This window comes from Corylus avellana, chromosome ca3, assembly GCF_901000735.1.
Source record: "Corylus avellana chromosome ca3, CavTom2PMs-1.0".
NCBI classification, from domain to species: Eukaryota; Viridiplantae; Streptophyta; class Magnoliopsida; order Fagales; family Betulaceae; genus Corylus; species Corylus avellana.
In genome coordinates, this window is record NC_081543.1 from 5,638,795 (window position 1) to 5,774,303 (window position 135,509).

A 135,509-nucleotide genomic window follows, 5' to 3' on the forward strand; every position below is an offset into this window, starting at 1 on the left:
AAAAAAAAAAAAAAAAAAAAAAAAAAAAAAAGAAAAGAAAAGAAAGGATAGTCCGCAAAAAAAAAAAAAATTTAATTGATAAGGGAGTATTATGTATATTTATTTTCTTTTATATACCATAATGATCGAGCTTAACAGTAATAGGAATAGATAATTGAGTTTGGCAGGTATAATAAGAGGATGAATTCGACAAGTTACATGTTGCTTGGGATTAGCAAGCATGCTAGCTTCCGGGGAAGTTGAAAACGTTAACGTTACTTACCTAACCAAAAAAAAAGCATGTTTGTGATGACGAATGTGCTGATTGCATTATATACACCAACACAGACACAGTGGCCCAGACGCCAGACAGGGGGTCATGGCCCCTTATTCCCAAGCTTCCCAACCATTCCCCACACCGCCCCCACACAAAAAAAAAAAAAATTTCCTTTCTCATATCAAACAACAGAATATACTCAAAGCATCAAATTATTCAACAACACAATTTTATTGACGAAGATTAGACACTTAACAATCTTGTAGTTCTAAGACTTTGTGCGCAGATGAGTTTCTCATTGACCTCTCTACTTTCTCAGGTAAACTTTCGTAGTTGATTAAAGATTTAGCAGAACCTTAGTTTGATTTAGTCCAAGACACTTCACTTCAAGCAAGCAATTGCCTTGGCGCACAACCCTAAGTACCTTGCGTATCAATACAATCAAGGTAGACCAGTGGCGGAGCCAGCTATTTAATATTGGGGGTGCCGCTAAAATTTTTTTTGCGTCCTAAAAATTTTTTTCACCCTAAAAATTTGGTAATTCACACAATATATGCATCACAAAAAATATCTATAAAAGTTCATAAATATGTGCTGAAAAGTGGTAGGTAAAATTGTAAATTTTTATTTTTTTTTTAGGGTGCCGTGGGTTAAAAAAAAAAAAAAAAATTAGAAATCCTTGGGGGTGCGGCGTGCGGGAGACTGCCGAAGGGTTGCTAAAATTGTAAATTTTTTTTTTTTTTTAGGGTGCCGTGGGTTAAAAAAAAAAAAAAAAAAAAAATTAAATCAACGGCACCCCCAAGGTACCACATGGATCCGCCACTGAGGTAGACTTGGTACCCGAAAATGCTCTTTGAACTCCAATGGTGGTTCTTGAAATTCATGCATAAGAGCTCTTGATGAATGAAGAAACATGCCTTTTAATGAAGAAATCATGTTTGTTCTACATGGAGGCGCCCGGGCATGTAAAATGTATGTCCGGACATGATTAGAGTTTCATGCCTAAACACGCCTTCATGTTCGGACAACAACGCACATGTTAGAGAACATGTAATCTCAGACCTGTATGATGTCCGAACATGTGACCTCCATGTCAAGACATCACTTCTAGTGATACCTTTATGGCCTAGGCATGTTCGAACAAGTTATGGAATATGTACTCCCTGACCTAGCCTATGCCCGAACATCACTAATCATGTTCGGACACCGGTCTTTAGAAATTAGGCATGTCTGGACATCAAAGCACATTGCAGATGACATACTCCTTGACATCTTCATGTCTGAACATGTGTTCTCTGTGTCCAGACATCAACTGCACTGCAATACTTGTCTTCTTGGAGAATTGATGATCGACTTTCCATAATGTAGACCCAAGTACAAGAACTAACCCATGCCACAATGAACATAAAATCATGTTTTGGACACGGAATAAACCAACTTAAAAACTAACATAATTTATGCACGGACTTCAATCAATTTATAAGAATATATTACATTAGTTGTATAAAGAAAAGCAATTTACTAATTAAAAAATATTTTATTAGTGAGACCCAACCATAAAAAAACAAAAAACAAAACCTCCATTTTCAATCTTGTATTACCCAAAAAGGAGCGTACTAAATATTAGGCAATACACAGCATAAGATGCAAAAAGTATGAGGCACTTCACTTCCATTGGCATTAATGAAGAGATTTTAAATTACAAGAAACCACTCCACCTACCACCTCTTATTGGTATACATACCGACACAAAACTATGCTTCATATATATTCAGGACAGGCACCATAAAACGGGTGCACCTCCTTCATTTTACGAGTATGACACAAAATCTACCACAATAAATGAAATAAGAGACAAGGATACTTATAATAGCCCTAATCTTGTACAAATTATAATCTGAAGCTTCTAATCCCATGATTGTGGGTCTCTTGAAATTGTAGTTCCTCCCTTTTCCTCTTGGGCAACGACAGGGAAGATATGGCTTTGGCTGACACCACCTTCCTCACCAGTAATTTCCACCTTGCGTCATTTTTATTTTTGTCCAGCTGCATTCTCAACTTGAATTGCCTGTCACCAAAACAATAACGTCAATCACAACAACCAGCCATCGAAAACGACAGGGCATTCCATGCGATACCAATCGTTGAGTGGAAAAAAAACGTGACAAAGACAAACGGGACCATAAGTCCATATTAATGCACTAGAAAATGACGTGTACGACGCGATATTTAACGACGCACGGGTACAAACGCCATACGTGTTCCAAGGAACCGTCGAGAATTCTCTTCTTTAAATATCAAAAGACATATGAGTTTGACGTTTGTTGGACTTTTAATTTTTTAACCCCTTCTGCGATAGCTAGCATAGCCTGGCACTGTAACTAAGTTCATCCTCTTTGAACAGTCCAGCTGCATTTAGGTTGTACTCCTGCCATATCACGCCCCTAGATGAATATGGATTACATTTTTGAAATGCTACTTACTATTTTTCTAGCATTTTTGTTTATATTACATGTAAAATAAATTAACCATCAGATTTGTAGATGAAAATATATCAGAAATAGAAATTCCTTTTCTACAATTATTTCTATAGTCATTTTCTTCAAATCTTATGGAGTTGAACCAAGTGAAAATGTTCACTTGCCCTGTGGTTGAGTAGGACCTCATTTCTTGGCCTTATAAGGCAGGTTGATGTCCTATTCCTCCCGATTAAAGTTTGATATTGCCAAGCTGTGACATTGATGGATCGAATCTTCAGGAATGACGTAGGTTTTGAGCAACAGCTACCCACGGGTTAAAAGATTTTTTTGAAAAAACATACAGCTTAAACTATTGGGAAATAGCAAAGCGATAAGCATTGAAGAATCAAAGCAATCTACAGGCCGACCCTACATTCCCACTAGAGTCACTTCAATCTCATAAACAGGAATCGTCCTACCTCCATGATGAAATTTAAATATCACATAGAGAACACTTTTTAAGGTACCAAACCAGAAACTACCAAAGAAGTGTACCCCATGAACTATTTCAGGTGATATAGTCCAAATATATATTTTTATTTTTTTCCTCTACAAAGCCTATACTTTCTCAATCTTAATAATTGACCATTGAAATCCATTGACAAATAAATAATTAACAATCTAAATATTGACCCACGAGTTATATGAATCATACTATTGGCATTAGATTGAAGAAGGGATTAATTACCTGCAAAGAGGAACTCTGCAAGAATCAGATTGGTCACAGATTGAGGAGTGCAATCTCAGAAGCTGCCACATCCGCTTACACCTCAAGCAGCCTCCGTTTACTCTCTTCTTACACGTACCAAAGTGCCGAATCAAGAGCTGGAGACCTTGACACGTGGAGAATTTGCTACAGGGGCCCTTCTTCTTGTTGGGTTCAGTGTCATGCGGCCCAACACTTGTACACCCTTCAGTACATATGTGCTCCAAACACTCCATTGCCTCGCTTAGCTGTAGATACAGCCTCTGCTCTTCCTTGTGCCTTCTTGATCTCTTTTTCCTCTGTTATTAATATTATTAAATTTGATCATCAAAATTAATGGGGATTCCAAATATTTCAAGTTAATAGCTCCAATTGATTAACTCCTGATCTCATTTAGTTTATTCAAATACTCATTATCTTTTTCATATGGAATCATGGGTAAATCAGTGGTATATAAATATCATAATTTTAATGAACGTTTTTGAACTATGTAATTGAAAAGTTGAAAAGTTTAATATAGAATTCGGATGATTTACCGATTCAGCTTCATCCATGAATTGAAAGATCTGTAGCTCAAGCCAAGGGTCGTAGTCTTGCAAGAACTTCCACCCTTCAGTCTTCTCCACAGCCTTGAAATGGCCGGCGACCAATTTCAAGCACTTGAGGTAGAGATCCGGTGCGTCACACATCCTCGCCAGCTGAAGCACATCCACCACATTCCCGATCGTCAGCCGTTCACCCAAAGCCTTCGTGCACCTCTGCTTCAGTTGTGGGACCGCGTATACGTGAGACAGCGCCAGTAGATGAATCCCGAACCTCTCCATCTCCTCCTCGGTGGACCTGCATCAGGGGTAGTTTCGTCATCTAACAGTTCAGAATAAAGCCACGTCTCATTTTTTTTTTTTAAAAATATTAATTATTAAATATGTATTTAAGGATTATCAAAAATAAATATTGAGGAATAGGATCCTTGTCCAAATATTGATTGATATCATAAATTTTGAATTATTTATTGATTAAAATTTTATAGAAATTTTTTATTTCTCTAAAATGATGTTGATTGACCGGCTTATTAAAATTTAATAATAAATACTGATAAAATAATATCAAAATAGAATATCTTAGGATTTTTGAATATCTTGATATATAGCAAAATCTCAATAATATTTTTCCTAAATAGCCTAAAATTCTAGAAAGATATATATATAACATTAGAAATCTCATCATCCGTATCACTGGATCGTATTGACAGTTGGTATGGCGTGAAAAAGCCGGAAAGCAACGAGCCGACCAACCTGGAGGAGTAGAGGAACCGAACGAACGCGACGACAGCGTCGCAAGGAACGCCAAGTATCGAAATGACTTTCTCGGAGCTCCGGTGCTTACGTGGCCGGTCTATTATATTCTCCAATACCGGCGACACCAAAGCCTTCAATTAACAAAACAAAATGAAAGAAATGTCAGATTTAAATTACAAGAGCTTTTTAGAAGATATCAAGCTAATTAGCAATTAAAGAAATTTTTGAAAAATGAGAGGAGGTCGTGGTGGAATCTATACCAGGACGCTAGCGTGCGCCGGGATGCGCAGTGCGCCGGAGGTGATGATGTGGATGTCCGGCTCCGGAAGTTCTCGGGCCGTGGCTGAAGAGTCACCGTACAGGTTGACGGAAATGGTAAAGGACGTAGTTTGATTGTCTTCCATCTGTGAGAGAGAGAGAGAGAGAGAGAGAGAAACGAATACTAGACGGCGTGTTCTTTGATATGCGAGGTGGGAGATAGTGGTTGATCCCAGGCTCCCAGCTTTATAGACAGAGCAGGGGGGATTAATCGAACCAAGAATGTAAAGAGTAAAAGGAAAACGTTTGGCGTCACTCTCACGCGCCTTCAGGCCGCGTCAATTTTTCACACCTTTATGTAAAGAGTAGGAGTCTAGACAGGAGACACCACACACAAATATATTATAAAACTGGAAATTTTTTCACCTTTGTGTAATATATACCGGAGATAATTTCACTAAAAACTCCTGAATTTTTATTTATTTGATAAGCTTTTTAAATTTTAAAATCTCTTAATTTAGTCTCTTGAACTTTCAATTGCTCTCAATTTAAATCTCTCCGTCAAATTTAGCAGTTAGAAATACAAAAAAAAAAAATCAAAATATCTCTGATATTTTTTTTTAATAAAAAAAAGGTTTTGAAATTAAGGGTAATAGAATTTTATAAAAAAGTCAAGGCTATAAACGTTATTTAACGTTTAAAATCTGACAGAAGGGGTCCAAATTGATTGCAATTAAAAGTTCAGGAGATTAAATTGAGAGATTTTAAAATTTGGTGAGAGATTTGTCAAATCGAGTGAAAGTTTATGAGTTTTTAGTGAAGTTATCCCCAATATAGTAGTATAGTATTATTAGTAAATTTTGAAAAACATTTATTTTAATATTTTTTTTATCATCTCCACAATATTTAATAAATCTGAAAATTTCTTATTTATTATTCTACTCATTTGTATGTTGAAATCTTTAAAAATATATTATTGAATTTGAACATTTAATTATAATAACTCTCTTAAAAAATTAATCTAAACATTTGAAAAGATTTAATCCCAGAAACTATTCCAAATAATAAAACAACAAAGAAAAAAAATTCGCATTGACTTGTAGTTACAATCTTGAATCAGAAAACTAAAAGCCTTCACAGCCTTTTCAATTTGGATTTAAATAAAAATAAAAATTTAATACTTTTTGTAATTACAATATGAATCTAATTAATACTTATTCAATTTCAGTCTATTTTTATTGTTTTAGTCAAAGTCTAAATAGAAAAAAATAAATACTATTTAAAAGCTTTAAAAATATCAACTTCCACTATTATGTTTAACAATGACATGTTTTGATGATAAAAATGACTCCCATTGATGGAAGATTATTATTGAGAATAGTATTAGTATCCCTTCATTGTAAATTGTAATAGAAATGAGTGATGCTGATATATAATTTTTATTATGACGTTACTTATAAATTGATGTGACAATTACTTATAAAGTGATGTTGCTTATAAATTGATGTGACAATTCATAATTATAATATAATTAAGTAAGAAATTAGCTTGTCAATTTTTTTAATTATAAATTGCTACATCAATTTTTAATTTTTGAACCCATGATCAGAAGAGTCTCAGTGTGTTTAAAATTTTATAGTTTTAATTAATTTCTGTGTCTTTGAAACAAATAAAAGTGGTCTCTTATAACTTTTAGTGCATAAAAATTAATTTAGAGATTAAAAAAATAAAAATAGAATTACTCCGTGAAGTAATATTTGATTTAGAGTATTCTTTCTTACTCAAATAACCCAAATAATAAATTAATAATAATAGAGCCGGCCCTAGATTTTTCTCTCTAGGAGAAAACCTAGAGAGAAAAAAACTTGTGGGGATGCTCCCCATCCTTTCCCCTCCCCTCTACTCCCGCTTCTTTCCTCTCCCTCGCCTTTTTGGTTTTTTCTTTATTTCTTTACTTTTTTTTTTTCAGTTTATTATTTTTGGTTTTTTGGACAAGTCCAGTTGCTCTAACCATCTATTTGCTTATACTGCGTTGCCTCCGTCTATCATTTATCGAGCTGCGCCGCTCTTTGCCTCCTCGGAATCAGTTGGGGTTTATATCTAATTTTTCAAATCTAGATCTACTCTTTTCAACTAGTTTCGCTCAACCACGTGTCTGCCCATTGTACTCCGCGGCTCTTCAGCTGCCCATCGACTCAAAACGGCTCCATCTTGTTCACCACGCGCCGGCCAGTGCGCTTTGCCTCCCTCGCCCCGATTATTGTAGCTGTTTGCTGGTTTTTTATTGTGTTTTGTGAATGTTTTTATCGTGACCTTTGGGTCGAGTATGATTAGTTTCGGTGTGAGGGTTTTACTCCCATGGCCGAAAAAATAAAAGTTGAAAATATGAGCTTTTTTTTTTTTTTTTTGGCATGTCCACACAAGGAAATGAGAGGGATTCGAACTAATGACTTCCGCTTAATGATGCGTGATTCACTACCGATTGAGCTTTGAGGACGGAAATATGAGCTACCCATTGGGGACGAAAATATGAGCTACCTATGTATTATATTGAGTTTACTTGAAGATAAGATATGGGTAAGCGAATATTAAAGTTATAAATAAGATTTGATTGTAAGATTTTTATAGATAAAACTTGATCGTAAGAATTTTATGCTCTTAATCTTTTTTCGATTAATATAAAAAATTTGCTTAAAAAAAGGAAATATTTGATTTAGAAAATCAGAGATGGCTCAAAGTGCGCGTGGGAGACACCCATCATTTGCGGAGCAGTAATTGGTAATTACAATATACACCAGCTGCCTTCTTGGAAAGTGAAATTTAAGAATAATATCTGTCATAGTATGGATGATCTTTTTGAATCTGACGTGGGGGGATAAACGACACCGTCCCCAAGGGGTAAAGGCCGGCTTTATAATAAACGGCCTTTGAAGAAGGAACGTAAGCGCCTTAACTCAGTCTGACGTGTGACTCGTTCTCATCCACACACAAGATCTTGCCCACTTGTATATCTACCAGGTGACATGTAGACCAGCTTTTGCCATGTGGCTCCAACGCAACCAATGAGTTGTTAACACGTCCCACCCATTCTGTTTGACCCAGGTGAATAAGCTGACGCCATTGGTGCCGTACATGTGCCTCCGACCCAAGTTTTTTTTTTTTTTTTTTTTTTTTTTTTTAAATATATTCCAAATCGCGTTGGAGCCGGGCCTTTTTTTATTATTATTTTTATTTTAGTTAAGTATTATTATTATTATTATTTTTTTCTCTTAAGTTTTGTTTGGTGGAGATTTGTTCTCGAATAAAGAAATTAAACCTAGTATTGGCGTGGTTTGTATGGTCGGATTTGTTTTTGGGCACAGTTGGAGAAAGTTGGACAATTATATATAATGATAATTCAAGTGGGAGTGTTTTCACTGTTTTGCATCATTCTGGCCCGTGGGATCTAAGACCGGTCCAACAGTTGAAAAAACAAAAAATTAGTTGGCATCTTGTGTACCCAGATAGCTTTTTGCTTACTTTTTGAGGTTCAAGTTGTTAAGTAATGTAAAAGTTATTTTTTGTATTATTTTAAAAATGATATGATTTCTAAAATTATTATTAAGCTTATGATCGATTATTATTGATTTTTAATCAGATGATAATTTTAAAACTCATATCATTCATGGAATGACACAAGATAGGTAGAAGAATAACTTCTAAAATTACTCGAATTTGCTTCGAAATTCTATGAAGAGAATCCAAAAATAGATGGTAAATAATAAATTTCATAACGTGATGGGTCAATTGACTCAATTACATCAATGTTTACTATGTGCAAATAACTTTTATAAGGTCTTGGCACAAATTAAGGCATTTGTGCCTTCCAATAAGAGAGCGACAAATCAACATGAAACACCATAACAAAAATAAGCGTAAATACCTAATTTTTTTTTTTTTTTTTTCTAAAATACCTAAAACAAAATTTTTTCTAAATAAACTTTCATATTTTTCCTCGACCCACCCCAACCGGCCAGCCCTCGTCAAATATGACGCTGTTCGTTGCCGCCAGTGAGAGAGAGATAGGGGGAGCACCGGCAGTAGAGAAAAAACCCATTCATGTAAATCATAAGAATATTTTCTATAACGTTTTGGTACAAACGAATACCTTTGTGCCCTCAAATGAAAACTTGACAAATCAGTGTGAAGCAAAATAAATAAAAACACTAAATTTTTATATTCATATTCCTCATATGGGTTAAAAGTAGAAACTTGCCGTCAGCTTTCGCCGAACACGAGACCAATCAGGCCATACAACGCCAACCACAACATTCCTCTACGCCAGTAGTCTCTCTCTCACCGAGAGAAGAGCACATTGCAAAAAACAATTTTATGCCTTTTTTTTTTTTTTAACATGTCCGCACAAAAGGGGGGAGGGAGATTCAAACTAGTGACCTCCACTTTATTAAGTGTGGTCCCAACCGATTAAGCTACCTTTTTGGGGGACACAATTCTATGCCTTTTGTGTTTATCTTTTGGTTTGTTTTCTATGTTAATGAATTTATTACTTCTTCTCCTCGACACGGAGGTGCCTGCGATTTTGTTGAAAATTTCAAGCTTGTGCTCTGTGTTGCGGCAAAAGATATTTCTTGTTGGGCAATCAAAATTTTTTATTTATTTATTTTTTTTTTTTGCAATATGCTCTGCCCTAGAGAGAAAGAGAGAGAGAGAGAGATTACCGTCGCGGCTATCCAGCGTTGTGTGGGCTGGCCGGCATCATCTGGGCTAACGGGTGAAAGTGGCGGAGGCTGGCGGGAGGTTTGACTACGTGAATAGGAAAAGTGAGAAATATATTTTTTAAGTTTTTTACTTTTAACTGAGTTATATGAATATAAAAATCTGGTGTTTTTGTTTATTGAGATATGCTATAATTTAATAAAACTCTATTTTGCCCATAAGAGTCCATGTGTCAAGATGCCTTATTATCTTCTTTTTCTTTTGTCTTTATCTCTCCACATAAAAATGATGTGACATCTTACCACGTGTACTTTTATGGGCAAAATGTAAAGTTTTTATTAGACTAAAGCATTTATCTTGTTTATTTTACTTAGGGAATAATTTCAATTCGGTCAAGGCAAAAAGGGAGGGTTTTCTGCCCACCGCTCACAAGCTGACACCTCAGCTTAGCACATAAACTCAAAATGAGAACAAAACACCATATTATTCCTACCACATTGACCTGCCACCACCTCTGCCTGAAGCCGCCGCCCCGAAAACGCCGCTTCCGCTTCCGCCCCTTAGGGGTGGCCCGTAGCCACCGACCACCACCACCAGGTGGCACAGGGGTAGAAGACCACCAGGTGGCACAGGTGTGGCCCGCAGCGAGATGGCCAGGGGGGGGTAACCCGCGCCCGGACCACTGGGTGTGTGCGTGCAGCGGACCGTGGCTGAGTGTGTGCCCCCAGAGCCACCGTGGTAGTGCGAGCCACCGGAGGTGGCCAGGTGCTTTGGGGCGGCAGCGCTATTCCCTGACAGGTGGGGCGGCCACCCACCACCCGCGCGGCGTGACCCCGTGGCGTGGGGGTGGCCGCGCCGGCCACCCAGATGGGGCTGGTGGTTCCTCATTTTTGTCCTCATTTTTTTTTGTTTTGGTGTTTTGTTCTCATTTTAAGTTTTTGCATTTTTCTTAAAATGTTGATGTGTCATGTTGTGATTGGTGGGCAGAAAACCCATGTTTTCTGCCACAACCGTATGGCAGCAGCTCTCTTTTACTTAAGGTATTACACGCTGATTTGTCAAGTCCTCATTGGAAGTTACAAAAGTTTTGATTTGCGCTAAGATCTTATAGAAGTTATAGAAGTGGTATTTTGATATAAAAAATGGCTTACAATATTAAAACTATAGGGGAAAATTCACATACCTCTCCCAAACTACTACTCAATTGACAATGTCCTTTCTAGTCTCTAATAACGAAAATAGCCTTAATAAAATAAAATAAAAAATAAAACACATTTTACAAATAAAAAATAAAAATTTAGGGTGTGATTTTTTTAAAAAATAATAATAAAGAAACAAATTTATTCAAGAAAAAAAAAATTATATATATTTGAATTTATTTGAGTATTTTTGTCGTATCGAAAAAAATTTTAGGTCAATTTTGTCTTTTTGCTAGACTTGGGAGATATTATTGCAATTAAAAATTTAAGGGAATATTATCTATTGGGTGTTAGTTTGATAAAGTACGTCGATTTTCCCAAAACTATAACAAATAAATAAACTATGGTGCCTTGGTAATATTCTGTCTAGCGTCAATGCCCTCAGTTTATGTGATATGCTTCATAAATTGGAATTAATATAACTGGCTGATTACAGAGAAATTACCGCAAAGCAACCTCAGAAAACGGGACAATTGGGAAAGTTCAGATAAAAAAAGACACGTTACAGGTCATGTGCGGCATTTTTGGTTCATTTTAATGCCAACTGCTAACATAGAATGTGTAACTTATAATAGATTGGTAGTTGGGATGGGTTAAGTGTCACTGTTTGAAGTTTGATAGTCTAACCGCCAAAAAGACTAAAGACACTTGAGGAGAAAACTTCCCAGACAAGCTACCGTGCTAGATGGGTGTTGACTGTTGAGGGACCGAGAGTCTAGGCCTCATGATCACTAGCCCTAAGTCCATGATGAGGATACAGAAAGCCCAAGTTAATCATTCTCTTCTCACAATCTAAAACCCTAAAATAAAAATCCGTACTCTTGTTTGCCGAGGGAAGGGTGTAAGCCCAATATGCTTTCAGAGGGTGATAATTAATTGATATCCATGCATGTTCCTCAAGGCCCAAATTATGGCTCAATCAGTCCACGCCATATTATGGCCAAACACCCATTTCCAGATTTCCTTTGCAAAGCAGTGAAGCACTAGCCCAAAACTCAAACTATCATGTGGGCAGCCGTGGGGAGTAATATATGTTATACACATTCTCACTCTATTATTATTATTATTATTATTATTTTTTTTTTTTACATTTTAATGTCGTTTTTAAAATTATTTTTAAATTTTAATCAAATGATAATTTTAAAAGTTACTTATGAGTATGAGGAAATTTTTTGGAGGAAGGTTGGCTTGTTTTATGTGAAAATTTTATTTTCAACACTGCTGAAGAAAATAATTGGAGTTTTTTTTTTTTTTTTTTAATCAAATAAGGGAAAGCGGGTTACAGGACTAATTGACTACAAAAGGGGTAGGCATCTCAACAACAAAGCCCAAAAGGTAAATGCAATACAAATACATCAACAAATTCTGGATCTAGTCCAAAAGAATCAAATAGCAAGCAGTGACACACAAGTCAGGCATTTTCTAGAGCCGCACAAGGCGATTACAAATTGCAAAAGAACTCGGTGAAGAGTTCGTTGCGGTAAAGGCAACAATGTAGAAACCGAATCGGAGCCGTTGAAGGACGACCACCGGCTTCCAAAAACTCTCCCCCAATATCAAATCACTTTAGCACAAGGAGATTGAAAACCCATCTTTGAGTCCTTTGTTAAGCGTTAATCAATCTTTTGTTTTTTTTCCCAATTTTCTACAAGACAAAATCTCTTCTTATTATATCACTAATAAGTCTATATCTTTTGCCTACCCAATTGCACAAAAAAAAGAAAAAGAAAAAGGTTGGCAGTGTTACTTGTCAACTTAATTAACCAATGGGATAGAAGCAACACCTATATCAGTAATTTGGTCAATATTCATTTGTTTTTCCACAATTATCTCCTAAACTATCGTTAAATAATTAATATTGTACCTCACGAATTAATCAAAGAAAATTAAAGAAGTAGAAAATGGGCCACGTGTGAAAATATTAATGCTTCATGAAAAATGAAAATGAGACTAATTGGGCTCAGTCGTGCGACCAAGGTTGCGTGTAAACAAGGAGTCATTGATAGCCTGCAGAGACTGCATATATGATGCAGAATTCTTGGAAAAACATTTGGAGTCGTATTCTTTCGTATCAAAAAACATTAAGGCATGTCTTTTTCATTCATCCAAAAACAAAATTAATAATGGGTTGTCCTTAATTCTAGTAATTATAGTACGTTCTTCATGGAAAATATGTTTATTGACTTGTCACACCTATTAGTCATCCAGAACATATAAGGAGCAAGTCATCCTATTAACCATGGTTAAACATGGAAAAGATGTTTATGGAGTGACTCGTTACGGCAAGTTATGACATGCCATGGCACTTCTGTCATGCTTACGTTAATTCAGAGTCTCACTAAAATAACAAAGATAAGGGGTTGAACTAGAGTTTTACTGGCTTTAGCAGAATCTCACCACCAAAAGATAAGAGAAGACGCATTTGAAAGAAAATATTGTTAGAATATTTCAATAATAGATCTGTTCTTTCTCTAAAGCATGTATAAATAAATTTAACAATCACATGCCTTCAATATTTGCCTCACAAATTTCCTATAGATGCCCAAACATATAGAAGAAAACTGTGTTTTGTGTGTGTAGAGACTATTACTTTCAACCATAATTTTCACAATGAAGAGTCTGTTTGGGATTGCGGTTTCAATAAGTGCGATTTTTAAAAATGTGTTTTTAAAATCGCAAAGGCGTTTGGAAAACATGTTAAAAAATATTTTTTTATGTAAAATCGTGATTTTTGTTTGAATTTGTGTTTTTTCAAATAAGTACTCCTAGTCTGCTTATAAAAATCGCATTTTTTTTCTTCCTATTTTAGATTATGTGCTTTTTAAATCACAATGCCAAACGCCTTAAGTTTTGCAATATATTTTAAAAAACGCAAATTATTATTTTGAAATCGCAATTACAAACACACCCGAAGTCTAATGGGCAAATTTTACTTATATATAAGGTGAGAGTAAATAGCTTTTTCATATGTCCACAAAATTTGGCTTATCCCATTATGGGCCTAAAACTAAACAAATGACTATACTAGTCCACACAATAGGAATAAATACAATAAATATATGTTTTTCATTATTATAATATGTCTATTACAATAGAACATTATATGTTTAAATAGCTTAAGAGACTAAATCCTTACCCTAATCCTATTGTGTCTGATTTGGGCCAATCCCATTATTGAATTATAAATAACTTAGAATCTTTTTTTTAATCTTTTTTTCCAACAGAAAAGGTCAATATCAAATAAAATGAATCAAAAAAAAAAAAAAATTATTGGCGGTCTAACTATAAAAGAAAAGCCAGCTTATCACATGCTTAAGAGATTGACAATTATACAAGCTGAATTAGAAAAACTTCTACTAACTTAGTTTGAAAAAACGTCTGTCGATTTTGATATAAATTAAGGTAATTCGATATACGGTTTGTTACTTTCTTTTTCTTCTTTTGTGGACTTGTTAGCTTGATACATGGTAGAGGAATTTATTTGTGAAATTGTGGAATAAATCATTCTAGAAAGACGGCTACCGACTACCCAAATTAAATTAGTCTTCTCCTGCTTGTTGAGGGAACATTGACCTAAAAGGTTTTGGAGACGAAGGGCAGTGCGAAGTGAAGTTAGACCATCATAACTGGGTCGGCAATGGTCTTCATATTCTTCTCCGCAATCTCTGGTAGATCTCTTTGACATGAGTTGCATGCATGATGACCTTAGGCATAGGGTAGGTGACCACATGTTATATTAATGCTCATTCTTCAAGTTGGTACAACCTTTTCAAATTAACATTAATCCAACCTCTAATTATTCCAAAAGGTCAACAAATTCTTATCAACTCTCTTCTCTCCCTTCTTAGTATAAACATCAGCATATAATTACATGAAAAATGCCCACTTATATATTACAACGATGGCATGATATGGAGGCGGTCATAAAGAATTTCACTTTCAAAAGGCTTATTAATTCTTGACTTATGTACATACACTTTTTCTTTGTTTACCATCAAGGGTAGTGGTTCAATGACTCAAAAAAATTCCCAAGAGGTCAGGGCGTGCATTAGGGTGTGGGGTCGAATCTCTGGAGAATCCTCATATATGCCTAATTAGTATTAGCCACGTAGGATTTCCATTGATGCTCTGGTGGGGCTGAGTCAGGCTATGATTTAGTCGAACTTGAGGGAGCGCTAGCGGTTCCCACTGTTTAGGCACCTCTTATGTGGTTGGTTTCCCCAACCTACCCTTTTAATCAAAAAAAAAAAAAAAAAAACGATTTTTGGCTCAAAGCTTTTTTACAACATAGAAGAAGAACCTGATGAAAATATACTCAATAATCAACTGTATCATGCCACCATTTTAATAGGTGGCATTTTTTAAATATTTTGATGCCTAAAAAGGGCTTAAATTTCGTAATTTGAAAATTTACAATTTTTTTTTGAAATGATAAAGGATCCTAATCCTTTAAAGCCTTAAAGGTACAAGTAATAAAAAAACTTCCTTATATATTTTGATGCAAATTTTTATAATTGGTGAAATAATTAAAGCATTTTCGCTCTTTACTCTTCACATGGGTATAAAAATTTAAATTTTCATCAATTAGCTTAAGCCTTAAGCTTCAAGTTGCATTGGGTCCGGGTGTGGTTAATTTTATGGTGAGCGTGAGCATGAGCCACTGCTTTATGGACAAGTGCCCACATGCATCGTGTCTTTGGTCTTGGTCGTATTCCAATTAGGTCTGTTTCCACTAATTGTCTGCCACATGTTTGAATATATCCTTTTCTACCTCTTTTATACAAAAATACAACCATTTGATGGATTAGCTTGCGGTAATAACACTTATTTGGCCAGTTATCAGACATGAAAAAATTGTCCCATTTCCCTCTGAGAGTACTGAGAGTGATACAGCATCATTAATTTTTATCCTTATCATCAATAATAGAAAAAGAAGAGTTGAGCCATTAAATACCATTTGCATTGTCTCTTCTACTTTCTTCACCCATTAATGCAATCCCTATTCCATCTTTATTCTGGCCCAAAAAATTAGCATATGCCATTTAAAGCACATTGAATTCTGCAAGGACTATTGTGTGTCCTGTTTGGTTAGTTACCCTCTTTGTACTTGCTAGAGCATTCATTTAAGTTATTAACAACGACAACCTTAACATGGCCTCGTGAACGGATCGGTTACGTGGAACATGTTAAATCATCAGTTATTCTAAAAATTTAAACTGATAAGAAGAGGTGAATTCCAACAAAACTCTTCACGTGCATGTGAGCTCAAATTTCTCCTTTAATAAATGAAAATGGCACATCAACTTGGAGCAAAGTGAGGACCCATCTTATCTTGCTGCAGGCAATTCTCAGGAAATGGAGTGGAGTGCCCAATTTCTGAAGCACAAGTAAGGAAACATGCGGAGTGATGGCATCCATGTGGGAACTGGGAACTGGATGGATCAGTTTAGGCCATGAAAGGGATACTTTTTTTATTGTGCCCTACTCGAACTAGAGCATTCATTTAAGTTATTAGGGTCAAATAAACTTTACTCCATAAAGTTTGTGCCTATTTTCAATTTAACTTCCAATGTTTCAATTTTTACAATGCACCCTATCAAAGTTTCAAAAATTTTCAATGTGGTCCATCTGTTAGCTACAGTCGTCTTCTCTGATAGAAATAATAGAAAATACTAAATTGCCTCTACAATTTTATTTTTATTTTTTTAAAAAAAAAAAACTAAAAAAATAGAAAAATAAAAAAAGTAAAAATTGGGGGTGGCTAGAGTAGGCCACCCCCATCTGGCCAGATTGAGGGTGGCGTGCCACCCCACGACCCATGGGGGGTTGCCAAAACCACCCTCAAGTGGCCAAAGGTGGTGGCTTGCCCACCCTCAAATGGCTGGATTGGAGGTGGCCAAAGAGGGTGGCTGCCCACCCTCATTTTTTTTTTTTCATAATTTTGGTTTGACTTGAGAGCACTTTTGAATTTGTTAAAATACATGGGATAATTTGTTAAAATACATGGTTAACAGATGGGCCACATTGAAAATTTTAACTTTGATGGGGTGCATTGTAAAAATTGAAACATTGGAGGTCAAATTAAAAATGAACTCAAACTTTGAGAGGTTAAAGTGTAATTTTTCCTAACAACGACAACATTAACATGACCCTTGTGAACGGATCTATTATATGGAACATGTTAAATTATCAGGTAATCCAAAAACTTAAATTGATAAGAAAAGGTGAATTCCAACACGCCTCTTCCCGTGCATTCCCGTGCATGTGAGCTCAAACTTCTTCTTCAATAAGGCACATCAACTTGGAGCAAAGTGAGGACCCATCTTATCTTGCTGCAGGCAATTCTCAAGCTCGGCCAAACTAAAATCTTGAGATGCGGATGGAAATGGAGTGGAGTGCTCAATTTCTGAAGCACAAAGTAAGGAAACATGCGGAGGTGATGGCATCCATGTGGAAACTGGGAACTGGATGGATCAGTTTAGGCCATGAAAGGAATACTTTTTTTATTGTGCCCTACTCGAACGTGCATGTGCCTTGCAGCATAATGGCTAGCCAGTAGTCTTTCATACTCATAAATCAAGAAAGGGACATGTTTGAATCTTGATATATGCAATATTGTCAAACATGTAGTTGTAACCAATTTCACTCACACCAAACGGCTCCATCAAAAGAAGATCCTAATCAAGGCATCCATGTGCTTTCTCCTTTTTAATTTCCCTCGCTCCTATTGTATTCCCCCAATGTGGCCCCTCTCCCCACAAGATAACCTAAGAGGATTAGGGAGAGAGATTATTGTATTTTCCCTCTTCTTTCTTTTGGAGGGAGAATAGATTTGGTGCTTTTTGGTTTTGTTTGGACTACTTTTTTTGTAATTTTTGTAGGGTAAAAAATGTTCGAATTCTCTTAAATGCAAACAATTTATTCGGGTCATGTTCGTTGTGGACGAAAGAGAAACGCTTTACATGGATTCCAAATTTATCCGACATTGGTGATTACACGAAGTGACATTTCCCGTCAATTAAAAAAAAAGTGTAGAAGAATAGAAAAGGACGAAAATTGTCATTTCTTGTTTGAGCGAGTTGGGTAACAGTTATAGTGGTAGTTGAACTTTCCTATTCACTTGAATTAATATGATTGGTTGAGTAGTCTGCAATTGCATTTGCTCTTTTCCTTTGTCTTTTTGGTCCGATTTGTTTCTTACAATATTCTTAGCTCCATTGTTTATTTTTTTGTTTTTTTGTTTTTTTTTTAATTCTGAGACTTTGTTCAAGGAATGTTGGGTTTTGTGCGTGTGCAAGTGTTTGTGTGTGTGTGTTTGAGAGAGAGAGAGAGAGAGAGAGAGGGATTTAAATTAAAATAAAATCTATAAAAAGATAATTTAGTATATATATTGCAACACTTCTGCGCTTGGTTTTCCCTAAGATCATTGAGACTCCCAAACAGAATACCCAAGTGATTCTAAGAGAAACAGGCCGAGGTTGTACATTTGTGACCAACAGAGTCAGGTCAAAAGTAGAAAAAGGAAAAAAAAAGTAGAAAATAAATGGATAAAAAGAGAAAATGTAGAGGGAATAAAAAGCCAAGAAAAGTAAATCTAGAGATTTGACTCCTTGTGCCTTTTTTTTTCTTCTTTTACTTAATTCCCTCCTTCAATCTCTGCTCAAATTTCTATAGATTCTATCCTCCAACAACATTTCAAAAATCACTTGCAATGATTAATGTTGTTTTGAGAGAAATGACAATCAGCAACGAGAACCCTTTCTGCAATTAAGTGCACCCGAAGTGACTGTAATTGTCCCAACAAGAGAAGATGGCCTTGCACTTAGGCTAGAAGCCCTAGCATAGCTTGATGAAGCCCCTGCCCCTGATGGTGTGAAAAAAGCACCATTTAGTAACAGGTCTCCATCAGACCTCCAATTCCAGTTCCTCCATTCACTTTCTGGTGCATCCTCATGTTTGGTCACCTGCACAAAATTCACAGATTTTGACATTATGGGCATTTAATTTCTCCAAAGAAAATACTTCAGCATCCAGTTTGCATAATAAATGGGTTTTCAATTTTCACCTCTTTGCTGAATCTTTCATCTGGTGCAGCAAATCTGTTCCCTTGGCTATTGATGGTTGGGGAAGCACTCCCCCCAATGGCATACATTTCCCAATGGGTGTAGTCATTGTTCACCACATGGAAATATCCATGCCTACATCTGCATAATGCATATTTAAACGTTTATTTTTACTGTCACGTCATCTCAATTGTATAATAGTCTACTATTAAATATTTACCTTGGCATTCGTTGGACGAGGCCTTCTCCAAAGTGATTGAAGGCGATGGTGACTTGCATGTTCTTGTCTTCAGTGTAGGAATCACTATGTCCCAACAACATGACCTTATCATGGTGAGTCATGTAATTGTTTGAAATGGTGATGGCAGAGGAGCCATGGATTGCATCAATCAGGCCATCAGCACAGTTTGAAAGGGAGCAATGGTCCACCCAAACATGTGTACCACCAAAGATGGACACACCATCACCGTCCGATACGGTCCTCCACCCATAGTGCGATGGGGAGCTCCTCACAAGAGCATTCCCTCCTTGCTTGCAGTCATGTATGTTAAGCCCATGAATTATAATGTTGGTCACAAACTGAACAGTAATGCATGGACCACCAGCAATATGCACACTAGCTCCCCTCCCATCAATGGTCTTAAAAGAGTTCATAATCAGCTCTTCCTTCAATTTGATCACCATATCACGTGCAAATATGATCCACAATGGCTCATCTTGGACCACAGCATATCGGAGAGTCCCCGGCTTCGGGTTCACCGCGTCATCGTCGCTCGAGTCTGTCACCACGTAAATCTTCCCATCCCTTCCACCAATGGCGTTCTTCCCAAACCCAATTGCACAATCAGCTAGCCGCTGGCGGTTCTTCTCCCAATCGGGGTCGCACCGCCAGCAGTCGTCAATCGGGTTTCCGCTCCCACACGACAAATAAGCCAAATTCCTCCTCGACGCATTATTGATGCTCCTGCCATAAACCCAAAAATGTGACACATTAACAATAATTCACACATTACCATGTAAAATTTAACTACACAAACAAGTATTTTCCATTGCAGCCTCTTACCTTTGTACTTCTCCTACAACAAGCTCTGGGTCTTGAACAGGGGAAGAGGAAATGAGGGTTGGGAGGAGAAGACAGAAGAGGAAAGTGGCGATCAGAAACATTGAAGGGCTTGCCATTTCCTAGTGTTTTGCTAGGAAATGTGTGCGAGAGAGATAGAGATAGAGAGAGAGAGAGAGAGAGTTGGGAAAGTGTGTGATATGAATGGAGGGAGGGGGTGTATGTATATAAAGAGATTAAAGGCGGGCTAAATGGCGTGATTAAACTAAACATGTGGGGCCATTGTGCTACGTGATTTCTGGTTTTACAGGATTCCCATTTCGGTAGTTTTGGCAGTTAAGCAAGAGCAAGGCCCCTGAATGATGGTAGGCTACAGCCTACAAGCTAGAGATACAGTCAAAAAATAAAATCAAAAAGGAAAATTCTCGGTTGGATCATAATATTCAACAGTTACAATCAGTCCAAAAACACAATCATTTCATCTACTCAAATCTAAACCCTAATCTGGGTGCTTAATTAAACTTCAGTACAAATTAATTTTACTTGTAAATAAAGTATAATAAAAGTACTCTCCAGGGATCTCTCCTTAATCCCCTTTTATCAAACTCCACCATTTTTCAACAGTGAATGCGAACCCAAAAATACTCATCTTTATTAAAGAAGAAGAGATGCCACTTTCACGAAAAAAAGTTCCGTGTACAATTGATTCTTTAACCCTTAATGGTTGTTTTGGTCTACCCCTTTTAATTTTTTTAAAAAAAACTTCCTAAGGTTAATCCGGGTGGTAAATCACTTAATTTTGGTGCTTTACGAAGCATCGGGTTTAAGATTCAACTTTTTTTTTTGTACAAACAATTTTTTAGGTCCATCTCCGAGTGCAAAAGCTCGAACTTTATCCTAATAGTGTGAAAACGACGCTTTGCATGGTGTCCGGAAAGTCTAATTTAAACATAGTGTCGAATACACGGATTTTATATATGTAATAAAAACACCGACAAAGACGATGTTGAAGACAACCAATTATAATTTGGTTTTATTATCCTTATAATTTCCTCTGCATCATGCGTCCTATCTACTTCACCTAGTTAAGCTAGCGGTTGGAGTAGATTGCTCTTAAAGAGGATGTTATTTAAGGTAATCCTACATGAGTACATGTCTTTTACTTGCTCTTTCATTTCACGTTGGCATTGACAAGGACAGAGCAAGAGAAATTAAGACATTAGATTGGAAGATATAGAAGGACATTAATTATACGGTAATAGTGTATTTCACATTTTTATATAAAAATGTTCGCGTAAATGATAGCCATTTATAAAAAAGTCTTCCATGAAAAGTAGCCCACAACAGGTAACAAGGACCGGGGTTGATCTCCTTTATCTAGTCTCAATTTTTTTTTTCGTTGTCGTTCTTCTCGTTAAACTTTTTTTTTTTTTTTTTGACTTAAGCATCATAATTATCTCTCGTAAGCTTGTTCCGACAAGATTATTTTACTAATTCATTTCTCTTTTGTTGGCGTTACTCGATTGATACTTTGACACGAGAAAAACCGTTTCAACAAATAGTATCTCAATATTTTATATTAGGAACTTACTTGAACACTTTCTAAATGTCCATCCCACCAACAAAAAAAATTGCATCTTTTTTTTGTTACTAACTTAATATATTCATGGATCTTATGTATCTCTTTATCTAATTAATTGGAATAATATATACATTTTATACACACAACAAAAATAAAGTATACATGTATACATAATATAAAATAATATAACAAAATAAAACAAAATATTAATATGTCTAAAAGCGGCAAATATAGGTTCATATTAATTGGGGAGTAATGATTCACAGCACGCCCAGCGTGCATGAACAATCTTACACGCCCGACTAATTTTTTTTTTTTTTAATTAAAATATTAAAATATTATATTTTAATTTTTTTTAAAAAAAAAAATAGCTGAGCGTGCATGACTATTTATGCACGCCCGGCATGCTAATTATCATTACTCTCAATTGGGCGTTACCCATATTCATACATACATTAAGATCCCTTGAGTCACTTAGAGATAAGGGAGTAAATATTTGCCATTATTGTGATGTCACTTTTTTTTTATTTTTTATTTTTTTGAGAGGCATTTATTATTTTATTTTATAAAACTAATTGAAATAATAAATTAGGCCCCCAAATCCTCGTGACACAAGCACATGCTTTTGTGTCAAAAATCAAACCCTCTAAGCCTTGTAGGCCCGCCAATTTCCTTTATTTATTTATTTGTTGTTTTCTATTCAATTTTCTTTATTCTTTTAAGTCGTATTATCCCAGCCGCAAAGTTCGCCGAAATTTCACATTAGCAAACAAAAAGGTGGCCCATATACTGACATGGCACAAGGCGGCCACAAGAACCGCCACGTGTCCACGACATGAACTCGACACATGGGCCGCGATTAGAGGCCCGTAGTATCCGTTAATTTGCGGACTTGGGCTCCCTTCCTTAAAGCTACGGTCTCCAACGGATTTTTATTCCTTTGTAGATACGCCTGTCGTCGTTTGGGCTAATGGTAGCCGTTGATAATGGATTTGAGTGGCAATCCAGGCCGTTGGATGTGGAGATTGTGGGGCGATCAACTTTTTAAAGAAAAAGTGGTTTGACAAAGCAAACGTCGAGGGTCCATTGCTGAAGTGGTCACGCTAGGGAACATAGAATGCAATAGCCACGTTAGATTGTGTTGTAGGAAGTGGATTTGGGCTTAGATGGTTGAGGGTGACTAATTTTAAAGGAATGTAGTATTTTTTTATTATAGTTCTTACTTTTCCTTCTTTCCCCGTCATTCTCTCCTAACCGTTCTTTATAGATTTTTATATGCGGGTGGGTATTATCAACAATTATTCGTTATTCGCATAGAAGAGTAGTAGGCTTATAAATAAATTTTACAAAAAAAATTTTATAAATTGATGTGACACAACATGATTAAATTTTTTAAAATTTAAACTTATCTTATATCCAATCATGTTGTACCACATCAGTTTGTAAAAGTTTTTTTCTGTAAAATTTGTTTGCAAATCTAACACTTCTCATTCGAAAAAGTTTGTTTGTAAAAAAATTTCTGTAAAAGTGTGTTTAACACTAAAAAAATCTGTTTAAAGTAAAAAAATACCCGTTCGGTAAAAAAAATAATTTGAAAGCGCTTTTAAGAGTCCAAAAATAACTAAAACGCACTTTTGACAAAAGCTTAAAAATGAAGTTTTTGCTAAAAAAACATTTTGTGACTTAAAAACTTTATTTTTCAGACACAATCTAAGCAAACTAAAACTGAAACAGGTTTTGAACTTTGTTTTTTTTTTTTTTTAAATAAAAAATAAAAATCCTAGGTATTAATAAAAGTGAGTTTGAGCTTGAGTGTAGACAAACAAATATATTAAATAAAAATTAGTTTAAAAAAAATGATTTGAGTTTCTTTCAACTTCAATTTAAATGATAATGGGAGTATGATTCAATAATTTTGTTGTTAACCAATAACCAAACAGTTGATACATCACAAAAAGACCATAACATGTGCCAATCTATCTCAACCAATATTATTTATCGCCTGCACATGCGGGGATCTCGTCATTTCACATCAAATCCACATTTCCGTTGGATTTGACATTCTTCACCGTTATTTCAGATTTCCTGCCTAAGTTTATGGATTATTGATTAAGACTCAAATTCTCTGCATGATTTTTTTTTTTTTTCCATCAAAATTAGTCCATCTTTTCGGTATAATTCAAAGAAATAGTCAAGATTTCTACAGAGATTTCTTGCTGGAAAATGCCACCGACATTACAGTTGCATGGAAAAAAAAACAGAAAGTTCACACTTATTCATCCATCGTATAAATTTTCTATGGATTTAATCACCAAATATAAAACGGTGGCCCCAATATCGACCAATCAGAGCTTGTTTAGGCCTAACAAATTGACAAATAATCCGGTTGTGATCCAGAATGAACCGCAGGCGGGCCGGCGGCGGAGGCAATTCCAACCACATATGTACGTGGGGGCCGGCAACTGGATTGTCTGCCAAATATAAGCAAAACAAAACAAATTATTACCAATAAATTATATGCATTAACGATTTTAATTGTAAGATGAGAGAGATCCTTTCAAAAAATAATTGTAAGATGAGATGTCTTTGTAAATGTGGACCATAGAATGTCTTAATGAGAACTTAGAATCATAATGTGTTAAACTAGGCCGGTTTAAGAAAACCCACCAAATTTAAAGCTTAAAAAAAATAAAAAATAAATCTAAAACTATAACAATAATATTAACTAAACATATAAGTTCGAGTAATGCTAAAAACCACACTCTCATTTCACTAAATTGACATGACAATATCCATCAACATTTGTTCAAAAAATTCAAAAGCTAATGGACGTTGCTACGTTAATGGGAAGTGTGATTTTTAGCATATATATATATATATATATATATATATAAAGAAATGGCTACATATGAGGGTATGATTGTCTGCTCAAGGAAAGAGGCATAGCAACATATCACTGTAATCATTTGAAGTCATGTGAGACAAGGCTAAAATGTAATCATGTTTACTCTTCCTTCTTTTTTTTTTTTCTTTTTTTTAAATTGGCTTGATCTATATAATTACCACCGAGTTTTTATATTATATAATATATCTGCAGCCTGCAGCCTGCAGCCTGCAGGCAAGATATTCCACCGGAAATCTAGTGATAAATTTGGGTTACACAGTTAATTTCTTATGTACTTTTTTGCATCATGTTTATAAAGGCAGTATAAAAAGTGAAGAAATGTCACGGGTTCCATCCATCCATCATCACCATCATCAATCATGGCTGCTCTGAGATTCCAACTGGCTATGATGAAGAAACTTCATCACCCTATTCATAGCATATGAGATTTTGTCATTTGTTTTGTTTGCTGTTTACTCTAAGTTTTTACACTATTTCTTGTTCTATGTACTCATTTTGTACTGCTAATTTTTGTGTCGCTTTCTTGAGTGAAGCTTCTTCTTTTTCTTCTTCTTTTTTCTTTCTTCTTTTTTTTTTTCTTCTGCTAATTTGAGTGAAGCTTCTTGTTCATCCATCCAAGAAAGAAACAGTCTTTTACTTTAATGAAAAATGTGTTGGGGAGATGGGTGTAGCTTAAGAAGTCAAACTTTCACCATGATTACCTCCACTCCTGTCTGCTGTCTCTCTTTCTTTATCGCTGTACCAAGATTGATAAATTTGACTTTTATAGGTGGAAAACACATGCCCATTCTCATTATTTTCTTCTTCTCCTATGCTTGTTCACAATGGAAATTGATAAATGAGAGAACTGGATCTGGTTTGCTAATGCTTTAATAGGGTACCTGTCAATTTTTTTTGGTTGGAACGTGAAATTATTATTATTATTTTTTTTTAGTATTTTATGCATTGAGTTGTTTAATAGTTATTTTATTTTTTTGCTAAAAATATAAAAAAATAATAATTTTAAAAAGTGTTAGCAAACAAGCCCTACGTAATGTAGTCATTAGACCCTTGTCAGTAAAGACCTAAATCAATTGCTATGGATTTTAGGTTTTTTTTTAAAAAATTAATTAGGTTTTTTAATTGCAAGAGGGGTATTTTGGTGTCTCTATTTTTAAACATAAGGGGGGATTGTTGTAGCTAGGGTTTCCAATTTAATGAAAATAATTTATCATTCTTTTAAAAATAATTTCATTTGAATTATCTTTTAAAATGGGCTTTTTTAAAACAAAAGTGGGAAAAAAAATTATGCTCAGTTTCAAAATTTCTAACCCACCACCTTGGATCTAACTATCAAAGCCTAACATCTAGGCCCATCACAGGCCCTAGAGTTCATTCCCAATATAATAAGTTTCCAGAAATAGAAATTTCCCGATTTGGAAACCCTAAAATTTCCTGGAAATGAAATTTTCTTCAAATTCTAAGCTATCGCTAAGCCTATCCTAAAAGTATTAATCATGATCCTAATCTTATCAAAAAAAATTACATGCGAAACCGAGGGTATGGAATTAGGGGGGGTATCACGTAGTACGTACACATGGCTTCCAATAAATTACATTGGTGTTATTTGGGCAGGAAATAGGAATGGTGGTACCAAGTGGGTTATTGGAAAGAATAAAAATAATTTTTTTTAAAAAAAGAATAAAATATAATATTTTAAAAAAAGTAAGAGAAAAATAAAGAATTTGTTGGAACGTATATAAAAAAAATAATGGCTAAAATAAAACTTTATACTTTTTCGGTAACTATTTTTGCTACTATTATCGGAGATGTTTTAACCATGCATTGATTCGGCTTGTCTAATAATCACCATTAGCAAGTATTTTAACACTTTAAACTAAACATTCATATCACGTAAAAAATCATTAGCAAACGAGCCTAGAGCTCTTGAGCTCGAGCAAGTGGCAATGATAATATCATTTATAAAAGCAACAAATACATTTTCAAAATTACAACACTGCCTCTATTATAACAAATAGCAAGACAAATTGCGGAATCAATTGGCAAAACTTTGGTCTAGACTTGCTTCCGGCATTCATTTCGTAGAATTTGTTTCTTCAAAGACTTCAATACTTCTTTCGATGCTATCTTTTTTGCTGTCCTTTTATCGGCAGCTGAAGCTGTATGCTTGAAAGAGAACCCATTTGCTTCAACCTCTATTGTCATTAAAGTCATACCCTTGCTGCGGGACTTGATGGGTTCTTTCATATTGTAATGCATTGTTTGGCATAGCTCATTTAACTCCTTAACAGGATGGGGCATCACTGTTTCAGGAGTAATCAGAGGTTCCAAAAGAGGCCTTATACTCTCAAAGACTATCTCCTTATTGTATCCTGAATCAACAAGAATGGCTCCTGCCAAGGACTCTATAACATCACCAAGTACCTATTACGAATAAGAAAATATCTTTTGATTTATCTAGTAAAACCAAACTTGAAAGAGGAGAAAATGTCTCAAACAAAAATAGAAAGGTCAGAATGCCAAAAAAAAAATTGGATCAAAAGAACAAGGGAAAATAGAAGAAAGAAAACAAGCAAGGAAGAAGAAACCAAATCTTAGCATAAAGTTTAAGAAGAAACAAATATAAGAATAAACATGACAATCTAACCTTGGGGAAAGTTGTCTCTGACTCCCATCCAAAAGTTGAGTTTGAAGATATCTTTTCGAAATTATTAACTGTTTCGACTATATGCCTGTGGAGTTCTTGTGAGGCATGGAGGATGTGTTTATGCAGTTCAAACTTAACTGCAGATCGTGCATAACAATCATTATTGGTTGAAGCAGACCTCATGTCAGTTAACAATTCTGGTGACAACCCAGGATATTTATGGTAGAAATGCATGGTCACGACATAATCTAATACTGCGTCGCCAAGAAATTCAAGTCGCTGCACAAGTAACAAACTGTTAACAAAGTTAAAAAAGGAAAAGTAATGCTACCTCAGATCTAATAGTGATTTTAAAAACCACTTAAGGGAGTGATAATGGATGTGAGGAAGTGAGAGTGTGTGTAGTATTACTAAAAAGAATAGATTAAAAGATGTCAAATTTAATCAGATCATAGGGACCAACAAAAGATTTGTAAGATCAAGAGATGGAACATGTGTTTGGGTGTATGTGTCTTTGTGTTAACAAAAATGCAAAGACCAACCGTTACGCAACATATACTGCCAAAATATAACGAAGCTGATCTGTAGGATGACTGATGAAATTAATGGCATAATTCTTATTTAAAGTGTCATCAAATTTACCTGATAACATCTTGGAATCTCAGGAAGCATGTAAGAACCGTGGGTCAAAGCTTCCAGTAACAAAGAGGAATCACGGAATGAATAGTTCAACAGTGACTCCAAACGTCTGACATTTAGAAGCTTCTCTGCATGAACTTGGAAGTGCCTCTCATACGGTAGAACTTGAAAGTCTACCTTAATACCCATCCAATCCATAAATAGTAAGGCTGTTGTTTCACCGCCTGTGCTGAGAAATGCACCAATTAGTGCTTCAACAACATCCGCAACTGTTTTACTTTTCACCTTCCTACTTTCCCTAACATAGATTTTTCTCGTACTAAAAAGCAACTCCTCACTTAGTGCATAACTCTGAGATCTATCTCCAGGAATTATCCACCTTTTAGGATCGAATGACTCATTCCGAATAAATCCCTATAATTTGAATGGAAAACACGTCACAGATATAATAAAAAATACGAAATTGAAAACATCCTCACAACTAAGCAATCAAGAAATACTTGTGTCACAAAGAGAGTTCCAAAATGACCATAACTGCACACGATGAAATCTAAACTACAAGCCTAAAACATTTTCTAAAAACAAATCCAATAAGAGAAGATTTTTGGCAGAATTACAAGTTATTGCACGAGTAGAAATGGGGTTCATAGACAATACATACATTAGAAAGAATAAACTTAAAGGTAACTAAATTTTCAAATTGAAAAAAAAAAAATGGAGCCAAGAAGAATGGCATGCAAGCCCATACAACAAGAAAACAAGCGAAAAGAGAATGACATGCAATTTTATGCCATCATGTCTGAGAATGCCGGTCCTAAGATGCAATACATAAGAGGATCAGAGCAGATATCATGTAAACTCAAAGCAAACCCATTTGTCAAAGGCTCAAGAAGAAGAAGAAGAAGAAGAAGAACAGTATACTTTTACATTAAAAAATTACACCATCTCCATATTAGACCAAAAAAATGCACCTTCTGATGAGGGGATGGCGAAGAAAACAGAAACTCATACTGACTACAATTTCAATGCAAAGTCAACAATCTTCTAGGATTTAATTTGATTCAGAATAGAATTGAAGCATAAAATACCAACAATAAGTGTAATACAGAAAATGAAAAAGTGGAGCAGAAACAAATTCATGAGAATAATGGCACCAAGAATAGAAGGAATTATTAGAAAACAGAATTTACCGGCAGTTTGCGGTCACATCCAAACTTGCAAAGAGCCACATTAGAAATTATTTTTTCTTTCTTCAAACTAAGAACGCCTTCGTGTTGATTTTTATAGGTCTTGAAAAGTTGTTGAGTAGCAGCATATTTGAGAAAAGAATCTCCAAGAGTTTCTAAGGATTCCAAGTGGAATGCCTCTTGGCATTTCTTAGTAGTAATTGCTTCCAAAACCTACCATGAAGATATGTTGAGCACAAGCTCAAACAAAAACTCAATATACAACTAACAACAAAGATAGGGACATCATTAATAGGCAATTGAAGAGGCTGAGGCCTACAATGTATATTATTTTAGAGTCATATTTCCCACACACTAGATAAATTTAATAATACTTAATATGTTGATACAACAAATTTAACTGTATAGAATATCTAATATAACACATTAGATGTTTAATCTATGAAAAGCTGTGGAGTGTTGATAGAAAGTACAAGTTTGCCTAAAATTAAGTGTAAACGTAGCGATATGCATTTTTACAAGAGGATACAAGAAAGTTTCATGCTTGAAACCAATTATTTTCACAAAATGAAACAGGAACTATCTACTTTATCTGCCAAATACATGGCGGAAAAAAAATTACAGTTAATCTCCACTGTTCTAATGTCAAACACATGCTTGATTTTCGCACAACCATTCTACTGTGGATACTTGTGATAACAGACTTAATATCATAGAAGCAAAAATTGTAAATGTGTAATATAAAATGGACTAGCACTTCAACACATAAATGTCAACAACACAAGCACAAATATAGGAAGGATTACATACCTTGGTGGTTGGAATAACATCATTTTGCATGCAATGATCCAAATGCATCTTTTTGAAATTTACAGCTATAAGCAAAGACTCGAGCCGATGCATGATTGAAGGAACAAATGAGAACGAATAAAATGTAGTGATTGAGATTGGTGACATGATTATTTTGCAAAGTTCTGGAGGCAATTCAACTGTTGTATGACCTGATTCTGAAAAAATAAAATATGTAATGTTTACTAACAGAATAATAATGTTATAGATGTCATAGACAACGACAAATGAATCTAATGGAAGACTAATATCTCTTTAAATGAATATATAAAGTGCAAAACCAACAATACAAAATCTAAATAATTGTGTTACATAGGACCATTGGAAAAAAGAAATGCATTTATAAAAAAATTTATTCAAAGAATCTGAATTATTCCTTTCTATACAAACCATATTACAAATTGAAGGCAGAGCCAACAAGACTAATAACTCTTTAAACTGAAAGCCAGTCCAAGAAAAATCATGATACATAATGGATGAAGCTGATTGATTAGTTTACGATTTACTTTTGAGAGAGTAGAGGCAAGAACAGGAACATGACCAATGATTTTAGACATGCTTTGCTTGCGCTAAAAAGAAAGGATGAGAATGTAATAAATAAGTAAGAACTTTAAACCTTTCTCTTTCTGTTTTCTACATCTCTGAAGGTAATTTTGCAACTGAAAAAGATGTCTCCCATTAAGCAATGATTCACGATCAAAACGCAGCTTGATGCCATGCCTGTATTGGAAGGATTCAGATAAATTACAATTTAGCATTTGCACAACTGTAATACATTCCAACTAGATGAAAGAACAGCAATTATCTTTTCATTCAGAAGTTAATAATAATAATATACCGCTCTTCATAGTACTTCTTGTATGTAACCGTTCTACCATCCCTGAGCTTCAGAGGTGAGTTTCCATTCAATCCCAAAATTCCAGTTATGCAGTACACATGACCATTGTGAGGGGTATAGACCAAAGAATTCCGAAGCATGCATGTGCATTCAGAACCATCTTTGGTCTGTACACATCGAGCAGAACCCTTGGGCAAAGAACAATTCAATCGATATCCACAAAACTTTTCACATGAAAAGCGCAGGGAATGAATACATTCCCAATCAATCGAAGCTCTTGGATCTTTGCGAATGGCTGGAAGCAAGAGATAGTCAATCTCAATATTATCTCCCAAACAATCTCCATCCAAAAGCTCCTTTAAATTATTCAAATTACGATCTATAAGAACTCTTAAAAGAGTTGTCTGAAACCTTCTACACAAAAGGACCTGCAAACAAAGTTTTACAAACAGAAACCAATTTCTTTATAAATTTATTTAATAAACCAGTAAAAGAGCAAAGTAAGCAAAGAAAAAAAAAGAAGTTACCAGATCTGGGCTAAGCTCAATCACTCCTACATATTTAAAGCTGACTGCCAAGCTACCCCTGTCAACGTCCAAGTCAAAATGCATGCTTCCAACATCAGAATCTAGCTCACTTCTCATGACAAGCAAGATGTCATGAACTGGAATATCATAACCAAAGTTCTGCTTCAACTCAATTAAGTAGCAATGATACGTTATTTTAGAATTCTTTGGATGACAGCCAACCAGTTCAGGTGGGAAGTATCTGGGTTGCTCATCAATATAATGTTCATTCCCTGTACATTAAACAATCAGTCAAGCAAAAGTGGAAATCAAAAGGTTCAAAAAAAAGAAGGCCTGGGGGCTAAAAGGCCAGACTTCTCCCCATGTTATAAAAAAACATTGCAAGTATAAAGCGGTAGACAATCAAAGCAGGACGGAATAAAAGGCTACAACACAAAAAATTACCACATTCTTGCCCCGTGCCTTCTTCCACAACAATATCTGGAACAAGATTATCTGTCAAAGCACCAATCTCATGAAGTTTCTTACATGCTTCAAGGCAGGCAGTCTGCTTCACAATTCTAGAGTTAATATTTCCTTCTACAACAACTTTCTGTAAAGGACAGCTCTTGGGAAGATGAAGAGTGCGAGTCTTCTCATCCCACCTCGGAGCTGGTTTAAAATAGCTAGAAGAAATAAACCAAAGTCGACATGAGGTCAAATACACAGAAAATCTTAAAGTTAGTAAATTATGAACATACATAGCACAATGGAAAATAAAGATTAGCAATGAGGAATAAACTAACCAATCAGAAGGGAGCCGTGAGCAATAGAAGTATATCAAACTAACACTAGAAGCTAGTGTCACAGACGCTCCAGTGCTTTCGACATAATAAACTTCCTCATCATTTAAATCAACTTGAAGAGGTGAGCAAGGAAGCGAAGCATGGCGTAAGGATGCCTTTCTCATAATATCTCCACAAGCAAGATATTTCTCTAGTCGAGATCGAGTAGCAGAATCCTCACTGTAGATTATCAAAAGACAGTATTATATGTTCTAAAAGAAACACTTAGTTCATCTGTAGAAACAGTAAATGTGAAGATTAGGGGGAGAAAAAAATCACAGGAACTTTTAAAAAGCGGCGCAACAGTCTTAAATTGGGAACAAAAAAAAGGTATTAATTTTCCTAAGAAGCTTTCTACAGCCCCTCCCGGAATGAACATGGTTTAAAGGTTTAATGTCAAATGATGTTTTAAAGAACCTTACCTCTTCATCATTAATATATAATCTGAATGTTGCATTCTAGCACGGCCTCTGGACTGTATGAAACTACAAACGGTGGAACATGGGTCAAATCTAATCACCAAGTTGCAGGTTTTAACATCTAAACCTTCTTCAAGAATTGATGTTGCAACAATGATGTTCACCTATAAATACATTTCACACCCACAATCAAATAAGGAAATCAGTGACAAAACACATTTTCGTGAAACTAAGTGGAGGAAAAGAACCTACCATGCCTTTACGAAATTCTTCCACAATTTCATTCTGTTTTTTCCTTGTCTGGGATTGCAACCCAGAGTTATTGCCAGCAATGTATTTAGACTTCCAGCTGCTGTATTTTGGAAGCAACTCATTCAATAGATAATGTAAGACAACGGCTGTAATGACCCTTTCCACAAAGACTATACATCGAATATCCTTTAAATGCCTGTATTCACATAATGCATGGTAACTCATCAACAAGCAACAATTTACGACTGAAACAAAGAAAAATGTTAGAAATGAATACTCCAATTATCTTAGACAGACAAGTTCAACAGAAAATCAAACAAATGAAAGAATAGGACTCCCAAATTCAGGTCAAACCTTGACTTCTCTAGAATTGAGATTGAAGTATTTAAGAATGAGCAATGTACTACATAGAATTTATGACAAAAGCCCCCAAGTTTAGCAAAACTTCCTAACATAGATTTGCAAACTTAGAAAATAGGTTATTCAAGCCTCCTTCAAAGTATCATTGTGTTAGAGAGATCAATGTTTCCTACGAATGCAGGAACAAGCCCAAGCTTAGAGTATAAAAAATACTATAATATACAAAATCACATTTGACATGGGTCCCAAAGATAATGATGATGCATAACATGCCAACCTGTATTCAAGAAGAGATTCAACGAGACAGGCAACCTTTGAAGATACAAGCCCAGCATCCACATTGGCTTCAACATTATCACTAATAGACCACTTTGGACCTGAACCGTATAATGGAAAGAAAGATAGAATGTAATCAACAAATAGAAACTCAAATCAACAGCCTTTATTCAGAATTGAAGTACCTGGTGGAACATAAGTGGCAAATGCATGGCATGCATCCAAACTGAAATTATTAACAATTGCCTGACTTCGCGCATCCATTTTTCCCCATGGAATCAAGTCAGTTTCGTTGCATATGTCAGTTTCATTGCATGAAAAGGACTGTGTAGCCTGTTACACAAATGCACAATCAGTGATGTTCGCCATACAAAAAAGCATTGAAAATAGAGCAAAGCCAAAAACATAGAAGACATAGACTAATTAATACCTTTAGACCCAGCCAAACACCAAGCTCATCCAAACAGAATATTAAAGTAGAAAAAATCTTTTTTATCTTTTTGCTTGTAGCATCTGCTGCAGCTTCTTCGAGACCAAGCATTTCCAGTGAGCGTACATGCTGATAAGAACCAAATCAACCATCAGTACTCTCAAGGAAGCAAACTAGTCCTTTTCAAGTCAAAAGTTATAGAATTATAAAAGATCAAGCTGATTGCAAAAGAACTACATGACAAGTATATATAACTGAAATCATATTTAAAGAATGGAAGTTAAAATTTAATTTTGAAATGCAGAGGACATATTAGCATGGTGATTTTTGACACAAAGAATTGTCTAATGACTTAAACCCATTTCCTTGTTGAAACTCCAACACTAAATTAAAATAGAAACTCAAGAGCAAGATTTACTCCATTTTACAAACATTTCATGAAGTATGGATTACAATTTAGTATTGCAAAAAAGAAAAAAAAAAAAAAAAAAAAAAGCAAAAGCAAAAAAAAAGTATACATAAAATGTGCTTACCTTTTCTTCCAAACTCTGCAAATCACGAGCTAATCGTTCATATAAGGTACATGGAATTTCCTTGTGGCTATAGAACTTAAACTTCGGACGCGGAAATGGTATAAACTGAGCAAGCACAGATTCACTAGCACAAGTATACACCTTGAACCAACAGGGAAAGAAAACCAGCAGTCAATCACTTGTCCACCCGTGAGATTAACATGATCATCAGGTACACAAACAAGACACATGTACAAAGTGAGGACAAACTTATATACAAAAGAACGGGAAGCAACCTTTGAATTCATCATGGTCTCAAGTTCAGAAATCTTTTGCCAGCAAGAGAATTCAGAGTCTCCACCTATATTAACAGGAAGGGGGAAAAAGGTTAAAAATCAAAGATGGAAATTCACCACCAAACAAAATAAGAAGAAATTAAAAAAAAAAAAAACAAATAAAAATTAGTATAAACCATAATCAAAGATTGCATACTCTTTGTCTTTATGGGGGAAGCAGTCATCCCAAATATTCTAGGAGGATTAGATCTAGCAGAACTTAGCTGACGGTGATAGAACTCCTGCAAATGCATTCCATATACTTCAAATATGACATAAGCAAATGTTTTATAGGCAACAAACACATTATCAATAAGCAATAACAAAGCACCATGAACTCCCAGTTATATAATTGAAAGTGATTAAATCAACCCAATCTGAAAGCAATGACAACTTCAGTACAATTTCTGCCAACTGTCATGCATTAAAAGTCCAAAAACCTCAACTATCATGCATTTCCCTTGCAAACAGACTCCAGAAAACTTGTGACCCCCCCTACCCCTAATCTATTTTACATGTGAATTTACCTCTTTTCCAGTATGTATAACATTGCAAAGAAGTGACTGGGAAAGATAACAACATATGGATGCCTCAATACCAACAATCTATACATAATCTTTCAGCAAGACATAATCCATAATCTTAATATGTGGCCACATCTTCTTCAAACAAGGACGAGAGTGAATATTTTGGCCAATGATTTGACAATAGCCACCAAAAATATTTAAACCACTTCACTGAATACATGAAGGATACAGCCAACAGCCAACAGCTTAGTAGACCTTTCATATTAAATATGTATGAAAAAACCAGTGTTCTAGATAAACTATTGACACTAAAATTTACATTCACCCTAAATTTATCCATCATGGTCAATCAAAGTATCAAAGAATATCCAGCCTCTAATATGCATAAAAATATGATTGCACATTGTTATATCCAAAGATTACAGACTAGTCAGCTTAGAATACAAATACATCTAAGATTAACAAATCCAAATCAAAATGAAACAGCTTATATATGCATAAAATAACAAGTGTGGACATGTGAAAAACTTTATCCCCAAAAAATTAAGCAGTCAAACCTATTCATTAGAGGATTTTTCAGTGGATAAGCACTTGAGCACAATGATGATCATTACGATGCTAAAGATGGACTGTTGATACGGAAAGAAACAAGATTAGATAACTTACCATCATAATGCAAGCATAAGGATGTTTACCCCTGGCATGGTGGCATTCATCAATTATTAAAACCTTTATCATGCTTAGTTTGAAAAAACTATGCCGCAAGCCAGCAAGTAAAATTGCAGGTGTCATCACAAGCACCTAAAAGCAAAACATAAATAAGTAAATAACTGTAAGTTATTGCTGATTAAGTTTTTTCTTTCATAGGAAAATATAACACACACCCATTCGGAAATAAACTTATGATTTCACTCTCCTCCACTGGTTTGTGGGAAGAGGATGATACCATTTGATACAAGGACCACTAGCGTTGAGGGAGCCACATGTTACTAAAGTAAGGAAATCACATTATAATTTGATTCAAAAATACAAAACATTACATAACCTTCACACAAACAATGAAACCATCTTTCCTGGTAGAAGTTACCAAACAGGACAGGAATTCTAATGTGTGAAAACAGCATATAAAGATGTCATTTATTGTTTGAGATTTGTTTACAACCTACATAGAATGTCTTAAAGCACATTTCTTATGCATCGCTAAGAAAGCATCAATCAGTGCCTCTATTAGTACACTTTTGTCTCTTTCAAGTTTCAATTACAAGAGCAAAGGAACATAAAGTCCATGTGAATTTCAAAAAACTAGGGAATAAAAGATATTAGAACAAAGATGATAAACACCATAATCACATAGCACCACGGGGGGTGGGGAGGTGGAGATAGAAGCATCAAAAACAAGAAACAAGTTGTTCAAGGGATCTTGTCTGCACAGCAATTGAAGATAATATATCACACCATCAACCTCACAGGACCACAATTATAAACACCATGTCAATAATGTTTTATGAAAATTACATGTTTTGGCTACATTACATGTTCTGGCTGCCAAAGTCCAACATATTGCATTTCTGAAAATTAGTAAAATAGATGCTTTTGAGCAAAAGCTATTAGAATATCATTTTAAATGATTACATCCACCCTTTTCATTAAGCTTAAGCTTTATAAGTGGTGATTCGTCATTCACCTTCCATGTCATCTAAATATTCCACGTGTTGGAATTCAACTATTGAGGGAAGTTTGAGCTTATAGGTGAAAGGAAGTGTTAGGACATTAACTAAATGATTAAATTCATCATTTCCTATCAACTTAAGCTTTTAAGATAATTGGTGATTTATTAAAAGGTTCTCATGGAACACAAAAATTGGAAACAAAGAAATTAACGGAGAAATTGTAAACTTGGAAACTTAAATGCTAAGCACACCAAAATGGCCTGAACCAGATGAAGCAGATTCTTTAGATCAAATACATAAACATGATTTATCTTTTTCTAATCAAAGTATATATGAAAAATTCCCACCTCATGTTTTCCTATTTCTTCCTTCCACGTAGCAGCATCCCAGAAGTCAACTCCCATATCTCCACAATACGTACCCACATTCAAGTCGGTATGCATTTTCACAGCTTCAGCTTGCTAATAATACAGAGAAACAAAATTACAAAAACAAGAACTGAATATTGATTTTCATCTGCAACAGCTACTGACTTGTAATTCCAGAACCTCCCATCCATGTTGTAATGTAAATAAGAAATGAAATTTCTGAATTTCACTTTCAATACCCATATCTAACTTTATTTTACCGCTAAAACTTGAATAGGAAACATAAGGATACTTCTAACTCCAAAGCCCAAATTTGAGAATTTCAAATGCCATAGATATGCATGTGACACATGTAGTTTATATTTTCCAAATACAACAACCAATGAAACAACTTTCAAATTTTTCATACGATGCTAGTTTTATCATCCGTAACTAACCACTCCAAATTATCAACTCATAATTGAAAATCAATATAGAAGCGTGATGAAACCCATTAAAATCTTAGACTTCCAAGGTATATATTTCCTACACGGATAAGCATATATCTATGCCAAATACATACATTGAGTGCAAGAACTAAGAGAAAGAGAGAGGGAGGCAACATTTGCCATACTTGAGAGACCAAGACAACTTGGGGAACTAAGAAAACTGCTATGAAAGGTGAAGGCTTGCGGAGAAGATATGCGTAGCTGCGCAGAAGCATGATGGCAATCAGAGTCTTGCCGGAGCCAGTGTCCAAAAACACTATAGTGTTCTGCTTGATTGCCATCTCCAGTGCTTCAAGCTGATAACTGCAACAACAACACACCCTCTATTTACTTACCCAAAGAAACACACACACACACGCACACACACACACAGAATAAACATCAAAACAATATCAACATGACAAACTCTTAGTAACCCCTTATCTTGGAGATGAAGGTAAATGGAAACAAACAAACAAAAAAAAGGAGAGAAAATTAAAACCAAATTATGGCCCTTCATTTTACCATCACCAAACAATGAAAAAGAAAATGAGAAACCACCCATCAGTTAGACTACAACAAAACTGCCCGATTTAGAGGACATTAAAAAAAAAATCAATTTGAGAAGATAGTAATGACCCAATGACCCAGTATCGGAGTGATGGGAAGATAAAGAAAAATGGATGTTTGATGAAGAAAGAGTATACTTTCTGCTCTTTTCTTTTCCTCAATTTTCTCATCAACCAAAACATAAGAAGGAAAATTTAGGAACTACCTTCTGGCAAATGGAAGAGGATCAACAGATAGTTGCTGGGATCCGCCTATTTCCATAGTAATTGGCTTCTCTGCACCATCATTGATCAAAACAAAACCAATGAATCCAAAAAGACATCCAATAAAAATTCAAACCCAAGTCTACTAAAACTCTCTCTAACGAAAGCAGATTTAAAAAAAAAAAATGTATATGGCATTCAATAAATATAAGCCAAAGTTGAGAAGTCGAAAACTAACAGCGATTCAGAGAAGGACTGCAAATGAGAGTTTCAAACAGTACGGTAGAGGAAGAGAGAGAGAGAGTGTTAGAGAACTTAAAGAAACAAGAGCATTGCGGACAATGAGCAGCTTAACCCTATATCTATATATATACACAGAGGCCCCACAAGTACGCTAGAGAGCATAGCAAAAGCAGCTGACGATGATGGATGATGGTAAAGTTATGGACTTTGGAAATTCAAATAAAACCTTCCTGGGGAAGGAACTTGCTACTTAAGTATGAGAATGAAAAGAGTCAAAAAAACGCATACCCCACACCACAGGTCTCTGCTCAGACCCCACAAAGAGAATCAACTGATTTGAACCCACGATTCTGTGTATAATAAATCCAGTGAGAAATGATTTTTAATTTTTTATGGCTTCAAGACTCAGATTTTTTTATTTTTTTATTTTTTCAAGACTCAGTTTAACGACGTCTTTTTAACTCAAAAACTGTGTCGTTTCTTTTGCCAAACAAATGGAGGCAAACAGACGTCTCTTTCTTTTTGACGCCGTTTAAGGAGGGAACATATAGACGTCTATTATCCTTTTGAAGCAAAGATGGATCTAGGTTTCAACCCCGGCGGAAACTGGTTGGCCTGAAGTTGTTGTGGGCGGTGTATTTGAGGAAGTCTTCACCGGAGTTCTTTGATGAGGACCTCGATTGCGTCATCGCCTCTCCTCAAATACTTCCAAATTTATAGCACACCTGATACTTCGCAGTTCCCATTCATTCATTTCCGTTTCTCTTTCTCCCAACTCTTTCCCAGTACGACTGTACGAGTACTCCTACGTCTCTCTTCCTCTCTTTCACATGCAGTGACTGAATTTTTAATCTGGAAACTAATGGGCGCTTGCTTCTCGCCGGTGATCAGCAGGAGAGAGCCTGGTTCTTCTCAGCCCACTGCCAAGATCGTCTCCCAAGTCCTTGAGGTCGAGAGTTCCTCTCTTCTTCTTTGCTTTCTTCTTCACCGTGCTTTGTCTGCAATTCTGACCGTTTGTATTATGATGATGAACTTCAGGCCAACCAGTTTCCGCCGGGGTTGATACTTGAAATCCAGAGACGTCTGTTTTCTCCTTAAACGGCGTTACAAAAAAAAGAGGCGTCTATTTGCCTCTATTCGTTTGGTAAAACCGGAAACGACACAGTTTGAGAGTTAAAAAGACGTGGTTAAATCTGGGCCTTTTATTTTTTTCAACGGCAGATGTGCTTTAGTTTGAAGCAAGATCCTGTTGATTGGACTTGAGAGGGAGTTTTTTTAATTGGACTTTCAAATATTTTTCTCATCTGTTTTTTCTTTTTTCTAAATTTTTTCTTACTATTTTTTTTTTCGCATGTTCTCTTTTTTTCAAATTTTTTCTCATTTTTAATAATATTTAAATAATATAAATAAAAATATAACTAATCGGATGTAAGAGACTTTTAAAAATTGAGTAATTTTAGTTGGCCTACTTGTATCCCACTAAAAATGATGTGGCTATTAAAATTATCCTTTAATCAAAATTCAATAATGATCAATCACAAACTCAATGGTGATTTTAATAGTCACATCATTCTTAGTATGATATAAGTATGCCACCTATAATTACTCTTAAAAATTTATTAGCTAAAATAGATAAAGTGCTCTTTAAAAAGTCATTTTGTATAAAAATTTGGCTTTTCCACTTGAAATGTTCTAATAGAGTATAAGCCTAAAAGGGGTTTCACTTAGGGATTAATTCCCTAATGAGCCAACACAATATAACTTCTTGATTTTATTCTCTTTTCCCATTGTTTGCTTTACCTTTTGAATAATATTTTCTAATTGATTTCATTCGCGCGCGCACATATATATATATATATATATATATAAATGTTTTGATGTAGAATAAAGGTAAAAGTGATTTTTACTATTTTACAATGTTTTTGATTTGATTTGATTTTTTATTTTGGCTAAAAAAGCATAAAGCTTTGTCAAATAAGTTAAGATATATATATATATATATATATATATATATATATATTCTAATTGAAAAATGTTTTGATGTAGAATAAAGGTCAAAGTAATTTTTTATATTTTACAATGTTTTTGATTTGATTTGCTTTTTTATTTTGGCTAAAAAGCATAAAGCTTTGTTAAATAAGTCCTCTTAACACTTCGTTTAGTTGAGTAATGTTACAAGTTTATGTTGAGTCCATCTAAGAATGATATGATTATTAAAATCACCATTAAACTTTTGATAGATCATTATTGAATTTTGATCAAACAATAATTTTAATAGCCACATCATTCTTGAATGGACTTTTATAATTATTTCGTTTAGATAAGTAGGGTTTTAGTTTTTTTTTTTTTTTAATATTTGTTTTGCTTCTTTTTTAAAGTTCTTCTATTCTATTCTTCTATTCTATTTGTTAATGATATATGCTCCATATATATATATATATATATGTATATATATATATATATAATTTGGCATAACTATAAACAAACTAAACAGAATATTTGTCCTAGATTGCTTTCTCAATTATATTGGAATGTTACACGCGTACACTACACAATACCGTAATCTTCACATGCATTTAAGGTTGCAAAAACAAATTTTAGGGAGCAGTGGAACATGATCTTCTCCAGTTCATTTGAATTGATAGCGGTCATCATTATTTTTTAGTTAAATCCACATTACAAGTTTATCAATTTCCATGTTCGTCTATTTTGCTTGTATTTCCTGCTGCTTGTAATAAGGCTCTATCATCTCTTGATCTGCTCGCCTTATGATTTGGTCCAGACCCTTGGGGTTGTGGATGTGAACGGCATTTTGACCTTTGGGTCGAGGAGGATGAGTGTCGGCATCGGGTTTTTTCGAATTTCAGGGTTAAAAAATAAGAGCTATTTATGCATTGAATTGTCTGCCTAGAGCAGATCTCTTGTTACAAGTAGGAGCGGGCACCCTGCTTAAGTTTTTCTTTTAAAAAAAATTTCAAATACTTTTAAAATTTAAATATAGCTCAGCCCCTCCAAAAATATAGCACAGCACCTCCAAAATATAGTCCAGCCCCTCCATTTTTTTAAAAAATAAAAATAAAAACACAGCCCCTCCAAACCTAACCTACCCCTCAACTTACCAAAAACAAAAAAAATCTCAGCTGCTGCCTACTGGTTTTCTTTCCCCTAATCATGTTGTTTGGGTTTTCCCATCTTTTGACTTGAGCCTGGGCAGCCCTTATCGTTTCTTTCTCTGTAATCTGTCAAGCTTAGTGGCTTTCTTTCTAGCTCATACCCAGATCATTTTGCGTTCGTTTTCTTTGAGTTTTTGAAGTGCTCTGTGTAGTTGCCGAGCTACTTTGATTTTTGATTTCCTACTATTTTATAATTCTTTCCAATGATTTTAGGTCGTTTATTGTGTATTTGTTGATTATTGGGGTATAATCGAAATAGGTTTTGAATTATATTGGTGGGTTGGGGTTGGTATGAGCTATTCTAGCTCTACTTGGTTGCTAAGAAAATGCGAGAAAGAGAAATAAAATTGGACTTGTGTAGTGTGTCTCGTGCTCGGATCATTTGTCAATTGTCTTTCTTTATTTTTTTACTAGGTTTGGGTTATTTAGTTATTTTTTCTTTTATTAATTAGGCCTGATCTTAGTGGGTATTGGATATTGTAGATATGTTTGTTTGGTATTAAGTAGTTATGCTTTATTACGGGATATATGGAAAAAGGATAAGTTGGAAATTTAGCAGTTTAATTATTGAGATACTGTGGAATTCATTACTTTGATTTTTTTCTTATCTAACGTTTGTGCTTTTCAAGCTTTTTTGTAAACTAATTTATTGATTTTGTGCTTTTCCTTAGTAGTTCTAATTTATTACAGGAAAAAAAATATATGGAAAAAGGCTAAGTTGGAAATTTAGTAGTTTAATTATTGAGATGCGGTGGAATACACTACTTTTATTTTTTCTTATATAACGTTTGTGCTTTTCAAGCTTTTTTGTAAACTAATTCATTGATTTTTGTGCTTTTCCTTAATTTTATTGGCAACAGTAAGGCTTCAATCTTGTTGATTGAGTTATTTAAAGGAGTTGACGACTGTGGAATTAGGGTCAAGAGAATAGTCACTGGACAGAGCTGATTATCATGTTTGCTTATTAATATTTGTGTTATGGTTGATGGTTTGTACGTTTGTGATAATGACTTGGCTTCTTTACTGAAAAAATATATGAAAGCTAAATTGTTGTTTTATGAGTTATGAGTAATTAAAATTTTGTTTCTCTTAGTCTGATTAAAACAATATTGACATTTTTTAGGTGTTATATATATATATATATATATATATATACTTTGGGATTTGTCAAACATCAACCAGTTTCAGTAGATTATTGTCAATCTCAAGTATGTTATTTGCTCTTTTTATTCATACATTTGTTATCTTGTCAAGCATCAAGAGTAAAGCTTCAATACATTTGTTCTTTACTAATTTTGTTTCTCTAAGACCACATATAGAATGTAATTTTAGACATTTTGTATTTTTCTTTATTTTTGTACTAATGCCTACATGTTAATTGATATATCAATTTGACATATATTTATGAAGTCTCATACATATGCTTTTTGTGATGCACATTGTGTTATAATTTATATTTTAAATTGTATTTATCATATTATAATAAAAACATAATATATAAAGAGAACAATAATTTTTTTTTTTTTTTTTTTTTTATCATTTTATTTCCGCCCCTTCTTGAGTCAATTCCTGGCTCTTGCCACTATATATCATTATTCAAATAAAAAAATTATTATAAAACATAATTTTTTTACTTTTCAATATATAAAATTCAAAATTTTATACCACATCAACCAACGTCACTATAATAACAAAAGCAAAAAGTTTACCAAACACATTGTTGTGTTCCTCCACCGATCTATAAAAACAAAAAAGTTAAAAAGAATTAATACAGGTCAAAAGCATGATCGACATAAATTAGTTAGGTATGGGACAATCACATCGATTCCAACTTGCTTGACAAAAGTAATGCAAATAGAAACTTACGTCAAAGATAAATAGAACACAGTTGGCTCCATGAAAAATAACAAGTAGATCTCTCGCTTTTAAAGTTGTCGTATGGTCCCTTCTAATTTCTAAAGATACAGAAAGTGGGCCCTTCTAACTTCTAAGATAGATTTAAATTAAATTTTAGGGTAAAGTCTACTTGACTCCTTCAAACTACCATTCTAATGACAATTTACCCTTTAAACTATCAATTGCGACAATTTACTCCAAAAACTACCAATACCTCCCAATGCTTGCAGAATGATGAAATTATCCCAATAAAATTTTGAATAAGACAAAAATACCCTTAAAATTTTGGAAAAAAAAAAAAATTAAGTATTTTGTTTTTATTTTAGTAAGAGCAATTTCATCATTTTGTTAAAATTAGGAGTACATTGTCATTGTTTTGGTAGTTTAAGGAGTAAATTGTCGCAATTGATAGTTTAGGGGATAAATTGTTATTGAGGTGGTAGTTTGAGGAGATTAAGTGGACTTTACCCTAAATTTTATAAATTTAATGGTTTTGATTTTTTTTTTCTTTTTCTTTTTTTGTTTGCTATTTTCCCTTACAATAAATAAGATATCACATGATTACAAATGGGGATAAGGACGGCCTTAATCCCGTAATCATACACTTGGTAGATTTATAATAAAAACTAAATCAATACACTTGGTGATTCAATGGGCCTTAAATAATTCTTTAAAATTGGTTAGACATGTATCATGATAAGAGTTTGATTGTTGAAATGGGAACCCTCGATCCTATTAGAGAAGTAGCAATAAACACCCAATAATCCATTCATTTCTTTACATATACGAAAAATCTCAAAAAGGTCAAAAAAAAAAAAATTCTTGCAATAGACACTTTATGCATTCCCTAAACCATACTCAATGCATTTGGGTAGCACTGTAGCTACCCAATGGATTGTTATAATAGTAAAAAAATACATATTCTCTCATTTCTCCGCTCACGTTTCCCAATCTCCTCCTCTTTTTCTTCCTCTAAATCTTAAATCTTTTGAGAGCATCCAAAAACAAATCACTACAACCCAAGCAAACAAACTCATAGCAGATACCACCCAGCCAAGAAAACTCACAATCATCACAAAATATGTTGATGAATTCCACATCTTAAGCACAAAGCAACATTCTCGACAACAAAGACGACTGAGAAGACGAGAGAGAGAGAGAGATTGGGAATTAAGAGATTCAGAAGTCTAAGACAAATAAGAGAAAGGGATTTAGAGACGAAGACGAGAGAGAATTTATGAAAAATTGTTTGATGTCTGTTGCTAGTGTTCTTAATATGTGGTTATCACATGCTGCGGAATACATATCATCTTATAAAGTTTGTAGCAAAAATATTTGTTCCTCATTGATGCATCGATAGGACTAACTTAATTTATAGCTCAGTCGGACTTGAAGGAACGTTTACGGTTTCAACTATTTAAGTCCTATTATATATGACTTTCAGCAAGCATGTATTACTATGATGATGCCTAGGTAGAATAGTTTCTGTCGGTTTCCTAACCTTCCTTCACTTCATCATCTGCCTTTTTGAATTTTTTTTTTTTTTTAAAAAAAAAAACTAAATTATACTATTTCGAAACTGGAATTAGGATATTTTATTATCACAATAGGACACTCCAACACGTGCCTCCAAACAGAAACTTTGCTAAACCAAAATAAGAATAGATAATCACCTGTTGCCAAACACTCTGCTTCTCCCTCAATACTATCGCACAGACCACTATCGATCAGCACCTCGAACGGCTGCCTCCCACGGCCGCACACCACCACACCACCCCGTCCCACATTCTCGGATACCGGGTTGGTAAACGACATTCAGCACACCGACGGCTCTTCCCCGCACTCAGCCTAGCAACGCTACTGTGCCTGCGCTGCAGCGCCACTCAACCACCGAACCGCCTTCAGGCGGTCACACTCAGCCCACACAGTACGGTCAGTACCCACAGTCGCCCTTGCACCGGGCCTATACGTAACGGACCACCACGCACAGCACCGTGATTTCTCCTCGCTCAAACGGTCCATCATGTCAAATCCATTATCAAAAACCCATTTGTAACTCCCGCAAGCTGGGCAACAGCTCTTCTTATCGATCCCATGGTTCAGCTCTCGTTGTGGGTGCTACCTCTATAAGGTTTCATGCCAATCCATCTATATTTGATTTATCTGGGGTTCTACGTTGTTATATCTTATAAATCAAGCACCCCAAAATTCAAATGCGCATCTACTGGGTTTTTTTTTACTCTGATTTGGTTTCTGAGAATATGTAGGAGTGTGAAAGAAAATCAATATATATTTATGCTATGGTTGATAAACGTTTGTAAATGTGTGAAGAATTCGAGTATCTTGTAATGCGTACCACCTGTTTGATGAATTTTCGTAGAGAAGATGCACATCGTTATGAAATCGAAATGGCAAAGCCTTTTATGGCGAACACTGAAAGCCAAGAAGCGCGAACGTCTCTGTCTATCTCTCTACTGCACAGTGCTGCCAAACCCGGCACAGTCCAAGCTGCAGGAGCTGTGTGGTTTTGTTTCGAGCACGATTGGCGGATTAGATGAATTAGAATTGAGTCTAAATAAACTTACAGTTTCTTTAACCCCGTCGCTTGTGACGCAAGTTATAGGCTCTTGCAAGCATGAAGCACCCAATAGGAGACTGCTGAGATTCTTCTTGTGGTCTCGTAAGAAATTGAATTGTGGTTTAGAGGACAAGGATTATAATTATGCCATTCAGGTGTTTGCGGAGAAGAATGACCACACAGCAATGGATATATTGATTTCAGATCTTAGGAAGGAGGGTCGGGTGATGGACACTCATACTTTTAGTGTTGTAGCTGAGGCATTGGTTAAACTGGGGAAGGAAGATGAGGCGTTGGGTATATTTAAGAACTTGGACAAGTACAAGTGTCCGCAAGATAAAGTCACAGTCACTGCTATTGTTAACGCTTTATGTGCAAAAGGGCATGCCAGGAGAGCGGAGGGGGTGGTCTTGCACCACAAGGATAAGATTTCTGGTGTAGAGCCTTGCATTTACAGGTGCCTTCTTTATGGTTGGTCTGAGCTGGAGAATGTGAAGGAAGCGCGAAGGATTATCAAAGAGATGAAGTCAGCTGGATTTTTGCCGGATTTGTTTTGCTATAACACATTCCTAAGGTGCCTTTGTGAGAGAAATCTTAAACGTAATCCTTCTGGTCTTGTTCCTGAGTCCTTGAATGTGATGATGGAAATGAGGTCCTATAAGATTGCCCCAACCTCAATTAGTTACAATATTTTGCTTTCTTGTCTTGGAAGGACAAGAAGAGTCAAGGAATGTTGTCGAATGCTTGAGACAATGAAGAAGTCGGGTTGTTCTCCAGATTGGACAAGCTATTATCTTGTTGCAAGGGTATTGTATTTGAGCGGGAGATATGGTAAAGGCAATAAGATAGTGGATGAGATGATTAGTGAAGGGTTGATACCAGATCGTAAGTTTTACTATGATTTGATTGGTATACTATGTGGAGGTGAGAGGGTTAATTTTGCTCTTGAGCTCTTTGAGAGAATGAAGAGAAGTTCATTGGGTGGTTATGGGCCAGTTTATGATGTGCTGATACCAAAACTTTGTGGGGGAGGGCACTTCGAGAAGGGTAGAGAGCTCTGGAATGAGGCCATGGGAATGGGGATTACTCTTGGCTGCTCAAGTGATCTGCTGGACCCTTCAATCACTGAGGTTTTTAAGCCGACAAGGATATTGGAGAATATTAGCTCTGTGGACCAAAACACAACCAAGAAGCCAGAGAAAGTTGCAAATAATATTGGAAAGGCAAAGAAGAAAAAGACTTGTGCATCAACTTGATAAGTTATTATCTCCTTCTATAAAGCTCTCATGAGGCATTCTTTTTTGTGGGCACAAACTTCTTTATTGTAGTTTATTTTTGGCTTAATTGGAGGTTGTAAATCTTGTATTCTGCCATCTTCAATCTTACATATGCAAACTAGGATGCCACATTGGTATTGAAAATTTTCAATTAGCTTCTTCTAAGGGGGATCTCTACAGCTCTCTAATTAGCCTAGTCAGTTGTTTTACTTGAATCACCTTGGTAAATGGTGTTTATATATTGAATATTCAATCGATTATGTTTGTGTGACACAAGGAAATGAAGTTGACCATTTTGCTTTGATTTTTCTATGATCTAATCCTACTTAAAAAAATTCCAAACAATTACAGATGGGCTGAGCGGCATCTAAGTAAAAGTGTAAAACACCCCTCCCCAAGGAAATGCTACTAAAAATAGTTAAATATTATTAGGATTAGGACTAATACGACATTGATTAATTAGGCCAGCTACTTAGCAGTTATTATCAATGAGAGAAAGACACACGGCTCAAATTTGGTCACAGCACATGGCATATGGCACATGGTGGGAGACAGTAACGGAGATGGGATCTTGTGGCCCCTTGGGCCGATTGATATCTCACCCATATTTTGAAACGCACATGTCAATGCACATCGTTGGACCCCGCCTGACGTCAGCCTGACACTTCAAATTAAATTTTTTGTATTTTTTTTTTTCTCTCTTTCTCCCCCTCTCTTGAGTCATGACCATAAAATATATATTGAAAAATAACATTTAAGGAAAATTGATAATGGAAAGGGTAAAATAGACTTAACTCCTTCAGACTACTATTTCAATGATAATCTACTCTTCAAACTATCAATTATGATAATTTACCCATCAAACTGCTAAAACAATGACAATGTATCCTCAAATACTAAGACAATTACAAAAGTACCCCTATAAAATTTTCAATAAAACAAAAATACTATTAAAATTTTGAAAAAAAAAATTAAATTTTAGTATTTTGTTTTTATTTTAGTAATGATAATTTTGTCATTTTGTTAAAATTAGGGGTATATTGTCATTATTTTAATAACTTTGAAGGTAAATTGTCACAATTGATAGTTTGGGGGGTAGATTGTCATTGGGGTGGTAGTTTAAGAGATTTAAGTAAACTTGACCTTAATAGAAATATAGAATAAATAATTTGTTAAAATTATATATATATATATATATATATAGCTAAAATAAAAACATTGGGCCAAGAAAAAATGCCCATTCTTTCCCGGATCTTTCTTCTTTACTAGTATGAACGTGAGCATTTTGGGTCAAAACTGAGCTGTGAAAAGTACAATACAGTTGGGAGACACCCGACCCGTGGGTCCGTTGACGTAAGAGACAGACGAACGCTTTGAATAAATAATATTATAACTTTGGCTCAAGTTGTGAATAAGTTACAAAAAAAAAATAATATACCTTATACCTTTTTTCTTTTACTAGGTGTTAAAAATGGATAAATATTTGTTTCTTTATTTTTATTTTTAACTACTTGATACAAGAGCCCTCACTTTCACGTTGTTTATTTATTTTTCTCAACTTTTCATTTATCATGTTAATCAAGTATATATATATACTTATATTAAAAAAAATAAAATTCTACTTGGCCTATGGTCTTCCTTAAAACATTGACTAGAGTTTAAATCTTACCATTTTCTTTCTAATTTCTCTCTTTAAGAAAAAAAAAAACAAATAAATTAATAAACTGAAGCTTTCAACATGTTGCAAACTTCTGCACCAATTATGCAGCATGTTGGGCCGGTACCCCTCACCTTATAAATGGTCAATCGCCAACACGCCCCCTCACGTGTGGTGGGAGGACATCCAAGCCAACACGTGTGACAATGGGTGACAGTGGGCCACAACCAATTAATTGGGTTAGGTTCTGATACTATATTAAAAATGGGTCTCGGGCCTAACTCAACCCAAAAACTAGCTTAAGAGTTGAGATTTTTCCTCACCTTATAAATGACTTATCTCCTTAATATCCAAGCAATGTGGTATCAGGGGGAAGAATTCTCAAACTCTTTATTGCTTCGCTAGTTTGTTGTTTTATTTCTCGTTGTTTTCTGTTGTACTAAAAAATAAAAAAAAAGGAACTCCATGCTCCATGGTGATGATAAATACTAGGAAAAGGGATTGGACTTTGGAGGGAGGATTCAAATCTAGATCAAATCACTAAATATAATATTAACATAAAAAATACATAATCTCATAATCAAGCATTAAAATATACTCCCTTAATACCTCCACCGCTCTTCCGAATTTGGCTTATATTGTAGAGATTAAATATGTTTACATATCATTCAAAAATAAAAATTATAAATAATATAATACAATTAAACAAAAATAAAATCTTAATCCTAAAATAAATAAATTTCACTTTAAAAGAGGGAGTTTAAAGTGTAAACTTGTATTTAATTACACTAATTCATTTTATTTTTCTATGGTTTTAACACGTTTATTTTATTAATTTTTTTTTTGTTTTATAGTCTGTGAGACGCGCTGTAAACAGTTGGTCTCTCCCCAACCTTCCTTTTTCAAACTCCCCCATCAACCTCACCTCAACCATGAACTCACTCACCCCCACCTCCACCTGCATCCTCTAGGGTTTCTCCATCTCTCTCTCTCTCTCTCTCTCACTCTCCCCAGAAGACACAGCTGAACAAAAATCCTCAGAGAATGAAATATGGTATTTGTAGATCTAGCCCACAGATAGAATCCACATAACAAGCCAAAAAAGAGAGGGAAGCATTTTGCTTGCTCATCCTCAAACACCCAATTCTTGTAATCTTGGACAAACGCAGAGAGATAGAGAGAGAGTGAGAGATGGGGCAGCAAGAGAACCTAGCAGCTCAGAAGAGAAGCAGCGGCGGAGGTGCTGGTGGGCTGCCGACAACCACCACAGCCAACGGCAGGGGGCGCACGGTGTTGCCGCGTGGCAGGCAGCTCCACAAGACCTTCAACAACATAAAGATTACCATCCTCTGCGGCTTTGTCACCATCCTGGTCCTCCGCGGAACCGTCGGCATCGGTCACCTCGGCTCCTCCGACGGCGACGCCGTCAACCAGAACATCATCGAGGAGACCAACCGGATCCTCGCCGAGATTCGCTCCGACTCCGACCCATCCGACCCCGACGGTCCCGAGCTGTTCTTCAACCCCAACGACACGTATACTCTCGGACCCAAAATCGCCGACTGGGACGGCGAGCGCAAGGCCTGGTTACACCAGAACCCCGAGTTCCCTAGCTACGTTAACGGTAAGCCTCGTATCTTGCTCGTAACTGGGTCTCCTCCTAAACCTTGTGATAACCCAATTGGTGACCATTACTTGTTGAAAGCTATTAAGAATAAGATTGACTATTGTAGACTTCATGGGATTGAGATAGTGTACAATTTGGCTCATTTGGACAAGGAACTAGCTGGGTACTGGGCCAAATTGCCGCTGATTCGGCGCTTGATGCTGTCGCATCCTGAGGTGGAGTGGATTTGGTGGATGGATAGCGATGCGCTCTTCACCGATATGGTTTTTGAGATTCCAGTTTCCAAGTATGATGGTTATAATTTGGTTGTTCATGGTTACCCGGATTTAATGTTTGAGCAGAAGAGTTGGATTGCGTTGAATACGGGTAGTTTCCTGTTTAGGAATTGTCAGTGGTCTTTGGATTTGCTTGACGATTGGGCCCCAATGGGGCCAAAAGGGCCAGTTCGGGAGGAGGCTGGGAAGATTTTAACAGCGAATTTGAAGGGGAGGCCGGCATTTGAGGCAGATGATCAGTCAGCGTTGATATACTTGTTGCTTTCGAAGAAAGATCAGTGGATGGACAAGGTGTTTCTTGAGAATTCGTATTATCTGCATGGGTATTGGGCAGGATTGGTGGATAGATACGAGGAGATGGTTGAGAAGTATCATCCGGGATTGGGGGATGAGAGGTGGCCGTTCGTGACCCATTTTGTGGGTTGCAAGCCTTGTGGGAGCTATGGGGATTACCCGGTTGCGAGGTGCTTGAGCAGCATGGAGAGGGCATTTAATTTCGCAGATAACCAGGTGCTTAAGCTGTATGGGTTTAGGCATAGGGGATTGTTGAGTCCTAAGATCAAGAGGATCAGGAATGAGACAGTAACTCCTTTGGAATCTGTGGACCAGTTTGATATTCGGCGGCACACAGTGCAAGGGAGCAGTGTACCACAGAGCTAGAGAGTGAAAAAACAAAGTGTGATAATGTTTAGGTAATGATATAATTCCTCAGTCAAGCAAATTTAAATTTGATAACAGTTTCCATCTAAGTATTTTTTGTTTGTTATGTTGTCTTGGTACTGTTTTGAGGAACGATAGAGTAGAATTCTTTTGTAAACTTTAATTCTTGTTGTTGTGTTTGAGTAATCCATAAAAGAAATTTTACTGATGATTTGCCCTGTAATGCCAGTCTCAATTTTTTCCTTGCATGAACCTTTAATTACTACAAATACACAATATGAATGCTTTGGTTTAATGTCTGTTATATCGCAAGTAGATGAATTGTATAATCAAGAGGAAGTAAGTGAGAATCTCTGAAGTCTTGTTACATTGATGTATATCACTCAGCTTAATCTATTGTTGGAATTAGAGATTTGTTGAAATATGCCATGCCTCTTCATGTCCTAGTTGTTGTATTGGACGTATCTTAGATACCTTCTCATATCCACAACTTGAGGATGTGAGGATGATTTGCTGTGGGATGTGAGGATAGAGTTATAGTAGCATCTTTCAACTGCAAGAGTGTCTCATTTAGAAGTAAATTGTGTACATAGTGACTTTCACATACATGAAGATGCTAATATCCTCGTCAAAACGTAGCCATTTGCCATGTAGTTGCTGAATCCTAGGAAATGTACGACATCAGTTTTTTCTGTTTTACAGACTGCAGTTAGATTAGATGTTTATTGATAGCAAATTAGGAAGTAGATCTCCAGTATTTAACTTTGTGAAGTTTGTTGAAGTTACTAATTTTTGGAATGTCTTATGCCTGATTGTAACTCTAATTATATCCTATCCTACGTTGAGTACTTTTGAGTACTTCTAATTGACAAATGTGATATATCACTGTACTAATCTTTATTCTCTACACCTGGATTCAACTCTGAAGCAAATCTTTAAATGGGGGATTGGAGTGTTTTGCATGGTAACTAGTGATTTAGTCTGCAACTCAATTATGTGGGTTCTTGTTAGATCCTTCAAAAAAATGAATTAGTATATTAGACTCCAAGACGCCTGACTCATGCAACAAGGGTTTGATGTATAACTTGTACATTTTAATGGAAAGGTTCCTTTGGAAGGAAATCTTCTAGGTATAGTTTAAAATCTTTTATCTTGCTTGAGTAAGGGATTATTGGGGACTTCCAGTTTAGTCGTTTTGACATCCTCTAGACTTTTATGTTCATTGGAAAGCTAAATTATTTTATGCACTCTTTAAATTGTCAGGCACCATCTTGTTGTTCTCTTTGTTCGTTTATTAGCTTGAGAAAGGTGAAGCTAATAAAAAAATCAATTTTCATACACTAAATGCTATAGGAAATCATGTTACACAGGCTTTGGGGGATGGAAGATGATGTATAAGCATTACTCCATATCATTATAGGAGTACGTTTTTCTTCTCTTGCCTTTTGTAGCTTGAAATGCAGAACAGAAATAACAAGAATTAGTCATAAATGTTGGTTTTGGTCCTCAATGCTATGGAGTAGATGAAAGATTTGTAATCTCTCCGGCCTGCTGGTATCAATTCTTAAATTGTGTTATTCATTTGCACTACATGGCTTTTAGTTGTATTAGTTACACTAATTGGCAAATGGTTGTGTCCAACCTGACATTCTATTCGGAGGAGAAAGTCTGGGAAAAATGTTCCTAGTCTTCCCAGTACATAATTCTCCATGTTGGTCCATAAGCAGCGTCTGTCTCTCTCAACTTATAGTTGAAAGGAATTATTTTGTATTGGCATGTTGCTACTTGCATTGCTTCTGTAGATTATTTACTGTTTCTCTTGCAGTAGGATTATTCTGCAACAAGAGTTTACTGTTTCTCCCGTTTATTGATTTCTTGGAGCTGAGGCATGCATCAAAAGAGATAATTGATGAGCTCACTGCAAAGATTTTTCAATTCATTAGAAAAACTTCTGGTCTAACGTCTGGTTAGTAAACTAAGGCCTGGGTAGAAATCGAGGTATCAAAGAAAAGCTAGATGCATCATTTAGCTGGGTGTAGAGGCATATTTTTAGAAGTCAGTTTTTTGTATCCAGTGAATATGTCATGTAAGAGTATCAAAACTCTTAGGTCACCTGATCAGCCGCATTGTTTCATGAACAGCATTGGAGATCTCAGAAGCTGATCCCTTTTTCAGCAACATCCTCCATTCATAATGTTTGTTGAGCTCATTTCGCAGTCCCATTGCCCATAGGTATCTGGAGAAAGATACCTTAATTACCTTCTAAAGTATTTAAGGTGCTTGATATACCTTAATTACCTTCTAAAGTATTTAAGGTGCTTGATTTAGCAGCACCTTTATTCTTTCGAGCAATTTGGACTAGAAGAAATTATTTATTTATTTATTATTTTTATTTAAGGTTAACCGACGATTTTGATGCTTTAATTTTTTTTTTTTTTTTTTTTTTTGACAGGTTTCAATTTTATTCTTGAACAGTTTATTGCGTGAAGTCCTTCAACTTTTCATATTGTTTCAATGCATAGATGTCTTGCCACAAAATGGATGTGCAAACATGTTTGCACAGCAAAATTTTTCAGTAAATAAACATAATTGCCAAGGGCTAAATCGGACAGAAATTTGAAAAAATTATAAATTTTCAAATTACGAAATTTAAGCTGCTTCTAAGTATCAAAACGCTTGCAAAATGCTACTTATTGAAAATGTGGCAATGTTATCAAAATACTAAGAAATAATTTCTTCTTACAAAAGGCTTTTTCTTCATTTTTGTATTGACGCTTTTTCTTCGAAAAAACAAAAAGACAGTTTTTACAATATAAAGAGTAAGAATCCGATGAAATACACTAAATTTTTAACTGTAACGTATCATATTTTTAGTAAGTGACATTTTTCAAGCATTTCAATGTACTAAAAACTGCCAAAATTCCGTAATTTGCAAATAAATTGTAGGGATCCTAATCCAGTTTGGGACCTCAATGCATTATCTGCAGATACCAACAGAGGCAAATTAGAAGAAGCTTATTCCTAGTTTGCCATTAAACTGTGGGAGTCCTTGGAAGTGCAACACACAAAATTTGTCAATAATCACATCACATAGTAAACTAGCTACATAAAATAGCCTAATAAATTTAGCTAATTTGTCTACAGATCAAGAAAATAAATCAGAATGTTACAAAAAAAAAAAACAGAAAAAAAAAGAAAAGAAAAAGGAAAATAAATCAGAAACTAATCTACCGTATTTGGCGATGATGCCAGAATTCTTAAACTTCATCAAGTGCATATTCCAAAGCTCGGATCCTGGTCCCCGGCTCGGCCACATCCAATTATGAAGAGTATGGGACATCTTTAGAACTCCATTAACATATCTTCAAAAGCTCAGATACCAGTCCCACATCTGCAACATTTTCCTTGCAATACATGAATTTTGCAGAGCTCAAATTGTGGTTCCAGTTGTATGATGTAGAGGCATCTGGAGAAGCATACCCATGTTCCGTTGAAGATTTGTGCATAACATATAGCAGAAGAATTGCTACAATCAATTTAGTCAATGTCAATCCAAAGCCCGAATGCTTCAAAGATCTCTGTGGCGGGCTACCAGCACTTTATTCATTTGAGCAATCTGGTGCAAGAGTTGTGTAATTTTCTGCAAATTATCAAAACAAAACTTACTACAAAGAAAGCACACCAGCTAATCATCAAGCTTATTGCATTGACCAAATCCCAGTTAGAAACCCTTTCGAGCAGATAGCAAAGCAACACCAAAATCAAAGAGACACCCAGTTACCAGTAGGCGCACTAATTAATTCCAAGAGAAAGAGAAAGTGAAATTAGAAAAGACCCGTAGAAAAAACTAATTCTGTAGCTTTTTTTTAGCAGAATTAACACAAGCATTACAACAAACACTTTGTACAAAATCAAAAACCAACCTCATCTTTCGCCTTAATAATCTGCATCAAACGCCCCACACTCTCCGCTCGTCGCCGCCGCCGACGATACCGCATAAACAACGTCCACACCACCAACAAGGCCGCGGCCGCGACGGGTCCAAATGACCGAAATGCCCCTCTGTTGTAGGCAACATAATTTCGAAACGAGGAAACCACAGCGACAACCTTACAACGTAAGACCTCAAGCCCAATCCCAATCCAGCTCGTCACCTCGCCAGCCCTTTTGACCGTGGAATCTGACGGTGGAGCAGGTAGCGAGTCCGAATCGAAGGAATCAGACGGTGAGAGTGATGATGACAATGTAAATGACGATGACGATGACGATGGCGATGACGATGACGATGAAGATGATGAAGGTGATAGTGGGTTTTGTTGTTCTTCACAGGGCTGTGAGGGAATGTGCAGATTCTCGTGGTTGACTGGGGGGAAGACGGAGCAGTCACCGTGGGCGGGAGAGTCTCTGATCAACACCATGGACCATTCTTTCAAATAGGTTGCGTTGTGGGGTTGTGATGAGGAAAAAGACGAGTCTTTTCCACCATCAGGAATCAGATCATCACCCACCATTTTCTGCTCCCCCAACAACCAAACACCTGGGGGAATTTGTTCCCAGCCCAGGAAGAGTTTGAGCCACATCAGACTGGAACAAACAGGCTGTTCCGCATGCTCGGCACGTTTCGGACCCAGTGTTAAATACATACTTTTTTTTAATATAAATTTTTTCTATTCCTTTAATGCTATTAATTACTAAAATACGTACATTTTACATCTTCAAAAAATATGTAATGATTTTATAGATTGAATTAGAAAAAAATTCTTCTAATATATTAAAAAAAAAATCATAAAAAATACAGTAAAAGTTATATTCATGTGTTAATAAATGTTTTTTTTTTAAAAAAAATAAATAAATAAGGGGAAGCAGGTTATAATGAGTCGAATAACTACAAAGGGGTGAGCATCCTAACAACAAAGTTCAAATAGAAAAAGTAGTACAAAGACTGTAATAGTAACAAACAATAAACAATGATTTCATTTATGATCACAGAAAAATCATAAACAAGCTGGACTTTTATAAGGACCGCACAAGGCAGTGACAATGGTATATTACCATATGTTAATAAATGTTATTCACCAACTTCACCTCATTCTAACTATCTATCTAATTCGAAAGTAAGGAAAAAGCTCTCTTCTCTCCTGAGAGAAGCTTTTCCTACAACTCTCTCTCCACCTCCTCAGTGAGGGCTTTCCATCGCCTCTGTGCAGTTGTCACTAGGGGAGGAGGGAGAGACCATGTCTTCTCCCCCCCCTCCCCTCTTCGTAGTCATTTCTTTTCTTTTTTTTTTCTTTTTTTCTCTAAGCAGTGGCGCCACCGCCCCTTCTCCTTCCTCGATCCACTTCACCACATCTGGTCGGCTCCCTCTGGCAGTTCTCCACCCCCTGCAGTCATGTCGTTCATGGTTCTACAATGGTTCTCAGCTCTTCGATGCGCCACTATGGGGCCTTCCCAAGCCTTCAGCCTTCCATTGACGCCATCCCTGCCTTGTTCCAGCCACCACGGGCCACCGCGTGGTGCTCACGCGCCAACACGTGCATGTCATGCTCTACTAGCCTTCATTTGAGTTGCTACCAGATGCTCCTCTGTCCGCCTCCATCCGCCCCGTTCTCTGGTCAAGCCACTGCTCAGTGGGCTTTTTACTATTTTCTTTAGTTTCCATGTATTTTAAATTTTCTTGTGATTTGCAGTTTTTTGTGTTTCTTGCTGCTTGTTTATTTTGTGGGTTGCTGTCTCCCAGCTTTTAGGTGTTTTGATCTTTTAGTAAAGACTTTTGTAACTGAATTTATGTTGATTCATCTCTTTATTGCAATCCCTACAATGGACTAGTACAGTGCTCATCTGGCTTCAGCCTCTTTACAGTGACTGTTGCTAGTTCTTAGTAGGGGTTCATATAGGTTTGCATTAATCTATGCCCCTTTTACTTCTGTAACCGCCTTGAACGGTTCATTGAGAGGACCGAGTCACTTATTTGACCTATTTTATACATTTTGTATTATTTTTGTATTATTTTAGTTTGTTTTGGGTCTGTTGTTGGGGAGACCACCTCATTTTCATTTTTAGGATTACTCACTTCTTATTCCTTTCGGATTAAGAGTGGGAATGAAAATTCTCTGTAACCCTTTCCTTATTCAATTTTTTTAAAAAAAACTTCATCTCCTTCTAAACTTGCTACATCTTTTGCTTTCTTTGCAGCTGTAATGTGGTATATTAGGTTGGCGACCCTCCGGCCCTTGGGTTGTAATAGGTCTATCCATATCATAGTTGGTAGGATCCATGAGTTCTGCTAGTTGTGGTTAGTGAGCCCAACTGGATGGTTTCTGTTGCTAGTTGTAATGGTCTTTATAAACAAGGCCCAAGAGACGTATTGTTCATTCAATTTGGACATTTTTGGACATTTGGTAATCAATTTACTCTGTAAAAAGAGGTTGAGTGCCTCAAATGCTTCAAGACGCTAGGAATGCCTTATTTTCAATGTACTTGAATACAAATCCATTCTATTCATTCTCAAAACCAATTTATTTTACCACCAGTTTTGATACGAACCAACACGAAATTAACATGGAATAAGATTGATGGGTCTGATTTGTTTAATTAAATGGACCGAATTAGAATTACAAGGAAAAACAAAAATCATATGAAAATTTGCATATTAAGGTAAATTTTTGTTTAAAAAACTTAATCAATGGACAAAATTCTTTTGGTTGGGGTAGGGCTACCTCATCATGTGATTTTTTGTTTGTATGATTTTCAAAACAAGCTGGTTGCCGAATGGACACATTGGCCCAACACCAGGGCCGAAAGGCATACACAAAAGACAAAGACAGGCTTAAGTTGGGAAATCTTTTGGCCATTTCCCTGCCCACCATAGCTAAAGATTGTATAATAATCCTGTCTTCTAATGTATGGATGTTACCTCTTGAACCTGGCTTTACCCTCCAATATAAACCATTCGCCCCCACCCAAAATTGCCGTTGTTCCCTTATTCCTCTCCTCACTTCAATCACATTTTATAACCTCTTATACTAGGAATAGGATCATGCTAGCCGATCCGCTTTAAATAAATAATCATGATTTAAAGTTGATGTATCTAATAATGTAGATAATTCTATATTATTTAAATTTTTTGGATAACTTCACTTAGAACCCACTCTTGAACTACCACGTATTTTGAGAAGATTCTTCAAATTTTAAAAACTCTCAATTTTACCTCCCGAACTTTCAATTTGATGCAATTGACCATTCATCAGTATTTGCTGTTAAACCCTAATGAAAATCACTAAAAATACCAAATTACCCTTCAAGTTTATTTTTATTTATTTTTATTTTTATTTTTTTTAAATATCAATTTAAAATTAAGACTAAATTTTAAATTTTATAAAAGTTTCAGGAGTATAAATGTTATTTCATCACTTTGAATGTAAAAAAACGGACGAAAGATGTAGATTACATCAAATTGAAAGTTCGAAAGTAAAATTGAGAGGTTTTTGAAATTTAAGAATTTTTTTTTTTAAATAAACGTAGTAGTTTAAGTTTCCTCAAAATATATATATATATATATATATATATATATACCAACTTTAAATCCCAGCAACGGGATTTTGTCTACAAAATTGGGTGTCTTAGAGGTACATGACATTTGCCTAGATCTGCTTCTACAGTGGTGCTTCTCTCTCGACTTCGCCGGTTGCCGTTTCCAAGAGAATCTAGATGGGTTTCTTCCATATTTTTCTTCAAGGCCTCCAACTCATTCTCAAACTTTTAGTCGTAAAGTCAAAACTGCCCACTAGATGTTAAATTCAATTGATACTATAATACAACCCACACATGGCAAATCGAAAGCCAACACAACAACAGCAACTGTACTGTAGTTAAGGATATTGTCATCTGCATAGTTGAATTCATTTATGGCCAAGGAAAAAAAAAAAAAAAAAAAGGAAAAAAACTCATCCATGACAACCACAAAAAAAAAATTCACAACATTTAATTGCTTAAATTGTCGGCATTTTGGACAGAGTTAATGTGAGAGAGTCTGTGGACTTTACATCTTATGAAGTGAAAGTCACTAGATTAAATTATTCTTCTCCTTCTTGTACGGACATGTACTGCAGAGGAAGGTGACACAACCTACTTATTAAGTATGAGATTTTTCACAGAAAAATGCTAGATATTCTTCTAGTGTTCCTCTTGTGTCTCCTCGATTATGATGTGACTTTTAAAATTATCAATAAATTAAAAATCAATAATGATAATTTCAAATTCAACAATAATTTTAAAAGCCACATCACAATTAAAAAAATACTAAAAAAACACATAACATTACTTTTTTTTCACATGCGTGAATTACGTATCTATTTTCCATCGATTAGAAGACAAAGGAAAGGGATTTACGAGCCTGTCTGTGTCAGCCAATGAAGCTTCCTTGTTACCTTTCATTTGACCCAATAACAGAGGAGCATAAATTTCTAAAAAAAGAAAAAAACACAGAAGAGCATAAGCAACTGATTCGTGTTTGCACGCGCGACATAGGAGCGTTGTTGCAGCTTCTTCCGGGTTAAAAGATTCCCATAGCCTCACATTTAACTAGTATTTAAAAAAAAAAAAAATCACTTAACTTTCCTAAATTGTAATCAATTTTTACAATTATTTCTTAAATTTTAAAAACCTTCAATTTAATCTATCAATCTTTCAATTTTACCTCACCCAAGATGTGTCAAAATTTCCAAAATAACCCTCATTCTTTTGAGAAGAAAAAAGAAAAAAATTGCAAAAATTTAGATGTTGGTCAGTATTTAACAGTATTTACAAAAGAAAAATATTAATATTTTCTTCATATTTGGTCAATCTCATTTTACAAATTAATCATTAAATTTGTGGAGAACTTATTAAATCTAATGGTTAATTTATTAAATTTATAAGAGAATATGAGCAAAATATGTAAAACTTATTAAAGTCTCAATTTAGTGTAATCATTTTTCAATCTTTTTCAATTTTATTCTTATGTTAGGATTTTTCATTAAATCTTATCAGAAATTTTAAAATATCACTGTTTTTATTTTTTTTAAAAAAATTAGTTTCAAAGATTTCCGCTTAGGTATTTTTGCAAAGAAAAAAAGATTGAAAAATGAATACACTAAATTAAAACTTTTTAAAATTTCAAAAATAATTAGAATTACAAATGTAATGACTAATGAAAGTGAAGGAAAGTAAGTAATTTTTTTTTTTTTTTTCAAGTTTTAATTTTATGAATGCGAAAGAAAAGGAAGGGGAAATCTAAGTTAAACTTAAAGCAGAGGACTCCCAAGTCCCAACTAGAAGTATCATCACGCGCGCAACCCAACCACACACGCGCACACGCTGTGTAATAAGAGTCGCGCGTAGGGAGAGAGAACACGTAGTGGAATTTAGTCCGTGTATGCGACGAGGGACAGACAGACGAACACGAGGCTCGCATTCTTCTTCCTTTCTCAATCCCATTTTCTGGCGTTGATTTTCTCAGGGCTTTGTGTGTGAGAGAGAGTGTGTGATTAATCCTCAATGTCTGGCGAGGAAGCTTCTTCTTTCACAACCGACGAGATCGACGTGGAGGACTACATTTGGGTAGAGCTTTCCCGTCCAATTCTTGGTTTCTTTTCTTTCTACATGTTTGGTTGCTGATTGAAACTGCAGGAAAAGCCGAAGGCGTCGAATTAAGTTGTTGAATCTTTATATCTTTGTTTTTGAGCCAATCGCAACTGTTTGGATTAATTAAATTCGTTTTTAGTTTCCTCTGTTTTTTCTTTTTTTCTTTTTTTGTAATGTTTGATTGCTGAGGAAAATTGTGGCAAAAAAAGTTGAATTCTTCACTGTATAGGAGGTGAGATAACGAGAAACGGCCTGAGCTGTGCCCAATTTTATGAAAGCAAAAATAGTTACTGAAATGGTTCTGTTGTGAATTTAATGCTTTGTTGGGAATTTGGAGAAGTAAACATCAATTGAATTGCAGGCGAATGAAGGACAGGGATCGGTGCAATGGGACACATTTAGTCATGTTTTTGGTCTCGTTCAGAATGGAAACCAAGCGTTTCGAGACAAACGTTTTGAAGAGGTACTGGTTTAATTTAAACTAGTCTATCTAATTTAGTTTGCTTGTCCTTCACTATTGTTACTAGTTTGGCGTCACTTGTTTAGATAAAAAAGAAAAAAAAGAAAGAAGTTTTTGGGACCTTTTTCCTCATTTTCGGCGTGTTCGGAGAGAATGAAAATTTTTGGTCAGCAGAAATTATTTTCGGGTCAATGCAATTTCTCTAGGAAGTTCGAATGCTTCAAATTTGTAACGACCCAGGAAAAGCGCTAGCCACTGCGCTATCGCTCCAAAAGAATGACTAGTAAGTTACAATTTGAGCTCTCTAAAATTACTTATAAAGCTCAATCTCACCTAATAAGCAACCAATGTGGGAATTGGTATCTGTGAACTCCTCTTCAGTCAAGCAGTGCCTCAATGCCACATAGTGTTACTAATTTGCTCAATTACCATTTGGAATGAGTTAGGGAAAGCACTAGTCATATGTGCGCGTCACTCTAAAAGGATAAATCAAATTGTAATTGGGGCTTCCTATAGTCACTTATAAAGTCTAATCTCACTTAGTAAGGAACCAATGTGGGATTTCGCACCATGAACTCTTTTATAATCTATCAACTCTATGTAAACAATTCATCTTATCAATGCGAGACTAACTTTTTGGGTTATCACAACATTAGATACAAAGTAATCACTCTCTGAGCCACCTGACTCCTGCTTCCACTTTGACCCTGCCATCTAGACAACTGTCAATCAAAGAGCATGGTGATACCCAAGGGACCTAAATAGGGAAAAAAACATAATCTACAAAAGTTTTGCAATGTCAAAGATTTTGAAAACCAAATGACTGGCTGTTTCCATCTGTCCTGTACATATGACTCCAACTAACAACAAAATGCTTACCCATGATCAGGTTATCTGTCATAAGGATACGATTTAAAGCTGTGATTGGCACAAAAAAAAATTCATCTTATATTGTATCATTCAATCACCGTTTGCAACAAATGAATTGATTGTCCACCATGTTTGGAACACTGTTCTAGTTAGCTCTTTCTACCTATGACAACTTTTCTCTCTGTAAGTGTAGATCTTGTGACCATTTCCACCCTTTAATCACCTATGTTACAACAATTGCAGTTCTTGTACAATGGTTTTCTTGTGCAAGTAAGAGATGAGCTATATGAGGAATTGAGTCTTGCTAATTTGGGAAAGAAGTCCATTTTTGTTTTTCTTTTAGAATTGCTGTTTTCTTTTGCTGGGATTATGCAATTAACCATAAATTTTTTTTAACGAACTTGTTTAGTTATGGTGATTTTGTTCTGATGAGGTACTTTCTTTATTACTTGACTTTTAATTCTTCGATGACACAACAGTGCTATTATGGTACATTTTTATCGTGCGGTTTCTATAGATGACCAAGGTTTTATTAATGCTAATTCCTTCAATGTGGTGTCATGGTAAGGATATGCTGATGTGAGATTCTTAGAGTAGGAATAGAAACAAAGAGACATTTTTTTTTAGGGAAAACTTCTCTTAACTCCCTTGAATTGTTATCACTTTTGCAATGTCCCCCCTAAAGTTCAATTTCTCTCAACTTAATGTATCAATCTTTCAATTGTTTGCGATTCTCACCCCTCCATTAATGTTTCCCAAAATACCCCCATTTATTTTATGAAAAAAAAAAAAAATTGCAAAGATTAAGGTGTTAGTCCGAATTTAACGGTATTTGCAAAAATACTCATGCCTCAATCTTTGCAAAATCCTAAGGAAGGGGGGACATTGAAAAAAATTAAAAGTTTGATACACTAAATTAAGAGGTTTTGAACTTTAGGGGGGCATTGCAAAAGGGGTGACAACTTAAGGGGTGCTATAAGTGAAGTTTCCCTCTTTTTCTTTTTATTTTATTTTTATTTATTTTATTTTTTATAATTGTGTTTACCCCTAAGGAGGTAATTCTATGTAAAATGTGCTTTCATCTTAGTAACAATTCTTGCATATCTAGTTTCTCTAGACGCATTCATCAACATTTCGGCAAGTTTGTCTTCTGCCAACATACGAATTTTCCAGCCTCCAATTCATGTTTTGAAACTCTAGCTAGTGTTCATTTTCAGTAGCAGAAATTTTAAAATTGTGAATTGTGTGTGGGGGTGTGTGTGAGGAATTGGTTACCTCTTGGGAGTTTAGAACTGAATCAGGAAATATCATGATAGTTTGGAAAGCAATTGGGAATATTAGTATTAGCAGTGGCTCTTGGGTCTGGATCATATTGGAAAATATCAAACTACATTAAAATCTTAGGTTTTCTTTTCTTATTTTATGCCTTTCTAAAAAAAATTATATGTTTTTGGTCACAAATGATTGCCTTTTACTCAATAAAACAGGTTACATTTGCTTGATGAAGACATGCAAATATTCTGCTTCTTTTGTAAATAATATATGGAAATTCTCGTAAGTTTGATGTACCATGTATAGTAAATTCTTGGAGAAGTGAGGGTCGGCTGAACAATCAGCTGATGTGTAGCTTCAGAGTGGGCATAGAGAAGGAGAAGTGGTTCAGTGTGCTGTTCAGAATCTTCCACCACAGGGATAGCCGTCTAAAATATTTTTTAAAAAGGGAACTCTAGGTTGAGTTTGAAGAAACGCTGTACTAAGGACAGGGCAATGCACTATAGATGCACATGTTTCCAATAATATGCCTTTTAAGTGCAGAAACTTATGGTTGTGAATTCCTAACATAGATGGCATGGGGCTTGAGTTTCTTGGCCATAGCATTTATGTCAGTGGAGAAATATCTACTACCTGGTTTTCCACCCATTTTCTGGACGTTAATCTGGTGCATTGGATGCTTAAGGTCACATAAGGGTGTTAATTTGGATAGCATATCTTGCTTTAGGGTTTTCAATCATTCATTGATGCCACTCTTTTGTGACTTTTAGCATGCTAGTTTCTTGCATAAGAAGAAATAATATTTAATAGAGGACTGCTCAAAAAACTCTTTGAATCAGAGACTTATCCTAAGGGCATTCTTATTGATGATAGTGAAGTTTTTTATGATAGCAACAAATATTGATGATAGTGACTATTGACCATGACCTTGATACGGAGTTGGATTTTTTGACTATGACAAATGTGCTAACTATGGATATGATGCCGGAAATAGATAGCAAAACCACTGTCTCATTGCATATGGATTTCAAACATTTATGATCTAGATGTGAATGAATTGAATTACTTATTCCTTAGTCTATTAGTGAACTATTGTTGTTTCGATATGTAGTACATATGACTTTTCCTGTGACTCTTTTATAAGGAAAAACTTATTTCTGTCCTTTATATTGTTCTCCTTAAATTTCTGTCCTAATTTCTTCTCAGGCAATCAATTGTTACTCAAGAGCCAATAGCATTAAACCAGGTGATCCTGTTATCCTTGGCAACCGAAGCGCTGCTTATATCAGGTAAGTGTTATGTAAAGGCTAGATTAGTGATATGTTCGTGTTTGCATGCCCTTTTCAGCCATCTTCTGGACCAGTAGTTTTCATTAACTATAATTAATTTGTTGCAACGACGTCTTTGTTCAATTAGGATTAGCCAATTCCTTAAACACAGAGCTCCATCAGCTTCTGAATATAGACCATTGAATGGGCTGGATCCTACAACACATGCTGAGGTATGTCTTTGTTCTTTATATGCATAAAAAGGAAATTCTATTTTTTATTTAGTAACCTTTGCATACATTCTAACAAGTATCGAATTGTAAATTCAGCTTGCTTTAAAGGATGCTGAGAAGCTGAATAATCTCCGAAGTAATTCAGTAAAATCATACATTCTAAAGGCCAGTGCTCTCATACTGGTAAGAATAGGTTTCCATCTTTTATTTTTATTTATTTATTTATTGCCTTTTACTTTCTTTTGATGTAACCAGGGGGTGGGTCCCACCCTCACTCACTTCGTGCACATGCATGCTTTAAATGGTGAAGATGACGGACAGAACATTTCACCACCTTGTGTTGATGTGTAAGCCACTAGGCATGCGGCCTTTGAATATTTATTTTTCTTTATACATATATGTAAAATGTAGAAAGAAGTAAGAATTATAGGAAATAAAAACGGTTAAAAACACAAATAGCCATGGGTGATCAATTGGATCAACGGAAGCAACTACGAATGCTTGAATAAAGAACCAATTGATGGGAATGTTAGATGGTTTGATCATGATCAGTATCTGATGACTGCACTTAAATAGAAAGCACTAGATATTACTTTACATAGAGTAGAATGACAATCAATCACTGGAATTGTTACACTTTTAACACTCAAACTGGTCCCGAGCATGCGTTTTTCTACATTTTTTTTTTTTTTTTTTACTTACAACTTTTGTTTTATGCTTATATCCAGGATAAGATGATAAAACCTTAATGTATCCTAATGTCTTTCTTTTCCTCTCGATAAATGTTTGCCAAATGTATACTATATCTTTCATATTGTCATTAACCTTATTTTGGATCTGCAGTTGGAGAAGTATGAGATTGCGCGGGATGTTATTCTTTCGGGTCTGCATATTGATCCTTTTAGGTAATATACATATATATGCGTGTGTGTGTGTGTTATTTAATCATTAAATTTCTGGATATTATGATGATAATATTGCTATTCAGTTTCTGCACTGTGAATGGCTCGTGTTTGTTTCTTGTAATATGTAGCAATCCTCTTCATGCTTCTCTCCAGAATTTGGAGAGGACATCAACCAGTTTAATTGGGAGCAGAAATCATGGGAGACCAGAACGGACTGATGACTTTGATTGTACAGTATGCCTGAAGTTATTATATGAACCCATTACAACTCCTTGTGGGCATTCTTTTTGCCATTCATGTCTATTTCAGTCCATGGATCGTGGTGAGCACCTTGCTGCTGCTGATTCTATTTTCCGTCATAATTGTATATTACTTTATTTTCTTCTAACCTTTGTATTGAAACTGTTAGGTAATAAATGCCCATTGTGCCGATCCGTACTTTTTATTAGTCCCAGAACATGTGCAATCAGGTGAGTTTATGTGCAATGATAATTGAAATGCTCGTGTCAACACACTCACACACATACAACAGTTTGATAATGCTCTTGATAATGCTTTTCAACTACCTTTTTGGTATGAACTGAGCACATTAGCTGGTCCAGGAGTAGCCATTGGTTCAACCTAGGAGATACAGTTTCCCAATACCATGAATTATGCATGACGATAACCATCAGTGGGGGGAACCAGGATTTTGCTTTGGTTGGGACAAGAATAGAATGCAAAAAAAGAGAATTTCATTTAAATTTGACACATTAGGAGGCTATTTAACAAACCAAGAAATTATTTCTATTTGGTTTTGAATCAATTTTGAAAAGCAAATCAACTCAATCTTGAAGTAGTTTTGAGTTTTTATGCAAATGTGTCTAAAATATTTATATTGTAATAAGCTTTTAAGAAGAAAATATTTTTGGTGGGGCCCTTTAAGTTGTCCTCTTTACCATGCATGTCAACGCTAAGCCTACAGTAAAGTTAGTGAGAATGGAAAATGAATTCTTCTTTCTGGAGTTGCTCTTGTAACCTTTGTAAAGTTTTCAGGAAATATTTAAGATTGTTCTGTTTTATATTTCTGCAATATACAACCTCATTTGGCCTTTTACCAGTGTGACGCTTAACAACATTATACAAAAGAACTTCCCTGAGGAATATGCTGAAAGGAAGTCAGAGCATGACAGTTTGATAAACCTTGGCGTTGATTTGTTGCCACTTTTTGTCATGGATGTCGTCATACCATGTCAAAAGTTCCCGCTTCACATATTTGAACCCCGGTACAGGCTTATGGTGAGTCAGTCAACTGATTGCTAATCTTCTTATCCTGTTTTCATATATTATGATGAACTACCTCTGTACACAACATAACTTTTTTGATAACCCTTCTATCAAATAGATAAGTTTAATAAGTGTTCACTGATCTGGTATTCAGTAGTTTTGTTATTTAAGGGCTAGCAGTTGTCATAGAGTGGGTGGGTTAAGCAAATGGATTGTGGAGATGGTGGCTTAGGAGAGTTTCTCCTCTTTTAGTATTGGTTCAATATTTATAGGGCTCTTATTGAGCAGGAAATACCACTCATCTTCAATAGGTGTTAACTTGAGCTCCATGAGATTTTTTTGGGAGTTGGGCTGGTCACTTGATTCTCTATATGAAACATGTTTCTTTGATCAAAGTTTAGTTCACTGCTGTCTCTTATGTTGGTCTGTCTGAATAGACATTATGAACTTCTACACTATATGAATATCTTTCAGGCTCTGTGGTATTTTATTTTTTCATATCAAGTCAAGTGTTTTATTAGCATCAGGGATTATATAGCCTCATCTAATAGCATAGATAGCAACATTTGGAAATCTTCATAGGAACAACAATGAAAATTTATCAGCTATAGCTGAGCAAAAGCACATGGCATTGTCTCTGCCAAAATGTTTAAGCATGCAATAGAATAGTCTTTTGTTGGTTTTGTTGCCTTATTGTAAGTTACTGGCAAAGGTCAAGTAAGATAAATACATGGGAAGATATGGGTCATAATAGAAATAAGCCATCTTTATTTTATGTCCTCAAATTCTGAATCATTTTTCAATTGTTTTCTTCTTCTTCTTTTTATTCTTATTTTTTAATTTTTAATTTGGAAAAGAAAAAAAGGAACCCTGATGCTCAGTTTATCTCCTTGAATAACAGGTGAGGAGGATAATGGAAGGAAACCGTCGGATGGGAATGGTAGATTATTGTCACTGGTCCTTTTCTTTCTCTTTTCCTTCTTAAGGTATATCAGGTTGACCAAAAATTCCTCACTGTTACTGGGTGTGGTTTGTCTATGAATCATGTAGGTTATCATTGATTCTACAACAGGTTCCATAGCTGATTTTGCTTGTGAAGTAGAGATTACTGAGTAGGTGTTTGATCCTCTTTCCCCTTTACACTTGCTAGCCTGTGTATCATTCACTTGTTTTCGTCTGAACCTTACTATTTATGTACCATTTTCAAAATCAAGTAATTATTGTTTATAATGTAGGTGTGAGCCACTTCCTGACGGACGTTTCTATTTAGAGGTGAATGTGTTTGCTTCCTTACATTCATACTTTTGCATTTTTCTGAACTTGGTTCAATGCAAATTTTTTCTCGCTTGAAAATGTCTTGTTTTTTCTGCTTGTATATTTTTGAAACTTTTTAGTCTGTTTGCTTTTATGACCAGAAAAGGCAATTGCTTGCTAGAACTTTGGTGAGGCATTTTCTTGCATATGAAGCTTTTGGTTGGACTAATTACATTTCTTTTAGTGGAAACTTTACTTAACCCCCCTAAACTTCCATCACTTTTGCAATTACCCCCTTAAATTTCAAAAAATCTCAATTTAGTGTATCAATGTTATATATATATAGGGGTATTTTGGGAATTTTGACAGGATTTAACGGAAAATCCTAATGGAGGGGTGAAATTGAAAAAAATTGAAAGATGGATACACTAAATTGAGAGTTTTTTTAAGTTTAGGGGAGTGCAAGAGTGGCGACAATTTAGGGAGGTTAAGTGAAGTGTCCCCATTCTTTTAAGATAGCCAGTTAAGCACTTGATTAGCCATTGGAATTGTGACATAAGGCACTCTGTTATTTGGGAGAAATTCCAGAACTGATTCTTTAAAACTCATGCTAGAATTGGAATTTCCTTTACAAGAAAATTGATATCGTCTCCATAGCAATATATATAACCTACCAACATGAAGGAACATAGTTCTATTTCTTGTATATTGGAGGCTTCTTGCAATGTATAAGTTGGTTACTGACACGTGGTTAGCCTCATGCCATGCATATGCTAAAAACCTTATAGTCAAATTCAAAGATGTGCCTCATCCCAGACATTGATACCTTTCATGATATAGTTGAAACATGTAAAGTTGATTTTCCAGGAAATTCTCACTGTAGTGCGTTAGTTTTTTTTGATAAGTAATATTGTATAAATCAAAAGCGCAAAGGGGTGCAACCCTATTACACAGGAAATATAAAAAGAGAGTGCCTAATTAGTAGGTGAGAAAAGAATAAGAAACTCAAAAAATCTAATCACTAGTGGAGCTAGCCAAGCAGCCGTCCAAGTGAATAGTGTAAAGAAAAAAAAGTGTGTGAGCTCCTCTAAAGTCCTTCTGGAATTCTTAAAACATCTTGCATTTCTTTCACTCCATAAGCACCACATAAGACATAAAGGAATCATCTTCCACATAACCACACTCCATGAGCGATCTTCCATTCGCCAACAAGCGAACAAATCCTAAGCGTTAGTTAGACTCCTAATGGTCTATATTTGATGCAGGGTGTAGTTGGAACCTTAATTTTCTAATTTTGTGTTACTTTTCTTTAATTTTAGAAGTTAGGGGTACTTCTATCCTTTAAATATTTTGCCTAATTTGGGTCAAGTTGTGTTATTGAGTTCTGTACTTTATGACTCAGATTTCAGAACTTTCTAAATTAGTGCTTAGATTTTCTTACTTTCTATATATTTTGTAATGTATTCAATTCAATGAATGGAAAGCAAACAAATTTTGATAACTTTTTAGCATAAATTCTTTCTAAAAATTGTGTGACACAACATTATGTCAAGATGTGATGCCAAATAAGCCAAGGGCTTGGGAAAATCTACGTGTGAAGCCTAGAATCTCTTCTTATTTTAATTAATTTTCTGCACTGTGTGAATCATATCCAGCCCCAATGTATTTGAAATTTTCATCACAAGAGCATATGTGAGAAGCTAACTCATCTCACCATAAACAAGCATCAGAAACACCTAGAAGCAATCTGGTTTCTGTTCTCGCAGAACTGTTCAAAACCCAGAACAGCCTCGTAAACCTAGTCTTTCTTGACTGAGACTAATGATATTTAACCATTCATTGTTGAAGCTAACCCTTAAAACCACCATGTTTCCTAACTTTTCCCATCATTAAAACCAACCCTCGTAACTACAAAAGCTCTGAAAGACCTGCTATGAGAGAATTTCCTGCAAACAAAACCACAACTCCCTTCAGTGTAATTTGATTATGAGTGTCTCCTGTTGAATTATTTGACGAGTTAACCTTGTTAGAGATGTACAAGTAAATAAATTACCGTTACTACCATGCAATAATTGAGTTAAATGAATTTGTGATACTTTTGTCCTGAAGGTTGTTGGTTCAGTAGTTGTCTAAATTTTTCGAATTATCTTGATCATTAAGGTAGGATCCAAACATTTAATGAAGGAAGAAACATGCTCTTTATATGACTCATTCTGTGTCAGCACATGTGAGACGCGTGTATATGTCCATATATGAGGGGTTGTCGTCTTTATAGTTCCTTTTCTTATAGCCAGTTTGGATGTTCAATAAAGTATATCCAATTCTTATTTGCAGACTGAAAGTCAACGGAGATGCCGCATAATCCGATCTTGGGATCAAGATGGGTGAGTTATCTTCATAAATTTGTTATACACTGGCTATTCATATCATCAACATTTTTCTGTGTGTTTTTAAGTTAGACTTCATGATTTGAGGATTTAACTCTCACGCAGTTATCGTGTTGGGGAGGTTGAATGGGTGCAGGATATATGTCCACCAAAAGGAACAAAAGAAAGAGCAGAGGTAAGGTTACTGCAAGTTGGCTTCCCATTATTGCGTCTCTGATTGTCACCAACACCCCCCCCCTCCCTTTCTCTCCCAGTGCCTGTTTGGTGTAGTGGCTTCAAAACGTGTGGCTTGAAAAAATAGTAATTTCAAATGTAGTTTATGAAAAACATGAATTTTAAAATGTAGTTAAGTGTTTAGTAAAATTGTAGTTTAGCCTTTAAAATGTTACGTTTTTTAAAATACGCCCTATTGCATATGGCTTGAACCAAACACACTCATAGAAAAAAGGAGAAAACAAAAAAACAAATACTAATAATTTTGAAAGGACAACAAGAAGCATGAAGTAGTAGGAACAGTAAAAGACTGTAAGAAGGTGGTACTTTATGTTACATGGTAGTCTTCTATTAAACATGATCCTGGGCATTAAGAATCCTCTGGTGTATTTGATTATGGGTTTCTTATAGATGCATGCAGACATTTTCTGGGTGCACTGATACTTCATTTGCAATTTCAATGCTTCAACTTAAGCTGCAATTGGTAGCCTATAACAGCTTAATGACAATGTGTGAAAGTTGACTGGGTAAAGAATCTAAATAATATGTGAACTAATGAACCAACTTGGGGTTCACTCTGTGTATTTAATTTCCTTAATGAATCAGGTGTGAAGTTTTAAACGTTTTAGCTGGTACTAAATTCTGTACTCAACTTCTGAGAGTCAAGTGTATAGCATGCATCATCAGAAGAAGATATACTTCATGGATTTATGTTTATATGCTTACAGTTAGAGGCGGTGACAAATAATGCAGCAGAAGATGCTCAGTCATGGCTAAGGAGGGCAAAAGAAGCAGCACGGCAAGGTAAAACTCTAAGAGAAGGGAGGATACCGTGTCAGACCCTCACATGTTTTGTTTGCTGCTTCAATTGGATCAGTATTGCCATAATCCCAACTAAGAGTTTTTTGGAAAGCTAATTAAATCAGTAGTGAACCCCCAGGAGCTATATATATATATATAATTGCATTAGAGAATTCAAAGGGGTTCATGATGGAGCCTAACAATATCATATAAATAAAATGATTTATTAATTAATTTCTGATTAGGAAGTTATACGTATCCTCTTTAAACTACCACCTAATTTGTAATGCCTTCCCAAACTTTAGAAAATGGCAATTGACCTCCCAAACTATCTAACCCTTTCAGTTGCCCCCCTTCTATTAGGATCTCATGTTAAATCCAACAAAAAATAGGTCACATGCAATACACCTAACTCAAAATGACAATAATACCCTTGCATTAGATTAATTTTTTTTTAAAAAAAAAGCATCGTCGGAGGAAACCCACGGCTCCATGGCCATAGAGAGACCCACGGTCTGGTCGTGGGTTTCCATGGACAGGGAAGGGTTTTTTTTTTTTTTTTTTTTTTTTTTAAATAATCTAATAGAATAATTGTATTTTCACACATTTGATAAAGGATATAAAGGACATTTCATGGCACATGTATTGCACGTGACCCATTTTCCATCGATTTTAACACAATCTTAACAGAGGGGGAATCAGTGAAAGGGTTAAGTAGTTTGTGGGAGACTTTTCAACTTTTTAAAGTTTTGGGGAAGAGTTAAGTGTGGTTTCCCCTTTTAGATACTGCCAATGGAGCCTGTAAGCCCCTGTTACCTTGCATATAATCTGCCATTGCACATTCAGATAGTTTTACCTATCTTATCTTGTGTTGCATCTTTGCATTGTATTCTTCCAGTTGATAACACAATTAATATTGCAGATCCAAGAAGACTTGAGAAACTCCTAAACATTGAAGCAATGATGCCTGCAACAAAAGATCCTGAGCGCTTCAGTTTCTGGGTACGATCATGTATTAGCATAAAATATGTGGGGCTTAATTATCTTTCTTGTACTTGTCCTAACGTATGCTTAGCAACAGCTTGCTACCCTATCAAATCGGAGGCCTCATGAAAGATTGGAGCTCCTGCGCATAAGAGATACAGGAGAGGTATGGAACCTTTTTTTACCTGTCGAGAAATTGAATAGCAGATATCCCTATGCTGATATATATATATATATATATATATATATAGCCATTGATTTTTATTATCCTTTACTTTGGGAGGGAAGAAAGTTCAGATAGGGGAGAAACATGCCTTGGTGCATGGCCTGCACAAAAGATTTTCCCAATGGTCGTACACCAGAACTTCTCTCTTAAAAGTAATTTTCTATGCTTTGGCACCTGACACTTGCAAACAGATTGATAGATCAGAGTGAATAGAAAACCAAGAATATGGCAATTGTCCACACAACATGGTTTCTATTGTGGGGAACCTTTCAAATGGGATAAATTAGTGCATAAATATTTTCATGGGAGTGCCTCTTACTACAATGAAGAGAGGGGGGGGGGGGGGGGTGGGGTTTGAAAATAAAAACTTGTCATTTTTGGTAACTTGTAATATTCATACATTTTTTATTTTTTTTTATCACCATTTGTTATAAATTTTCCTTGCAGAGGATTATGCGCAGTCTGATATATCTCCGTTTAGAAGGTCGAGTGCGGTGAGGAAAGTTGTGATACAATGCAGTGCTTCATATTTGTGATTGATTAACATAATACTAAACTCGTATTCAAGCAATTCAATATTCTTTGGTCCACATAGTAAAGATTGTGGATCTCTCCTATTCATTGTAACAGAGGGATAAACTCAGGTCTATAATAGTAATTATACAAGTTTTCTGCATTCTTTTAGCACTGTCCAATTAATCTACTGAATTTCTTTCGTCTGTAAGTTTTCAGGAAGAAGAAAATATAAACTGGTTCGATTGAGCAATATGTCATGAATATTAGTCGACATAACTCTTGATGAACGCTTCCATATATTGTTGGTTCTAAAATTAGTGATATTGACCGAAAAAGCCCTTTGACCATCTTTCCCTGTTGACCCTTTTGTTAAGCCAGATCTCTTTTTGGTTAGCCTTGATCAAAATCACTTTGTTTTGAATCCAATATTTAACATCATTATCGATTTGCTTTGCTTTATTTGTTATCATTATTATTTTCAGATCGTTTTAGTGGGCAAGTTGATTAGCTGACTTTAGGAGATTCACACATGGCCTGCATTGCCTTTTGGCCAATTTGAGATTATTGGCCAAATAAGAAAGCAAATAAATGACATTGGCTCAAAAATTGTGCCAGAATTTTCGTAGTTGCCCTACTTTGTGGGATGTGGATTTCCTGAAATTTGGGAAGGGAATAAGAAAGGGGGATTTGGGGCTGGGTGCCCTAGACAGCCTAGGGTGCAGGGTTCACCTACCCAAGGCATCCGGGCTCTGCGTCCTCCCCTCTCATTTTCTTTTCGAATTTCATGAAATTTAGACAAAAAAAAAATTTTAAGGGACCCCACGAAATTTGGATAGAGAATTTCGAGGACTGCAATCTTATTTTTTGATCTTTTTTTTTTATTATTATTATTTTTTTTAATAGATAAAACAAGAGAACAACTAACAATAACAAAGGATTGGGCAATCCAACAATAAGCCCCAAAACGATTCCATCAGAATGAGTAAACAGAAAAAAAAAAAAAAAAAAAGAGGTAATGCATCAAATAAATGACGCGGGCCTATGCTTTCTTGGTACGAAGACCAAGAAAATTGACCACCAATTAAGATGGTTTGTACAGATGCACCATAAATGATGCACCCAAGAGAACCGTAGCAACACACCGGAAGGATAGTCACAACAAAAACAAAAACAAAAACACAGATGGAGAACGATTCAAAGCCTATCAGTACAGAGACACAACAAAAAACAACAAAAAACAAAACCCAGACCAAACTAGACACAAGATGCATCGAATGACGGAGGTGCACCAGAGGTGGAGACGGAGGTCGATAAGGCGAAGCATTGGAGGTGCAGCACCTGAGAGGGTGGCGCGTGAACTGCACGCGTCTGCGAGTGAGACATCTTATATACCCCAAAAGAAAAAGCATATACTTATTTTCAAGTCACTTTTTGGTTTACTCTGTAGGGGTGGGGTGGGTTCGAAGGGCCATGCCTTAAAGGGGTTTCTCGACATAAAATAAAATAAAATAAAATAATATATATATATATATATATATATATATATATATAAAAGAACAATGCTAAAAACTACATTTTTATTTGACAATGTTGACGTGATAGTTACAACTAACTATTGGATTAGTTCTCACTAAAAAAACAAAAAACGAGTTGGTTGAAACTAGTAAGCTAGTATTATAGAATAGTTAGTGAAATAAAAATGTGGTATAGAAGATTACTCAATAAATAAATAAAAATCATAGGCATTGGGCAGTTGCCAAAACCAAAATAAGACAAAATGGTTGGCAGAATAAGATAAAATTTAAAGGTATTGGTTGGCACGTGGTATATGGGCTTCTAAGTTAGTTGGTAGTTAGAAGAAGAATCATCATAGTGGCTTTTCCTTTTGAGGGTCCAACGCATGGCTCGCGATCCCTTCACCATTTCTTTTACCAAGTCTTCCTCATCATCAATCATCATCATCAAAAACTCCCAACATTCATCTCTGCACGTTTTTCCCCTCCCCCCCAACAACCTCCTCCTTTATCTTGCTTCTCTGTTCTTGCTGTTTCTCTAACCACTACTGCCATTTCTGTAAATTCCTCTGAAACCCACGTCCACTTTTCTCCCAAATCTTCATCCATGTCGTCCTTCCCTTCCATCATGTAGTTGCTTTTGGCAAAAACCATCCCATTTTGTCTACACCACCACCATTGACAATTACCTTTGCAAAAGGTAATGGGAGGAGACTCCCTTTCCCTTCTCTTCATCTTCTTCTTCCTATCCCACCTCACAAGCTTTGCTTCAGCCAAAGGCAATGATTCTTCTTCAAAATCAGCCTCATTCACACCAGCTGACAACTATCTCATTGATTGTGGATCAACCCAACCGACCCGGCTCGACGACGGCCGGTCCTTCAAATCCGATCACGACGCCACTTCTCTCCTGCAAACCGACGAAGATGTACAGGCTTCAGTCGATTCTATTTCCATCAACGCCTCTTCCTCCATACCCCCTTCCTCATTGCCTCTGTTTCGCACTGCAAAGATATTTCCTGGAGATTCCACATACACATTCTTCATTTCCCAATCAGGCCGGCATTGGATTCGCCTTTACTTTTACCCACTTGCTCACCCCTCGTACAATCTAACAGATGCTGTTTTCTCTGTCTACGCCGACAACATTGTTCTCTTGCACCAGTTCTCTGTCACGGACAATGCTTCATTGGTTTTTAAGGAATACTTGGTTAATGTTTCCAATAGATTCTCCCTCCAATTTAAACCCAAGAAGAAATCTATTGCATTCATCAATGCTATTGAGGTTGTCTCTGCTCCTGACTCTCTGATCCCTGACACAGCAACAGCAGTTTCCCCTGTTGGAAATTTCATTGGGTTGTCTAAATCTGCTCTCCAAGTTTCTTATCGGTTAAATGTTGGAGGCCCGACCATAATTCCTGCAAATGATACATTGTCAAGGACATGGGAGCCCGACAGCCCGTATAATATGTTCCCGCAAGGGTCTAGAATTGCATCCGTCTCCCCCAAAACCATAAAATACCCGGAAGGTGGGGCAACTCCATTTACTGCTCCGAATTCAGTTTATGCAACGGCAGTGCATATACAAGATCCGGTGACATTGCGGCCCAATCTCAACCTCACTTGGAGACTCAAGGTGGTGTAAAATAACTCTTACATAATGTTCTATAATTTTCAATTATTTAGTAGACACTAGAATCGGTTTCTCTCAGTCATTAATACAAACATGTCATGTGGGTGATTAAATTCTTACAGGTGGATCCTGGTTACTCCTATTTGATCAGATTGCATTTCTGTGATATTGTGAGCAAGGCCCTCAACAGTATGTACTTCAATGTGTATATCAATGAGATGATGGGGGTGTCAGTTCTTGATCTCTCGGCCCTCACCGATGCACTTTCCACTGCTTATTACAAAGATTTTGTGCTCAATGCTTCTGCAATCACAAACGGTTCCATCTTGGTTCAGGCTGGCACAGCTGAAAGCCAGCAGGCAGGCAATACGGATGCAATTCTTAATGGATTGGAGGTCATGAAGATGAGCAACGAGGCGGACAGCTTCGACGGTTTGTTTAACGCTGATGGATCGTACAAGGGATCAAGTTCAGCTTCAAGGGCAATGAAGATTTTGTCAGCTGTCGGCTTGGCAATGGCGGTGACAGCGATGTTATTGCTGGCGACGGTTTTCGTCCGGTGGCAGAAGAGACCGGAGGGATGGGAGAAGAAAAAAAGCTTCTCCTCGTGGCTTCTCCCACTCCATGCCAGTCACACTAGTTTCTTATCCAGCAAGAGCAGCTCTAGGAGGTCTAGCCTATTTAGTTCCCGGAAGAGCAAGAGTGGTTTCTCTAATCACTTTGCAACGCAGGGTCTAGGCAGATTCTTCACCATTTATGAACTACAGAATGCTACACAAAATTTTGATGAAAAGGCAGTGATTGGTGTCGGAGGGTTTGGAAAAGTGTATATTGGGACACTGGAAGATGGAACCCAGGTTGCTATAAAACGAGGAAATCCAGGTTCTGAGCAGGGGATTAATGAATTCCGGACAGAAATCAACATGCTCTCCAAGCTCCGGCATCGCCACCTTGTTTCTTTAATTGGATTTTGCGACGAGCAATCGGAGATGATCCTCGTGTATGAGTACATGGCTAACGGACCGCTTCGTGACCACCTCTACGGCTCGAACCTCCCTCCTCTGTCATGGAAACAACGGCTTGAGATTTGCATTGGTGCTGCTCGTGGGCTGCATTATCTTCACACTGGTGCAGCACTAGGAATAATACACCGTGATGTAAAGACCACAAACATTCTCCTTGATGAAAATTTCATCGCCAAAGTTTCCGATTTCGGATTGTCAAAAGCCGCACCAACATTGGATCAAACCCATGTAAGCACAGCCGTGAAGGGTAGCTTCGGTTACCTTGATCCTGAGTACTTCAGGAGGCAACAACTCACTGAGAAATCTGATGTTTACTCATTCGGTGTCGTCCTTTTCGAGGTATTATGCGCAAGGCCTGTTATAAATCCGTCGCTGCCAAGGGAGCAGGTCAGCCTGGCTGAATGGGCAATGCAGTGTCATAGGAAGGGCATGCTTGAGAAGATAATTGACCCTCATGTTGCCAGCAGCATCAACTCTGAATCCCTCAAGAAGTACGTCGAAGGTGCAGAGAAATGCCTTAAAGAATATGGTGTTGATAGGCCTGGCATGGGAGATGTTCTATGGCACTTAGAATATGCCCTGCAGCTTCAGGAGACAGCCTCACAGATTGATCCTCCAGAAGATAATATTACAAGGCTCGTTGCTTTGGATAACCCCAGCAACAACGCTGCTCCAGCAGACCCTGCTGTTAGTGTTAGTGATGATTCTGAAGTAACAGCTGCTTCTCCTTTATTTTCTCAGATTGGAAATTTCCAGGGAAGATAAAACTCTTGATATCTATCTGAGTGGAGCAAAGGGTTAGTCTAATTTTCTGTTGTGTATTTGGTTGTGAATTGTGATTACATCGTGTTTTGCAGAATCTCATGTCTTCCCCAAGCCTCTTTTTGGATGTTTTACATTTCATTGATGATTTTTGTTATGATACTTCAGTCTTCAACTATCTTGTCTAGCTTGCAAGGATTTATGTTGGATTCACATACATCAATTATATATATTGAACCATATGCATTCTATTTAATAAATTTAAAAAAGAAAAAGTTTAGTCAGACCCTGGATAACTCATAAACTTGTAAAATTAAGGTTGCTCTTGGCCATTGCATGCTCTTAGCTAATGAAAGGAGAGTTTTCTTCTTAGGCATTTGATGAGTTCTTGCCATAAATTTTCTACAAATCCGTATATAAAAGTAACATGTGTCTTTAGTACGTAAAAATCACGTGTTTTTTTAATAACACATGCATCTTAGATGCTTTTTTAAGAAGCTTTTAGAGATTAGTTTGTGTGAGCTTCCTATGAATCAATTTGTCAAAGTTTGCATCTATGTTAGAGATGGGGAGCAGGAACCTTGATGGGCTGCTAGAGTTTTTTTTTTTTGGACTGCTAGAGTTGAACAAGAGCAATGCTCTTCGAATGTGGATGGGCTTTACACCTCAAAAAGTAAGTGCACCCTAATTGGGCTTTGAGCCAAGTGCCAGCCCTTTTAACTCCTAATGAGAGAACAAATAATACACTTGGACGGCCCACTAAGCTCAGTAGTAGTATCCCCTATAGTAGCCCAAAGGCCCATAAGTTTCTCTCTTTTCGTACATTTCTCTGTGTTTCTTCCCACTTCCTCTTCTATCTTACATTTTCACGTGAAAACACGAAAAGCTTCTTGAGAAATGATAAAATTTTCTCAATTATCTTTCACCCATCTTTGTATAGTGAATAGGTAAATTTACTATTGAATTTGTGTGGAACCCATATGAGTCTACCAATCTAAAGGTGAATTCATTGGATTTACAAAAAAAAATTGTTGAAAGAATGATGGGTAACATATCTCAAAGTTTAACGCTCTCAATATCTTGAGAATTATGGCAGGATCAAATTAGTTTGAGGTAACTGAATTAATTATTTTTTGTGGTAACGTCAAACGTGACATGGTTAACCATTATTGCAAAATTGAAAAAGAATTGTAAAAGAAATCCATTTAAGCACTCTGACAAAGTTTTCTTCTAATTCGGTATATTAAGTTAACATATGTCTTTGGATTACATATTTCTCATACGATTTTTTTTTTTAAAAAAAAAAAACCACACCTAAGAATCACATGTTTTAATAGACCGAATCAAAAAAATCTCTTCACGTATTTGGTTTTCTTTTGTGTCATTTTGAGCATAAATCCATTCAATTGACTGGGCACCAAAGAAGCTGAAGCTTGTGGTGGCCAATGGGATAGGACAAATTTAGAAAATGATAGAAATTTTCTTATTATGAGGATGGATTTGATTTGTTCTCCCCAACTAATCTTGATTGATATTTTATTTATCAAGCCCACAAGTCACATTGTTTAAGGTCACATGACTCACATATGTCTTACATTTTTATTTTGTCTACCGACACCATGGTTATGTGACAATTTACATAAAAATACACATATATACTCCATTTATTTTCGAAATATATAATTTTTTAAGAAAAATTATTTATTTTTTGTTATTTGTTTAAGACTCTAAAACTAATTTTTTTAGTTTTTAGTTGTACCAACCAAAATTCTCCATGCCAAAACCAACAATTACCTACAAAAAGTATATAAGCAATGGAGGTGATATGGTTTACTCTGTAAAATGGCTCACAACCTCTTTAGGTATAAATTTTCATTGACTATAAGAAAAATATATTTCCTTTGATTAACAATTTTTAGTTTTAAAAAGCATATTGAATTTTTTTTAACAAATGGAGAGGAGCTAGTTAGGCAAAAATATTTGTCCAATTTTAACACTTTTTTGCCTAATCGGCTGCTCTCCATTCCAAGAGAATCCTGTTCCGAACCGGTGAATGCCACAATCTAAATACAAACTTTATGCATTTATTGCCTTAATATTTTGAAAGATGGAAATTACTAAGGGTGAAAATGCTTTTAAAAGCGGTTAGAAAAAATCGCTAATCACTTAAACAGTTAGAAGTTATAAGTTTTTTTTCAAAACCGGTAACCCCATATATATATATATATATATATATATATATATAAACGATGTCGTATGTAGTATGATATTATCGTATTACTATGGAAACAATATCGTTTTGGTTTTTTGTTTTTTGTTTTTTTTTTTAATTTTTTATTTTAAAAAGCGATTAACAGTTATTAGAGTTAGTTCTACCATTTTCTAATTTTTCTTGAATAGATGTTTTCTCCGATCTTAATTGGATTGAATTGCTATATGATTTGGATCTTGGCCGGACACTAACATATCCTAATCCATCATCTTCAAAGACGTAAAATAAATTTGGCAGCGGACAATTATTATTTTTGTTTTTAATAATTCTAAGTTCGGGGATGGGAACACTTATGGTCCATATTTTATAAAAAAAGTAGACGGACAAGGTGTATCTTTCGAGGCAGTCTGTCAAATGGGATATTTGGGTGGGTCGACTTAATCCATTGATCTTCACGTTCCAACCAATCTTTTTCATTTTTTTTTTTTTTTTAAAAAAAAAAATTACGTTCCAACCAATCTAATCCAATTAATTAATGTAATCCAATGGGACACCCCTCCCAATCAAAAATCATTTAGTTGGACAAATTCTAAAACATTTTAAATTACAATAGGTCTTTTTTTTTTTTTTAATTAATGGAGCTTAATACTTAATACTTAATAATTCCCCCTTCTTTCTTTTTTTTTTTTTAATCTAAATCATTGCACGGGCTGAAAAACTACTATACATTATTTGTATGGAATTGGTTGTGATTTGAGAATTTTACTTGAAATATTTTCCTAGGTCAATAATTCATATAATTCCAGTCAATGTTATATGGAATTGGGTGTTTTGCACCCTTCAATAGGAAGTATACACGTCAACTTGAAACACCAAAAAATAATATTATCATTCGTACTAAATAATTTCACTTCTATTAACAAAATACTCATCAACAAAACCACTAGAACTATCGTCTTTTGTTGGTTTTTGAGACTCCGATGTTGGGAGCTCGGAGGTAGGTAGAGGGTTTGATAGTGGGCGTTGGGTTAGAATAAATGAAAAAAGTCCATAAGATTAATTTGGATTAAAGATACAGTGTTTTCATCCACATTGTATTTAGTGTTTTTATTTGATAGGTTAAATTTTATTGAATGCGGTAAAATTGAGTTTTACAGCACATCTGGATAGAAATGGCTCTCTTTTATTAATGGATGAAATAATTATAAAAAATTTGACATGTCAATTTAATTAATTAGTGGCGGATTTATCAACCATCCACTTCTAATTATTTCACCGGTTACAAACTACCATATCAATTTGAATAAAATTGTAATAAAAGCCGTAGTTTTTGAAATTTGTATGAAATGATGATTTTAATAGAGGCATACTACAAGGATTGATCAATTTATTTTAAAATTAAAAGAATTTATTTGTTAGAAAGTCAAAACTATTATTATATAGGCATGAACTACAGGGCACGCTAGAGAGTAGTAGTCTAGTAGAGTAATTGGAGCTTAAGACCACTTATTTGCATGAATAGTGAGAAATTGCCCTTTCAATTTATGGCCACTATAATATAATAAAATCAAATTAAATTCGTGGGTTAGGTTAGCTGGTCCAAATTGAAAAGGCAATTTTTCACTATTCATGCAAATAACTGGTCTTAGGGTCCAATTACTCTACTACTCTCTAGCTAGCGTGCCCTGTGGTTCATGCTTATATAATAATAGTTTGACTTTGTAACAAATAAATTCCTTTAGTTTTAAAATAAATTGATAAATCCTAGTAGTATGCCTCTATAATAAAATGATCATGTCATACAAATTCCAACCCTTTTTCTAATAATATCCTTTTAAATTATAGATTTACATTTAAATAAAAAAAAATTAAAAAAAAAGGGGAGGAAATTACATTTACTCTCCTCAAATTTATACCTAAATTGGGATAGCTTTTTTAAACTTTAAAAAGTTCAATTGGGCTCCCAAATTACGTAACCTTTTCACTTAATTCCCTTTGTATTAGAATTTTTTGTTAAAACTGACCGAAAATAGATAAATTGTTCATGAAAGTTTGGAAGACATTACAATTTTAGTGTAAGTTTGAGAGGTAAGTATAGTATTTTCATAGAAACTAATTTTTTTTTTTTTAATAAAAAAATGAAAGGAAAAAAGATTAAAAAAAAAAATGTTGATTTGGGATGGAAGTGGTTGGCCGCCTCTTTGAACCATTCTAGGGGTGGTCATATCACCCCAAGGCTTTGACATATTTCATATGATTTTTACCGCTAGATGAAATAACGTGTATGGGTGAAAATGTGGTTACGGTTAGCGATTATTGGCTAAAACTGCTAACCGTAACCGCTTAGGCGGTTAACCAATGGTTAGCGGTTAGTAACTCTAGTAATCGTTAACTGTTTTTTAAAAGATTTTTTTTTTTTTTTAACAAAAAAAAAAAACAATGTCGTTTCTATGGTAATACGGTAATATCATACTAGATACGACATCGTTTCATATATATATGCGATTACCGATTAGTGCGGTTAGCGGACGATTATTAACTACCCGCCTTTTCATCTCTAATGACGTGTATCTGTGTGTAAATATTAACAGATGACACAACATGCTATGACCACCAAAGTTTTTGGTTCTATACCTGCCCATTATGTAGTTGTATTGGTACATTCCCCATTATTTTCCTCATTTGGTTAATCTAATTAGGTTTCTTGCTTCTATTGTATTTGTCTTATTTAAATAATTTTCAGTTAGAAGGTCACCTAAATATATTGACACTTTACCAATTCCATTGGAAGCAGATAGAGGTATGATTTATAATTTATTCCTTCCAACCCAAGCAATTACATACGAATATGCGCAACCCCCCTAACTAACCGACCAAGTCAAGAGTCTGCGCACCAACTGCTTGATAATCTCATCATCTTTCTACCTCCTTGGCCCAGGGACTCAACCCAAGTCTCACCCTAACCAACCCTACTCCCTTCTAATTTGACTTGGCTTGGCAGTTGGCTCGACCTAGTCAGAGGATTACAAGTAACACTATGTACTCATTTTTTATCCCGTTTCCATAGTATTGAACGGAAGTAGGATGAGATATGAGTATTTAGAATTATTTGAGGATTATAAGATGAGTAATTTTGTATAACTATCATACAATTAAATGGCGTAACAGTTTACTTTTTACTAAATACCATTACTCTTGTAGGATATATGAGCATCAATCATGATCAAACGGGTGATGTGCATAAATTTAAGAGGTGGGGCCAGGGTTTTTGGATTTATGGCCTCCAATTAGGGTTCTTTCTGATCATAACTATTGATATAGGGAGAAGTGAACCGGCTTGGGTCTACCCAATTCCTATTTAAGATCCTTTCTTTGTTCATTTTCTTTCATAGTTATTATTATAAATTCCCTTGCAAGCCAAGACTTAGGGTCCCTTGCCACGTGAAACATTACAAAAAAGCAAGTGCCAAACAAATTGATGAGAAAAAAAAATATTTAGGGTATTTTTTTCTGTAATTTCTTTATAAATTGACGTAACAGTATATAATTGATAAAATAATTTAAAAGTGTATGATTGATAAGTCAACCGCTAACTAATTAAATTGATAACTCAAATTCTTTTGGTGAATTATTTTAATATCATGCTTCTATCTTAAGGGACATAGAAAGCACATGAAAGATGTATTATTTTTCATGATTGAGAATATAAAATATACCCACTTGGAAGAGGACAACACAAGCAATGGCAAGAAAAATAATGTGTAGAAGTACAGTTTGCATTAGCAAGATAGGGAGTTAAAGGCAAGCCACCACAAGCAAAGGTCTTCTGCAGTAAATCATATATTTTCATCAACAAAAAAGTTGCTCTCTTTCCATGTCCTTTTTAAGCTACCTAATTAAGTAGGGATTTGATGATCACAAAGACTAAATCTACACCCCCCCCCACCACAATAAGTCCAAACAGGGCCTTGGTAAAAACAATGCCCAAACAACTCTTTTCATGCTGTTTTTGTTAGCTTTTAGTTGTTGGCCAATCCATTCATTCAAAGCATCAACCCCCTAAAAACCTCTAACCTACCCTTGTGAGAGAGAGAAAAAAGGCATTAATAAAACTTTGAAAAAGAGGAGGAAAAACCAATGCCTTGAACTCTACTCTAATATACATCAACACCCACCATTGCTGAAACACCCATTTCCTCTCCCTTTCCCTCTCCCTCTCTCAATGGAAGAAACCCAAAAGCTTCCAATGGCAAAAACAGGCAAGATTATCAGAACTTCAATCTACACATTCCTTCAAAGGTACAACTACTTCACCTCAACGGCTGCACTCCTGGCCTTCCCCTTCTCTGTTTCAGTTCTGTTCTCACAAGCCTGTGTCCCCTCCTCTTCATCTCTTCTGTTAACCATTTACAGCCGCCTACGAAATCTCTTTGACGCTGCAGGCTTCCCACCCTCTTCAGAGTTCTTCACCATTCTTAGCCAGAAGCTTTCCCAGACAATCTTTTCCTCCATCCTTACACTTCCTTTCACCCTCTCCTTCCTCCTCATCACAAAAGCAGCTATAATTCAAGCCCTCAAACAAAACAAACCAACTTTGCCATTGCCACCTTCCTTGTTTTCTTCTTTACTAACCCTTTACAAGCCACTCTTTCTCACCTACTTATGCAACTCTTTCTTGATCCTCTCCGCGAATGCCACCGTCTTCTCTCTTCTCTTCTTTGCCTTCAATTGTCTGGAAGGATTTGGCTTCTCTTCTCCCAACTGCCTCCTCTTCCTGTCGGCTGCAGGGGCTGTGCTCTACTCCATAATTCTGGCCAATGCCCTCATAGTATGCAGCCTGGCAATGGTTTTGTCTGGCATGGAACGCTGCGGTGGATACATGGCGATCCTCAAGGCTTGTGCTCTTATACGAGGAAGAACGTCGACCGCGCTGTTGCTGGCATTGCCGGTCAATATGGCTCTGGCCTCCATTGAAGCCTTGTTCCAATTCCGGGTTGTGAGAGCTTATCATTTTGCTGGAAAGCTAGGAGCATCCATGGCTTTGGAGGGGATCTTCATTGCTTACTTGTATTCGATTTTCATTGTTCTTGATACGGTTGTGATTTGCATATTCTTCAAAAGCTGCAAGACAGGATATTGGATAGAGCAGGAAGGAAGGTACTCTTACAGGATTGAATTTGCAGGGGAAGAAGACAGTGATGTCTATGTCCGATTAAGGACTGCTCAAGAACATGCATAGATTACATTGAGAAAACAAATGGGATAGTTGGCTCGTTTGATAAATTTCACAGAATCGATTTTTCTGTTGCTTGAGGAGAAATCAGGCAAAAGTATAGGACATAAAGACCCACATTGCGGGTGCAGGGGTGACCTCAACAAGATGCAAATAGAAAGATGGAATTTTCTTTTTTCTCATATTCTCAAATTTCAGTTTTCTGTTATGGTTTCTTTCGTCCCATTTTACCATGTACATTGGCAGCCTTTACAGTGTGAATGATACAAAAGGCATTCTTAATCTGCTATATGTGGGTTATGTGATGAAATACTGGGCAGGACTAACAATTTTTTACATGATCCGTGCACCCAACATGAAATTAGTAATTGAAGGTTGAGAAGTCTATCTGTTAATTAAATTGATCAGGTTAGGATTGACTTATATAGTTCTATAGACATGTCTCAACACAACTCGGAAGCCACACATGACATTTAGAGCTAGCAATTTTTTATACGACCTATGAACCCAATACAAAATTAGCAAGCTACGAAACAATTGTAAAGAACAGCAGAATAGAGGAAGAGAGAGAGAGAGAGAGAGAAGTTTGAAGTGATGTGAAAACGGGTCACGTGTGTTTTGATTTACACACTTACACGCACAATTTCATTTAAAATAATCACTTGTCAAATAAATGGAGTGCCACATGTCATGATATTAGCCTCTCCTGCTTAAAACTCTCCTATTATATATATATATATATATATATTAAATGGGTTAGATTAGAGTTTATTTATATAGTCTTATGCTCATGGCACAATACCACCCGAACTCAACCCCAACTCATAAACATGAATTGCCACTCCTAAAAATAGGGTAAAATAGGGAATTGGGGAAATAAAGTAAAATGCACCAAAAAGTGAGCGAGAACTATATATTCTGTACGACATTTTTGTAGATCAAGTAATGATAATTTCATGAGCCATCTATAAGCAAACTATCCCTTTTGGTGTGTGGGTGCGTGTGCAAGAGCCAAGCAGAAAAGCCACTAGAAGCAATGTAGCAACTCAGAAGCAAGCCTCCCTTCATTAAGAGCATGTTTTTGTGATTACGCTTGAGAAATAAAATTTTTAAGTCAAAAAGTGTTTTTTAACAATAGCTTTATTTTTAAGTTTTTGTTAAAAGTGCATTTTAATTATTTTTAAGCTTGTTGGACTCTTAAAAAACACTTTCAATTTTTTTACCAAACGGGTATTTTTTTCTTTAAACAAATTTTTTGAGTGTTAAACACACTTTCAAACTCCTCAAACGCACACCCAAACAAGCCCTAAGGCTGCAACGAATCCGGCTTCAGTGCTGTAGTTTTAAACTATGACACATCTTCTGTAAATTTCATGAAGGGTCCAGATTGTTCCAAATTCCTTTTAACCCAAACGTCATCGATTTTAACTCAAAGTTGTCTAATTTGCTGAGTAACTAAAACCCAACCTTAAAAAAAACAGAGTGTGAGAATGAAAGGGGGCACAGAGTTCTCTCTCATCATTTTTTGTTCATCACCGAGAAAAAGATCGAACTTTTTCCATAACCAGTTGCCTCCTGCACTTTCACCTCACAAGTGACAAGGTACTTTTTACCAGATTGAATTTACAGAAGACAGTACATTAGTATAAACTACAAACAGATTGACATTCAATTTGCAACTTCAATCTGGTAACAACACAAGCAAGCAGAGTAAGAGAGAAGAACCGAAATCCTTTTTGACATTTCTTGAATGTGTATAATTTGGTAAATAATCAAATGAAGAAACAACCAAATTTCTACTCAGCAGCCTATATTTTGTTTATGTTACAATTACACTAAAGAGAAAGCCGCCCGTCTTCTAGTATCTCTTTCTCAACCTGACACCTATACAACACCTTTCATGACGGGTTCCTATCAAAATCTCAACTACAAGGAACATAAAAATGACTAACTTTTATGTTACATGAGAAAGAATGACTTCTAAAGGAAAGGTTAGAGCTTTGTACAAGGTTTCATGGTACAGTTGGACTATGTGCTTTACAATCCCCAAGGCATCTGCTCTGGCGCCCAAAAAAATTATGCCAAATGAATGGTGTGAAAGTGGAAACCAATTCAGTAACGAAAAACTGACCCAAGATTACAGAATTCCTTCTCAAAATGGTGCTGGAGGGGCCAAATCCAACCACCTCCATAGCAGTTGCCCTATATGGAGTACCGTACCTCCGCTTCTCTGTCGCTGATAGCAACCGCCCAATGTTTGTCAAAATTTGGTCTGTCAGCGAGATATCTAATGTGATTGATTAGTGAACCATGACCATCTGATTGAAAATCATCCAATCAATGCATATGTTCAGCTAAGACTTTTGCAGAGTTGAAGGTCTGCAGGCCTCGAGGAACACTTGAGCCTCCTCATTTAAAGCACAATGGAAGGCTTACTGTTGCACCAATACTGAAGCTAGGCCTCTGACAGTCCAAAAAAGCTGTGTCCTTGGCCATCATCTAGTCAGCAACATTGGGGCAGAGCTCAGCTGTGTGGCAGAAGCTCAATTTCCTACGCAGGGATACTCAATCTTCTCTTATCTTGCCGCCTTCCGTGTAAGATTAATGCCCTTCGCCTTCTCCATATCGGCCTCCTTCTCGGCTTTCTTCTTCTCCAATTCGGTCTGTTTGCAGTTCTCTTCATGTGCTTTCCGAAACAACCTTACAAAGTTTAGGAGAGTCGCCGTGACTGCATATATTAATGCAGCATCAGTTTAAGCATTACCACATAAAACTAACAAATAATGAGGCACCACATTTATTTTAATTCTCTGAATGATGGGTCAAGATTAACTTGTACCAAAATATGACACATAACAAATTGAGTTTCCATTACGTTGATATTTTTCCACCATGTATAATTTGAACTTCATTTTTATATGTGTATATATTACCGATGTATGTCATATGTATGTATTTATGGAAAGCTCCCCCTTTCTCTTAGAAACACCCATTCCCCCCTTCTTTTCTTAGAAGAGAAAGAACAGTAGGAATACAAGAAAAATAGAAAGAATAAAAAATAAAATAAAAAGATCTCTGTATGTAAAAACACAAACTAGACTACAATAATCGGAGGATGATGAAACTTGATTCCATCTCATTGTCCTCTCCTATGTCTTCTTCCTTACTTTTTCACTGTGACTACTAAAGTTTCTTCGAGCAATTTCAATTAAATCGTTGTTCTTACATCTTTTTCTAGTCTTTAAACACTTTTTCTATATCTTTCCCTCGTTTCCATGAGAAATCTTCTTTACAAAAATGGCATTTCCAGAGGATGCATTATGGCCTCAACTTTCAGATACTGCCTAATGGCCCCGAACATGAGTGCATGTAGTACAACAGAAAAAAATTCAAGAAAGATGTAAATTTCCAAGGGACATCCAAGCCATACAATCATTTAATTCCATTGAAGGCAGCATCCAAACCCTATCTAGCCAAAAATTAGACATCAAGTCAGTAGGAGATAAGTATGGATCATTCAACTTTTTCTATTAGAAAAAGACCAATAAGTACCAATAGGACTAATTGATCACATGCACATCGATTAGACTTATTCGAAACTTCTTAACAAAAGGTAAGACTTGCCCATACTTTTTATAATCAATAAATATGTAGATGTTATATCCATAACTTACCCTGCTCAAATGGGCAACGGGCAGGATCCTCACCGAAATACAGTGCAAGTGCATCTGCATTTCTACCCTGTTCACCAAAGAACGATAATAGAAGACACGACTTCACTTCATTAGAAAATGTGTCAAAGTTGTTGATATCATCATAAAAAAAATAGTTGATATCATATTAACATACCACCACAGAGTATAGATTTGTTACAGATGCCACCTCTGTCTCAGCAACGCCAATGAATTCTTTCAATGTCTAGAATAAAATACAGAAATTGTTAGGGAAGTATACAGAAACATGAGAAATTCAGCGAAAAAAGTTGGTGCATATTCCGTGGAAAATGGAAAATCAACGAATAATCTCTTTCAGGTCATGATGTCATTGGAAGGACTTTCTAAGGGGCAATAAAATACCGCATCGTTAAATGTTTCATAATAAAGACCAATATCCCCCAAATATTATAACACATCTATATCTAAAACTTCACTGTGCATTAAATGCCAGACAAAATAAATGCATTCAATCACAAGAGTGTCTTTGATAACCTAATCTATTTTTGATCTGTAAATAAATTCAGTAGGCAGAGAATACACAGGAAAATAAGCATATCTATTCACTGCAAACACAATAATATAATTGAGACACAGCCCCTCTGAAAAATCAGCCCAAATGCAGACACCATACCTAGCAACAACAAAAAAAAAAAAGAAAAAAGAAGCAAAGTGACATTCTTGGAGAAGGGTGTAGTTCATATAGATGGATGGCCTTTTGGCCAGTGATAAGGAACACTGAAATGAAGAGGCTACGTATGTTCAAAGTGGCTGCAAGCATGTATGAATTGTGTCTGTGTTGATTAAATCATATGTAAAATAGCACTTATAGAATCAAAGAGTAATAAATGATATTGTAATTAATTTAACAACAATTCTCGCTATATAAGTTTCTCTGAAACTTTCGTAATTTCCTAAATTCTTAGTACACAAACATGAATATCCAGGGACATAGAGACTGCAGTCAATTGGCACTGCAAGTAACCTTCCTAAAAGAGCTTAACCAAAAAGGGAACCACATAAGAGTCAAATTTTACCATATTAAGAACTGTCCCATAAATCTAATAGTGACTTGATATTTCTAATAGCCTGCAATACAACTAAAATTCAACATTCCTCAATTTGTCTCTTAATTACCCAACTTTATGCCATGAATAAATTTCCTTCATATGTATTCCGCACTTTTAAAGTGTAGTATGAGGAATTAAAATTCAAGAACTTCTTTAGAAATCAAAAGCAAAGAAGAAGAAAAAAAGGTTCTTTTTACCAAAAAAAATTAAGCCAACATTTTTTTTCTTTTGACAAGTAAATAAGGTAAGTCAAAGTCATAATTGAGACCAGGTAGCTGATGTGAAAAATTATGTCAAGCCGACAAATGCAAACAGTCAAAAATATAACTAAAACGAATAGATAACAAAATTGTTAATCTAAATTTAGAATGTGGCAAAATAAAGTGTATCAAGAAACAGTAACTATGAAGAATAAAATAGTTGACAAAAAAGACTACACCTTACGGAAAACTTCAGATACAGGGCCATCATTTTCAGATGCAGCCAGCTCCTGCCTGACCTTCTCTAGTCCCTTGATTATAGCTTGCATTTCTTCTGCTAAAGACTTCAATTGTATCTGCAAGAAGAAAGAAAGAAAATATATATAAACATCATCCAATAATGATACTTAAGATCAGCATCAAGAAAGAGATGTTCACCTTAGTTGCAGCTTCCAGGCTAACAAACTCCAGGTGAAAATCAAGAAGTGTGGGTGAATTATCAGCCAAAATCTAAGCAGCAAGAAAACCAAATTTAAGATTTAGTATAAAAGCATAGTTGCCATTAATAAATAAAACAGAAAAAGGTATCCAGCAGTAAAGAACTTAAGTGCAGGAAAATTTGGTGAGCAAAACACAAATCTGGCTAGCAATCATCCTTACGCAAATACCAGTAGAGCAATAGTATAAGCTACCTAAAACTTTCTCATGCTTTTTGTTTTATCATTTATTATTATCAGCCTGAAAGCTCAATGAATATACATTTAAGACTGACCCAACTCAAACTGAAATAACTCGATTCATTTTAGTTCTTGGTACGGTTCTAGATTGATGTCTGACAAAATCAATTAGATTAGGTCAGCTTGCTTAAACCAACCCAACCTGAACCAGGTTGCAACCCTAAATTCAGAATAAGCACTCTTTGGGTAAGCCACAAAAAATGATATTGATATGCATAGCAAACAACAAAACTTTAGAAACCATACCTTACAAAGATAATGCATGAGTGTCATCTTACTGTTAGAAGCACGTGTATCAGTGAGCTTTAGAAGACTGTCTAACTTGAATCCAATTGCAGAACCTGTATGATTTGGGATCATTTGATAATTAAAATTAGACATAAAGGTAACAACAGAAAAAAGTTAACATCAAATCAGCTCTAAAATCTCCCATACACATTGAGGGTTTTAATAAGACATGACATGCCACCGATGCAAAGTCTGCAGAGGACCTAAAGAATATGGTACAAATCATGTAGAATCACAGAAACTATAACAAAATACCCCCTAACTACATATTCATAAACAAGTCAATTTTTTTTTCAACTTCAATTTCAAAAGTGTCACACATTCGGTGCATGAAGCATGTGCCTCTTGCAATGGAAGTTGCACAAAGACTACCATAGAAAAGTTCATTTAACACTTAACTAGGTATCACTAAATTCCAAGAAGCTTTCAAACTTCATGCTAACTAGCCATGTGTAAAATATAAGACTAGAAACAAATAAATTATCACAAAACTTTTCAAAAAAAATCTCCACTCTTCTTTCTAAAGTCGATGGTTATTTGAATCTTAAATCAGAACACAAGTTTACAAAAGTCCAGTCTATAAGTCATCAAATGGTACACAAAAAATAATAGCATACAACAGATATAATATTTGTAAATATACTGTCTTCATGATGCTTTAAACCCACATAAAATTATTTGCACTCTCCAAATAACAAACCATGGCTAATACTAATAACCTATTTATAAATTAGACTAAGCCGTGCCAACAGCGGAGAGCATTAGATAAATAATAATCTATGAGCATTTATAAACAACTTCTCTCTTCATAATTGTTTATAAGAAACTGCAGTTGTTGGTAAACACATTTGCTAATTATTCATAATGGAGTTATCAGTTATGTATAAACATCCTTAAGCAAAATAGAATGAACCATCGAATATACCAGGAACAAACAAATGATAACAAGAACTATATAACAATGAAGATCCTTACCCCTAGCAGTTCCTTGGTTCAATGTATTCCCTATCAAAAGAATAAGCTTCATAACTTCCTTCAGTTTGACAGATTTCCGGACCTAATAAACCAACAACAGAGTACCTAAGCTCAACTATTAGTATAGAAACTGCAACAGAAGGATTTGCAATCATTAGTGGCATACCTCTTCGCATGCAGAGTTCACAGTGTTCAAACTCTTTTTAAATTCTGAAATCTACATAAGAGTTCAACAATAAGACAAATAAGGCAAAAAAGAGAACTTTATGATGTTAAAAAATTTATTGAAATCAAACATTGCAGATACGACCAAACCTGAGAACTGAACTGAATCTTGAAAGAGAATACTCTTAATTTTGACTCCACACGAGGCACTTTCATGAGCTCCAAAAAGTACTACAACATTATAAGAAAAAAATAAAAAAAAAAAAAAAACATATAATATATAAGCTTTTACAATATGTCCCAACCATGCATCCAACAGAAAAGCAAATCATATAAGAGAAAGTGATGTCTTATACAATTAAATGATCGCCATATAAGAAAAACAAACAAACTTGGAAAACGTTTTAAAAAAGTTACGCTACCTCTGTTCTAAAATAGATGAGATGATCACAAATGGCACACATTTTAATGAAACAAAATAAACATAACAATTTTCCTAAAATTTCCTTAGATGGGTTCAATTTAAGGATTTTTTTTTTTACATATATTACTAATTCGTCCCAATGGGAGGACGAATGGGAGATTCAAACTAGTGGTCTTCGCTTGTCACCAGCCAATTGATCTACCCCTTGAGGTTAGGTTCAAATTTAAGGATAATATGGGAAGTGAAATGGACAACTGGACAAGTACTAATCCCATGTATTTTGTGACAGCCCAAAAAGGAAAGCACCCCATCTATTTTGGGAAGGAAGGATAAGAATAATAGTATATGGAGGCTACACTGATTTTTTTTCTTACTATAAAAAATCGAGGTTTTATACATAAACTTCTGATTTAAAGAAATTAGTATACACAGCATAATTGACATAGGCCACTAGTCATTCTATTTAATTACTACAAATTCCCACATATGAGAGAGAAGACCAACTAGAACTTCCATTGTGAGACCGCAACCCTCGCTGAGCATTTTCTCGCTGATTTAGTGAAGAGATGAGTGTTAACTACTAAATTATCGTCCAAAGGGGAGAGAGAGCAATAGAGAGTATTCAATAAATTTTACTATCAAGTAAGACAAGGCCAGATCAACTTTCAGACTAGTTACACGACTAGTAGAATGCCATAGGTACACAATAATTCAAAGATCAACAAATGGATAGCACTTATAAAAAGCACAACTAATTGCAAAATGCTCAAGATTGTGATTCAGTAACCAATAACAAATAACATAATCTGGTCAACAGAGAAACTTTTCCAGACCTGTTCACACTTTCCCAAGTTCTCCATGTCACCAGTGTAGCCCTAAATGAACAAAACAGAAAAGATCAAAATCAAACAAACAGAAGCATGATTTTAAAAAAATGGTGCGAAATTATTTACTCTAAGCACATAAACATAGCACAAAATCTCTTCAATGTGAAAAGGATTCAACAATTGCTCGAAACATAAAAGGGAATCACAATTTATGTGAAAGCATCACCTTGAGAAGTTCCATCTCCTCTTTTGTAGGACAAAACTTTATAAGATTCTCCACCTGATCAACATCTAATACTGACGCATCCATTGCAAGAACGGCAGCCTGACAATATATATATAAATAGATTTGTAACTCGTACCTATTGGAATGGTGTTCATTAAGCATATTACCAGCCCCTATTCAACCATAAAAAGAATAAAAGAAAAACAACAAAAAAGTCAGTTCCAACCACATTATTTGCACCGCAATGACACTGAAGGGATAACAGTACAGAAGATCTATTACCAGCTCCAAGTCTCACTTATCATCCACCATAATGATGTACGTCAGTCTGAGCTAACTATGCCATGCCCCTGGTCCATCCTCTAACCCACCTCATAGAGATGGAACCATCAGGATCAAATTGAGACTACTAGGATATGCAAGGATCACATAACAGCCACCTATATGTTTTCCCAAAGGCCTTGGTGTACAACTACCAACCCAAATTTTATTGTGTCCTTTGGTGGCCAAGTCCACATCTTGCATTAAAACCATTACAAAAATGTATAGCTATATTCTATCCAATATGGGCTCTTATACCATCACAAACTTAGTCTTCTGCCTTCAATACAAGCACAAGAACTTACAAAATATGCTCTGGTATTAAGAAATTAAAACAAAGGTATTCACTTACCTGGATACTAAACCCTACTGCCCACAAAGCATGTATAACAGACAAGCAAGAATAAACTGCATTAACTCTTACAAATTTGTTCCCCATGCATGTTTTGTAAGCAAAAAATCGTTTCACATCAAACGCCTTGTATCCATCTAATAGAGAAAATCATGCCTTCTTCCACAAATCAAGAAAGGAATCAAACTTCTACAAGAACATGGGCTATATAGCATACCATCATATCAGGAAGCGGCATCTTAACTTTTGTGAGCATGATTTCAGTATTGTTGGCTCTCCTCAGGTCAATCTACAATGCATAATACACAAATTTATTAAGACAGAAGAGATATGATATCAGACCATCATTTGCAAACGTGTCTCAGATTAAAGTCATCTTTAACCATCAACAGCCAGCAAGCATTGCCCAGACAAACCCAATAAGTTTTTACTAGTAAAAATTCTACCACCAAGTGGAAGGACTTCAGGCATATCTTTCCATCCAACGAGTATAGCCATTGCCACCATCCAGTGTAGGCCTTTTTTTCGTTTTCATTTTTAAAAAAAAAAAAATTATAAGAGTTGAAATTGAAATTTCACCATTTAATTCTATTTCTCAAGCATAAGAAAAGTAAGACACAAACATTATTTCTCTATAAAGGGGTTGTGGCTTACAATACACACTCTCTTCCTTTGGGTCATATGTGCATGCATACCAACAGACACAAACTCTTTATCAGGGAGGAATTTACATTTAGTATCTGATAAAAATTTGATGAAAGATCAAACCAATGGTCCTTGGACCAGATGACATCTCCCTCAGCCCCAGCTCCTAATAAACAAGGGGTCATGGGCAAAGTCATAGTTTAAATCCCAAATGGGAAGTGTGATGGGTATTTCCCTAACAACAACAACAACAAAAAGATCAAAAGTTCTTGCTACGAAGAATGGTGTACTTCAGCAAAAAATTAAGTTTAAAACTGTAGCTCTTTTCTCACAATTTGAAAGCAAAAAAGAAGCGGCTATTCGTTAATTTCCTTACGCCAAAAACCATAATTGATATTAGTTTTTCCTCTTCTTGGATTACAGCTATTTAATGATGCAATTATCTGATAGCCGAAAATTAGCTTGGATCAAGAATCAGTCAGAAATCACATTGGACTAGAACTTTTTAAGTCGATTTGAAGATCATATAAAGGTATTCAGTAGAATCAACTCACAAACTTTTTTTATTTCCAGCAACTATATTTCTATGACATCATTGAAGTTATATTAGATTACCAGGTGGACTTTGTCAGTCTTGGATCCAACAGACTTGCGTCGTCCCCCAGATTTACCTCCTGCATCAGCAGGTTTTGGAACAGTTGCAGAGAAAAGGCTCTCTAACTCTGACACGTCAAACCCTGGCGCACTAAGATAAAAGGGCGCAAATATCACTGATCGTGAAAGGAAGAATACTGAAACATATACAAAAAGGCAAAAATATGATCTTTGAAATTGAAGATATAATATTTACGAAAAAAGAACACATCAGTTATGTAATTGGTAATAAAGATCAGCAAAAGAAGTTAGATTACATTTGAGTCTCTCCATATCTTTGCAATTCTTCCCACAAACTTCCTTGCAAAGCCCTGGTTACCTTGCTCCAATGCAAAGGCTTCAAGGAGGATCTTCGAGGAGCTGTAGCACTCGCCCCCATCCCTGTAGGACGTGGAATCCCACGCCCTCTCCCTATCCCTCTCGCATCAGCTGCAGCATTTGGTCCTTTGGCACCTAATGGTGGAGGAGGAGGAGGTGCACCACCTGGGGGTCTAGGTGGAGCTGGAGGGCCAGGCGCACGAGCTCCTAGAGGAGGTGGAGGCGGTGGTGCTCCACGCAATGGGGGAGGTGGGGGAGGTGGGCCTCGACCTGTAGGAGGTGGTGGAGGAGGTGGTGCTCCACGCATAGGAGGAGGGGGCGGTGGTGGTGGTGCTCCAGGCATTGGAGGAGGTGGCGGTGGTGCTGGTGCTCCACGCATTGGAGGAGGCGGCGGCAGTGGTGCTCCATGCATTGGAGGAGGCGGCGGCGGCGGTGGCGGTGGCGCTCCACGCATTGGAGGAGGCGGCACTCTAGACATTGAAGGAGGTGGAGGCACTGCTTCACGCATTGGAGGTGGTGGCGGAGAAGTGCGCTGGAAGAGAGGAGAGGGGAGAAGCGGGGAAGGCAGGAGAAAAATAAATTGGTGGCGGATGGGGAGATGAATGAAGGTGGTGAAACCGTCAGGGGTGGTGGAAGTGGTGGAGGTGGAAGGATCGGTGGAAGGGATGCGTTCATCGGATACAGGAAGAGGGGAAGGGGAGAGGGAGGAGGTCAGGAGTGTGAACTGGCGACCGCTGGAAGCAGCGGTATCATAATTTCGAAGTCGGAAGAGGGAGGTGGGGAAACAGCAAAGCGTTTATCGGGAGGTCGGAGGTCAGGAGATCGCAGGGAGAAGTTGGATGGTGGAGGTTGGAAGGTGTGACTGCAGTGGAAAAATGGGCCGAATGGGAGGCGGAGGCGGTGGTGGTGGATGGGGCACTACTTGCCGTGGGCTAAGATGTGGTGTTTGAGTCGGTGAGGAAGAATCTGCCTCTTCAATTGGTGGAACTAATGATGGTGGGCAGGAAGCAAGTGTCTCTTGTCCAGAGTCTGAAGGCTTCACAGGATCCACCTTACAACTTGTCAAATCATTGATCACATCAGTCGAAACCACAGAGGCAGGGGTAGCAGTAATAGAAGAGGTCTTTGATTTGGAACCTCCATTAGAATCCTTCGAAGCATTACTGCCAGGAGCAGCTGGTGCAATGTTAATTCTTGATGGTGGATATGATACATGCATTGAATTAGTATAAGAGCCCTTGTTAGAAGGGATCCACCTAGATACTGCATTTGGCTTCGCTAGTTTTACATGAGCTCCTTGAGGTTCTTGCTGCTTGATCTTTTGTTTGACAACAACTGTATCTGCAGTTGGTTTTGTATTCACTGCAGCCAGCTTCCTAGGGACAGAAGGCAGTAATTTATCAGATTTTTGTCTAAGGACCTTGGAATCCAAGTTCTTCTGTGTAACATTGTTGTCTTCCATCTCTTCCAATTTTCCAGATACATCTTCAACCACTTCCTTGGTTTCAAGATTTATCTGCATATCAGCAGCAGCTACCGTGGAATGTAAATTGACACCGTCATCAACAGCAATGTCTTTCACCAAATGGAGATCAGAATGGACCCTCTCATCCAGCTTATACTTCACATCATCAACAGCAATGTCCTTCACTGCATCAATATTAGAATCCACCTTTACATCCTGTTTGGGTGTTCCTTCATCTGATGCACAGTCTTGAAATGTGTGAGGATCCAACTCCTCTTTCCAGACTTCTTTCTGAACAATATCATCCCGTGTATTGTCCTGACCCACATGATTATCATAATCCCCTTTTGCTTCTTGCGCGTCGATTACATTGCTAAAGATCTCTTCCACCTCAAAAAACTCCTCAGGTGAAGCACTTTCTGTCTCATTTCCATCTTCACTCGCTACGACTGTAGTAAGAGTAGGCACAACAGCATCAGCATCCGAAAAAAGTACCTGATACACATATAAGAATGCATTCAACTCCTACAGCTTCAGAAAAGGACATTCACAGAGAAATAACAATAACTTACCTCTGCTCTAAAGTCCTTGGGGAATTGATCCTTGGCATCCCATAGAACATCAATTTCATCACGGCTAAACAGCAGAATACTTGACCGCACAAATGCTGTGTGGAACATAACTCTAAACATCATCTCCTCACGCACAAGATCTTCATTCAAATGGATGCACTCAAGAACAACATCCCCTTGAACACGGCAATGAATATCAATTTTCACCAGCAAACACTCTGCCTGCTGTCGAAGTTCATAAGAACATTTCTATATTTGGTAAAATGAACTTTCAGTTTCAATATTGTGACTTAGAAATTACCTGTAGGTAGTTGCGCACATGTTTTTTCACCTTTGACGTCGAAAACAGAAGCTTAGAACTTCTATTAGCTGGCGTTTTAGGGTCCTGACCATAAACACGTATAACGGGCCTGCAACCTTTTCCCCCATCAAAAAGTGGAAGAACTCTAAGTATCAGACAATCCATAAATAAAGGTGTATCTGATGGAGGCCAATCAGAGCCCAAATTTCTTCTAGAGATATACTGAAGATATCTCAGCTGAGAAGGCTGTGGGTTTAAAGGAGACAGAAGATGAAGAAGTTCCTTAGGAGCTTGCTTGTAGACCATATCAAGAGTCTTCTGCTCCCCAGTGTACTGTTTCCGGTATAACAGAAGACCTGCTAGCATGAATGCAAGCACAGGCCATCCTCCTCTTTCACAGTGCATCAACAGCACATTTTGTTGCCCTTCCAGTGACAACCAGCTTTCACTCGATCGAAGGAAGTGGTGGATCATCTCCAGCGACAGCAGAGGACACCCCTCAAATTGCCGAGGGTAATCCATGACTGTCATGTCATACTGAGTCAATATATCTGAAATTTGGCTTCGCCTCTCACCTTCTCTAAAGTTAAATACCATGAAAGAAGCTTCAGGAAAGTGATCTTGTAGCTGGGCTACAATGCCACCCATGTAAACTTTATACTCATCTTCTTCCAAAACGTCCGTGGAGAAGCAACAATCAAACACTAGAAAAGAAGAAAACGGAAAGGGGACAATCAACACCCATAATTGTATATGTTCATCAAAAGTAAAATAAGTACCAGAGAAGAAACTTCAGAATTTTAAACTAAACTGACAGGAACCATCAAAGTTCAAAAGGGATAAAATCATCTAGTAAAGATAGAATATAATGGGATAAAGACTGCTCAAACATTTGTGTTCAGAAAGCTTCTCTTTTAAGAAGTACAAGCAGCTACAAATAGCCAAAAAAAAAAATCATTTCTCAAAGAAAATCTCCAGAAGATTCAAATCATGCCAGAAAATAAGCATTCAAATTTGCCCAGCAAATTCCTGCTCTTACCGAACTAAAACGAGATCCACTGTTTGAAATTGATAAAAGAAAAACGAAAGCAACGGCATGTCAGTTTCTCAAAAGGCAGTATCACATATAGCAGAAGTATCCACATTTCTCAGACCTAAGAGTCCACAGTGCCGCTATACAACAAACCAATTGATAATTTTCAGCTCCTTACTAAAGGGTGCTTTGCTCTCCTAGGCTCATTCGTCTATTCACCTTTTTCAGGTTTACTTCTTCGCTATATACATTTTCATTCCTCGTAAGTATGAATTGCTGTCAGGTTCCTCCTCTAGGCACCAGTAGATGCACAGGCAACATGAACACCATGTATGAAAGAAAATTAGAACAAATTTCAACAAGCAGGAAGCTACTTGCCCAACATTTGCTTAACCACGTAGAGAAAACTAAAGGGGTAAAAAAAAAACACCCCAAAACAAATTTCAAAAGAGAGCCCAAAAAAAACCACAATTCCACAAATTTTTCACAATGCACCGTCTCAAAATGCCATGCAACTCCCACAATGGAACTCGCAAAACCTAAGTTGCCACAAAGAATCACCAAAAACAAATGAGCAATTCCACAGCTTCGCGAAGCTGAAAGCTCGGGAATTACGCAATTGCTAGGGCATTCAGAAGCTGAAAACAAGGAAAAGAAAATTGCGGAATGGAGAAGAATTGAGGGGGTAAAACGGTACCATAGACCCTCTCGGAGATCTCGAGAAGCCGATCCGGCGGCTTCCGGTAAAAGAACCTTCTGAACAGCGCCATCGGATGGCGCTGTTTCTCCCCCGATCGGATCCAAACCGATAATTCGAATCACCGCCGAACCAACCAGATTAAAATTCGATCCCAACACAAAACCCACCAGATCTCGGAATTTCCCAATTCAATCAAGCCCAAACTGCACGGAATTCAACCCTCCAATTAACCCCAAATCCAAAACAGGCACAAAGGGTCAAATCCAGATAGAAAAAAATAAAAAATAAAAAATGAAAAAATGAAGTCCTAGCAGAATCCAATAGTAAGCGAGAATTGGGAATTGAATTCCAGGGATTTGGAAAGAGAGTGGGAAGTAACAGTACGTGGGAAATGCAGGTGGGAGGTTATGGATAATTAGGGAAATGTGAAAATCCCGTGGAATTCAGCATTTTGTCACATGGAAGAAAGAGAGAAAGAGAGAGAAAGAAGCGTAGTGGACTGAGAAGGAGAAGACTCTACCAGACCCTCATTCTCCTGCAAACAACGACGAAATTAGTAAGCTTTTGGCTTCCGATCGATTTGCAGGGGTCGTGGGCCGTGGCAGCTTCTCCCGTATTTTAAAAACAAAAAAATAATAATAAAGTTAAAAACACGAGGCAAAGAAGAAGATGTGTCGCTGTGAATTTCATCATTTGTGCCTCGTTGGGGTTTCGTATGTGTCTTTTTCCTTTTTTTTTTATTTTGTTGTTCCTTTCTTTTCCACGTAAGCTTTGATTTTGGATTTTGGTCAAGAAATTAGTAGACTAATCCGTTTGTCTTTTTGTTTATGAATTTTCCATTCATTCGCCATTGTGTTTATTGACATCGATTGATGGGGTAAATGATCTTAATCCTACCTGAAGGGATTTCTTTAATTTGATTTAACGTGTAAATCAGCTCAAATTATTTGAGCTATATATATATATATATATATCCTATATTCAATGCATCTACCAATCTGATTAGAAAATGCATCAATTGAAAAGTAGAAGGTATGAGCATTCGAGGATTTGGCTTCAGGCTTGTATTTTTATTTGTTTTTGACATATTCGCATGTGGAAGTAAAATGGAAGGATGATTCAAAGCAATCATTAACCCTTCATGAAAAGTAGTTTTTAGCCGATTAAATTACCTTCGACATTGTTTCTGTGTGATTGATATGGTCCAAAATATAACTTATTTCCAATGTATATATATATATATATATATATATATATACACGAGGGAAAGAGGAGAACGCTAGTGACTAGTGAGTTTAATAGTAACATTAATGGGCGTTTCTTTTTTTTGTGAAGATAAAAGGACAGGAATGAGACTGCCAAATAATCTTACTTTTTAGGAACCAGAAACTTCATTCCACTCTCTTGAATTTTTATTATTTTTGTAATTAATTTTAAGGTTTAAAAATTCTTAATTAAGTATATTGAACTTTAATTTTTTTGCAATGTCATCACATTCTTGTTTTTCTATTAAATCCTAACAAGGGATGTAAAAATTATCAAAAAACCGAAATTTGCAAAAACACCCACACAATAATTTTTGTAATTTTTTATTTTATTTAATAAAAAATTATTGGTATTTTGAAAATTTTGATAGGATTTAACAGGAAAAAACTTAACGAATAAGTGACATTGTAAAAAATTAGAAGTTCAATACATTAAATTAAGAGTTTTGAACTTTTGGGTAATTGCAAAAAGTTATGCAAGTTTAGGGGGTTAAGTGAATCATAACTCGACTTGTTTAATTAAAAGGGGTAGACCTGTAATGCTCTATCCTAATGACACAATATTGTTCGATTTTGACTCTTTCGAATCAAATTTTCTCGGAAGTCACCCATTATGGTATTACTCTCACATAAGCATGTTTAACTGCAGAGTTCTTATAGGTTTATGGTCCTCACGACTTTAAAACGTGTTATGTAAAAAAGGGTATGAATATACATATAAATACATCCCTCCCCATACCCCAGCGATGTTGGACGCCACAAACCCATCAACCCTAACCCGTTAATTTTGTGATAAATTCGTATCAAGTTTGCATATCATAAACGGATCAAACTCATCAACCATAACTCACTAATTTCGTGTTGAGTTCGTATCAAGTTTACAAGTTGTATTAAAAATTATCAACCGAATGCGTAATATGCATAATAAGGTCAATTTAAATCTTATGCCCACATGATGCAACCTTTTAGAGTATTCTCATCTGGCTAGACAAATGTTATTGTTGCTAACTGGAATTGGAGGGGAACCACAAATTAAGGCGGGGGCAAAATTGATTAAAAAAAAAAAAAAAACTTTTTAGGGGGTTAACAAAATATTTAAAAGGGTTTATATTATTTTTATTTTAAAAAATAAATAAATAAAGTATAAGATTTAAAGAGAAATTTTAAATTTTCGGAGGATTATTGATCTCCAAGGGCGGGACAGTTATGCTCCTAGCTAGAACGCTAAAATGGGAATGAAAATAGCTGCATCCAACTCAATAATTTATAAAAACATTTGGTGAGTTGTGAGCACTATTTACTCACCAAACGTAAAGAGAAGGCATTTTTTTAACCTCTAATATTCTATTTATTCTCAATAAATAATAAATAAATTATTGGAAGTCGATAACTAAAATAAAGAGTCGGATGCAAGCGTTTTGAAAAAATAGGTAGCTAAATTAAAAAAAAATGTGATTAAAAAAAAAAAAAAACTAAAATGAAGAGCATAATTGTTTTTCTTTTCATCTCTTAAAGCATATTTATTGAAGTGTTAATGCTCTTATTCTCTTGAATTAGGATCATCTCCAGTTCAAATAAGCTGTATTTTTTGTCATTTTAAAAAGTGAAAATAAAAAAATACTTCTCAAATATAACTAATTGAATTCTTTCTAGTTTAGAAGGACTGAAAATGATCTGTTTCTACTGTCTTTCCTAATTAGCACTAGCACTTAGGGGAGGTTAAAAACCCTATATGGGATTTTTTTTTTTTTTTTTTTTTTTTTTTAAGTTTTCTCAAAGCAAATGTGCTCCTCTCACTCACACGTTCTAACTTATGTTTATGAAACCAAAATGACACTAACAACAATCATGCAACCGAGTGAAAAACCTATTTCCGTTGAAGCAAAAAGCCAACCGTTTCGAATTGTTGTTCTCTAAGAACATGTTTAGATCTTTAAGAGTTTGTTTGAAATTACGTTTGAAAAATATAAATTTTAAATTAAAAATGACTTTTGGACAAAAGCTTTATTTTTAAGTTTTTGTCAAAAGTGCGTTTTAGCCATTTTTAGGCATTTTGGACCATTAAAAACGCTTTTAATTTTTTTACCAAACAAGTACTTTTTTCTTTAAACAAACTTTTTGAGTATTAAAAACACTTTTAGGCCTCTCAAACACAATCTCAAACAAGCCCTAAGAACATATTGAAAAAGAAGTAGTTGGTTGAGGCCTAAGGAGTCCATGAAATCACCAGCTCTTCAACCGTCTCTCAAGGCTCAAACAAAAATTCATAGTTTCATGGGCACCATCCCTATAACCTCTTCATTTCCTTAAATTTAGGAAAAATTTAAAAACAAAATTCACATGCAACACCTTTTATGTTGCTTTCCTATAGCTTGTTTTTGTAACAAAAAATGTGAGAATAAGTATGAGACTTGTATTTTATAAAGAAATAATGTTTTACTGGTATATGTTAAAATAATGATTAAGAGATTAAGTTTACTTTATTCCTATCAATTAAAACTTTTGGGATAAATGATAACTTAAGCCGCTGCTTACTGGTGCCCTTTCAAAGTTTAATTTATGTTTCCAACTTTTATTGAAATTTCTCGTGTATGCATTCTCATGCTTAGTATTCAAGATGAATTATATATATATATATTTTTTCCTTATTGATTGAGCTGAAAGGTACTAATGTGTCTAGCTTTCATGCTAAAATCTATTACAGGTTCGATCATTAATAGTATTGTACTTTGCTAGACTTATACCCCACTCTACCAAAAAATAAAAAATAAGAAGTAAGTGGTTGATTTATGGATCAGAATTCACAAGTGCTAGAAGATGGTAATGATTTAAATGTTTTTAAAATATATATATATATATATATATATATATATTGTCAACCCCTTTTTCTCGAATTGTTAAACAAAAATGACAATCAAATACAATCCCATAATTCCATTCAAAACCCGGTTAATTTTAATAATGATAACAAAATATTTTGGGGAAACGTCACAAAATTATTATAAATTTTAACGAGTTTTGAAATTATTCTCTAATATTTAAAAATTCTTAATTTTTTGCAATGTCTCTATCTGTTAGGATTTTTCAATTCTAAAATAATTTCATATTTTTGAAATTATTCTCTAATATTTAAAAATTATCCTTGTCAAAATTCTAAAATACCCAATTTTTTTATATTAAAAAAAATTACAAAGATTCAAGCATATGTATTTTTGCAAATTCTGTTAAATCTTGACCGATGAATGAATATTTGCAATTTTTTATAATAAAAAAAATATGAATATTTTGACATGATTTAACAAAAAAATCATAATAGAAATAAGAACATTACAAAAAATTAAAAGTTTTTTTTGAACATTATAAGGATAATCTCAAAATGTGTAAAAAGTTAAGGAGGTTTTATGAAGTTTTCTCAAATACTTTTCTTGTACAAAATATATATTTATTATTTAAGTAATATTTATAAATAATGCTACACTTACTCCCATTTATCTACACAACTTGTTCACACTCATAGCCATAGATGACTTTTAAAACTATCATTGGATGTGAGATAAATTTTTATTGGATTTTAATTGAATGGTAATTTAAAAAATCACTTATAAATATGAAGAAAAAAAAAATTATATATATACACGTGGCATTCCTCAATGTTACTTGTTTTCTTACCCCAATGTCCAATAATTCAGGCCTAGGGAGGAGGAACGCGCCAAAACGCAGCGTAGCATGGGGATATGATTCATTGATTTGTCTCCGTCTGTCTCGGTAATTTGCTGCGTAGGTACCACCACATTTCATCAGATGATGACATGATGTTTTTCTTTTTTGTCGTTTGCTATCGGATGCTTTTAGCCTTTTACGTTGTGGCCCACGTGGCCTCCTCAGTTGGTCAAACATCTGCCTAGTTATCTGCTGTCCAGACTCCAGAGGACCATGGACTATAGTGTTGGCGCTATCCAATCAGGTTGTGGCTAGTGTTGTAAGGGAAGGTTTGGCTCGATCTTCTCTTATCCGGTGGTTGAGAGCACCTCTGTTCCGTGGTCCACGGTGCACGGGAAATTTCCTCAAACATGCCGGGCCCTCAAGTCAATTGTATCCGTATAGCCTGTAGGAGTCTAGGAGGTGTCCCTTTTGCTTTTATATTTTGGATCATTTTAGGGCACCACTCAAAATTCTTACCCGTCCACTTAATTATAAATAGATTATCATTGCAACACCCTTTTGATTTTCACTAGATTTTACGCACTTTTTTTTTTTTTTTTCTTGTGTAATACAGGGAAAAGCAAAACAAAAATAAAAGTACAACTAAATAACCCAATCAAAATAGATTACAAGCATCTCAAAGCCTAGAAGGAAATCACTTGAGAATGCAGTCTTTTAAAGCCGTGGCCTGCTATGATAGATAAAACCATCGGGAGTAAAAAAAACCCCATAAACTTAAATCTAGTCTGACTTCCAAATAAACCAAACAAACTAAGAAATGGCAACCAATAAATGTACTTTTGGTCCTTGTATTGTTAGGTTTTGACAAATAGTTCTATAGGTTTTAAAAAATAATTAATCACTCTTTAGAGTTACCCCAAAAAATGGTCTCTACTATTAAAAAAATGAGATATGATAGAGGCTCAGTGAGCTACATCTAAGGCTCAACTTTTACTTACGTAATACAAAGTCACATATATGTCTACAAAAGTTAGGTCCTAGATAGAGCTTAGTTGAACCCCTACCATATCTAGACAAAATCTATTAATATGCTACATCATCACTAATAGTAATGTGACAAGTTTTACTTACAAATAAAAATTATCAGAAAATCAATATATATATATATATAAACCCCCGTGCTAAAGACATCAATATGTTAAAAGAAGTTTTAGGTTCTTCTTCAAACTATATCAGGTAAAGAAAGTAAACTAGATCTAGAACTCAAAGAAGAAGTGGATCTAAACAGTCTAGACATCATTTAAAATATTTGTTAAGAACAAGACAACAAAATTGAAGACTTTCTATTTCCAAATGTTTTTCTTTAACGGGTCTTTAAGTGTTATTGAATAACTATTTGTGTATCCTAGTGTGTGTCCTCCCGACTTACAAGCTTATCCGGCCTAACTGCATTGACGGCACATTGACGGCACAAAGCGTACATTCCATAGAACTCAAAGATTTTGCTAAAGATAACATCTAAAAATATACTTGTTTTACAATTTTGTTTTTTGTAATTAACAAATATATATATAAAGAAAACAAAAATAATTCACATCACGATTAACTATTTTTATTGAAAAATGATTTATGTCAATATTTTTTTCATATTTTTTCTATCTCATTTTACAAATTAATTATTAGATTTGTGGTCTCCAAATGGTAGCTCAATCGATTGTGAATCACGCATCAATCCTCATAAAGCGGAGGTCATTAGTTCGAATCTCCCATCTTCTTTTCCTTGCATGGACATATCAAAAAAACATATTAGATTTGTCGACTTATGTAAACCTTACAAATCTAATAGTTAATCTATTTAATTTATAAGATGAGATGAAAAAAATAATATTAACTCGAATAATTTCTCATTTTTATTTTAGTGTCATTAACAACAATCTTTTCATTAAAAAAAAAAAAAAACCCAACTTTGTTTTTGTCTCTGTTGACGTCGTACTCGTATTATCACCCCTTTCCCTGCAAGTTTGCAATCCAGATGCTCGGTACTCACGGATAATTCGACGAAAAATTACGAATTAATATGGTTGAAAAGGTTCTTGAAGTAAAATAATCTAAATTATTACTTAAATTAATATGGTGAATAACATTATAATCATTCATTAAAAATTAAAAATAATTGTCATTTAAAATCGCAATTTAATTATTTATTAAATTAATTTTTTTTTTAAAAATGATGCCGCATTACCCGAAATGTAAAGAGAAAATTAAATAATATTTGATATCACGTGTATCACACGTATCTTGTACTAGGGGACAAGAACGCCACCAAAAGAAGTAAAAACCCCTCTGACTCTCTGACTGTGACCGTACGATTAAGGAACCCCATAATAAATTACAGATGAAGAAATCAGAGCCACATGCATTGGGGGTGATAGACCACCACGGCATGAGATTTGATTAACACGTAAGGAGAAAGTCAGAGAGATAGACGGTCAGATGATCATCATGTAGTGCGGGGTCCACGAGATGATTGAAGCCATTCCTTGCGTGCCATGTGCAGTACTGCTAAAACCGTAGGGGCAGATGATGAGGAGATCTTTGTGATTCCAATGTGATATATTTCCGCCGCTGTAAGAATAGCATTATGCGTTTGTTGGAGTAATTATTATGGCATTCAAATTCACAATAAATTATAACAATAATAAGGCTTCCATTCAAATTTACAATAAATGATAACAATAATAAGGGTTTCATTCCTCCATATTCCTTATGGACAGCAGAGGATTCATATCTCGATTTTAAGATGTATAATTTAATGTTTTTTAAGCGGAAGGATGATAGAAACTCAATTATTTTGTTCAATTTTGGGTCAACTTTTACTTTATTTTAAAAATAAAAATAGAAAAATAAAAAAAAATATCTGAAGCAATCCTATCTATTTTTTGTCTTTCTTTTATTTGGTATTTAAAAAAAAAAATGAAAAATGGTATTTTTTTTTCTTCATAATAATGTCATTTTTTTTTTAAGAAAATGTCATTATTATGAAGAAAAATACCATTTTTCATTTGAAAAAAAAAAATACCAAATAAAAGAAAGGCCAAAAATAGATAGGGTTGCTTCAAACATTTCTTTTTATTTTTCATTTTGTTTTTTTTTCAAAAAAAAAAAAAGGCAAAATTTGGACTTATGTTGGGCAAAAAAGTTGAGAAAAAAGTTGGGCCTTTAGCATTTACCTTTTAAGTGGTAGTTTAATTGGCCAGAGACTACGTTTCATGAAACATAAATCTTTAGTTTAAATTTTTCTCTCTCCTCTTATTCGAACATATATATATATATATATATATGCAATTTAAAAATAGAGAGTTTAAAATGCATAATTTGAAAGCGTAATTTTTAAAATGCAATTAAGTGTTGGGCAAAATTATAGCTTGACATTTAAAATTGAAGTTTTTTTTTTAGGGTTTAAAATTATGCATTTCAAAAATCACAGATTTTTTACATTTTTCAAATCACAATTCCAAACAATATATTTTATGTAATTTGATTTGAAATCTTTCCTTTTTTTTTTTCTTTTTTTTTTTTTCTTTTTACGAAATTGTAATGACAAACGCGTAAAAAGTCTATTTGGGATTGCAATTTTATAAGGTACAATTTAAAAATATGAATTTTAAAATGTGCGATTTGAAAACGTGATTTTTAAAAACGTAATTAAGTGTTTGACATTTAAAATCGTAGTTTAGCATTTAAAATTGTGCATTTTCAAAAAAGCACCTCTTTACCTGTGATTTTACATTTTCAAATTGCAATTTTTTTTTTTTTTAAACGCAATTTCAAACAATTTATTTTCTCTTTAAAATTGCACTTTTTGTTCATAAAATTACAATGTCAAACACACCCAAGACGTAAAATAACATTTATAACGTACTAAAAATTCAAAGGCCTATCCTTTCAAGATCGAGTGAAATGGGGAGGTAGGATTCATTCTTTTAGATTAAATTCGGCATTTGGAGCAAAAACCAAAAACCAAAAACAAAAAGACCTTTCTTCCCACCCTCCCCTATGGAAGGTTATCCTGATGTCTTTGACAATTGGGTTCATAAAATCTCAATTAGTGGGATCAATTTTGACTGAAAATTAGCCCTTGAATAGGCTGTTTACCAAATACCAATTGATTTCCAATAATGAAGAGAAGACAATAAGAAAAATCAAAAAAATAAAATAAAAAGATGAAGGAAATGAGAGCATTAGGAACCAAAATGGACATAATTTTTTTTCTCTGGTAGTGACATAATGGCCCAATATTGTCTCCTTTTCCACTGTATCATCACATTCATGGAGCCAGCCTTCCAATGATTCAATTTACAAAATCACCCTTGCATAATTGCCCATCATCTCATTCCACAAATTAATATGCCTTTTTTCTGAATTAATCCAATGTATCATCATCCCTGATAGTACTCTTGTGCCTGTTCTCATTCATTGATGCTTGCTTGCTAACCATTGATGTCGATTGATTATGTTTTGTTTTCTTTGATTCCCATAATACTTGGTGTTTAACTCTTTCTATATAATGAGCATCTAGATCATGAATGTTTGAAATCGATCCATATTATGTAAGTAGACATTGCTTTTGCTAATTCGAATCGAAGGGTGATATAAAATCAGTCTATTTCTGCCATCATTTCGTCATAATTAAAACCTCCAGCCTTGTAATAAGGTTACTATCATCAATATCTTCACTATTCTCAATAAAAAAACCCTTAACTTGTTGTCCAAAAACTTGTTCAAAAATATAAATAGACCACAACAAATGCTGCAATCTGCCATGACATATAACATAATTATTTATAAATATTTGGAAAAGTTTGAACAAACCAAAGTATTACAAGTAAAGTCCCTTAATATCACAACTTGTAAAGAATTGTATTACACAATCAAATTCAAATAAACACATAATTCATTAAATAAAGAAACCATAATATTTATTTGTAAATGCATATAATCTCTAAATTAACCTCATAGTACTTGGGCTCTTTTGGTTTTGATTACTAACCCTAACTAAGAAATTAGAAAAATACCCAATAACATAATAAACCCCAAAATTAAACTCATGTCCTAGAATACTAAATTACAGAAATATTATTTTGACTCCAAAAATAAAATTAGACTAAAACTAGGTGCATCGCATATAGCACCAACTTTACCTTAGATGGACCACTAAACAAAGGGAACGACCTCTCTCCTAGAGCACATAAAGAACCTACAAATCTCTCTAGACACGACACTTAAGAGATTCCAAGCAAAAAATTAGTCAAGAGATTTTGATGTGCTCCTAGAGTAAGTTTCCTTACAACCATGAGAATTAAGACAAACAGCCTATCCCAAAGGGATGTGAAAATGCCTCTTGGGCCGACAAACCCAACTCACCTCTCCTTCAACGTTAAATCATTGATTAAATGATTAATTTTTCTTTTTATAAGCTTAAATTTTTAAGATAAGTGGTAATTTAACATAATATTTAAGATGAATGACTGTGACTTTTGGGCTCGTTTGGATCCAACAACCCTGGATGTTTGTTTTTTTTCTTTGAATTTTCGATTTTGGGTGTTATGGGCGATTGAGTTGGTGGATACTAAAGCCCACCTCAATTTTTGGTGGGCACTACAGTCTACATGTTTGGTTCAAGATTTTTTATATTTATTTATTTATTTTTATTTTTTTCTCATTTGTATGTCACCATTTAAATTGATATAAAAATAAGAAGAAATTTCATAAAAGACTCTGAACTATCACACATTTTAAGAAGACTCTTCAAATTTCAAAACCTATCAATTTCACCCTCTCGAACTTTCAATTTGATGCAATCTACCCCCTCCGTCAATTTTTTACGTTAACCCCTAACGGAAACGATTAAAAAGACCAAGCTACCATTGAATTTTCTTTCATAAAGTTTTTTTTTTTAATACCTTTATTTTTTTAATTTTTAATTTAAAATTTTATAAAAATTTCAGAGATATAAAGGCCATTTCATCACTTTTAATGTCAAAAAACTGACGGAAGGAATGCATTGCATCAAATTGAAAGTTCAGAAGGTAAAATTGAGGGGTTTTGAAATTTAAAAAGAGTATTTTCAAACCGCATGGTAATTTAAGGGTCCTTTGTAAAGTTTCCCCAAAAATTAACAAATGTGAGATGGGATTACAAATTAGTGCACTCAACCGAACCATTAGCTTGTTAATCTTAATACTAATTTAGATGGAGTGGATACCACAAATTAGTCTCAAACATTGTGTGAAAAGATAGCAAAAGTTTTATAGTTTTGCAGCTCATGCTTTGCCATTGCTGCAGAAAGGCTTCAAACAATTAGAAGATAAGTAATGGCAAAGCATGAGAAATAAAGGTAAGCCTGCTAGCTTGAACCTAACGAACAGTTGACATGTACAAGACTCTTTCTCAAATCTATCACCACTTGTCTATACATAGCCGGATGGTTTTCATCATATCTGAAAACAAAGAGAGACTAAAATTTATGAAAGAAATAAAAGAACAAAGAGAAGCTAAACTATTATTGAGTGAAAGAAGAGAACAATCCACTCATTCCAACCCTTCGTTGCTTTTAATCTTCCGATCTCTTGGTGTTTATAACATAGTTTCATCAGGCTGTTACTGGCTGTAGCTCCTGGCTTCAATGGCAACGAGTTGTGTTGAAGATTTTATTTTCTCGACGATTGAATGGCGTGTTCATCGGATACAGCAGTGTGGTTTGGAGAGAGATTCATCCATGATCGGAGTTTGGTTATAATCTCATTTCATATTTGGAGGTTGATTCCCTTCTCAAATCACCCAAAACAAAGCATATCTGTTAATTTACTTCCCATGCTTTCTCCCTGCAGTTCAAAAATCACACTTTAGCCAGAAATACTCCACTGCGTCCGCGCGCACACAAAACAGAAAGGAACAAGAAAAGAAATAGAGAGTATACCTCTTTGAAACCATGATTTTCGCACTATCCGGCGGATTTGGCGCTCATGCTTCTCTAAAAGTTCATCAACTTTGTGTGATTGAGACAATAAGGGTCCGGAAAATTCAACCGCATCCCCTTGATCCTGGTAGCCCGCACAAGATTGATGTTAATCAACAAAAGAGATAAAGAATGAATAATTCTCACAATTAAGGGCATGCAGAGATGTATTGGGAAATCAATGTATCCATTAAGATTTAAGTAAAAGTTGAAGGTATAAATCTATCTTCTTGAATACGACCTCCAGCTAAGACAAAGAAAACAATACCATTTAACAATACAACTGATGTAAAAGTTACATCTGGTTTTACAATACAACTGATGCTTCTTTTCTTCTTTTTTCATTAACAGAAGTTAAAATGGAGAATATGGTTCTGAAAGTTACAAACATGGCAAATTGCTTCTATTTCAGCTGCCATTTACCCTCTTTTACCAGATTGTTTCTTTTACATTACAAATGATACTTCTTTTTGTTTTTGTAAACAAAAGTTAAAATGGAAAATTATTTTGAAACTTACCAGAAAAGTAAAAGGAAAATATGTGTTGAAACTTAAATAAGTTCATACCACATCTTGTTCTACAAATTACAAACTTACCAGATTTCTTCTTTTAGCAACCATTTCGTCTCGTTGATACTGTGCCATCGATAGTTCCTGAGAGTGGTACTCATCAGAAGCATCAAATGAGTCTGGACGCTCAAACTTGCACCAATTATTCTGCATTGCAAGCTTCGCAACCTCATATGAATCATGGCCTCTTGAATTGGTGCGGACTCCATATATAACATCCCGGTTTTCATGCCTTTTGGAGTCAACATTGTTCCTTGAATGCAATGCCGTAGTAGGTTCTACAACACTGAAAATGTGTCCTCTTGAAATAGACCTAGTGTGCGATCTTGTGGATGCCTCATCTTTCCTCCTTTTTGCCCATGCAAAACCACTTGATGTAGAAACTTGTAAGGGGCCAGGAAAAGGAATGTCGCCTTGAGATGCATTCTTTACATGGGAAGCTTCTTCAAGTTTATCAGTTGATGGCTTTCGTGCCACCACATCTACGGCAGAATTTACTTCTTTAAGAATATCTCCATGGTTACCATTAATCCTATGAGAATCTTGTCTTTGGTTTGCCATTTCCTGCACCACAAGGACAAGTATATCAGTGAGAAGCAACTCCACTTCATAACTAGACCAGAGATCTATATCTACATTCTACATGTGAATGCAAACTTAGAGAGAGAGAGAGAGAGACCTCTGCTGGTGCCAGTTTACAGAATCCATGGGGTTTTCTTGCAGCCTTTCTTGTTATTTCAGATCCACGAGCTCTTCCACCAATCTTTTTCCTGAAAAATTTAGTGAATGTTATTGTAGTTTGGAGAGACGACATAAGTACCACATACGACGCTGAAAATTGCAGAGAAAAAACATTTTACTGACAAAACTGAAATTTCTTTGCATAACTACATATTTTCCAAACCCCAATCAAAGAAGGCAAATCCGTGCGGCAATTAAATGTCCTAGGGAAATGGAACAGGTCCTTTATGTTATACAGTAGAATCTGATTATTAATTTGAAGTAACTAAATGATTTCATTTCTTCCTACAAACACCTTTTAGGATTTCAATAATGGAACTTATTTTTATTTCCTGGTGATTACATCATACTAACCAAATGTGCATTCAAATTATATCTAAAGAAACAAAGGACTAACTCCGTCTTCTCGGTCTTTTGGATAGGTAAAGAGCACTCAGTCAATCTTCATTGGACGTTCATATACCATAAGCTATTAGACTCCATACATTAATCAAGTCATTCCAGATCGAATTTAACATGCTTACTTTAGTTTACCACCTTCCCTTCTTACACTGGCCATAATTGACAACTGAGCTCAAACAGCTCCTTTTTCATGAAAGGACTTCCAGACCAGTTATTTTTCTATTCTTTATCTTTCAATACAAGCATGTAAAAGTTTCAACAATATAATATAAATGAGAATCCTCACCTCTTTGCCTCCTCGCGAATTTTTGCATCAATCTCTTTGCTAGGTGGGTACGTCGGCAAGCTTGATGGATCACATGCATAGGGCTTTGTTGTGAAATACTGAATATAGTATGGAAACAATATATCATTAGAAGGATCCTAAATGATGTAAACAAATGCTTAAGATTAGTTTGGCATGCATGCTGCATTTCTTTGGCTTTGCACAATGAAAGTGGGGCCAATACATACAGGAATGATAAAATACTTTGTTAGAGAAAAAGAAAATACAGAATACTCAAAACTTGTTGATGAACTAGAATTGCTAGTCAGTCTTGACTTGATGACTATATAATGTATAGGGTAACTTAATTGCCATGCATGCCAAGTAAAAGTAAATCTATACATTCTTTCCAACTAGCACATCAATAATTCAAATGAGACATTATTTTGTCTAACTACCTCAGATGCAAGAGCAGAAGAGGCTGTCCCTCGCTTGTGGGGATCTACGGAAAGAAGCGTTTCTAGCAGGCTTATGGTGGTTTTTGGTAAATTTTTAAAAGTCTCCCGAAGACAACCATCATAAGGTTGCTGTGGCTTGAATAGAGTTGCATGAGGAAGTTTGCTTCTTTTCCAGTATTCATCAGGTGGGGATCCACAAAGTTTGAAAATTTTGTGTAATTGTTCAACCTGCAGAAGTAAAGCATACCTATATGAACTTAAATAGGAAACTTCAAAAGTAAATTTGTGAACAATCATAGTTGTACAGCTTCATTTATACATATAACATAATTTTATCAGTCTACATATGCATTTTCATATTGCCCCTCGGCTTGGTGAAAGGATTGTATGGTGCAGCAAGGTACATCAGTCAAATCTGCAAAAAAGGAAAAGAGAAAAATACTTCGATACCATCTAAGTAGCCTTCATTTGGGATGATTACACAGCTTTTTCCATGTGATGTGTCCATATTATGTCAGAATAAAGGCTACCTTTTTTTTTTTTTTTTCCCTTCAAAAAAAAAAAGTAGCCTTTATTCTGACATAATATAGACACATCACATGGAAAAAGCTGTGTAATCATCCCAAATGTCCATGTTTATACCTCAACCATAATTCAGTAGACAACTAAAACTTAAAAGGGAAGTTTCTGTAGTTACCTTTTTATATGTATTTATGATACACGATTAATAATTGCAGATAGCTGCCTAATGGGTGATACTTGTAATGGTAATTGGATAAAAATGTCACAAAAAAAAAGGCCTCTTTGAAAGATTGAGTAATTCCCTAAAATTAACCTTCTTTAATGACCTAATCATCCTCATTCACATGTACGTATATACCCATATACATAGTCATTATTGAGGTCCGCTTCTGGGAAAAAAAGGATTAGATGTCATTATGGATATCTCTGCCTATTTTGGTTAGTTTATGGAGTGTTAAAAGGCTTCTTATATTTGCAAAGTAGGAAGAAAAATTATTTTTATATCATGGTAAATCAAAAGAGAAAGGTTTATTTTGCATGAAAATTAACATCGTTCCAGGATGATAATGCAGTGGGAATAGCATAGACAGGTTTATACAGACATTCTCTCACCTAGGAGAATAGACCATATACATTGCTAGGAGCAGACCAATTGAACAACTCCAATGCCAACAGAAAAGCAGGAAACTAGCAAACAAGCACCACAACAGCGGATGTATCTAGTAGCATTCTCAAAACGAATCTTCTAGTTAAGTTTATATAATAAGAGGTGCCTTCATTAGCCTTAAAGTACATCTAACTTTTGTAATTTCGTATATTAACCCCTAAAGAATTTCCTCAAAGAAGCAAGAACTACAAGTCTAGAGGGATGAGTTTTAAAAGATTTACTCCAAAGGTTAAACAAACTGCCTTATTCAAGTTACTTGTCTTCTTCTTCTTCTTCTTCTTTTTTATTTTTTATTTTTTATTTTTATTTTTTTTAAAGAGATGCTTAAAAGCACCAGTTCCAATAATATTTCTAACCATTGGAAGACTTTACCCTTGGAAGTTGTCTCCAGTCCCATCCACACCCTTGGATTTGTTTTCCTCTCTCTTCTTTAATCTTTGCCCTGTTTGTGATCGCCATATCTTGGAGAAATCAATAATCCCATTTATGGTTCCATTAATACAAGTAATTTCTACTGAAACTATTATTTTCTTGATCGTATCTTTACGGCTTTCATTAAACTACTTCATTGGTCAAAGGTTAAAAAACTAGCATTTTAAAAAATGGAAAACAATGTACTTAAGTAGTAAGCTGATTACCTCCGTTCTCCCTTGAAGGATAGGTTTTCCAAGGATTAGTTCTGCAAATACACAGCCAACACTCCACAGATCCACAGATGCTCCATAATCAGTCGATCCCAGCAGAAGCTCCGGAGGACGGTACCACAAAGTGACAACTCGACTGGTTAGAGGTTGCCTATTCCCAGAACTATAGAAATTTGCCAATCCAAAATCAGCCACCTTCAAAATTCCTTCGTTATTTACCAAAAGATTTGATCCTTTAATGTCCCGATGCATTACACCCCTTGAGTGACAGTGTTCAAGTCCAGATAACAACTGCTTCATGTAGCACTTAATCTACAAAACAAAATCAACCTCATTTCTTTCAACATGCAAGTATACAGATATTAAATTATTCCATTTATTTGTTCTTACACCATTTTTCTTGCTCTGATTTCGCAAAGCGTTAAAATGAATTCACTTCTTTTTGTTCTAGGCATATATGTCAAATTCATTCCATCATTTTAGCAAATAAGATTAACTAAAATACTAAAGCTTATTACGTCATTCTACTGACCACTTGACTCAATTTATATGTCAGAATCAAAATTCAGTGACAGTTGGGAGTCGAGGCAAACCTGTGACTCACTGAACTTGATGTCTGGGCAAGATAAGAGTCCAGTAATATCATGTTCCATGTACTCGAATACAAGGTATATGCTACATGATAATCGGGAAGTAATTAAGCCCTCCAGTTTTATGATGTTAGGATGGTCAAGCCGGCGTAGAATCATAATCTCTCGAGCCATAAACCTAACACTCTCAGGCTCAAAATTATCAAACCGCACCTTCTTCAGAGCAACTAACCTCCCGGTTTCCATGTCACGTGCTCGGAACACGCTGCTATACGTACCCTGTCCGATCTAATCAAACAGTTGAAATTGAATATTGTCAATCACAAAGACACAACATAGCAAGCAGTAGACTCTTGACACAGATTTAGACAATCTACTATTAGATAGTACTCAGAAACAGGAAACAGAAACAATTCTTCACTTTTGGAAAGCAATTCCATGACTTGAAAAAACTTTATCCCTAACAGATAAAAGAGCAAGAACCTAAGGTGCCTTGTTCTAAAAGATGAGATACTTTTCACAGAATGGTACTACGTCAAACAAGATTTTACTTAAAACTGTAAAAGCCACACAGAAGTACAGCTAAAACCATTATTCCAGAAAGCTTTGCAGCAGTCAAAGCAGCACAATATTAGCATTAAAACCATTGTAATTTTGATCAGAAACAGAACATAAATCATCCCATGAGCTCCAAAGAAGTTGGAAATTTGTGGGTTATTATGAATTGCTTCCCATGCATGGCATTCACTTCAACTTTCAAACAAGTGGAAGATTCAAAATTTTCCCCTAAATATCCATAGATGACAAATATGCGAATCGGGCTAAGCTTGTTACTGAACAGAAAGGAAAGGATCATTCCCCATATTGTAAAAACTGAAAATTTTTATAGGAGAGAAAAATAAAATGAGCAAGTAAAAACTAAGATTAAATAAAGAAAGAAGAAACACAAACAAAGACTATTAAATAAGAGAAACATGCTAAAAATAAAAAAAATTAACAGTTTCCTTCAAAAGCCTTTGCATTACAAAGTAATCACACTCACAAATCCAATATCACTTGCATTGTAACCAAAAGATATTTAAATAATAAATAAACTTTGATAAATATGGTCAATAATATTAAATTAACAATAAATAGCAACCTTTTCTAGTTTTTCGAAGGCATCGGGTCGGAGAGGAACCCAGCCCTGAATGGCTTCGCCGGCGACGGCGCTTAGCCAAGCCGGCCAGCCGGCGGCCACCTGTTCGCCCTCCACGTACTTGTTCAAATTCCCCAATCTGAAGCTGTAAGACGATTCGTTCCCGTTCGAACTCGCCCTCCCCGACTCGCCCAACTCGCTCCCCCCACTCAGCGCCCCCGCCATCGCAACCAGCTCAGCAGCATTCTTCTTCTTGCCGCCCTTCTCCTTCTCGCTCGACCCCAGCCGACTCCGACCCGACCCGACTCCGCTGTCCCTGAACGCCCCAGAGTGGTCCAGTGCAGGCGTCACCGACACCGCCTGCTTGGAGCTCACGCAACCCATCCCTGCCCACTACCACCACCACCACCGCCGCCACCACATAGTAACCAAAATTGGCAACTGGAACGGGTCGACCCGTAAATTCCGGTCGAACTTCCTGGAACGAGTTAGTTAGTTAGGATAGAGAAAAAAAAAAAAAAAAAAAAATAGTTGCAGGAGAGTAATAGAAGATTGAAGCAAAATGGGGTTTAGTTTTTATACCACACACACCAAACTCACTAACAAAATCTTAGTGCTTTTGGTTCTTGTCTTTTCACATTTTCTTAGTCTTCGAATGTTGTAGCTCTGCTTTCTTCAGTTGCGCGACAATTGCGGGAGATGGCAGACAGTGGGTTTCTATGCGGCTTTTTCACACAACAGATTTGGCGGAATCAACGGAGTTTTGTTTGACGAGCCATTTGATTTGGGAGTCTGTTTTTTTTTTTCCATTAAAAAAAAAAAAAAACATCTTGGCTTGCGACTTCTCAGTGCTTTTGTTTGTATCCGTTGCCTGAGGAGGTTCTGTCGTACTTTGAACGTCCGCAGGGGACGTACGTCAAAACGGACACAGGTTTTCTACGAATTCTGTAATATTTTATTTTATTTAATAAATATATATTTGTGTTTGAAATTTTAGTGGGCCAGAAGAAGAAAAAAGAAGAGGAGGAGGAGGAGGATTGCGTTTTGGTTGGGTGGTTGTTGACAAAGGGGTGTTTGGCAAATAATAAAGAATTAAATTGGGATTTCAAAATTCAGTTTTGGATTGACGTGGGAATAGGGATTTGTGGAAAGGGAAAAGACAAGGCCAAAGTTTGAGAGAGAGAGAGAGAGAGGGAAGCAGATAGGAGAGGCAATTGATTGATTAAAGAAAAGAAAAGGAAAAGTCGTGACTCACTTTTCCCTTTCCAAACACCACCGTTCTTCCTCCTCCCCTCTCTAGCTTTGTTGTTAATTCCCATTTCTGAAGAGTTATGACATTTGGTCTTTACTTTTATGGCCCCACACATATTGAGTTCAGTAGGGTCCACGTGAAATAATGGGTACAAGCATCTCTATGCCCAAAGTTGTTTTTAGATGGTGGGATTAAAATGTAATTATGTAATAATTTTTTTTTTCTTTATATAATAGTTTGCTAAAAAACAAACAATATATATATATATATAAATAAATAAACAGGCTAACATGTGTCATTCTGACATTGTACTCTTTTGCATGACAAAGTAATGCTTGAAATAAAGCATATGTCACCTCACTTATATTATCCTACAAACTTTTTATATAGTCGGATTCAAACCCACGACAATTAGTTACCGATGTGAGAGAGTATGTATAAATTTTTTTTTATTTTAGACCGTTCAATTACCTATCCAAGCTCAATTACCTATCTAAGCCCTTACATTAAGTGTTTTAATAATTTGGACAGCTAATCATTGTGGACCTTAATCCTACACAATCACTCTATGTATACAAAAGTCAAATACTTGAAAGGATTCAAAACTTCAAAGATTGAGAAAAATGTTATATTTATCAAATTTTATCTTTAAAAGTTAATTATTAAGTGATCTGTCATTATCCCACAAGATTTATTATTTTAAAAAATGTATCATAATTTAATGCAATGATGATATATGATTTGAGAACCAACTTTTAAAGAAAAAAATTTGGTAAACATAGCGTTTCTAATTGTCATTAAAAATAAATAAAGTTAGAAGACTAACTCCATCTAACAATAAAGTACTTGGAAGAAAAAACAACAAAACAAAAATGATTGAGAAAAAACGTTGAGAAGGACGATCAGCCCATTCCTTCTAGAGTTCTTAAAAAAACTGAAATAAAAAAATATTAAAAAAAAAAAACTTTATAGAGACCATGACTTCCACTCGTCTCCTCCACGTTGCGTGCTATTGCCGGAGATCCTAATCCTCTTTGTAGACCTTGAGATCGGCCACATTTTCATACTTCTGGGTTTAGGGAATTTATTAATTTATTTTTTGGAAAGAGAATTTATTATTATACTTGGCAGAGCTTAAATGTTGATGATGGGGGAGTTAATACAACTTTCTCCGCTTGGGGATAAGCAAGAGCAATAATCTTTGAGTAATTTTAAGTTGTTTACTTGTATCCTATTAAGAATGATATGACTATTAAAATCATCATTTGATTAAAATTGAATTTTGATTAAAGGGTGATTTTAATAGTCACATCATTTTTAGTAAAATACAAATAAACCACCTAGAATTACTTGTAATCTTTACTAAAAAAAAAAAATAGGTCTAAAAATGTAATAGATTTTATGCTATATATATATATATATATATATATATGAAGACCAAATAAGAAAGCAGTTGCCGACTTTCAGAAAAACAAAAGAAAAGGACAGCTGTCGCTCGTTGGCCATATTCAATGGCAATTACGAATATGTATGAAAATCATCAACAGAAATTGAATATTGAGAAAGAGATGGTCAATAATAACCCAACTCCAAGCTCGGCTCGACAACATTCAGGAAGTAAAAGAAAAGCCAGCAAAATACGCTCCCCGTTCATAGACAAGTCGTGCTTCCGCACTCACTTCAGACTTTTGTCAGTCTTGGCCAACATAAAATCCAGCAATACTAAACAACTTATTATTCCCAATAATGTTAAATGTTACATTTTTATTTTATCTTTATTTTACTATATTGATGTGACATTATTTTTTAAACGAGGACGGAGACCATCACAAACTTTTGAAAGACAAAAAATAAAATAAACCCTCCCAACAGCTTCACCAAACGACCACCTCTCCTATCAATATGTCTTCAACTTAGCATATCGATATGTCTTCAACTCAGCATCAATTACAGCTAAAGATGATTATTTGAGCCGAGTAATGCTTGAGAACGTCACTTTTTTTCGGAGTTTATCCATAAAATGTGATTTGGTTTTTTGTCATCCTACATTATTTATTTATTTTTTTTCGGACGAATTCTGAATAAGAAAGTGATGCTCTCAAGTATTGCTTTATTTGAGCTACCGACCTCATCTTTCTCTTTTATCCTCGTCTTCGTCTTGTATTAGACTAAGCCTTGACCTTCCTTTCATTATACTTATTTTGACGATAATATTTTCATATCCAGTCTACTCCACCTACTGCTTAGATTTATTGTAAAGTGGATAGTTAAAATAAAATAAAAAATATAATTTTTTAGCCATTTTAATTAATAAATTTGTTGAGGCTATAATGAGCAGTTGTGGCAGCCCAATAAAATAGGAGTAAGATAAGGTATAATATTTATTATTATTAGATTATTTAAACTCTTGTAATAACTCTATAATGGTTATAAATTGGATTGCAATCATATCAAAATACATATACGTGAGTAAAAAAAACAAAAAAAAAACAGAAGTAAGTTAAGCTAATAACTGATATTGCCATGTTGGCTTGCTTTTGTCTGAGTTTTGACTCTAAAATGTTGTAGAAGCTTAATTAAGCGACCATAACACAAAATCAAGTTGTACTTGGAGTTTGTTTGGGTCTAAGATCTCTAAATGTACAATCTAAAAATAGGGATTTCAAAACGTGTGATTTTTAAAAACGCGGTTAACAATTTGGTTTTTAAAATCGTGTATTTTCAAAAACGTACCCACTTATTTGCGGTTTGAAAACTAAAATTTTTCTATGTATTCAAATCAAAATATTTAAAAGGATAAACCTCTCATGCATAAAAAGAGGGTTTTGCAGTACCCAATAGCATAAAGACACATCATATAAAGTAAAAAAAAATGCACAAAAAAAACTCTACATGCTAATACACTTGATTTTCTCTTATTTCTCTTCTTCTCTGGTTCTTCACCGAAAATTTGCAGTAGCCTCTTCTTCATTATTTCTCTTATCCTCTTCTTCTCTAGGTCACGCCGGCTAGGCCCACGAGTCTCCTTTCTCCAGGCGACAGTTCTCTTCGGCGGATTCCTTTAGGGTGATAAAATCTCTAAAGGGTTAATATTTATCTATAGGTTTTAGTTTTAAATCAAAAAAACGAGTTTTGAGGCATTATAATCTAATTTTGAGGCTGGGTTTCACATGAAATGGTGTCGGAGATGGTGACCCCGACGAGAATCGGGTCACGGCCAGCGAGACCCAAGGCGTGGGTCTGGCCGGCTAGTCTCACCGAAAATGGCTGGTCTTGCCGGATTTGTTTGGTTCCTTTTTAGATTGGTTGTTTTTGTTCTCATTTTAATTTGTTGCATTTTTCTTGAAATGATGATATGTCTCATACTTATTGAAGGATGCAAAATGGCTTGTTTATGCACTATCTGCATAGTAGAGGCTCTCTATTTAAAAATCTACTTCCAAATAATGAGTTTTTGATAATTTAATTTAAAATTATACTTTTGGTGTACGAAATTACAGTGCACTCTTACTCAACAACTATTAATGGAAGGAATGCTATATAAAGCAAAAATTGAGACTTTAATATTTACTCATAAATCGTGTAATTATGAGTAAATATTCATAAATCGTGTAATTATGGCTACTTTTATCCTCTCTTTTTCTTTTTTTCTTTTTTTTTTTAATACCTTTTATTTCTCTCAATAAACGATGAAATCATGGTCACTTGATTTATTTATTTAAATTCATTACCTTTCTCCAAATGTGTACGTGGTCCATCATCCATGATCCATGACCTCCATCATGGTGCATACATGCATGCATGCACATTCATAAATATGAAAAGAGGTTGCACAAGTTCGGTCTGAATCGTGGATGCAGTTGAAGTCAGACATGAATGATCATGAAGTCGGTGGGCCCATTAATTGTTAGTGGGGGTTTTGGAGACTTTTCCTCCAATCGAAGAATAGTATTTGGAATAAAGCACGACTTGGACTTTTATACAATCGGAAAATACAATCTTGTTTTTAGTCTTTTTATAATAATAGTGATTAAGAAAAAAGAAAAGAAAAGAAAGAGACAGATTATTAGCTGTCATTTATTTTCAGCACAAGAAAAGTGGGTCTTTTTTTTTTTAATTTTTTTTTTTAATAGGGAAATAATTTCTTTTGTATGATAATGAGATTAAGGTGCATCAAGGCTTGTGAGTATTTTTCATGTACAATTTTATATTCAATATTTGATAAGCGAGTATTTTTCGTGATTATTGTGTGTGTTTTACGTTGGCCCATGAATTGTCAAGTGTGACGTTAAGATAACCAAATTACAAATTTGTGACAAAAAAATCATTCCTTTAGCGTTAGATGTTAAAATGGATGGAAAAAAAAGGTCATGTGCATTGCATGTTACCAATTTGACTAAATTCATTTCAAAATACCTCCACTTTGACCCTTAAAATAACGTAATTCCCTTTTTGTTATAGTTATTAAAAACATAAAACAAAAATTGAACTGAGAACATAGAGGTGGTCGAAGCACCCATTTTAATTTTTAGATGGCAGCCGAAACACCCACACAGTTTGTTGAAGGTGGTTTGGCCACCCTTCTCCTTTTTCATTTTTTGTGGCTGAACCATCCCATCATTTTTTTAAAAAAATAATAATAAAAAAATTATCGTTTTAGTTTTTATTAATTTTATATTTTGAACCAAAATTAACACAATTTAAGGGATCGAGAATGGGGCAGGACTGCAGGGGCAGAGAAGCCCCTCTAACGTACTCCTGCCCCCCCCCCCCTACCAAAAAAAGAAGAAGTTGAGATCCGACAACAAGAGATTCCTATTAGTTCAAAGACACCTCCCCCCTCCCCCCTAAAAAAGATGAAGAAAATGTAAAGGAAAACCTCTAAAGAAGGGAAGAAAGGAAAAGGAAAAGGGAAAATAAGCAGATTTTAGGGTTGGTCCCTATAAAATGGGGCGGCTGCTACGAAAATTGCGGTTTTAAGGTATCCCGGCTGCAGTCTTCCGAGTCAAAATGATCTGAAAAGGCATAAATATTATTACTTTGTTTTTTTTTTTCCTCCCGATTCTTATTTTATTTTGTCACTTATTAAAATTACTATTAGATCGGTAGAATTTCACATGATCTCACAGATCTAATAGTAATTTTAAAAAGTGAAATGATGAAAAAAGAATGAAAAGAAGACGTGTAAAACACTGCTTACAAATGTCAAGAGGAAATAACACCACCAACATCATGCTTGCAAATATGCAATATTTATTTATAGTTGTTGAGCTTTTGGGTGGATTTGGTATATAACATAAACTTTTGGGTAGATTAATTTGGTATATAACATAAAGTTTTTTTTTTTTACAGGTTCACACAAGGGAAGGAGGAGCAGAGATATTCAAATTCGTAACCTCCATTTCACTAGACGTGATTTACAGCTAATTGAGTTACTCTGATAAACGTATAAAACGTAAAGGTTCTTTAACGAATAATATTGCATGTGAAGCGTGGCAGCACCAGTGCTACTAATCTTCAGCCATGATTGCTGCCTCCCATGATCTTAACAATACCACTCAATTGCCGCACTCATGCACCAACAAAAATAAAAATAAAACAACAAAATTCTCTTGCTTTATTTTGGATAAATTTTTGTCGTGATATATGTGTTAAAATGTTTATTTATTTATTAATTTTTATTAGCTTTTAAAGCTATATGATAAGTTATCACTTATTTAATTAATTAAAATAATATTTTAGGTTAGGTGTTTGGCCTCACAAGTGATGAGTGTCGATATATCAATTTAAATAATTAAATTCATAATTTTTTTATCACTTAAAATTTTCAGATAATTGATCATTTTACAATATGTTCTATAATTGCTCCAATAATGGGTCTTATATATTTTTAAAAATAAAAATATTAAAGTAGAAGACGATAATGATAATTAAATACGGTTGTCTGCAGTACTTGCAGATATTAATTTATGCGGTGGCCGTACTTGGGGGTCAAAGTAACTGCAGACGAGAGTTTTCCTCCTGTTGCTGTCGGGAAGAAATCTTTTTGTTTACGAAAATAGTAGCAGAAGATATTTATATATGTACCAAAGCTGAAAAAAATAAAAAAAAACAGTAACAGTAACAGTAGTAACAGAGCATCATGCATCATGTTTGATGTTCATGTGTGAGGAGAGGGTGGGGCAGGTCAAAGGTTGGTGAAGTGTCACCATCCAATCATTTGTCCAACGAGAACAATTAATTATAAGTATTTACTAGATTTGTTTAATATGTTTTTGTTTAGTTGGTGAAACCATTCATGTTCCTTTCATCAACACTACTGTTGGGAAAACCTGTCCCATTTATAAATCTCTCCCATCCTCATCAATCTTGGATGGCCCATGCCCAGGTACAAAGTAAGAAAGAAAAATGCTGCATACTTACATTTTTATCTTACAATTATATAAGTGTTATAAGATAACTGATTTATAATATTATTCTATGAATTAAATGTCTTTTTATTGACATTATATATTTGTTATTGTATTTTGAAGGTTTTTTTTTTTTTTTTTTTTTCAAAATTCTTAATAGACATTACATATGCATTGGTTAATGTGTTTTGGGGTACTTTTTGTTTTTGTTTTTGTTTTGAAGAAGTGTTCCATTGTGGCAGAAATGCGGTCTAAGAGTTTTGTGTTTTGAGTTATGTATTAATGTATGACTCTGTTTGCCGATGGCAAAAAACAGAAAAAGAAGGCTTTATACAATTCCTCTTAAAATCAACTCTCAACATTTTTACTTTTTACATTACATAAATTACTTTTTATTACTATTTAAATAAAAAAATCACTACAAAATAATTTTTTTTTTTTCAACAAAACAAAACTTTCTTACTTTATTTTATACATTAATCAAATCTACTACAATTCCAAGCCACTTCATTTTTTAAAGCGAATGGCAAACCGAGCGTATTTGTCTTTGAGAACTAAAAACGAAAAAGTAAAAATAAAAATACAAACAAACCAATGCAGGACAGGACAAGTTTATTGGGTCATGTAATTTTGTTTTAGTCCTATTTTGTTTGTTATTTTGTAATTCAATAAGAGGTTTGGCCCAAAGTCAATCAAATTAGGGTTATAATTTAGTCATTAATTAGGTCATATTATGATTATGGTTTAGTCATCAAGTTTATTTAAAGTGAACTATTATACTCCTATGAAGACAAATTAAAATTGATGAATAAACAATTTTTTTTTCTTTGATATGTGACTCCTCCTCCTCTTCTTTCCTATCAGTGACGGCGAGACTCTACCAAATTTAATATCTCTTTGAATTATGTAACTCGACCCGTTTTCTTTTCCATCGTTTCTTCTTTTCTTCTTCTCCCAAATTCTTTTGTCTTGCATCACAAACAAAGCCTATGCATAGAATTCATATGTATTGTGATAGTTGGTTGCACACATAAATTTTGATAGTTATCAACATGGGTGATGCAAAAATATGATTGGAATATGAAGAAACAAATAGATTGATTAAAGCGCACATTGCATAGAGATTCTTCAATATCCAACACGACTAAAATCTTTTGTCTATTACTTACAAAATAAATAAATAAATAATAAAATAAATAAATAAAATCTTTTGTCTATTCATAGTGCTTATAAAAATGATGAGCCACGAGCCACCCACTCCACCAAAAAAGGAGGCTTTAAACATATCATTGTGGCTTTTGTCAATGTACTTGATGGAATATGATTCTGACTTCTCACTACGATTGTGTTTGCCAGCTTGGGATATAATTACTATAAATAAATATTAAAATATAAGTTATAAATAAAGGATATGATTAAAATATATATATATATATATATATTAAAATGTGCTACCAAATATATTAATAAAAAATGGGCAATTTTATAATGATTCATCAACCAACCTTTTTAATTTTTTTATTATCTAAATTCTAAACCTACTTTCTTAATTACTCTTTTAAACTTGTATTCTAGTGGTGGATTCTTTGGAGTTGGGTGGCCTTTAGAGTACAGGCGGCTGACCCCATTAATCAACTACCCATTTCTTGTTTTCTCCCTCGTGTGTGTGCATCCGCGGACCGCCGCCTATGGTGGTTTCACAGACTCCTTTCAATGCAATTCTTTCCATTGTGGCAACAAAGACCCCTTATTGCATCCAACAACCATTGCATCCAACAACCAACGCTATTGGACTGAGTCATTTATTTAGCCTATTTCACCTTCTTTTTTTTGACGCTGTGTGAGTTCTACAGAATGTCTTCCATGGTGAGGTTGTTCAATCTAAAGAAGATGCTTTGTTAATCATTAACAACACCAATTGTGGAGTGGTAAACAGAATCTACTGGTTTTTGATCAAAATTAACATATTGCTTAAATTTGTCAATTAAAAATTCATATAAACCAACCTTAACCCCAATTGAATGTGGGTTGATTTTAAGAATTCTCACCAACTAATCAAGAACCAAATACATTATTTTTCTGCCATCCTAACCTACCAAAAATACCTCCACCTTTAATAAATCTTTCTTCACTACTTCACAAATGTCATTTTAGGCATTCTTATTTCTTCTACATCTTTTCATTCTATCAATTTGAATCAAATCACTGTTTTTCACCATTACATTAATTGGTCAATGTTAAGGGGGTGTTTGGTAAATGAGTTGGCTTAAACACTGTAGTTGATGTGAAAAAAAAAAAGTAAGAATATTTGGTATAAAAAAATGAAAAAGTGGTATGAAAAAGTGAAAAAGTTTTGTTTTTTCATGATTTTTTTATTTGAATAATAATAAAAAGTGTATGATATGATATAAAAAGTGAAAAAGTTAGAATGTTTTGATGTTGATTTTTTTGAGAAATGGTGATGAATAGTAACAAAGGAGACCCCAACTCCTTTGAATTGAATGAGAACTTTTTGTTCTATCTTTCCTAATATTCTTTTTTTTTTTTGTAAACGTCTTTCCTAATATTCTTGAATAGGGGTAATGTAGCATAAAAAAGAAAAAGGTCATGCAGGGAATCAAAGGACAGCAGACACCCTCCCTTCTGCAGGAATCTAATTGTGAATGCTCAGTCAATGGGCCATATGGCACAAAAGGTCCAGTTTTAATCAACAATATGTCTATGTCATGTGATCTGTGTAGGGGTTGTGAAAGCAATATCCAGCAGATAAACCCCTTGTACATTATTTTTTAGAGTCCCATCACCTGATTTTGTTGATGTTTGCTATAAAGATTCATCGTTATAGGGCAACTTGCAGGCAGCCATGTGGTTCTTTGATTTGTATTGGCCAAGCATTTCAGCAACAGTTCTGCAACGGCATTGGTTTCCTGGTCGGATCACATCGCCGTAAACAGCCATTTCAACTATATCAAGCTCCTTATCTGTAAGTTGGAGAAATCTGTGGCATTTAGATGAAAACACCACCAACTGATGCATAAGCTACAAAGGGAAATGATATATACCCACTATGTAATAAAGTGATCATTCTAAGTGCAGATATAAGTTGAAGCCAGCCTTTTCCAGCAGAAAAGGGAGGGGAGATTGCGCAGGCTTGCCTTGGGCACTAAATATCATGCAGTGCACCGAAAGTCTGCTCTACTTGAGGAGGGGAAACACACTACTTTTCCACAAGGAGTCAATCAGTAAACAGTAGATTGGTAGCTAAATGGAGGGTTCTTACTGAGAACAAGTGGATTTTTCAATAACCTTTTTTTTTTTTTTTTTAATCAACGATTATTGTTGTTAAATGTTACCCAAAAAGAGTTTCGTATTAACATCCCAGTGTCCCATGTCTATTTTATTGCCATCCCTGAATCCAATGTTTCATGGTCTCAATGCCAATCCTAGCTTATGGACAAGTTTACTCAAGCTCGCACAAACAATCACAATGCCTTTCAGAATGGGATAAGGAGATCAAAATTAAACTTGTCAACATTACACCCTATAAACTATACTACTTTTATCAATCAAAAGAAAATCCCGTAAACAGTTTTTAAGTCCAAAAAACACCTAATGCATGGCTGCAACACAAAGATATTTCCCCACACCCTGCAACTAACATCCATATCTTGTTAAAACTCTTAGTCTTAGAGACAACAAACACAGTGCGCAATCACATATCTCATAATGTTCCATAACCTATGATTCCAATGGTGAGACATTAGAATTGCAGCTTTCAGCAACGATAATGGTAAATTGCAACCCCCATTTTCCAATCTAAAACCAACAGCAAATAATTGGAAGTCTTTCAGTTCAGAAACAAATATCTGAGTAAATGTATAAGGCATCAACGCAATCTTGGCCATAAAACTAATGCTTAGATCAATCACACGGGGTACTTTTAAAACTAGTTCTTAAATATATACACATCTGAAGCATGTTAATTACAGAGAAACTGAAACAAATAAAAATAATTCAACTTCTTATGAACACATTTACCTAATATATAACAAGACAGAGATTTCAGTATTTAACCAGAATGCAATCTAAAATCCAAAGACGCCCAATAACACTGATGGAATAGATAATAATCAGATACTGTCTCACTACAACCATCTTCAGGAACACCAAAGGGATAAATCACTCAACAGGCCATTTGAAAAAGGTAATGATAAACTTAAGGCTGAAACTCAAAGTTATTAGCCATGAACTAGAAAATTCTGTACTTGAATTAGATCCTTCATACCTTTAATTGCTGCCAAAAACTTTACAAATAATTGAAATAGACAAGAAAAAAAAACCCTTCTAGTAAAATGATGACCACAAGAATATTCATCATCTCCCCAGCACGGTCCAAATAATGCAATCTTTAACCTCAACAAACAGCAACCAAAACCTACTATGATGATGACTCTTTGAACATAAACTGTAGCTTTTCTATTAATTCAAAAATAAAACAACATTTGCCTCACCATGGAGAGCTACAAATAAGACCATATGGCCAAGACAACACAATCATTTGTTAGAAGTTGTTTAGAATCCAATAACCGCATACCTACTGATTAGTTATAAGTAAGTGAAGAAGAAGAAAAGAGAGTGCTGCAATGTGCAAACGTACCAGTAAACTTGACATCACAAGAGTAACCTTTCAATTGAGTTTGATCCACATTGTCTTTGTCAGATTTATATCTGTTCACCCTTGTTTGAAGTATCTGACAATTCTCAGCCGTGGATTCACCACCTGCAACACAACCCCAGTTCACAAACCACTCAGTTTTAAATAGAGATAACATAAAAAATCTGCCTTCTGCTTAATGGCCCAGAAAAATTGACAAAACGAAATAGAAAACAACTCTATGAATGTTATGGTGCTATCTTTTTCCAAAAATTAACACGCCAGTAAGGCACATTTTTATTTCCCATCATTCATCGGCAACCAAGAAGTGCATTGAGACGAATGAGAGGACAACTAAAATCCCAGAATAGAACCCACTCCCAACGGAACCTCAATTCTCAACATTACAACAAAGAAAAACCCCATAAATGATAAAACCCAATCAACCGAGTTGATGTTACTCCACTTCAAAAAGAAAAACCCACAAATGCAAACCCAATTTGAAACTTGACTCAAGCAGCTCAATTTGGCAAGGGGAAGCCAAAAGCCAAGTTTCCCAGCAAAATTCAAAAGGACTAATAGAACTAGGAAGTAAAAGAACAATCCAGAAACAAATGCAAGGGGCACAAAGAGGGATGCGGACCTTTGGAGAAGGGGACGATGTGGTCGTACTCGAAGCAGAGGCAGCCCTGGCAGTTGCAGAAGCGCTTGCAGACAATGTTGCCGGCGGCGTCCTTGCGCCACCTCTCTGGGTGTCTTCCCGGTACCGTCTCTGCGTTTGCCCAGCACTTGCCCTTCGCCTTTGAGTCAAAGAACCTCGGTCTCTCCTCAGCACTACTGCTATTGCCACCGTGAGAACGATGAGGCGAAGAAGAAGAAGAAGAACTCATCTCAGCTCTCACCCTCTCTCACACTCTCTCCGATTTGGTTGCAGAGAGAGCGACAGAGAGACAGTAAGGGAGTGAGATAGCAAAAGGTCACCAACTTCCTAACCGTCCGACTCGACAACTCTGTTCTTTACAATCAACTGCCCTTTACGAAGTCGCAGTGGCAAGCATGGGTGTTTATGTTCTTTTCTCTGGAAAGTTTTCATCCGTATTCCTTTAATTCAACTTATAAAAATGTTACGCGTCTATTTATAAAATATTATTTTAACTTGAAAAAATTATTGATTTTCCTTTGAATTATTTATTTATTTTTTGATTCGCTTAAAAGATGTAAAATTATTGACATATAAATTTTCAGTGGAACGACACCAATAGGATTCTCTTTATTGAAAATGTTTTATAAAAATATATTTTAAGATAAGAGTAATAGAGCTGCTTCTATGTCATGTTATTTGCAGGATGGATGAGAGGACTTTTGCCATTGAACTGTGAAATTGGAAAGAGCTTAATGCTTTTAGTTTTGGGCTGTAAACCACAAGATTCATTCATTGAAAAGAGTTTGATTAAAATATAATTTGTCCAAAACTAAATTGAAATTATTATGTTTACTTGTTTTAATCACATAAATTGAGTTGGAAAATCCCAACCCAAAGAGAGAGAATAGTTGAGACTTTGCTGGGGGTGAGGTGAAGGAGAACAGAACAAGAATTTATAACACTGAAAGGTAAAGAGACTTGGGAGGATATCAATTTTTTTCTCTAAGCCCATTTTCTCAAATCCCTCAAATCGGGGAAATTTAAGAAAAGAGCACATCAACAACACATTTCAAGGGACAAGGGGCCTCTTATACTCTTTTCTGCAGGCAAGCACTTCCCATTACAATTTTTCTTTCATATTCCCCATGGATCAAGAAATAAAGCAAGGAAAAGTAGATAATGAACACAAGTCCTTAAAAATCAAACATAACAGAAGAGTAAAAGGTAATAGAACTTTGTTCCAGATCCACATCAACCAACCCAGTATACCCACAAGTCTTAAGAAAAGCAAGCTATAAAGGCCCACAAAAATCTCCAGCTAAAATTGCAACAACAGTCCTTCAATAATTTATATAAATAAACTACTTGGGGCCAATGTCCTTGAGAGCGCAAATCTGCTCCTCTCCCATTGCGGACATCACAGTCACAACCAGGTCCTTGCCATCGCCAAACCCATCCTTGATCTGTGCACACACACCCATCAATGATGTAATAAGTTATAATCAATCATACAGAACATAAGAAAAAGTAGAATCATAATCAAATGTTCATCTTCCAGGGGCAATTTAATACATGATAGTAAAGATAGATGCCCCTACATTTACCATGTTTCCAGAAAGGCAATTTAACAAAAAGAGAACCCATCTCAGGAAAGGAAATGCAGGTTCAACCAACCTGGGTCAGCAAACTATCATCGGTTGGGAGCCTCAGATCATCCTTGGTGTTCCCATTTTCAGTCAGCAAACTCACCTGAAAGGAATTTAAAGTAGTAAGAAACCAAATTTCAGGTGAAAAATAGAGTTAACCAAAGGAATAATGAAAGAAAAATGAGAACTTGTACATACAAATCCATCCTCAGATATATCAATCAGCTGATAGTCAGTACGATTGACATGAGGAACCTGTATAACAAACAAACACAGCCACAAACATCTTTTAATACAGAGAACTTAACTTGTTAGGAAAAAAAAGGTCATCAAATTGAGATAATACTACAAATAAAATTACTACATACATCACAATTGTGAGAAGAGGGCACAATATCTTCGAGTTTCTTGCCAGTAAAAATATCAATTCCAACAAAGTGGCACTTAGCATGACCGTGCTTGCCGGTCTTGGAGGTGGAAACTTCAACCACCTGTCACAAAAAAACACTTAGGATATCAAGCCTCAATTCCCGGAAAAGGGATCCAATAAAAGTATACCAAGAAGATCATACAGCCAAATTTTCATATACAGAGCGAGTACTGAACACCACAGATATTCTAAGCTCAAGAAAAAAATAATGGATTTCGGTAACAGAAGAATCATATATAATAAGATCATGATTTGAAACCAGTCCATCCGATTTTACTCTCAAACTTGTGTACCAGAGCATTCACCAGCTCACAAGCTCTAACACAGCAGAACTCCACTAAAACGTGGATAAAGTGACATGGACAAAAAGGAGATTCAGAAACCACATAAAATCTAACTAGAAACCAAACATAACACTGTCAAAACATAAAAAGACAAATAGACAAGTAAACAGTGGAACAACTAGAAAAAAGAAGAGGACAAATCAGACAATTAGATCCAGATTAAAATCAATATGAAGCTACGAAATCAAAATAGGAACCAAAATAAGAAATTGCGCGGAGTCAGATATTACCCACAAATCAACCTAAGAGAACACAATTTTGTTTGAAAGCAAAAGGGTAATCTTTGAATCTAATTCCGAAGCCTGAAAATTTTTCCGGCGAAAATTGAGTTTTCCGAGGAAGCAAACAGACCTTGCAAGGGCGGTTCTTGATGACGATGTAGCCGTTCTTACGGATGGTACCAGCCTGCTGGGGGTAGGTCTTGGAGGCTCCGGCGTCGGCCTTGGACTCGAAGTGGTGCTCCTCACTGTCCGACATAGCTGGCTTCGCTACTGACTCGCTCTCGCTTTCTCTCTCAACTCACTGATTCGATTTGGGTTCGGACCGACGAGCACCGGAGGCGGGGAGGAGACGACGAACAAAGGTAATTTATATATATAGAGTGTGAATATGGGTGTTCTAGGGTTTCGTCATGGTGGGCCCGGATTGGCTCGGAACCGTTAGATTTCTGATGATGTGGTGGGCGGTCGGGTTTTTTTT

The 135,509-nt window shown here is 35.3% G+C and overlaps 12 protein-coding genes across 15 annotated transcripts; 4 read left to right on the forward strand and 8 right to left on the reverse strand.

The window, feature by feature from the left end:
- Nucleotides 1-1,898: 1,898 nt before the first annotated feature.
- Nucleotides 1,899-5,282, reverse strand: LOC132175895 (BTB/POZ and TAZ domain-containing protein 1). The gene is made up of 5 exons (XM_059587987.1): nucleotides 5,040-5,282; nucleotides 4,777-4,910; nucleotides 4,018-4,321; nucleotides 3,464-3,780; nucleotides 1,899-2,324 (listed from the first exon to the last, which is right to left on the reverse strand). The coding sequence occupies exons 1-5, from the start codon at nucleotides 5,181-5,183 to the stop codon at nucleotides 2,147-2,149; spliced, it is 1,077 nt and encodes a 358-aa protein (XP_059443970.1). The 5' UTR covers nucleotides 5,184-5,282; the 3' UTR covers nucleotides 1,899-2,146.
- Nucleotides 5,283-18,316: 13,034 nt separating this feature from the next.
- Nucleotides 18,317-20,265, reverse strand: LOC132176175 (probable pectate lyase 5). The gene is made up of 4 exons (XM_059588308.1): nucleotides 20,079-20,265; nucleotides 19,236-19,979; nucleotides 19,018-19,156; nucleotides 18,317-18,916 (listed from the first exon to the last, which is right to left on the reverse strand). The coding sequence occupies exons 1-4, from the start codon at nucleotides 20,192-20,194 to the stop codon at nucleotides 18,695-18,697; spliced, it is 1,221 nt and encodes a 406-aa protein (XP_059444291.1). The 5' UTR covers nucleotides 20,195-20,265; the 3' UTR covers nucleotides 18,317-18,694.
- A 6,236-nt stretch (nucleotides 20,266-26,501) lies between these two features.
- Nucleotides 26,502-38,982, reverse strand: LOC132174871 (endoribonuclease Dicer homolog 2-like). 3 transcript variants are annotated; one of them, XM_059586599.1, is made up of 23 exons: nucleotides 38,701-38,981; nucleotides 38,465-38,534; nucleotides 37,836-38,013; nucleotides 37,202-37,315; nucleotides 35,851-35,985; nucleotides 34,815-34,899; nucleotides 34,619-34,683; nucleotides 34,344-34,484; nucleotides 33,811-33,939; nucleotides 33,566-33,713; nucleotides 33,382-33,481; nucleotides 32,745-32,844; nucleotides 32,496-32,656; nucleotides 32,035-32,253; nucleotides 31,694-31,914; nucleotides 31,250-31,521; nucleotides 30,723-31,150; nucleotides 30,501-30,604; nucleotides 29,846-30,042; nucleotides 29,039-29,248; nucleotides 27,852-28,262; nucleotides 27,210-27,488; nucleotides 26,502-26,986 (listed from the first exon to the last, which is right to left on the reverse strand). In XM_059586599.1, exons 2-23 carry the CDS (start codon nucleotides 38,518-38,520, stop codon nucleotides 26,618-26,620), a joined length of 4,122 nt encoding a protein of 1,373 aa, XP_059442582.1. In that variant the 5' UTR covers nucleotides 38,521-38,534; nucleotides 38,701-38,981; the 3' UTR covers nucleotides 26,502-26,617. The 3 variants fall into 3 exon arrangements, with proteins under 3 accessions (XP_059442582.1, XP_059442581.1, XP_059442583.1); XM_059586598.1 differs by having other exon boundaries at nucleotides 32,745-32,940; XM_059586600.1 differs by lacking the exon at nucleotides 29,039-29,248 and having other exon boundaries at nucleotides 32,745-32,940; nucleotides 38,701-38,982.
- Nucleotides 38,983-45,477: 6,495 nt separating this feature from the next.
- On the forward strand, nucleotides 45,478-47,895 carry LOC132175231 (pentatricopeptide repeat-containing protein At5g61370, mitochondrial). Its single transcript, XM_059587100.1, has one exon. It carries the CDS (start codon nucleotides 46,160-46,162, stop codon nucleotides 47,606-47,608), a length of 1,449 nt encoding a protein of 482 aa, XP_059443083.1. The 5' UTR covers nucleotides 45,478-46,159; the 3' UTR covers nucleotides 47,609-47,895.
- Nucleotides 47,896-50,154: 2,259 nt separating this feature from the next.
- LOC132176249 (probable xyloglucan 6-xylosyltransferase 5) lies at nucleotides 50,155-54,193 on the forward strand. The gene is made up of 2 exons (XM_059588399.1): nucleotides 50,155-51,880; nucleotides 53,990-54,193. Exon 1 carries the CDS (start codon nucleotides 50,478-50,480, stop codon nucleotides 51,846-51,848), a length of 1,371 nt encoding a protein of 456 aa, XP_059444382.1. The 5' UTR covers nucleotides 50,155-50,477; the 3' UTR covers nucleotides 51,849-51,880; nucleotides 53,990-54,193.
- Nucleotides 54,194-54,751: 558 nt separating this feature from the next.
- LOC132175707 (uncharacterized) lies at nucleotides 54,752-56,441 on the reverse strand. The gene is made up of 2 exons (XM_059587727.1): nucleotides 55,772-56,441; nucleotides 54,752-55,488 (listed from the first exon to the last, which is right to left on the reverse strand). The coding sequence occupies exons 1-2, from the start codon at nucleotides 56,426-56,428 to the stop codon at nucleotides 55,417-55,419; spliced, it is 729 nt and encodes a 242-aa protein (XP_059443710.1). The 5' UTR covers nucleotides 56,429-56,441; the 3' UTR covers nucleotides 54,752-55,416.
- Nucleotides 56,442-61,253: 4,812 nt separating this feature from the next.
- LOC132173995 (probable receptor-like protein kinase At5g61350) lies at nucleotides 61,254-79,070 on the forward strand. Its single transcript, XM_059585712.1, is given in 20 exon segments — nucleotides 61,254-61,445; nucleotides 61,831-61,932; nucleotides 65,278-65,360; nucleotides 65,488-65,572; nucleotides 65,669-65,755; nucleotides 66,416-66,477; nucleotides 66,606-66,799; nucleotides 66,887-66,947; nucleotides 67,578-67,755; nucleotides 68,645-68,683; nucleotides 68,794-68,855; nucleotides 68,979-69,015; nucleotides 71,332-71,381; nucleotides 71,490-71,559; nucleotides 72,326-72,401; nucleotides 73,321-73,400; nucleotides 73,480-73,548; nucleotides 74,056-74,097; nucleotides 76,339-77,274; nucleotides 77,394-79,070. Coding segments are annotated over 20 exon segments (4,053 nt in total). The 5' UTR covers nucleotides 61,254-61,382.
- A 6,386-nt stretch (nucleotides 79,071-85,456) lies between these two features.
- On the forward strand, nucleotides 85,457-86,768 carry LOC132176122 (uncharacterized). The gene has a single exon (XM_059588249.1). The coding sequence runs from the start codon at nucleotides 85,493-85,495 to the stop codon at nucleotides 86,507-86,509; it is 1,017 nt and encodes a 338-aa protein (XP_059444232.1). The 5' UTR covers nucleotides 85,457-85,492; the 3' UTR covers nucleotides 86,510-86,768.
- A 1,446-nt stretch (nucleotides 86,769-88,214) lies between these two features.
- Nucleotides 88,215-102,134, reverse strand: LOC132173996 (formin-like protein 20). Its single transcript, XM_059585713.1, has 18 exons — nucleotides 101,487-102,134; nucleotides 99,757-100,460; nucleotides 99,456-99,677; nucleotides 98,282-99,378; nucleotides 97,358-98,152; nucleotides 97,062-97,191; nucleotides 96,019-96,090; nucleotides 95,129-95,227; nucleotides 94,909-94,950; nucleotides 93,802-93,882; nucleotides 93,653-93,703; nucleotides 93,487-93,568; nucleotides 92,470-92,564; nucleotides 91,925-91,996; nucleotides 91,726-91,842; nucleotides 90,353-90,421; nucleotides 90,178-90,244; nucleotides 88,215-89,231 (listed from the first exon to the last, which is right to left on the reverse strand). Exons 1-18 carry the CDS (start codon nucleotides 101,557-101,559, stop codon nucleotides 89,080-89,082), a joined length of 4,020 nt encoding a protein of 1,339 aa, XP_059441696.1. The 5' UTR covers nucleotides 101,560-102,134; the 3' UTR covers nucleotides 88,215-89,079.
- A 10,554-nt stretch (nucleotides 102,135-112,688) lies between these two features.
- Nucleotides 112,689-120,470, reverse strand: LOC132174694 (protein IMPAIRED IN BABA-INDUCED STERILITY 1-like). Of its 2 annotated transcripts, none has more exons than XM_059586337.1 (10): nucleotides 120,014-120,470; nucleotides 119,435-119,909; nucleotides 118,297-118,581; nucleotides 117,698-118,015; nucleotides 115,871-116,098; nucleotides 115,434-115,531; nucleotides 114,684-114,774; nucleotides 114,032-114,568; nucleotides 113,397-113,520; nucleotides 112,689-113,320 (listed from the first exon to the last, which is right to left on the reverse strand). In XM_059586337.1, exons 2-10 carry the CDS (start codon nucleotides 119,813-119,815, stop codon nucleotides 113,316-113,318), a joined length of 2,067 nt encoding a protein of 688 aa, XP_059442320.1. In that variant the 5' UTR covers nucleotides 119,816-119,909; nucleotides 120,014-120,470; the 3' UTR covers nucleotides 112,689-113,315. The 2 variants fall into 2 exon arrangements, with proteins under 2 accessions (XP_059442320.1, XP_059442319.1); XM_059586336.1 differs by having other exon boundaries at nucleotides 112,689-113,301; nucleotides 120,014-120,463.
- Nucleotides 120,471-129,686: 9,216 nt separating this feature from the next.
- Nucleotides 129,687-132,654, reverse strand: LOC132175926 (uncharacterized; the record flags this gene model as incomplete). The annotated part of the gene is given in 3 exon segments (XM_059588022.1): nucleotides 129,687-130,074; nucleotides 131,751-131,873; nucleotides 132,391-132,654. Coding segments are annotated over 3 exon segments (528 nt in total). The 3' UTR covers nucleotides 129,687-129,916.
- Nucleotides 132,655-133,548: 894 nt separating this feature from the next.
- LOC132175389 (eukaryotic translation initiation factor 5A-2-like) lies at nucleotides 133,549-135,389 on the reverse strand. Its single transcript, XM_059587330.1, has 5 exons — nucleotides 135,162-135,389; nucleotides 134,405-134,527; nucleotides 134,235-134,291; nucleotides 134,065-134,139; nucleotides 133,549-133,853 (listed from the first exon to the last, which is right to left on the reverse strand). The coding sequence occupies exons 1-5, from the start codon at nucleotides 135,285-135,287 to the stop codon at nucleotides 133,752-133,754; spliced, it is 483 nt and encodes a 160-aa protein (XP_059443313.1). The 5' UTR covers nucleotides 135,288-135,389; the 3' UTR covers nucleotides 133,549-133,751.
- Nucleotides 135,390-135,509: the final 120 nt, after the last annotated feature.

What these genes read in the sequence shown, in the direction of transcription:
- LOC132175895 (XM_059587987.1), bottom strand. Translation starts at nt 5,183, where the DNA reads ATGGAAGACAATCAAACTACGTCCTTTACCATTTCCGTCAACCTGTAC. An exon ending in CGGCGCACGCTAGCGTCCTG is followed by an intron (nt 4,911 to 5,039) that starts GTATAGATTCCA and finishes TGTTAATTGAAG; the next exon opens with GCTTTGGTGTCGCCGGTATT. An exon ending in TGCAGAGTTCCTCTTTGCAG is followed by an intron (nt 2,325 to 3,463) that starts GTAATTAATCCC and finishes TTTTGGTGACAG; the next exon opens with GCAATTCAAGTTGAGAATGC.
- LOC132176175 (XM_059588308.1), bottom strand. Translation starts at nt 20,194, where the DNA reads ATGGCAAGCCCTTCAATGTTTCTGATCGCCACTTTCCTCTTCTGTCTT. An exon ending in GTTGTAGGAGAAGTACAAAG is followed by an intron (nt 19,980 to 20,078) that starts GTAAGAGGCTGC and finishes GGTTTATGGCAG; the next exon opens with GAGCATCAATAATGCGTCGA. An exon ending in ATGAAAGATTCAGCAAAGAG is followed by an intron (nt 18,917 to 19,017) that starts GTGAAAATTGAA and finishes AATTTTGTGCAG; the next exon opens with GTGACCAAACATGAGGATGC.
- LOC132174871 (XM_059586598.1), bottom strand. Translation starts at nt 38,520, where the DNA reads ATGGAAATAGGCGGATCCCAGCAACTATCTGTTGATCCTCTTCCATTT. An exon ending in TTCCCCCATAAAGACAAAGA is followed by an intron (nt 34,684 to 34,814) that starts GTATGCAATCTT and finishes CTGTTAATATAG; the next exon opens with GTGGAGACTCTGAATTCTCT. An exon ending in AGACCATGATGAATTCAAAG is followed by an intron (nt 34,485 to 34,618) that starts GTTGCTTCCCGT and finishes TGTTGGTTCAAG; the next exon opens with GTGTATACTTGTGCTAGTGA.
- LOC132175231 (XM_059587100.1), top strand. Translation starts at nt 46,160, where the DNA reads ATGCACATCGTTATGAAATCGAAATGGCAAAGCCTTTTATGGCGAACA.
- LOC132176249 (XM_059588399.1), top strand. Translation starts at nt 50,478, where the DNA reads ATGGGGCAGCAAGAGAACCTAGCAGCTCAGAAGAGAAGCAGCGGCGGA.
- LOC132175707 (XM_059587727.1), bottom strand. Translation starts at nt 56,428, where the DNA reads ATGTGGCTCAAACTCTTCCTGGGCTGGGAACAAATTCCCCCAGGTGTT. An exon ending in TTATTAAGGCGAAAGATGAG is followed by an intron (nt 55,489 to 55,771) that starts GTTGGTTTTTGA and finishes GATAATTTGCAG; the next exon opens with AAAATTACACAACTCTTGCA.
- LOC132176122 (XM_059588249.1), top strand. Translation starts at nt 85,493, where the DNA reads ATGGAAGAAACCCAAAAGCTTCCAATGGCAAAAACAGGCAAGATTATC.
- LOC132173996 (XM_059585713.1), bottom strand. Translation starts at nt 101,559, where the DNA reads ATGGCGCTGTTCAGAAGGTTCTTTTACCGGAAGCCGCCGGATCGGCTT. An exon ending in CCAAGGACTTTAGAGCAGAG is followed by an intron (nt 99,379 to 99,455) that starts GTAAGTTATTGT and finishes TATGTGTATCAG; the next exon opens with GTACTTTTTTCGGATGCTGA. An exon ending in ACTTGGGAAAGTGTGAACAG is followed by an intron (nt 93,883 to 94,908) that starts GTCTGGAAAAGT and finishes ATAATGTTGTAG; the next exon opens with TACTTTTTGGAGCTCATGAA.
- LOC132174694 (XM_059586336.1), bottom strand. Translation starts at nt 119,815, where the DNA reads ATGGGTTGCGTGAGCTCCAAGCAGGCGGTGTCGGTGACGCCTGCACTG. An exon ending in ATTCGCGAGGAGGCAAAGAG is followed by an intron (nt 114,775 to 115,433) that starts GTGAGGATTCTC and finishes TAAATTTTTCAG; the next exon opens with GAAAAAGATTGGTGGAAGAG. An exon ending in GTAAACTGGCACCAGCAGAG is followed by an intron (nt 114,569 to 114,683) that starts GTCTCTCTCTCT and finishes CTTGTGGTGCAG; the next exon opens with GAAATGGCAAACCAAAGACA.
- LOC132175389 (XM_059587330.1), bottom strand. Translation starts at nt 135,287, where the DNA reads ATGTCGGACAGTGAGGAGCACCACTTCGAGTCCAAGGCCGACGCCGGA. An exon ending in TCAAGAACCGCCCTTGCAAG is followed by an intron (nt 134,528 to 135,161) that starts GTCTGTTTGCTT and finishes TTTTTGTGACAG; the next exon opens with GTGGTTGAAGTTTCCACCTC. An exon ending in ATATATCTGAGGATGGATTT is followed by an intron (nt 134,140 to 134,234) that starts GTATGTACAAGT and finishes AATTCCTTTCAG; the next exon opens with GTGAGTTTGCTGACTGAAAA.